The sequence below is a fragment of the Chionomys nivalis genome, chromosome 25 (assembly GCF_950005125.1).
Source record: "Chionomys nivalis chromosome 25, mChiNiv1.1, whole genome shotgun sequence".
NCBI classification, from domain to species: domain Eukaryota; kingdom Metazoa; phylum Chordata; class Mammalia; order Rodentia; family Cricetidae; genus Chionomys; species Chionomys nivalis.
In genome coordinates, this window is record NC_080110.1 from 23,612,949 (window position 1) to 23,757,127 (window position 144,179).

Consider the following 144,179-nt stretch of genomic DNA (forward strand, 5'->3'; position numbering starts at 1 on the left):
CTATCTGGAGATGGAGGCTTGGGAATTAATTAAGAGAGCAGAGTGAAATTTTGTCAAGGGATTGGTGCTTCTATAGAAAACTACAAGATAAACTTTACATAACTTTTTCTACTCTCAGCCATGCTATACCATTCTGCAGGGTCATGATCTGTAAAACAGGAAGGGACCTCCTCAGACACCGGATCTGTCAATGACTTCATCTTGGGAATTGCAACCTAAAGAATTGTAAGAAATACAGTAAATCAGGCTACCCTCTTTCTTATAGTAACATAAGCTATATAGGCATGATGCTCTCCTCTGTCATCTTAACAAATGAAAGGGTATTTTGTACAAACTCAAAATTTACTCAAAACTAATAAAGACATTATGAAACCAAAAATTAATTTTGAACTCAATGAGGAATATTGAATGCCAACTCCTCTGGGAAATGCTGTAGTAATGAACACGATTGAGTTATGGTTAAAGGGACTGTTACTTTGACTAATATATAAGATCATTTTTTTATGTAACTCTTCATTTATTTCAGGTATATCATAGGCAGTTTTCCCTAAAAGTAGGTCTATATATTAAAAAAAAGTGAGACATTATTTTTAAAATTGCATGTTACAATTGTTTGTTGGAATTATTTTTGATGTTAAGAAATATTCAAAAGTATTTTATTTCAAAATTCAGAGAAAATTGTTTTCTATGTGACTGAACTATAGCAACAACTTGAAACTAAAATAGTTTATAAATTAGAGCGAATAATTTTAGAGGGATTAAAATTGTTTAATATTCCATGCTGTGCTTCATAAGCATTTTTAAATATCCTTAATTTCTAGTTGGGACAAAAGATTTTACAATTAAAAACTGAAATATTTCTATTTTTTCTCTAGTTTATTTCATGTAAAATAATCAATAATTTTAGTAAGTATTCTTTCATTCAGTGCTCTTATACCTTTTGTATTCTATTTTTGCCCATTCCAAATTCAAGCTTATATGCATATATATATATCAAATATCAAAATATCTAACTTTATTTTCTAGAATTCAAAATGTTCAATGTGTAATATGGAATATGTTTATATTCATAATATAATTAACAGATGATAAAATGCCAAAATGATATTATACAGTGAAATAAAATACCTGAAAAATGGGAAAATGTTAATGTAAAGTATAAACAAAACTGAGGTTTTTCTCTTTATACTTAAGCTTTTGAAAAAGGCCTTTAAGTTCTTGAGTGCTGATTTTGCCATCATGGTCTTTCTCTCCTCTTTTTATATAAATTTAAACCTTAGGTTCATGTTTGATATAACCAGTGAATGAAGTGGGCATCAAGCAGACTTAGAAATAGATTTGATGCTGTCAGTGTGTCTCTAATCAGATGAGAATGTGCGATTGGTTAATTCTGTGAAAGATTTGAAAGGAAGATTTTTTTTTTCCTTCACAGAAGAAAAAAAAAATGTCAGGATTTGAAATGCAAACTGGCCTAATTTTCCACTCTATGTCTCACACTGATGACCTCATCAACATACCTGGAGGAAAGTTCAAGCAAGCAGGAGAAGGCAGGAAGTACATAAGCCTCCCTGTATCAGTGAAGGCACTGATTAGAAAGTATGTTATAGCATCAGCAGGAAATCCTAGGAGTGTTAGTGCAGAGTTGAGAAGAAAAATAATTTGGATTAGGAGGATTAGAAATCCCCAGGTCCTAGTTAAAAGTAATTCAAACACACAGTAAAGTAAACAAAGCCAGTCATATTTGAGTTTTATGAACAAAGATAGCCAGAAAAGAAGGGATAAAGACGTGCTGATATAAGCAAAGCTTTGTTCTTGGAGCTTTTGAAGGAAAGAGAATCTGTGGACTGTACCACATGGGGGAGCAGAGTAAAGCTTGCAGCTGATCCCTCGTGTCTCACCGACCACCTTCCTTGGCATTCATATGTCCCTTTTTTGGAATGCACATGATACATGAAAACTGTGACATCATAATGATTGACATTTTGTTGACATATCCTTGAAGTAAAAATTTTCAAGAACAGTGATTGTCTTCATTTGTTTTTACTGTTTTTGTAAGGATTATTTATTCATAATATTAGTGTTTTCGCTGACTGTATACCCATGTGTTCTTTGGAAAGCGTGTTGATGCTTCACCAGTAGACAACAAATCAATAAAGAGAAAAAAAGGATTATTTTCTTCCTAGCGGTGGTCTAGCCTCTCTCAGTTTCTCCAGAGGAAAAGAAAACACATTTTATTCCTTTTTTTAAAATAAGTTTTTTTCTCTATTCCAGAAAATTGAATGAATTGTAAGTAATTCCAGAGAGGATTATTTGATGTTATAAAATATTTTATAAATGGAACTACACATTGTTATTCACTTGATACTCATGAATAGTCATGCCTTTGAGGGCAGATATAAATAACATGGGCAATTATAATTAATTCTGAGAAGTCTTGGGGCAAGGTCTGATTCAATTATAAAAAAGTTATTTAAACCTGTGTAAAATTTTAATCACGAAAATTAAGAATATGAACCTTACTGAGAAAATCTGTTCTTATACCTCTGTCAATGTAGGGGATTCCACGCAAGTAAAAATCTTTCGCACAGCTGGAGAAAAAATCAATTGGCTGAAGAGGAAGGCCCCAATATAGGACAGAGACCCTTTGTAACATGTGTCATTATGTAACACTATCCATTTGTGAAGAAAAAGGAAATCATGAACATTGCAAGTAAATAGCTAGACATAGAACAGATCATATTGAGTGAGGTAACCCAGCCCCAGAAAGAAAAATATTGTATGTTCTCTGTTTATTGAAGCTCTAAGTCCTCAGATATGAGTCCCTACATATCCTGTAGTAACTACAGAAACCAGGAGAATAAAAACATTTCGAGGACTGGGGTGTTGTGGAGCAATAGAGTAGGCAATAGCAGAGGACAAATATTCTGATCAGGGTAATGGGAAAAGATGGGCTCCTTAGGGAGGGATCCATGGTAAATATAGAAGAAGATGGGAGGGGGTAAAACAGCAATGGGAATGTCGAAAAAAGCCATAATGAATCCTATTATTAATTATTTACTTGCAAAATATACTGTAATGAATACAATGCAGTGTATAATAATATATATATAGTTTTAGTTAACTTTTCTTATCCAGACTGATGGTGCTCCCTCCAAGAGAAAAACACCACATATCAAAAACCCCAATACCAGTTATTGGTCAGGGCTGTCTAAGAGACTCCCAATACATAGAGTCTACTTATTGCTGTTGCTCTTGGTTACTGCCAAGAAATGGAGGGCAATCCCTAACTGCTAAAAACTTTGTACTCTTCAGAAAAGGTACCAGAGGCCCCTTAAGGTTGAATCAAGCTTAACACTCCCAACCTGAGGGCTGTCTTTCATGGTACTGATAGGTACCATAAAAACTTTAAAGGTGGAGGGAACCCATCGTTCTATCCAACTATAATGCTTACGAACCTCACTAATGGCCAGGGTAGCATGGTAACTCTGTGTACAGTAGTAACACACATACCTTGGTAGTGACACACAGCTCTTTATTTGGATTTAAGACTTGCTCAACAAGAGGTATTCAATGCCTGGTACTGAAAACCCACCTAAAAAAATAGGCAGTGTTAGTGAAGTCAAGATTTTTGGAGGTGAATCAACAACATCAAATTACTAAACCAGCATAACTCCTAATAACAACTGGTAAACATTTATCCATGTACCCATGAATAAGATTGGATTTTACTCATCAAAGAAACTTTTCTTTAACAAGCAGAGGATACCATTATAAAAAAAAATCACAACAAAGCAAAATGCAGAGTTGTGGAGTCAAGTGCCAGTGGTTACATCTACAAAAATCTCCCACATCTAAGGCTCAGGTAATATTGCTGAAGATAGAGGAAAGAATGTTAAAAGCCAGAAAATTGAGGACATTTCTGTGGGATTGTGTCTCCTAGTAACACCAGGCATTACATCCATAAAGTCTTATCAATGTGACTAACTAAACATGAACTAAACAAGGACACCAAGGGATATGCCAAATTGAACAAGAAAAATCTTACTCAACTTCAACCAAACACGAAGAGCTAGCTACAGACTAAAACAACAGACTAATCTAGGAGCAAAAAGCCTTATGAAATAAATAGCTTTTCCCCTCATGGGTCACTCCTACCTCCTAACACCTAAGTATCAACCAGAAGGAGAAGGGCTGATGGCTCAGTGGATAAAGGTACTTATATCCAAGTACCATGATCTGAGTTCATGCATAGTTAATTATTTATTTTTATTGTTTCCAATTGTGTGTGTGTGTGTGTGTGTGTGTGTGTGTGTGTGTGTATTTCTGCCTCTGGTGCCTAATGGTGAGGTTATTTGTTTGCCTAACTTTTTACTTGAGTCTTGGGGACCTGAATTCAAGTCCTTTAGTTTTCATGACAAACGCTTTTACCCACTGAGCATTTTCGTAGTCAGTCACTTGGTTCCATGTGTTTTATTTAGGTTTTTGTTTTTGATTTTTTTTCTTAACTTTTTCTTTTTATTACTTTTTAAGAGTTCCAGCAGAGAAATCTTTTGGTTTCTCTATACTTTAGGTCAATTTTCTAAATTCAACATGCCTACAAATCTCCTACTAATCCCCACAGAGTCCCTTTAACATTTGCAATATTTGATAATTACTTCACTCTCTATGGTTATTGAACTGCCTTTTTGCTGGATTTAAATTTCCTTTTGTTACTTAAAAGTCCTTTAAATTTAAATATATTTTGATCATAGTTTTTCCCTCTTCCAGATCCTTTTCCAGTCCCTAACCAATAACTTTTCTTCTCAAAAAATACCAATCAACCAAACAAACAAGAAAAACCCATTGCAACAACAAAATCCCCTCAAACCAGGAAAACAAAATAAAGGCACAGCTAAGACGTAAAGCGGGCTAAACAGAGCACCATACTATAACCAATTAAATGTAGAGAAAAAAACAATGGAGTCCATTATATATTAGTCAGCCACTCCTGAACATGAGGCCTGTTTTGGAGCAGGTGATAGACCCAAAGTCTCTCCATTGGAGAACACTGATTTACTGCTCTCAGAAGTTACAAGTAGCAGTTCAGTTGTTAACCTTTACACTAGTCGTAAGAAAATAAAATAAGATAAGACAAAACCCATCACATTGAAGTGGGACAAGACAGATTAAGATGTGATTGACTGTGAGGTTCCTATGCACTCAGTTGTCACATCATTTGAACATGGAAAATCCTTCATGAACCTGCCCTGCTTCTCTTTCAACTCCCCTAACTCAATTTCTCACCTGCAAAAATAGCACTTATACTTTTATGTCTTTATGGAAGAGAAAAACTTATATTTGTCAGAGTACAATTATCTTAATTCCTTTGAGATAATTACCTCTGATTCTATGACACAACTTTTATTCTTTATGGCTGAATAGTAATCTATTATGTATAGATACCATGCTTTTTTATTCATGTATCTTTTATTGGACATCCAGGCTGATTCTATAAATTGGTTATTAAAAATAGTCCCACAATAGATATTATTTTACAATTATTTCTATTGCATGAAGACTTTAACTCTTTCACATATATATCCAGGAATGATATAACCAAATTCTTCGCTCCCCACCCTATCTCCCTCTTTCTCTCAAAAGTTTCTTGCAGAGTTCCACAGTGTCTGCACCAATACTACTTTGCATTCCTGCCAGCATTTATAAAGGTTCCCTTTTCCTAGGTGATCACCATTTGTTGTTTGTTTTCTTGATGATAGTCATTCTCATTCAGTGTGATGAAATTTTAGTTTTGATTTGCAGCTCCCTGATGGGGCCACAGATGTTGAACGGTTTCTTCATGTGTTTATTAGTTATTTTATTTTCCTCTTTCAATACTACCTGTTTAATGCATTTGCCTATTTATTAATTGGATTATATATAGATTTTGAGGTCTTATTTTCTGGATATTAATGAGATAGGTGGGAAAGACCCTTCTCTCATTCAAAAGGCTGTCTGGTAACTCAGGCAACTTATCTTTTCTGTGTGTGCAGAAAAGTTTTAATTTTTGATAGTTTTCCACTTGTCAATTTTTGTTGTTTCCCGAGTTATTTAGGTCTGTTCCAAAGCTCATTGTTTATGAGTAGTTTTGCTTTGACTTTTTATAGCTTGTCTATTAGATGTATCATTTGCCCCAAGCTTCAAGTTATGCTCATATCATACATTCCCTGTCCTTCCATAATTAAATGATTTTAATTAGTTATTTTTTCCTCACTCCCCATCCCCCAGGGCCTTGAGCTTGCTAGGCAAGTGCTCTACCACAGAGATAATCCCCAGCTCTTAATGGTTTTAATTGGATTGCATCTCAATTATGATTCATTTTAATTCCATGTGTTTAATCTGTATACTTTAAACTATATTATACTTTTCCCAATAAGCAAATAGCTAACATTCCGTGTTATTTTATGAGTACCTTCTGTGTTAGTTTAATATTTAGAGGACCTAAAGTGAAAATTATACCATCTTATGAAATATTGTTTACAAGACATTCGTTTAAGAGTTGAAAATTGCTTTTACCTTTTAATTTTCCAAAATTCCTGAATGAGACCTCTTATTATATCAGTAATAATATTGTTAGCCAAAACCTTCAGTTAAAATCAATTCTTCAGATAAAGAAAAATAAATATATTTTACTGTAACTTTTTCATATGTTGTTCCTTTGATTATTTTGAGAAAGGGTCTTACTATGTAAGTTCTGATAGGCTTGGTTCTTGTTTAAACCAAACTGACCTTTAGCTTGTGAAAAATTCTCAAGATTCACCTCAGTCTCTTTTCTTGTTTTAAAAACACAATTTGACAATCCAATTTACAATTTTTAATCATTTTACCAAATGATTAAAATAAACTGTTCCAGTAAATAAATTTAAAAACAGATTACAATTTTTAATCGTTATAAATATATCCATGTATGAATGCAGTGTATTTTGATCATATACATTCCCCAATTCTCCTTCATCTCCTCCTAGATAACCCTCCTATCTCATGTTTTATTTAGTCCATGTCCAGTGTTCATGACTCACTGAGGACTGTCAGTGTGGTTCATGTATTTGTGAGTGTATGGCTGTCGCTTGCAACATGGGCAAGTTATTTCCTTGAAGATTATGGATTTTCTATCCCTCCTAAACTGCTTACATTTTAAAATTCAGACATTCTGACATAGTTGTCATAGTCTTAAAATGGATTACGATCACATAAGTATTTAAGATCTTATGGGATTAAGTCTGCCATGTAAATTTTAGTAGCCAAAAAGCTCAGAATTTAAACTCTCATAAGATATTATAATGTGATAAACTAAAACTTGTAGTGAAAAAGTGAGGTAAAGAAGACATTCTCAGTTCTGATCATGGCCTATTTTTACTTTTACTTTTATTTTCTTTAAAATTTTTTGGTGTTTTTGAGGTAGGGTTTCTCTGGGTGGTTTCAACTATCCTAAAACTCACTCTATAGTCCATGTTGGCCTCAAACTCAGGAGTCTGCCTGCCTCAGCCTCCTTAGTGTTGGGATAAAGATCTTCGCCACTGTCACCTGGCTATCTCCTATCTCTATATAACACTTTTTTTCTCCATAAAACTTGACTTTCTCACTTTTGTTTTGTTTTTAGAGACAGGTTTCTCTGTAGGTTTTGGAGTCAGTACTGGAACTAACCTTTGTAGTCCAGGCTGGCTGACTGCTGGGACTACAGGCGTGCGCGAACACTGCCTCACAGCTTTGTCACCTTTGAACTGCATAAAAATTAATTTCTTAAATCAATGACTATTCCTAGACCTCATATTTCTCTATATATAGATATTATAATTCAATTTATAAGTTTGGGCCAACAAAATGAAAATTTGTAGGAGAAACCTTATTAAAACTCTAAACTATGGTAAAAATGTTTACTGTAACAAAATTAATGTTAAATGGCAAAAGAGTACATTGGGGGAATTGACTTCTTTATTAATTAATTAAAGATATTCTGAGAAACAGATAAAATATGGTTCCCTAAATACAACTGAGATCTGCTGGCTTCCTAGTCTAAATATATGTAAAGAATCAGTCACTCACATCAAACCTACCTTCAGTGTCCTGGAGATTCTAGATGGTTACACTGAAACAGTCATCCTCATTTTGGTAGGAATAACTTTTGAGATAGAGAATGTGTTTCGGATCAGGCAAGTTGGATTGCAGCAATGCAGAGAGGTGATTGGTCGAAAATAAATAAGTAAAAGAAAAACTTAGGTTGATATTTCCATTGCTTGAGTACTGAGTTGAGTATTCCTTGTGGTTAACTTCTGAACATAGCTGATCATAGCATGCCTCACCGCCTGTGCAAAGGAGAGATCTGCTTTAATTGGAAGCCTCATCCTCCCTTCATTGCCTGCTCAGAAATCTGCAGGGCGGAAGTTCCAGTATTGTAGCTGTCTGCTCTTAGTGTCGTTGTGAGGTGGTTCTTTCGGAACCAGGTGATTCTCATGATGACTGCGCAGCTTCCAAACCTCATAGACGCACCCCCAAGGCTTGTTATTATGTAAACAGAATAACGGCTTGGCTGTCTCATCCACAGACAACAGTGCAGATGTGCTTGCTATCAAGCCTTCTGTTGCTGTCATCCCGTGCTGGATGGAATAAACATAATAGGAACGATGATTCACGTTGACTCACAATTTCAGAGAGAGAGAGAGAGATCCATCTTGGGGCATTCCATGACCACTTGAACTTGTTTTGTGCATCAGTCAAGGTAGTGAATTCTTAGTAAGGCAACCCAATATGAGGAATAGCGTCTCAAATGCCAATAAAAAAGTCAGAGACAGCCCCTGTTCCACTGTTAAAAGTTCCACAGGCTACCCCAACTATCACATCTATGCTGACAAGCAGGGGATCAAATGTTAAACAAGTTGAGACAAAAAGAAGAAAGACTGGTTTTCTTTAAGGACATGTCCCCTGTGACCTATTCCTCCAACAAGCTCCTAATTTCTATCATGTTCACCACATTAGAATACTGCCACTAACTGAGGAGCAAGAATTTAGCTCATGGCCTTTGGAAGACAGGGAAGATCCACATTACAGAAACAAAACCACAAAAGAATTTCAGAGCGTGCACTGTGTGAGAAGGAAAACCAATGTTTCCTCATTGCTTGACCCATGGAAGAACTTAGACAGTTCTCTATAAGAGGATCATAAATCAACTTCCAAAGTAGGAAACTCTTTATAGAAGACAGTATAAAATTTTCTTCAATTAAATATGGTCATTTACTTTATAATTTCATTTTTTAAGAAAAACATTTACCTTCATCTACTATTTAAGTGAATATTGGGTAAACTCGATTTATAGAATAGTGATAAAAGTGTTTAAAAACGTAAGTGTTTGTGGAATAATCTTAAGATAGGTTCATCAAATTCTTGCACATTTCACAATTTTAATTTATGCACAATGAATTTATATTACACCTATTACACAATGCTATAAAATTCTTTAAAATTACTTTTAGATCCCTTAGGTAAATAAATCAAGAAACAATGTAATTCATGAATCTTTATTAAATGAAAAGTAATGAAGATTTTATTGTTATATAATTTTATTAACTATAAATTTCTCTAAGCCTAAAATATTTATTATCACTCAATAGTGTTTGGAAAAAAATATAACATTTTAATGCACAGAATGGGTATGCTTATGAGGAAAGCATTGTGAATTTTACATTTTAATTTTAGTACTCGTATTTCATACCAAAAGACAAAATATTTATATGCCAAATAGCATGTCATGTTATTTGCAAAGTGATTGATGTCACATCATGCTAGAGAAATATAGAAACATACTATATATACATACATACATACATACATACATATATATATATATATATCATAAAAACATACTATAGAGTGGTTCTAAAATATAATGCCAGGCTACAGAAGCAAAAATCAGTATTTGAGATTTCACGCAACAGCTGATTTATCTGAAAGAGCGAGAGATAGGATTTGGTAAATGACAAAGGCTTTCCCTCAAAAACTCCATCATGAGGAAAATTAAAAGGCTTTATTGCCTTCATTAGTTTTCTTCTCCCCAAATCCCATGAACTTTCTTTGACTATCATCCATCAGTATCATCCGAGGAGGAAAGGTCATGGATTCCATCCTTCATTCAGGCACACAGGACATTAACATCGAACATACAATGTTAGGTATCATATATAATAATTAGGGTGTAATTATGTCCATATATTTCCACATAGATGTCTTCAGGCACTAGCTATTCTTCTACTTCAAGAAATTGCAGAGGATACTGTTCCTATGGTTACCAGGGGGAATTTTGTGAAGATGGATCAGGACTATAAAAGGAATAAGGAACCAAACCAGAATCATGAGACAGGACAAGAAAGTCACTCTGTCAACTGGTGCTTCTCAAATGCCTTAATACTAAAATTATAGTCTTTCCTAAGTTCCATAACATCACTTAAATACTTAACATGCAATTAGGATAGTGTCTATTAAGTTTGTCAAGTGGCACTGCTACAGATATTGATAATAATTATTTAAAAACAAACAAACAAGAAAAAGACAAGGTGGAAGAGGTTCTTTAACTCAAAATAATGGGCATTGAGAGAGACCCTCTTCTGTCACCATCATTGAGACATGAAAGGCCGCAATAAACTCAACTAGAATTTAAAGGAAGAGTAGAATGGAAGTGCCGTAAAATCTGCACCCAATCAGTTCGGTTGCTGTCATGTCAATTTTATAGTGACTAACTTGAAATATATTATTTCTATCTCTACAAGATATCTGCCTACAGAGACCTGTATGCAGAGACAGAGAAGAAAGAAGCCATTCCATCTGTTCATTAAAGGAGAGAATTAGCTGGTAAAACGAAGATAGCACAAAACTCTGCATTTCTTCTGTAAAAATCGAGATTTTATAAGAAATCTTTGACATAAACACTTCTCATTAATAAGACATAAATCTTTATGTACCTAAACACTTTTAGTTCGAAGTAAAAACAACACCTTCCCTGTCCAAAAACTTGGAAATTGCTGATGTGTCTGAAAGTATGCTTATGTTTCTGCAAATATGCTTATAAACTCTTGCCTTTTTATTCTTTTTTCTGATCAAAAGGACAATATTTAATCATTTTATATAGTGTGTGCTTTTTTGTTTCTAATAATAAAATACAGATATAATCTATAGAAACAATTAAGTGTTTTCATTTCAAATATCTTGCATGTTTCTAATATTAAATATATTACTGCAGCCTAATTGTCTCATTCCAAGAGAAAACATGGTTTTCTGACTGTCAGACCTGAAGAACACACACACAAAAAAATGCATTCTATATAAATTTATAATTAAGCCAAGAGAATCAAAGGCATTGACTCTAACCTGCCATCCTGGGTCTTGACATATATTCAAACTGAATAAGATATAATTATTTGTGTATGTCAGCTAATACCCAGTGGCATGTGTGAGAACAACATCTATTAAAGCCCAGACACCCTCGTTTTCTTTGGAAGAGCCAGAAATAATTAAGTTAGTAAATCATCACCTAGTCAGGACACTAGGATCCCACGGCTACTCCCCTTGATCTTCACCTTAATTATGCGCTTGTCTTGATCCCCGACTATAAAATGCACTGATGTGCATGTGCCTTTGACTGCTCAATTTTGGAAATACTTTGCAGCCTATTCACGATGTGCTGTTTTCATTCTAACTCCCCATGTCTCCTTGACGTATATAGCCAGTGAGCAGGGCACAGGGTGGGATGAAATTGCTTAAATTAATTTTCACTGTCCAATGACTATCAGCGCATTAGCACCAGGCGGGCAACGGTTAATTAATATTTGTATTATGAGGAAGATTATGTCAAGTCTATATTTTAGTTTAATTATAAGTATGGAGAGGAGACGAGAACATTTGAATAGACACATGAACACAACAATCAATCTTTTGAGCCATATAAGTATATTATCTTAAAGATGTATCACGGCTATAACTGTACTTTGAACAATAAATTTTAAGTGGGAGGATATATTACTATAAACCACTCAACATGAGATATGATAATATTGACTATATTACAATGGGAAAATGGTATTAGTGTAGATTGGATATATAGGTTAGTCTTACTTCTTCTACATGCACTTCAAACTTCTAGTTTTATTAATGTTTGTGTATTTATATGTATATGTTAATATAGTTATATGTATATGTAATGATTTTTTGTATCAATAAAAAGAAGCTCAGTATCTTTAGAATAATCATTTATTTAATGTACTACCTAATTAGACACATTAGATGGCTAAGTTAGAACTCAGTATTCTACTAGGTAATTAGTTATTATAGTTTTCATGGAACACCTACAATATTATCATTATGAAAGTAATAATCTCTACTATAGGATCAAGAATTAACATATTAAGGACAAAACTAACATCATTAAATTCCTTAAAACTAGGAAGGTTAGGGGTTAAGAAGGAAAGTACTGAAAGAGATGACTGAAAGAGGGAAGGCATTTAAGGATCAGGCAGAAACCTGGTGCAAGGGAAACTCCCAGGAATCTACAAGCATGATCCCAGGTAAGACTACTAGCAGGAGGGGATATGTAGCCTGAGCTGGCCATCTCCTGCAATCAGGCAAGTCTTCCATTGGAGAAATTGAGGGACCAACCCAACCACATAACCTTGGACATACAGTCTGTCCTGCCCATGGGATCTACTGGAGTAAGGATGGTGCAAGATTGTAGTAGTGACCAACCAATGATTAGATCAGCCTCAGACTCATGCCATAACAATGAGCCCATGCCTGCCACTATCTAGAGTGCCAGATCAAAGAATCAAAATAGTCCAGAGGCCTAGGAGAGAATGAACACAATTGGCAAAAAAAAAAATCAATAAAATTATGACTAGCAAAATTCTGCTACATTCATAGGTTGGTGTCTAGCCCAATTGGCATCAGAGAGACTTCATATAGCAATTGATGGAAACGGATGCAGAAACCCACAGTCAAAAAATTAGGCTGAGCTAAGTAATCCTGATAAAGAGAGGAAGGAAAAATTGTAGCAGGCAGAGGGATTAAGGACATCACAAAAGGATCCACAGACCTAAATAACCTGGGCTCATAGAAACTCACAGAGACTGAACCAACAATTAGATAGCCTGCTTGGGACTGATCTAGGCACTCTGCATAGATGTGATCGTTGGGTAGCTTGTGGAACTTTTAACAGTGGACCAGGGGCTGTCTCTGACTCTTTTATTGGCATTTGAGACCCTATTCCTCATACTGGGTTGCCTTGCACAGACTCAGTACAAAGAGAGGTGCTTAGTATTACTACCACGTGATATATCGTGTTTCATTGATATCCATGGGAAGCCTGTCATTTTGTGAATAGAACGAAAGTGTGGAAGTTTGGATGGGAGGGGGCATGGAGGATTGTCTTGCTCACCTATCATGAGAGAAGTTCTCTCCTGTAATTGATGGCACCAAAATTTTTCCAAAGAATCTCAAGTTTTTCTACCAGGGATAATCACATAATATGGACCAGTTCTAACCTTTCATATTAAATAAAAAACTCAAAGATTGTCTTAATATTCATGGCAATCTTTTAAAATTTACTCTTCTGATAACTAAATATATAAGCAGTATCTATACTTTTCTACTTTCTCTCCTTACCTCAAACTCCTCACATCTTTTCTTCCAAAATCCATCCCTTCTGAATCCATTTTGTTTATTCACATGTACACAAAATTAAGGCTAACCTCTTGTCATTGGATAGTCTATGCTTAAGCCTGTCACTGGAGGACAGGAATTCCAATTCTTTTTAGTAGCCATTGACCAACTGTGGCATTTTACCTAAGAATGGCATCACATGGAGTTTCCCCTTTCTATTTTGCCATGTCAAATCATGTTGTCTTTATGATTGTCAGGTTGAGATTTCAAGGGTGCATTTTCCCTGTCATGCCTAAGGGACATGATCTAACAATAGGCATCCTGGCATCTTAATAAATTTTCACTTCCATTCCAAAACACAGCCATTCCACAGGGGCCTCACCATCCTGATACCTATAAATGTGAACTTTCATTCTTTTTCCATCCTAGCTACTGCTAACACAAGCTCTCCACTAGGTCACTTATAGAGAACCGATCTGTCTGTCTTTGTTTCCATCTCAATCCCATCATTTGAGTGACTTCAGAGTTACTTAGGTTATAACCAGAGAAACAAAACTACTGAGATATGTGCAAATATGAATGATGGAGATGTATGATGAGGTTCTTATAGGAACCAGATCATACAGTTATGGAGAAGAGGGAGTTCGCAAATCTTTCATTTGTGCATGTGGAAACCAAGAAAAACAATGGTGTAATCAAGTCTGAGTATACAGTCTGAGACCTTTAGGAGACGAATCCTAAAGAATGCTCCAATCAGGACTTCTTAAGTCCTGGCCAAGATAACATGAATACTGCAGCTAAGGAATAGAATTGCAGAGGAGGAGAGAGGACAAGGGTTGCAGGGCAGAGGAGGGGAAGAGGCAGGAGAAAAGCAGAACTCATCATTTCTGTGATCTTCACTCAAAACATTTTAGATTATACTGATATGGTTAGAGCACTTTTACTCTGTCAGTTAATATAAATCCTACTATCTCTGAAATCTCTTTGAAAATTTCCCTGCATTTTAATGCCAGAAATAACAGAGATAGTATCTTTCTTTTTTCAGTATTCTTACTGGTTTTATGTCAACTTAACGCAAGATAGAGTCATCAGAGGAGGGCGCTTCAATTGAGAAAATGCCTCTATAGGATTGGGCTGTAGGCAAACCTGTGGGGCATTTTCCTAATTAGTGATTGACATTGGGAGGACTGTGCTCATTATGAATTGAACCACTCCTAGACTTGTGGTTCTGGGTTCTATAAGAGAGCAGGCTGAGCAAGGCAGAAAACAATACTCCTCCACGGCCTCTTCATTTACTGTGCCTCTAGGTTCCTATCCTGTTTGTATTTCTTTTCTGACTTTATTCATTGATGAACATTGATGTTGAAGCTTAAGCCAAATAAACCCTTTTCTCCCAAACTTGCTTTTGGTCATGGTATTGCATCACAATGGTAGTAACCCTAAGTAAGACAACCAGCCATTTGAAATCCTTAGCGATTTGAACCCCTCATAAAAGCTTACCACCATACATCTTGACCACTTGCCTTTATACTGTAGGAAATTCTACAGCCAGTAGTTAGCTGCCCTCTGAGGCTTGGCCTTTTATACTATTTATGCTGATGTAGAGCTTGCTCTGGCCTCTTTTCTGGCTGCAGGATTTGGTTTCTGTTCTCCATTCCAGCAGAAGATTCTGATTTGTGAGTCTACCCCTAAATAAATAGCCATATATTTTTCTCAATTCTGAGCTAATGTGGGATTTTTTAAGTGTACTTCTTCACCTTTATATACATATTCTTAAACCAATTTAGTTTCCAAATATCAATAATCAAACATGATATCAAGTCTATCTAACATGATATGACTATTCTATATAAATATTTTTTAAATATTTTCTTAGAAAAGTTAAGTCCTTAAATGATGTTACTCTTTTCCTGATACAGCTTAACCTTAAATAGTATGATGTAAAACCAGCTAACTTAAGTACTAAAATAGGCATCATGTTATATAAACAAGAGAACAGAATGCAGAGATGTTTTGTCAGTGCAGCATTGTTCAATATGTGAGGGACTTTGTCTTCAGAGTCTGCATAGACACTAAGATCTATGGATGCTAAATCCATCATACTAACTGGTGTAGTAATATACTGCCTATGTGTGTCCTTTTATACTCTTCGCCTTAGACTTATATAATAGAATCTAACAATACTAAGATAAGTGCTGAGGGCAATCTGAGATGCTAAACATGTTTCTCTTGTTATTTGTAATTATAAAATTGTAATCATGAAATATTAGTCCGTTTACTTTTCAACTTCAGATCAGTTATCCCAGCTAACACTTCCTCTTTTTCAGTACCATTGCCTCAAGGATCATGAAGAGCAAAAGAACTGGAAGACAGTCTTCCCTTCTCCTTAACAAAATTGTTAAGTCTCTTCAGAGAAGTATTTATATAGGTGGAGAAAAGAACTGCCTGTCTGCAAAACATAAGAGTTTATAGAAAGAAACAAAGATGTCAGTGAATGTGTAAGAGAAGCAATGAACAGTGACATTCTCATACATACCTGTGGATTCCAGAATGTGCTGATCTTGTCTGTCAAAGAAACAGTAGCGTACATTGGAGTTGATGTATATATGCTGCTTTCTTGAGCACATTCTCCAAAAATTCAAAGAAATTGCTATTTTTGTCACATAGTAACTGGGTCTTCAAAGGACATTCCATTGTTTAACTGCTATGGGAATACTCTTATGTTGAACAAAGGACTTCCGTACACAGATATTTACTTTGGGCAAAAGCAGTGTATGCAGAGAAAGCAAATCTATATACACCACAGTTATCTTCTCCAGTAAAGACAAAATGCTACCCTTCTATGATGGAAGTGGTCCAGCGCAATCAATCTGTCCACGAGCAAGCTGGATAATCACTCCAGGGAGTGTGACATATTGAAAGCTCAGTGTGGTCTCTACTGCTGACAGATTGGACAACCAGAAGTGTAGCCAAGATCACTATCAGGACTAGAGGTCCCTGTTGCTAAGTACATGCAGATCCCCACTCATGGCCGCCATAGCCATTTTGTCCTTTATCCTGTTTTGTGATGACAGGGTGGCTTTAAATAGCTGCCTGATGTGAGCTGAATATATCATCCTATTGATTTTATTTTCAAAGTCTGTTTTTGGTGAGTTCTTCTAATAGCATGTCCTTTCTCATCTACTTCTCCAAAGCTATTTTGTACTCCATGTCCCCTAGTGGTCCTTTCGTGATCTAACTCACCCAGGAAACCATTGTTATAGCCTATCAATCTGTGTATAATCACATTTTTTCTCATGTTTCTTTCAAGAAAAATGAAAAAGCAAATTCAAAGCATAGTGTGCAATCCCTTCACAACTATCACCTATGTTTATGTCTACAGGAGGCAATAGTGACATAGTTGCCTACTTCTTGGAACTGGCTACTCATATTGAAGTCATAACTGTCAAATGCTGCCCAGTCCTTTCTCTGGCAAATGGCAATATAAAAAAAGACAGTCATTATACAAGTGAAAGTAGTATAGCAGAATTGAAAATCACGAATATTTATACTGTGTCTTCGTGTCACTTACTTCTGCCTTCAGCATCTGCTCGGCAGAATTGCATTTACACAGTTTATTTGATAATGGTGCTATGTTGCTCATCCTCCAATTTGTGGTTTGAGAAAATTATAACACTCAGCCTATGGTTAAAAGGTCAATTCTTAGAGTGGGTTTTTGATATGTGGTGTAGCATTTTATTTCTACCAAAGTTTAGTACCAGATCAAGATCTATCTTTCCAAATGAGGATAGCTATTTGCGAATGGTGCCAGGTCCTCCATTAAAAACCTTAAAACGTTGATTGCATTTTACATATGAGGCTGCAGAGTCACTTGAACAACATCAACATTTTTATCTGCTTGTAGCATTTCAGTAATCAACAATCCCCAAACAACTAGATATGCTGAATTAAGTGGCTAAATGACAGAGACCCTTATGCAGGATGCATCTTCTGAAAGGTAAGAAGAAGCCCATGCATCAGGACCCCATACACAATCAAGATCAAGCTGTAGGACCATTGGATCTCTTTGTGTTTTGGAACCAGTTCCGCATCTAGGTTTTTCTGGATCCCTTGCAAAGAGACTAGATTTGAGGCAATCTGGAACAAGACAAGTCTCTTTACCACGTCCAGAGTCCTGTGTAAGAAAGAAGACCTTGAAATTCAGCTGGGTATGTTTTTGGAATATAATGTCATTCTTGGATATCTGAGTATTCTATCTCACTTGCCAGTTTCAGTTAATCAAATGTTCCTCATATAATGAGCTGGTCTCTGTGAATTAAATTGGGGCACAGTATTAGAAGGTTGATATGTCTATGAGGAGGCATAGTGAGGTATATTTATTGGCTGACTAGTTAAAAGAAACATGTTTCTGGTTGGTTTCAAGGTAAGTATTGAGTGAAAGGTATTTTCTCTAGATCAGCAGCTGCCTCACATACACCAGGGACATGTTAATTTGCTCAACCAAGGGAAACACATCTGGCGAAACAGATGCAGGTGGAATGACCACTCAGTTCCTAATCTACTTTAATTCACCCACGTTCATATGCTTCTGCATAGGGCAAACAGTGTTGAAAGAGCCTGCGCTGGGAATCGCCACTGTTAGAGCTTTTCAAGTCATTTCTGATGACACATTTCTCCACATTCCCTTCAGGACGTTTGTGTTGCTTTTGATTTACTGCTTTCCCAGATTGAGGCAGTCTAATTGCTTCCATATTGCCTCTTCTGTCATAACAGTCCTCACTTTACAGATCCTGCCATCAATATGAGAATTCTGTCAACTGCTACCTACATTCCTTTCACTTATTCATTCTGAAACGGGGGAAATACCCACAGAGTAAGGTTAGGGAAAACTCACCCACCCTGAGTGGAACTGTGTTAGCATTCGTTGATCTTCTCTCGCCATAAGCACCTTCTCTCTTGGGAGGGCTTTGGGAGCATGTTGAGTCTCTTGGAATCAATGCTAATTCATTACCAGTGTCCAGTCATTTCTTAGCTTTTCCTCGTCTTATCGCACAGTTGACTTGATAAAGGCGGATGGTCTCTTTTGAGAAATCTAATATAAGGACAAACAGCATAAATTTTCAACAGTGTCCACATATCAGTGTGGCTATTATCCACTTCATTCAATGGGTTCTGTGAGTGTAAATTAGCTTAAGCTGTGAAGCCAAACAAGTATGTGTCCTTTCTAGATTTATGATTAACATTAGAATTCTGCCCATTTTCCCCAGAGCGTTTCTCAATAGATCAAGTAAGGATTTAGTAGACTTCCCATTGACTTTACTCCTATGAACACGACTAACTTGCTAATGGCATAGGGTTGTGCAGGTCAGATGATGTAGATTCATCCTTTGATCCTGCCATCCATTATCATGAATTATTCTCACCTCGCCCTTGGTTGGCTGCTTCCATTTGGATGCTGCCAATCTGCTATCTAATTCTTCCATTGCATGTAAGTTTTCCAATTGATTGGCAATGGTTTTCATTGTTAGATCTGGTCTACAGACAAAAATGTACATTTCAAACATGCTTATGTTTACCTCCCTAATTTTATTGTGATATATTGGTGACAGGTGTGTCACCATCACAGAACAGGTAATCAGTCTTAAATTGTTTTTAGACAGTTTTATTTGTTGTATGTGTGCATGCATGTTTGGCCTGCACATATGTAAACATGTACAGAGTGTGTGTGCCTGGTACTTGCGGACTTCAGAAGAAGGCATCTGATTTCTTGGAACTGTTATTATGGATGGATGTGAGGTACTATGTAACTGCTAAGAGCTAAATGAAGTCCTCTGCCAAAACAAGAAGTGCTCTCAACCACTAAGTCAGTTCTCAAGTGTCTTGAAATAAGGTTTGAAATAACCAGTGTACTTTAGCATTCATATCTTTCCCTGTCTTTAAGTCTTTTCTTTCATGTAGAACACTGGACATTTTCAGCCTACTCATAGTAAGCAATCTTTTGATCTCTGGTTCACCTAATCAAGCAATCAAACTTTTAGAACTTTGTCTTATTCTGCAAGCTGACTAATCAATGCAGCACCTTTTCTTAACAGGCCCTTAAGGGTGATGCTAATGAGGACAGAAGCAGGGATTGGGATAGGCTCAATGTACAATGCATACTAGTGTGAAAATAACCTTACAATCACATGCTGGAAATACATACAATGAACATTTTAAAAACACGAACAGTATCTGGAACAACTTAGACCTCCCTTCAACCATTCCTCTGTGCCTCTACTGATGGAGAATATAAAGGCAGACTAATAAGAGGTAACGGGAACAGTCTGGTTTATTCTGGCTAAAAGTGTCAAGAAACGGCAGACACCACTGATAGAGCAAAGTTTTCTCAGATACATGTTTTGAATGTTGAAGACAATAAAACCAACCTGTGCTTATTTAAAACCTAGATTATCCCTAAATTGAGTTTCTTGGCACTTCAATTGCCTTCTTAAATATAAGAATTGTCTATTATCAATATACCTTACCACTTTGCTTCAAGAAGAAAATTCCTGAACTTTAAAACATTGTTGTAGATTACACCATCTGACAATGTTGACTTAGAAAACCTTAGAATTGTACACAGCCATTGTTAAAAAGACAATGAGATCTTAAGAAGCCATTCCTATATTTTAATGTGTTGTATGTCTCCCAAGATCATCAAGCCATGCTTAATATCTCCTGCATCTGTATTATGGTTTCCTACTTTGTGTTTTTATGGGCTTTCTGTGTATGAGACTGTGCACATCTCTGTGTCTGGATTGTTTACTGTGCTTTTTCATTGGCTCTTTTTCTTCAGTTTGTTTGTTTTCCTATTCATGTTCTTTTAATTTTCTCTTATTTTATATTTGGTTAGATGACTCTTTGTATTCAAATAAGAGATAAAGACATATATGGATTTGGATGGGTGGAAAAATTGGGTGGATCAGAGAGTAGCTGGTGGAGAAAAAAAAGATTATAATCCAAATATAGTGTATGAAAACAGATTTTATTTTTGTTTGTTTTTGTTTTTAAATATAACTTCTTTATTGATTCTTTGGGAATTTAACATCAAGCACCCCAAATATGCTCACCCTCCAGTTCACCCTTATCCTCCCTCACTCCTAGAGCATCACCTCCCCCCCAAAAAAAACCCAAACCAAACTAAAACATAGCAAGCAAGCAAAGAGTAGGTGAGGATCTAGTGATGATGGCATACCAGAAATCAGAGGCCTTGAACCAGACCAGTGATTCATCACAATGAACATCTGCTAGTAAAACTGATAGGACAAAATCTATTTTCAATTTTAAGAAAGGTTCCATATGTTTTGTTAAACACCACCCCTGCTTTGTATTTGTTCCTATGCAGCGAAATTATGAATCCTGGCACTGGATGAGCAGAGGTCCTTCCAAGCGTATAGGATTCCTCAGGCGATTGATTGCACGTGGTGATTAGAGCTGCATCTCTATTCTTTCTCTCCTTGATACTATCTGTTTACCCACATATTCCCTGGATTTGTTATCTAACTTTCAGGGAAACACAGGGTGTTGATCTTGTCGTAAGGTTAGAACACGATAGGTACAGAAGATCATTCTGAGGAATGTAAAAACAGTCACACAGGCAGTTTTGATAGTTTCCCTGTGAAAGGGAGAATTAATCCGAAGACCGCATTTGTTAGTGGTGAAAGAACATGCTCCGTCAGGAGAAATGAGGAGCTCACTTCTGCAGAGAGGAGGAGTTCAGATCCATTGCAGCTGGTAGGACAAGTTCTACAGGAATTGAGGAGACTTTCCTACTGGAAAACACAGCTCAGAGTCTAGGAAGAACTTAATCATCCCACATTGGGTTGATCGATCTCCATTTAGCAGACTCTTTTCTTTACCCGCTTAACAGGCCACATCCTTCGGGGTGAGGATCCACCTTGCACTATACCTAAATTCGCTGTTTGGTTTTTAACATTCATTGTTTTCCTTCAGGGCTCGGTTAGAAGCTGTTAATGATAAAGACAACTCTGACAGTGAGTTCTCAAATTCCTGATCTTATCTTTCTTTTCTTGGTTTTCTAAAGCAACCAAGAAAATCAGGGTAAACCATTCTACTCTTGAGTTTCCCTAAAAATATTTTAGATGATTAAATTCAGAGTTGCTTAGTGGTTTATTTCTTGTAGTTTATTGAATAAAAAAATCCAATACATATTTGCTATGTATTTTTGTAAATGGTTTACATTGTGGTTTATCAATACTTGATTATGTAGGAAAACAATCACAAATTTTGAGTCTAATTAAAATGAGAACTGTTTTTAGTATGATAATCTCAGAAAACTTAGACCTGATTCTGAACACTAAGCAAGAGGGAGAACCAAAGATTTATTTCAGGAATTGGCTCGTTTTTATAGGATTTCAGAGACTGAGGAACTCCGTGATATACTGTCTGTCTGTGAACTAAAGAACCAGAGAAATCAGTGATTAGCATTTTGCTGAGTCCAGCGGACTGAAAAGCAAAAGATCTGATAGTGTAACTGAATCTGAAGTGTTGAGAAATGGAGGAGAAAGCGATGGACCACTCTGTCCTGTGGTCTAAATTCTCAGGACCATGATCTGTGATGTTGGAGAGCAAGAGAAGATGGATTAACTCAGAAGGGGATATTCATGCTCTTAGCTTTTTCGCCCTGCTCAGACACTCAATGAACTGGGTGATGTCTACTCATATTAGCAAAGGCCACCTGCTTTTCTCAGTGCACTGATCCATGTCTGAGTTTTGCAGTTAGACTTTTGCCGACGAACCAAGAAATGCAGGTTCTTCTTGTTTTTATTTGATTTGCTTTTCAAAATAAAACATTTAGCATTCCACAACTGTGCATATTTTTAGAAATATTTTGATACATATGGACAAAGGCTAATAATCAAACCGAGGCAAGTCAGTTAGCATTCCTCTCTCTTTAGATGCTTCAGTTTTTTCATTTGGAAACAGCGAACTAACTCTTCTCTCTATACAAAATACTTAAGAGTGTCATAAATTACAGTCACCTTTTCATGTTGCAGAACATTAGAGCTGGTTAGCTCTCTGTAATTGTATTTTGATACATGTTATTCAACATTTATCTAACCTGATACCCACACTTGTTCTACTCTCTTGAGACCAGAATTCCATTTTGCTTCTATGAAATTGCTTCTTAGTTTTAATATTGAAAAAAAAATATTCATTAGTCTTTCTCATGTGTGTGCTGTCAGAAACAAAGATGAACATGTTTATGTCATTCCATACATAATATCAGAATGTGTAATTTACAGGGTACAGTTGTTATGTATATAATTACTTGCAACATAGTACTGATTGCCTTGATAGTTGATAGAGGAAAACAGAGGGTCTTTTATTTCAACTTAATTACTAATATTGACTTTCAGATTAAACATCCCCCCTACCACCCTCTCACTTTATCTCTATCTACCAAAGGTTAAAGAGGCTGTAGCAGAGTATGGCGTTTTAAACATGCCAAAGAGACAAAATAAAAATCCGATAGAGAAGCAAAATGTGTCTCTGAGAGTGAGTGTCAGAGAACTAAACCTGTAAGTGATCTTCTCAAAGCAACCCAGCCAAGCCTCATCCAGCTGTGCTGCAGGAGCATAGTCACAGAGGCTCTCGAGGTAAAAGGAATGATCAGGCCCAGATGAATGGATGGATGATGGACAGTTGAGTGTCCAAACAAATGACTAGATAGATAAGTGAAAGACAATTTGAATAAGTCACATCAACATCGAGAATTTAGCTGAAAGTGAAGCCCTGGTACAAATGAGTCTCTCTCTCCTTTCTACTCCTACCATGCACACCCTGTTCTACAAGATCATAAGATGTTGGGAAGTTGCCGCTATACTGTTCGTTGTCTTTCTCATGACGGAAGAAAAAAGGTTTCTCGTTTTTCTGTATTTCCTCAATAGATTAATAATGTAGATTCTTGTGATAATTTTGTTTTGGATCTCCTAATCCGGCCTCTATTCTCACGATTCAAATATTCATTGATTCTTTTTTCATTCTGGGAAATATAAAATAAAGAGAATGAAGATATCACAGTGCACACTTACTCATTGCTTCCAGAACCTCATAAGTCATCAAAATATATGACAGTCAAAATTAAAAGAAAATGTGGAAAATATTTATACATTGTCATAATATGAATCATAGACAGAGAGTGTGTTTATTGTATTCTCTCATATATGTGTTCAATCATGAATAACAAGATGTCCTTAGTGATAATTATAACATTTTGAATTAAAACAGAACATTAAAATCGAATAAACACTTAGAACATTTGAGTAGTTTATTTATTTATTCACTTATTGATGTAATCATTCAACAATGTCATGCAGATTAGACACAGATGATATGTAGAGCTAAAAATATGCAAGGGCTAAGATAACTTTCTAATAAGAATGATTGAGATTGTATATATGCAATTGATACTTTAAGTCAGGGAATGAAGTGTGTGAGATAGGGAAGTAATATGATGTCAGTTCTGCTGAGACACAAGGCTTACTCCTTGAGGTGTCCCAGAACTGAATGTATTAGAGAACTGGAAGGAGAATCAGAATGGCTATATGTATAAGTTTGTAACAACATTAAAAATGTATGTTGGTGAGTTAAAATAAAATAAAGGAAAGTTCTACTGTATTCTTTTCAATCCATAAATAGAGGAACAGATGGAAAAATTGTACTCTAATAATTGATTTGATAAAATGAAGATTATTATGATTTAGTTTTAGTATTATTGTCAGTGTGTGTGTGGAATTCTAAGGGAAAGGAAAGGAATGATTTATTTATTAAGACTGGCAATCAAGAAAGAATTAAGGCAAAAAGTGAGTTTTATTTATATATTTTATTTATTTATTTTTTTGTGTGTATACCATGCTATGGGGATGGAGGTCAGAAGACAACTTTCAGAATTTGTGATTTCTTTCCACCATCAACTATGGAGATAAAGCAGAAGTTATCACACGTATTGGAAAGAACTTTAGCTTCTGAATCATCTCATTCACCCACAATACATCTTTTTAAAAAGTTGTCTTTCATGAAAACTAACAGACAAGAAAAGCGAGAATTGAAGACACATGTAAGCCTACCGTTATTTTAAATTAAATGGCTGTGAGCTTCTGCAGGATGGAAATTTTTCAGTGTGTTTGATACATTACACAATCAGTAGTTGTAATCTAGAAAAGTAAAGTTTATTGATAAAAGAGAACGTTATCGGTCAAGGAATCATGAAAACTTTACAATATTGCAAGAGTCGAATATGAGGAAATAGGAAAGAACACTGGATAGTTGGAAAGTTCCAGTAAGAGAAAATATCAGAAGCCATGGAAAGATCAGAGTTCTCATTTACTATCATTAAAACATAAAGAGTGTGACAGATTTTAACACTTGGAAGAAGTTGAACATCTTATTTTGTATGAATAGAAATTCATACACATGCCATGATTAAAAGGAGTAGATTTTTATAGGTAATTTAGTAAATCAAAGAGGATCAATATACACCACACACATACACACACACACACACACACACACACACACACACACACACATATATATATATATATCCTACACAATAGTTTAATTAGTGAAATAGAAAATCAGAACCAGGAAATAGAAGCAAGGATAAATAAAACTAACCTAATAACATTTTGGTAATTATTATTTTCTTGAGGTAGTCTCTACAGTGTTCTGTCTGATGTTGAACTCAGGATTCTCTTACCTTAACCTCCCAAGGGTTGCCAACATGTTAAATAAGATTATTCCGATTTCAGTGGGCCATTTTGTGAAGTTTATTAGTAGTGAAAAAAAGGAAAAATAATAGCCAAAAGTGATCAGTGAAGAAACATAAACACATACTTTAAAACATCACATAGGAGCAAAACAACTAATTGTGGACTAAGTTGTCTAGAAACAAGTAAGTGGAGGGAAGAGGGAGAGACAGAGAGGAGAGAGGGAGAGATACAGACAGATAGACACACAGAGAGAGGCAGAGAGGAGAGAGAAACAGAATGGTTTTAATTAAGAATTTATATTGCTTCTCTTTGTCTCATTTTTCTTTGCTCTTCAAAAGAAGAGTAAGGTTTTGCTTCATTACTCTAAGATTGTAAGATAGCTCTCTATGTGGTGACAGATTCAAGCCTGTGTATGTACCACAATCATAGTCTAATATCCTTATACATCTGATTTTGAAATCTCAAAGTACGTGAACATTTATGAAATAGTATTCTCCCCAGTGGAATAGGTCTGTGGTACACACAATTCCACTTTAGGTTCTACAAAGCTTGATTTTCTTTCCCTATAGATTTCGTTTGTACCTTCAAGAGATGAAAATAGGCCAGGTGCACTGATCACTACTGAACTTCTTACCTTTGAAGTCCATCTTCTATAATTTACCGTGGCATCTCTGATCTAAGGTTTCTTCTAGTCTGGAGAGATTTTCAGTTTAACTTGATGTGTAAACTTTGAGAAGACCTGTACTTATTTCAGAGTGATTCCTGTCCCAGAATAAATAAATAAACACAGGTGATGATTATTTTCTAGTTTTGAATTCCTTGTGTTCTGTATTCCTTGGCTGGAAGTTTTCACACAAAAGTCGCATACAGTTTTTATGTTTTTCACTTTTACTTACATGTAAATAAGTAAATAATGAATTAATCCTGGTTTGATCCTCATGGAGTATACCTTTCATTAAACTTATAGGTTTCACATTGACAGCCTGGGACTACATCATGGCTCACTTGGTTAAGAACACATCTATAACGCTTCCATTCTTAAAAACCTGATTCTTCTCATTAGTGATATTTGAGACCTAATTAAACAGTTCTGAAATTTCTAATTAACTTTATATAAATATCCATGTCTACTCTAAGTTTTTCATTTGTGGAATTTATAGTAAAACTCATTTTAAAACTATTTGAAGAAATTGTTTGCTGTTGAGTACTGCCCTAAAACCTTATTGGTAAGTTATTCTAAAACAGCCCTGAATATTCTAGAAATATAGTATCAGTTCAATATTATAACCTCTGTTTACTTAAAAAGAGAGTAATGTAACCCTGTCCATGTAATTATTGATATGACTGCTCTACAATATTCGCTGTGTTATGAAAACATCACAAAGGAAGAATGAAATAGTAACAACATGTATTATTTATTTATTTTCTGTTTTACTTGTTTCAGTAGTGTTGGAGATAGAACTTGGAGTCTATCTAGCTAAAACTCTACCACAGACTTATAGCTCAGCCTTCAAGCGAGACCCTTTTATCGTGTTTATGTTTGTGGGAGTATATGACACACGTGAGGACTTACCAAAAGGAGCCAGAGAGGGTACTACATCCCCTGCAGCTGGACCTTCAGACATTTGTGAGCTGCAGCTGTGAACTGCCTGGTTGGAGCATTGGCCACTGAGCTCTGGTCTTCTGTAAGAACAGAAAGTCCTCTTAAACACTGAATTTTCTCACTAGCCTTAAGTTCAACTTCAAATCCTTTACTTAGGTACCAGAAACTATAGGACAATTTATTTTGCACCTGCTAATAATTATTCAAGTACTTCTTGAACATTCTTTAATTCTGCAAAGATATAAACTCTACTTTTAATTAAAATGTAGTTAAATCACTTTCCGTACCCCCTTTCCTCAAACCGGCTCTTCTTAAGTCTCCTCCATCTGAATCCTTATATACCTATCTCAAACTAATAAACTCTTCTCAAATAAACAATCTTACTTGTATATAATCACTAATATTTTAACAGTCTCCTTAATCCATTTTTTGTTGTTTGTGTGTAAATGGTTTCAGTGCTGGTCACTCAACATTTGACAATCAGTTAATTGGCTCATTCGGGTAGTTGCGACCTCTCCCTCTCTCAGCAGGCATTAAGTCCTGTGGGTCCCTATGCAGGGGCCTGACCCTGAAGAATTTCTCCCTCCCAAGTTAGCATGTCTATCGATATTGCCATCATTCATATATTATGCCGCCATTTTATGAGAGATGGTTTCACATCAAATTTCCTGGTATTCTGGATATTACAATTACCAAACCTTCTTCCATATGTTCCCTGAGTGGGACAGAATAATAGTCCAGTGGTTGAGAGCACTTGTTCTTACATAAAAGTCACAACTGTTTGTAACTCTAGTCTTTGGTGATCTATGATCCCCTTCTTGACACAGTAGGCATGAGTCACGCATGTGCTACAAAGGTATACATGTACACAAAACACTTAAGTGCATGAAATAACAAATTCCAACAACACCACCAATACTAATAATTTAAAAATATTCATAGTAGTATGTGCCTCATTCAAGATTAGGGTGTTCAATCTGAATTTTAAATTTGGGGGTATGTTATTATGATTTATTTATATTATTAAGATAAAAGTTTGTTGCACACGAAGTAACAATCTACACAAAAGTATTGGTCAACGCTAATGGGATTTCTTTTGACTTTGGAAGTTCCACATCTCTGCTAGGTGACTTTTGTGCAACAGAAAACTTTCAAAAGAAGTTCCACATCTAAACTGCATGAATATAACTACTGCTATCAGCAGTTTGCCAAGAACTGTATTATTAAATCATCTGTGAAACACAGTGTGATAATGGTTATTTATCATGTGTGAATCTCATCTCTCATATTAACAATGAGAGATGAGATATAATTTACAGCATCAGTTAAATGAATTATCAATAGGAACACCAAAAATTAAAGAAATTTAAATATAGACTAAAGGCAGAAAAATAATTACAGTGTGAGTTGGGCTTGTATTTCTCAGAAGTCTTTCGTTTTTCGGCGAATATTTTTCATGTTTCCCACTTGACACTCTTCATGTCTCATATATCTTAAAAGATTTGCCACAGTGGTCAATGGCATGGCATGAAATCATTATTTTTGCTTTTGAATGGAAAATTTGAAATACTAATCTTCCAGCTGTTTACCTTATTTATTCAAAAACACCAGGCAGCTGCATCTTGTAATTTTCTTGAATGTCGGGATTAGTTCTGAAGACCTTTCAGATCGACCACTCCATTTTTTAGTTTCTTGCTCTTCAAATGCATGAAAAAAATTATCCTCAGATCTGATAAACTCACACATTCTGTCTTGCAGGTAAAATAAAGATTATGAGAAATAAAGAGCCTCAGGAAGAGCTGTTCATTTCGACAATTGCCTTTGCCTATTACTGCCTTGTTCACTAGTGACATAAAGCATAAAAGTTAAAGAGAGTGTAATTGAAATGCATTGAAAAATATGTGTTAATTTGTAAATCAGATAATCAGTGAATGCTGAATATAACTTTTATTTCATAACATTTTTATAAATTATAGGTTAATTTATATGGTAGGCTAATAACAATTAAAATATTGATATTGTAGTGTCAGCAAGCTAAAGAATATCTGCCAGAAAGTGTGGAATCTTTTTTTTTTTCACTAAAGAGCAATGTGGGCATGAAGGAAAGCCTTTAAAAATTCAGGATGACAGTGAAGTCTAGGAAGGGTTGGGGAGACATGAAACTTATCTATGTCCTTGCTAGCATCCATCAACTGGACGACTGTTCATTACAAGTCCAACCTACATTTTATATTATCATACTAGTAATAGGGATAAATCCTGTGCCTCTGCCAGTGACCCCCACAGGCTGCTGCCAGTGACCCTCACAGGCTGCTGCCAGTGACCCCCACAGGCTGCTGCCAGTGACCCCACAGGCTGCCCAGCCATACAAGTGTCACCCATATTCAGAGGAACTAGTTTGACCTATGGTGGTTGTTTCCCTGTCCAGCTGGACCTGGTGAGCTTCCATTAGCTCAAATAAACTTGGTCAGTGGGTGTCCCTATCATGGTCTTGACCTCTTTGTTTATATTCTCACTCCTCCCACTCTTCACCTGGATTTTGGGAGCTCATTCCATTGCTCTGCTACTGGTCTCTGCCTCTGTTTCCATCAGTTGCTGGATGAAGATTCTATGGTGAATTTTAAGGTATTCGTCAGTCTGACTACAAGGCAAGGCACCCTCTCCTCTATTGCTTAGGCTCTTAGTTGGGGTCATCCTTGTGGATTCCTAGAAATTTCTCTAGTGCCAGGTTTCTTGCTTGCTCCATAATGGCTCCATCAATCAAGATGTCTCTTTGTTCTCATCTCTGTCCTTTGTCCATCTTGACTACCCCTTCCCTCTAGTTCTCTTACCCCCTCCCCTTCTTCCCTCCTCCTCTCCTTCTTCCATCCTTTCTTCCCCCCCCCTCCAAATTTGTCAGGCGATCTAGTCTATTTCAACTTTCCAGGTAGATCTATGTATGTTTTTCTTAGGGTTCACCTTGTTTCTTAGCTTCCCTAGGATCATGAACTATATATAAGCTCAATATCCTTTGCTTTACAACGAATATCCACTTAGGAGTGAGTACAAATCATGTTCATCTTTCTGGGTCTAAGTTACCTCTCAGATTGTTTTGTTTTTGATTTATTTATTTCTTTATTAAAGATTTCTGCCTCCTCCCCGCCACCACCTCCCATTTCCCTCCCCCTCCCCCAATCAAGTCCCCCTCCCTCATCAGCCCTAAGAGCAATCGGGGTTCCCTGCCCTGTGGGAAGTCCAAGGACCACCCACCTCCATCCAGGTCTAGTAAGGTGAGCATCGAAACTGCCTAGGCTCCCACAAAGCCAGTACGTGCTGTAGGATCAAAACCCAGTGCCATTGTTCTTGAGTTCTCAGTAGTCCTCATTGTCCATTATGTTCAGCAAGTCCGGTTTTATCCCATGCTTTTTCAGACCCAGGCCAGCTGGCCTTGGTGAGTTCCCGATAGAACATCCCCATTGTCTCAGTGTGTGGGTGCACTCCTCGCGGTCCTGAGTTCCTTGCTCGTGCTGCTCCTGATTTGGACCTTGAGATTTCAGTCCGGTGCACCAATGTGGGTCTCTGTCTCTGTCTCCTAGCTCCATCCGTTTAAATGAAAATTTCAAAATGCTATTTTTTTTAACGTTGAGTGTATAAATGTGCCACATTTTCTTTATCCATTCTTCAATCGAGGGGCATCTAAGTTGTTTCCAGGTTCTGACTATTGCAAATAATGCTGTTATGAACATAATTGAACAAATGTCCTTTTAGTATGATTGAGCATCTTTTGGGTATATACCCAAGAGTGGTATTGCTGGGTCCTGAGGTAAGTTGGTTCCCAATTTTCTAAGAAACTACCATATTGATTTCCAAAGTTCTTGCAGCCATAATCCTCTTGTTCCATATCCACTCCATCATAAGCTATCTTTGGTGTTTTGGATTTTAGCCATTCTGACTGGTGTAAGATGGTATCTCAGAATTGTTTTGATTTGTAATCCACTGATGGCCAAGGATGTTGAACATTTTCTTAAGTGTCTTTCAGTCATTTGAGATTCTTCTGTTGAGAATTCTCTGTTTAGTTCTGGTCCCCATTTTTCGACTGGGTTATTTGAAATTTTGCTGTCTAATTTCTTGAGTTCTTTATATAGTTTGGAGCAGTCCTCTCTCTTGTAGGGTTGGTGAAGTTCTTTTCACATTCAGTAGGCCTTGGATCTTCCCCCATGCAATATGCCTTAACCTCTCTGAGGAGAGTTTGGGGGATGGGCGGGGGCAGTATTTTGAGGGAATGGGAGGAGTGGAATGAGTAGGAACTAGGATTTCCATGTAAAATGAAAAAAAGATAGTTTATTTCCTTTAAAAATAAAACTAAAAGAAAAAATAAAAAATAAATTATCATACTATGTATAAATAATATTTTACTGAACACCTAACTTTAATCAATCAATTTTAGCTGCCAGACAACAAGAGAACACTTTTAATTTTAAAGTGGGAGTTTTTAATCACAAGAGCTGGCAATTATACTGTACCATATGAGGAAAGAAAGAAGGATAAAGAAAAATTAAATTATTAAATTATTGAGGGTATAAACATAATTTCCTGATATAATGATAATGTACATTAAAATGTAACTATAAAACATTAAATACAACTCAAAACTAAAGAAACTATATAAATAAGGGGAATTCTAAAAAGCTCATAAATTCAGAAGATATGAAAAAATTCAAAAGTGTTCCAATTTGATCAAGAAATGATATTTTAATAAGAGGATTATTTTTTTTAAAAAAACAAATATTTTGCAAAGTAATGTTTTCTTGCAATTTAGAGACAAATTCTTTTTTCCAGATTTATAGTGCTGTATCTGGATACTTGAATGTAAATACTTTTATAAATTTCAGAGGTTGGATCCATGGCTTAGCAGATAACATGTTTGCTGTGCAAGCCAGAAGAATGAATATTGGATTCCTCAGACTTGTGTAAATACCAGACAGGTATTGCAGGCCTTCTGCAATAGCTGGGCTCAAAAAGTAGAGACAGCGATTCCCATGGAAGCTGGTTAGATAGACTAGCAGGAGCATCAAACTTAAGTTTCAGGTGAGAGATTCTGCCGTGATTAATAAAGTGGAGAACAATCGAGAAAGACTCCTTGTATCAATTATAGGTTTCCACGTGCACACATACACACTCATACATGAATATATATATATATATGTATCCTTATGCATGTACTCCCACACAAGTGAGGACATACATGCTTTCAATACATATATGACCATTAAAAATGATTTCATTCCATGCTTGTATTAACACTAATAGAACATTTTAAAATCACAAAACAGGAACAAAAACAGAATTTAAAATTGGATTTAATGATGCTATCTATCACTTATTATTCTTTTTCTCTATCAAACATCTAAATAAATAGGTTATATATGTATATATATATATATTTCTATCTAAATATCTATGTATCTATGAATCTATTTTTCTACCTACCTATCTACCTATCTATCTCTCTCTGTCTCTCTATACATCTATCTACCTAGTCTAATACATCATCTATGTACCTATATATTCATCTCTCCACCGTCTATTTATTATGCTTTTTCCTGCCATGTAACCAACTTTTGCCTCTTTCTTGTAGCTAGGTTTCATGAGTCATCTATAATCTCAAGGTAATCAGATCATCCTTTTTGTATTTTCTACCATTTTATTGATTTTTATAACAATACTATATACTCTGTAAGTTCATAAATCTATAAGGAATTTAAGACAAATTAAGGTAAATATTTTATACAAAACCAATGCATACAAAGATAATTTTCATTACCCTTTCCTATCCTATAACTGTCTATACCTAAAATAGTTTGAGTTTTCATCCTAATAGAACAAAGGTACAATAGTGTGGACCTACAATAAATACTAGACTAAATGAGCTGAGTTGGGTTTTGTATCTTTGCATGTTCCATTAATCTGCTAGAGATGCCTCCCATTGTATGATATCAATAAAATCAACAAAAGACATTTAACTTTCTCACAGTTCTAGGGACTAGAGGAATATGATCAAGTCTCCACCCGATTAGGTTTACATGAGGCATCTCTTCTTGACTTTTAGGTGGAAGTTTTCTGTCTATACCCTCCTTACGTGTGTCCTGGATGAACATGTGCTAGGTGTAGGATGATGGAGGGTTGCCAAAACATTTTTATGCATCCTCTTATAAAAACATCCAAGAATCCATCATTGCTAAACTTGGGTCTTCATTGAAGATTAATTACACAAAGTAGTCATCTCCACATAAAACCATACTGCAGAGGAGAGATCAAACTAATGAAGTTAGAAGAACAGTTAGTCCATAATAAGTTTCAGTCTTTCAATCTAGACTGAGAGTTTGTAGGTGTAGGATATATACAAATCTTTATTATTTTCATTCATAGTAGATGCCATATGTCATCAAGTTTGAAAATATCTACTTAAGATCTATAAAAAAATTGCTATCATGAATACAGAGAAAATATTTAAAGTTTTGAGCAATGTTATTTTTTAAGAGTTCATAGCTGCCATTCTTTATTATAACATATAATTATTTCAGAACTAAAAGTCTGGTTTGGAATTATGATAATAATATGGGATTCTATGCACTGATGCTGCTAAGATGTAATGAACATAATTACAAGAATAATATGTCCTTTGGTGTTGAAAATTCATTCCTATAATTTAAGCACATTTCTTTATTTCAACTATACAAGATACACACTTCCTCATTTCCCTAAATACATTTCTCTATTTTATCGTAAACTACATTTGAATCTTTTTCTCTAAATCTTTGAGGCTCTAGCCAGTCTATTTTGATTTCTTCCCAAACACTCATTTGGTTGTTTCAGTGGTAGCAAGTATTTGTTTTTTCAACAGGGGGCTCAGCACCTACATGGTTATTCACAACTATTTTTTTTAGCTCCAGTCCCAGGACATCTCATATCATTTTCTGACTTCCAAATGCAGGAGAAATGTATGAGGTCGATATAAATACCTGCAGTCAAAACTCTCATACATACAATAAAATAATAAAATAAATAAACTTTGAAGAAACAAAACTTCCTCACTTAAGAAAAGTGTTTGTTTAAAAAACAAATAGTAAAATAAAACAAATAGTAAAATTAAACAAAAACAGAATGGGATGGTCTTCCTTAATGTATCAAAACTAATTGTAACCTGTATAAACTTATTCTTGAATAAAATGCTTACATTAAAAATGTTCTCTGCCTTTCAGTCTCAACATATTCCTCCAAATAATACCTGAATAATTTCCAATATATTATCATAAGCTATGCATTTATTCTAAAACTAATTTTCTAAACTGTGTTCATTAGTGTATGGAATAAAATATTTCAAATTATTAATGTATCTTTCTTTCTTTCTTTCCTGTATCATCTATCAACTATTTATTCATTTATTTATTTATTTATTTATTTATTTATTTATTTATTTATATTTTTACTTAAAGAAAGGTCTTATGTAATTCAGAATAGCCTTTAACTGGTTATGTATCAAAGATGCACTCAACCTTTTCTTACTTTTTGCTTCCCAGTGCTGGAATGAATGCCACTAAGCAAAAATAGGAATCATCTTCAAATTTTCAGAGAGTGCAGTGAGTGTCTTAAGATTATGTGCGACTTTCAGTGACATCTGCTTAACCTAGCATTGTAAATACTTAGACCTGCTTTTCTCACTCTTTTACTTTTACTAGTCTTTAACAATCTTCAGAACAATTCTCCTAGCATGCACACACACACACACACACACACATCCACAAATGACTAAGTGAGATCATATGTCAGTTTCTCAAAACTCTCTCAACAATGAAGTGAGGACTGAAGGTAATAGTTGTGTGATGACTATTTTATCAAGTCAGCTAACTTCCTTCCATTATCTTTGAAAAGAAAAGACCCGTTTGCCATTGTGCTATCGCTTTGATACTCCATTCACACAACTGATATTTAATATAATACATAAGCCACGGGGTGGGGGCTGTGGAGCTCAAACTGTACATAAAATTGAAAATGCAAAACAGTCTATCTTACATTTATAAACATTTTCCTTCTATGAAGGTGTAATCCCATAATGGTTGTACTGTAAATATAACATTGAAGATGGGTTCTGTGTAACCAGATAAACATTAGATTTTAATGTTCATTATATTAGTTTAAAATGCAACCTCTCTACTCTAGGGTTTTAAGATTGCATTTATGAATGCCTCACCTCACTTATTCTATGGTGCATAAGGGGATATTTGTTAGTATATATTCCAGTGAACATGGCGCTCTACCTTCGTTTATCTTTAATTTCATTCAGTGCAACTCTTTGTGCATTCATTGGAGACTTTAAACAAAAGCTATTACATGCCCAGGTGATTTATCTAGAGTTTAATGTGGCAGAATAAGCTGTTGAAAAATTAATTCTGTAGTTCTTTTATTAGAGAAAATGTATAAAATGTTATTGTCATTTACCTTCCATTTGAACCTGGGTAGCTCTGATTTTGTATCTTTGCATACTGGGGCTCCTTTGTACTGGGGGAGAAGCATGCAGAGATATTTTTGGTAGTGTTTCAGACAACATAATCATTGGTAATTGTTATAGGAAAGCAACCAACATTTCAGAGTAAAGTTGCTTAGACTTTCCTCGTTCTAATATTGTGAATAATCTTGACTCTCTAAGACAATAAGCACCCGAAACATCTTGCTTTGACACTCAAAGGATTGTGGGTTCTTTAAAAACTGAGTAGCCTGAACTGGACATCTCTTGTCGTCAGATTGGTGACTCTATCAGTTGCCTTCAAAGGTTCTCTATCCAGTGACTGATGAAAACATACTCATAAATTCACAGACAAGCACTTAGCTGAGCTCAGAGAATCCTGTTGAAAACAGGGAGGAAAGACTGTTTGAGTTAGGGGGCTCAATGTCATTGCAAGTGAACCAATAAAAACAACTAGCCTAAGCTGATAGGATCTCATGGACTTGACAGCTAGGGTAACTGCATGGGGCCAACCTAAAACCTATACACATGTGTAACAGTTGTGTAGCTTAGCCTATTTGTGGAACTCCTTATAATGGGAGCAGAGGATGCCCCTAATACTTTGGTTGGCTTCTAGGATCCTAGTCCTCAAACTAGGTTGTCTTGCCCAGCCTTAATACAAGTGGAGGAGCTTAGTCCTACCTCAACTTGATATGTCAAGCTTTGTTGACACTTGTAGGAGGCCTGTCTCTTTCTGAACAGAAACAAACGAGTGGATAGGGTAGGGAAAAGTAGAGGGAAGGAATGGGAAGGGGAGGAACTGTGGTCAGGACATAAAATAAATTTAATTAATTAAAAAACTTAAAACATTGAAAAACAAAACAAAAAAATCAGCAACAAAACTTGTGAGATTATTAAATCTTTGAACAATGAGCTGATTCTAAAGTGCACATTTCAAGACATTCACACAGTGGTATTCTTTTCATCACAGCCTGGGGATTTCTGGAGATATTAGCCTAATATTATTACCCTCAGAAGAGGTCAGAAGGATAGCAGATATGGTTTTATTTTAGTTTCAGTATGTCACACAGCTAATGATAGCCATGAGCCAAATAATATGTGCCTAGATCAACAGGGTTTAAAGTTTCATATAATTTCCTTTGTATTTGTAATTTAACTGAAGACAACTGTTTTATAAAAAAAAAACATGATTTATTCTGTGAAGTGCCACTACTATAAAAATATATAGAAATAAAAGAATACACAATTTCTCTTTTTTCTTTTGTTACTTTTATTTTACATTCCATTCACAGTTCTTTCCCTACTACTCCTTCTACAACTCCCCACTAACATCCCCCCAGCCCACCCCCATCCTCTCAATGGGTAACATTTTTTTAAAGCAATCAAAAAAAAACATTGTTTTAATTTATAAGACTATAGGAACAAATCAAAGGCAGAAGATGGCAGTGGCTAAAATCAACATGAAGAGCTGAAGAGCTAAAAGAATGCATTGATTTCTTAGAAAATTAAACATCCTGGCCAGGAAATTTTCCTGAAGAAAAGAGAGTGAATGAAGTCAGCAGACTTTGTAACATGTGGATGCTGAATATTTCAACAACATCAGTATGTATGCAAACATTATAAAATGCTGCATAACCGCTTATACCCTTAGATCTGAGAATTCAAAAGATACAAATCCATGAAGTGTGATATTTTCAATAGCTTATAAAGTGGGAGATAGTGTATTCTCACCTTGAGTTTTTTTATGGAAAGCTTTGCTACAAATTAGGCTGAAACTGGAAATTTAAGAAAAAAAGGATTGTTTCTCAATTAGCATGTGGAATGAATGTTGTGGGATTCCCCTCTGTATTCTGTGAATACCATTGGTGAATAAAGAACTGTCTTGGCCTGTTGATAGGGGAGAACTTAGGTAGGCAGGGAAAACTAAACTGAATGCTGGGAGAAAGAAGGCAGAATCAGAGAGAAGCCATAGAGCTGCCACTGGAGACAGACATGTGGGAACCTTGCTGGTAGGCCACAAGCCACATTGTGAAACCTAAAATAATAAAAATGGGTTAAATTAAAATATAAAAGCTGGCCAATAAGAAGTTAGAGCTAAAATGCTAAGCAGTGATTGATTAATACAGTTTCTGTGTGATTATTTTGGGGGCTCTGTAGCCGGGAACAAACAAGCGGCCTCCTATTACAAACGAAGGCTAATGTTCAGACTTAGTATTTTGAATATTGTAATTGTATTGCTCTTCAAGATCACAAACTTAATAAAGTATTTATGTAGGTAATGAAACCTAATATAGCCTATAGTTTACTGTGTTTCATTGAGGACTTTATAAAAAGTTAAACTGAAATGAAATTTCTTAATTTCTACATGTTTTAACATTTTAAGATGAAGCTATATTGACAACTAGTTTTATTTCATATTCAAATGATGACAAAAATAAGATAGGGTTAGGATTTATCAAGAACCCAGTGTTCTTATTTAGAATTATGGTCATAAATATTATCCTCATGAATTATTCTTCTACTTACTGTTCTGTATTTACTTTAATGCAAGTTAATAAAGTTTTAGTAATGAGCTTTGTAAGTTTGCCAAAAGACATAATAGTATGCATAATACTTTTGCTAAGCTTTAATGTTTAATTTTACCATTTGGAAAAGGCCCATTCAGTGTTGGATTAATATATACCTTTACTGCATTCCTTATTTGTCTCAAAGTATTTCCCAAGAGTTATTCAGTGAACACACTTGAAAGTAGTTCATTAATTCATTCACACCTATAGCCTGGCAGCTTTTCTTCTATTATGTCTACATAGTGGTGCCATTTGTCTGTGTGTTTTTCAGGACAACAAATTAGCTTGTAGAGTCGATATAGGAAATGGTACTGGTTCACTTTTTAATTGAATCTACACAATTCAGATTTCAAAACTAAACATTCATGGATAAAGGGAGAAAAGATATTATAGGTAATATCATTTAAGCATTGGACATAGATTAAAAATTAAATTCTATGTTATATTACAAAGTGTACACAGATCTTCTTCACCATGAGATAACCTATCTCAATATAATCATAAATAAGCCTAAATAGATAAATAATCATAAATAAATCATAAATAAGCAACATTCTGGAAAAAGCACTGCATTTATCATTTGTCTTCAGTAATCAGAGAATTCTGAGAGCCAATTTGCATTAATTCTTTGTTTAATCTAAAAAGTTCCAAATTGATAAAATAGATAGAAATGGTTAGAAATTGCTTTGGAGTGTATATAATAATAATAATAATAAGTATATGCAAATATATATGTATGTACATACTTATTATTATTATTATTATTATAGCAACAAGAATGCAATTGCATCAATGAACCTTCACCAGAGCATTGATAATATATTCTCCTTGTTATCCAGTCATTCCTTTCCACCTTCCTCCTCCTCCTATGTAGTTTCTCTCCTGAATGGTCTGACTACTTGTTTGCTCTTAATTTAAAATTTTTGAGAACTTTATATATGATTATTCTTTTTGGATCAATTACACCTATCCCTCTTCCACATGTAGATCCTCCAATGTCCCTTCATCTCCTCTCAAATTCATGACATTTGTTTTTTTAATTACTTTTTTTGTGTATTCTATTGTTTATTCATTTTGTGTGTGTGTGTGTGTGTGTATGTGTGTGTACACGGTTTGATGTGTCCTTTTAGAATTTTTCCTATACATATTTAGTAGAACTGACTTCTTAGGATAGGATCAGGGTTTAGTCTCTAGAGAAATATCGTTCTCTATCTCTTAGTAGCCATTAACCCGTAGCTCTTCATCTAGAACTAGGGCCTGGTGATATTTCTTGATTCAGGTCATCCAGGTCTTGTTTGGGAAACATCATGATGATGATGATAATGATGTTGGTGGTGGTGGTGAAGTTGTACTAGTAATAGTATTTTATCTTCATTATTTAGATTTTGTGGATAAAGCTTCCCTGTTTAAGTTAGAAGACAGCTTCTCATAGCAGACATTCTGACCTTCTGGTAATCTTTCTGTTCCACTTCATTGTCCACTGAGCTGTAGTTGTAGATACTTTGCTTTAGATGTATCAATTGGGGCTGACAACTCATTATGAATTGTTTTCTGCATTTTGACTGATTATGGATTACTGTGATGGTCCCTGTCTACTGTTTGGATAAAGCTTCATTAATGAAGGTTGAGGACTGGATACATTTATCTGTGAGTATAAGGACAGACCATCAGAATGTGGCTAGAAATTACACTGACTCAGAAAGTGAAGAGACAGGTCGTTCTTTGAGGTCCATGGCCTCACTAGCTAGTGATAGTTGTCTAGATTTACAGAAGTGGGCATGAGTTCTATCACTTTGAACTGACTCTGATTTTAACTCAGTGACATAATTGGTGATGTTGAGCTTTTTATGATCTTCCTTCAGTTTCAAAAACATAATCTAGCCTAAATTCTTATTTTCCTTACCTTTGTGAAAAAGTAGAGATGAAGGCACATTTTTCTCACCAAACTGTCTCCACAGAATATACTTGCAGTGTATAAATCAGAAAGTTCAAGTGATTTAGCTGTACACATTATTTAAGTATAACCCACAAAATGTAGTTGCTAATTCTATGAACAACAGCTAAGTGTGTAATGATATTAAATAGCCTTATTGAATTACTTTGTCATTCTATGTAAGTGTTGATTTTTAAAACATAATTTTGGGGGAAGAAAATTTCTGCTGTTAAAGTTTTTGCCAAGAAGTTACTTAATATTGCTCAGGTCATCACTTCTATTCTTTTATCCATGTGTGAAATTTTAAGAAAGAGAACACATAATGTAACTTTTAAGAATTTAACTTCTACAATTCTACTACAATATTAGCATGATATTCAAAAGCTATTTTTTCACACATTTTTAGTAGAGCAGTGTGTAAATTTGTCCCTATAATTTTCTTCAATCTTTTTGCTTTTATTAGATAATATCTAATTGGGTAATTAAATTTTCTGTGAAATCTGTATACATATATATAATTTCAAATTAGTAAAAATACAAATATGCATACTGAAGATGATTTTCTCATGATATCAAAAGGCCCTGGGTGATATTAGCTGTGTTATAGAAATATGTTGATAAAGGCAATTAGGAATAAAATCTTTACAGCCAAACAATTGACTGAATATAAAGTCCAAGAGAGACATTCCAAGTTAGTATGTCAATAAATTTTCAGCTTCAAATATTTCATATTTTGCATGCAAGAAAACAACATATAAAATCATCCACTGTGACCAAAACATCAAATTATGTTGTTTGTATCATTTAACACAAATTTGTCAAGGAAAATAACATGATAATAAACAAAAATACTCTTTGGATCAAAGAAAAGGAGAATAATTATTATAAAACTAGATGAGACCAAAAAAGTGAGGTGTTTTTTTACTTATAATCTTTTAATTTTTTAATTGCATTTTATATTTCAACTACAGTTCTCTGTCCCAACCTTCTTCCTGCCCCTACACCTGCAGCTCACTCCCCCTACCACTCCTCCCAAAGAGTAAGGTCTTCCAGGGAAAGTTAACAAAGTCTTGCCCTTTAAGTTGGGGCAGAACAAAGCCCTTCCCCACTGCTTTAAGGCTGAGTATGCCAACCCAACATAGGGAAAGGGATCTTACAAGTTAGCTCATGAACTAGGGGTAGATCCTGGTTCCACTTTCAGGGGCTCCTCTGATAGACCAAACTACACAACTGTCTCCCACATTAACTTGTAAGTTTTAAAGAAAGTTCTGCCATAGGCATGCTAGCCTAAAATTTACTAGCTAGCCGAAGCAGCACTCATCTTCATGAGTGCTGGGATTATAGGTAGTAGCCCAAAATCCTGATTAAGTTATACAGCATTTTGTTTTCATCTTAAATTCACAATATTGTCCTGAAGAGAAGGTACATATTTTGGGTCTCAAGATATCTGCGCACATTTTTGTGGATATTTCTTAGAAGTAGGTGGAACATTTAAACTATTATCACTTAACAAAATCTTTGCCTGCATGAGAGTATGCATTGTCCATGCAAGTCTTTCATGGTCTCCTTTCAGGTCTGTCTGAAGTAGAGGCTTTTGTTGTTTCTTGGATTTCTGTGGAACTGTTCAGTTTCTGCTATTAATTAACCTTTCTTTCTCAGAATTGGTTACACATTCAATGTGAATGCTTGTCTCTCTGTGTGTACTGTCCATGAATTTAGGAGACTAGCTGACGCTCTCTCGGGAAAAGGGCACCAAATCTTTTTACAGTCAACCCTTTGGTTAGTGGATTCTCAGTGGTCAGTTGGAGGCAATAATTGTGGTCATGTGTCACCGTAGACTACTCTCAAGGGCCTGATCTCTATTTCTTACTCCCTTATAAAACCCTTAAATGCTATCTGCAGTCCTTTTTCCTCTTAATGTTTCATTTAAACAGCTGCAAAATGCAATTGTCAGGGGGAGACCAGTTATAGAAAATGTGGAGAAAAAGTAGCATGGCTAGCTATGGATCTGGTGATTTAGTATACAACCTGTAGAGATATCCATCCTTGTTCCTCCCCCATACATTCCACATGGAAGAACGAATAATGCAGCCGCCCAGAGAGTCTCATCAATGAAAATATTGCAGGGTTTAGTTGCTATTTTCTTCAATCAAAGCACAGGTAATTTGACTTAACATGATGGTTTTTCTTTGTCTATACATTACAGCTGTGCCCTGCTTAATTTGTTTCAATCATCAAGTATACTGTTTAAATACAGAGGTGTCTTAAAAGTTAATTCATTCTGAGAAGAGTAGGGGAACAAATCTTTCAAGAGCATGTTGACTAACAGACACAAAAGTCAAAGGGTTCATTGACTTTAGGTCAACTTAACAGTGTGGCAGAGCATGTGGGCCAAATTCTCAGTCTGCCAACCTGTCACTTCTGACAGAGGCACCTAGCAAGGGGACCTTGAGGGAAGCACTAGGAGTCACAGGAATTATATGCATACTTCAATGGCAGGTTAAGAACAAGGGGTGAGGTGAACATGTTACCACAAACCTATGACAGAAGATTGCCCACCAGTCATCCAAATAGGACACCGACAATAGCCACCAGCAACGGCAAAGTTTTAGCCTGAGTTTTGCCATACTAGGATCATTTCTTTCCCATGAGATCTCACAAGGGATATCAATATTTATCAGAGAAAAAGAAGTATGTGTGTCACTTCATTCTTAATATTCAGTTTTAAGCAGTACAAAAGGATCTGCTACCACAAGCTGAGATAAGGATGAAGGACATTATACTTCAGAATGAAAGATATACCCCAATTTATTTAATTGTTCTGGACTGAATCAATTCTTCATGGTTAGTATAGTAGCTATGTTTCTATTTCTGTGATCAAATATACTGGCAAAAATAGTTAATTTTGTCTCATATTTCATGGAGATGCTGTTATTCATACAAAAGAAGGCACAGCATCTCAAACAGAAGGCTGCTTCTCGGGTTGTTTTCCAGGCCAGGAAGATGACAGTAATGCCAGCAATGTGTGTTTGTGCATCTCTTTTTATTTTCTTATTTTTAAATTGATTTTTCATAATTTCTCCCTTTCCTTTTCTCTATGAATATACTTTTCCCTGCTCTTTTTTTTCCAATTCAGGGCAAGGCCACTTCATTCATTTATTGTTACATGAATATGTATGTACATATATATATGTGAACATGTATAAAAACACATTTAGATAAACATAAATGCATACACATACATAAATACATACGTATACCTATATACCCAAGAATGTATATATATGTGTGTGTGTGTATGTATGTATTCATATATATTCCTAAATATAACCTGATCCACTTGTATAATATTACTACTATGCATATTATCAGGACTGAGAATTTGGTATTGGATAACTCAATGGAGTGTTATTCCCTGGGAAAACTATTTCTCTTCTCTTGCCATTTCTTAGTTTCCTTTGTGATGTGGGAGTTCCCTTTCCTGTGTTGTGATTATCAATAATGAATAAAGAAACTGCCTCGGCTTGTTGATAGGGCAGAACTTAAGGTAAGCAGGGAAGATGGAACTGAATGCTGGGAGGAAGAACGCAGAAGGGTTCATTAAAAGTCCTATGTGCATAAAAACCTACTTTAAAATTGCAATTATTACAATTAGGGAAGTAGACTATTAAAAAAGAAGACAATATATATTTAGATAAGACATCACCCCTAAATCTTGTTTATTGTTTATATTTGTTCTCTATTTTTGAACTCATATTTTTAGTATTTTCCTGTACGAATAAAAGAAATATAGTATCCTTTGGTCAGACATGTCTTTTACTGCCCTCTTCCTTCACTGTCTAGAGGTTGACTGGCTGCTGCTGGCAAAACGTCCACAGTGTCACAGCATCCTGTCCGCCCAAATCATCCATATGTGCTCAGCATTATGCTATAGTATCAGATTTCAGTCACTGGACTAAGAACATTGTGATATCATTGACGTCTTCAATTTTATAGTTCACTCCCAGTCACTATTCATCCCTGGATACAAACACATATCGATCTCTTCATACATTAGGCTTCCAAGTCTTGTCTCTCTATGTTTACGTCACCTTCTGAAAACAGCTGGCATGTCGAAATCCATATATTTCCATTTGTCCTGTTGGCTCATAATTATGTGTTTGATTTTCCCATTTTTTCTATTTTATGGTCGCTGTGTTTAGGCCCTGCTCATCATGACTATCCTACTCATGACCTGTCACGGGAACAAGATGGTACAAACAAAGGTTTGTGCTAGGATATACAAAAACTAGATTAGTGATCCTTTTCTGAAAACAGATCATTGACTGGAATTACAATACATATCTGGGTCGGTGATTTGGAGCATAGTAAAAACACTTGTCTCCAGGCCTGGATATTCGCGTTCTGTCTCTGGAGCTGGAACCACACGATAGAAAGTGAGAAGTGACTTTTAAAGCATGTCCTCTAATGCACACACCCACAAAGGCACACAGACACAAGCACACACACATGTGCGTGCACGAGCACAGTGAATATACAAATTAAAAATAAGTAATAGAAAAGTTATACAAAAATAAATTACCTAAAAAGATGCATTCCTGTGTGGAACTCATGCTAGTTTTATTTTTCCATTTCTATAGAAGGAACCAAGAAAAATCCTTCTTCCAATTCTAAATCAAATCTAACATTTATGAATAGAGGTGACAGAAGTTCCCGAATTTCTGCTCTGAAAAGCAATAAGGGTGTCCAAATATTTTCTCATGCTGTTGGTAAGGTCAAAGAGTTGAATTCACAAAAACTGTCTCCATCAGTGGGAAGTTATTCTGACAGTGTCTTCGACGTGAACTGTGACTGCTCCTGGTTTGACTCAGTGGACTCCTGGAAGAGGACAGAAATAACCAAAGAGATGAAGCTATACTGAATTTGGTGGTGTATGTATTTGGTCGAGGGAAACTTTACCTCTCTACATGTTTTTATATTAACTGAAAAGATGAAAGTGTTATCAAACCCATGGGGCAGCGAGAACTTCAGTCTGAACATTGTGTATCCATTGACACAGGATTTATGCAAATCTTAGTAGTGTAATTGATTTTAAAGGTCCAGAAGCAATGTGTTTTACTTATATGGTGAATAAATGTATATTAGGGAAAAGCCAATATAAAATGTTTCCCTTTTAATATATCATTTCCCCTAACAATATGTCAGCAACTGTGACCTTCCCACGACTACCAATTCTTCTTCAGACAACATAGTCAAGCGTCACTGAACAAGGGGACTGTCAAGCACCTCTGTCAGGTTTGTGACGATGAAGACATGGAGAGATTACATTTTTTAGAGTTGTCAGAAAAAGGTGAACAAGAATTTTTCACTGATTTGGTAGCAGTACAACCTGTGAGTGACGTGGACCTTTAAATCATAACTTTTACAGTGAAAGGAATGCTGGGCCTCATCAATGTGTATATAATCATGTACAAAAAAACAATGGGGACACATGACTACTGTGCCATGCATAAATATATGTATACCTATACATACATATATGTGCGTATTTATTTATATACATTATATTTATATTATGGAATTATGTAGTATTTATTAATATATATGGATTTTAATTGGTTATGTAACAGCACATCGCTAGCATTGGGTTCACTTATATTTAAAACAACACTAAATAGATTCAAAGATTATATTTAGATATTTATTTGTTATAAATAGATCTAAAATATAATAATAATAACAATAATAGCAATTGAAGAAAATGGGGCCATACTTTTTTATGGGATAGAGATGTAGGAGGAATTAAATGAAGTAAAAGTAGTGGAAGATGTTTAATTGTATTTTTATTTTAAAAGATTATCAAAATATTTTCACTTTAAAAAAGAATTATCTGTACATGAGTATATAAGACTAGTCATGTCTTCCAAGAATTTTATTGGCAAAATGAGCATTTGAGCAGGTATTAATAAGAGTTATAGAAATAATTTCAATGGTAAAACACATTTTAAACAATAACTACGTATTTTTTGAATGTAAACATTGAATGTACAAATATATTGTAGAATCTGATAATGTATGGGAACTTCCCACATTTGCTTACATATTTAATTTTTAAATGAGCTTTCCCAAAATAAATATTTTGCAAAATTAATTATATATAAAGCAGACTTTGAAAAATACTCTCACTGACTAAACATAATTATATTTATATGTCATTATGTCATTCCAATATTTCTCCTCTTTTTAAGAATGCAATTTCCCGTTTTAGTGTACTTTATTTTATTTTATGTCTGTTGGCGCTTTGACTGAAAGTATGTTGATACACATGTGTGCCTGATGCCCATAGAGGCCAGGATAAGGTATAGGATCTCCTGAATGTGGGTTCCAGATCATTGTAAGCTGCTGTGTGGGGGCTGGGATCCTCAAGAAGATCAGCAAGTACTGTTAACCATAGAGCCAGCTACCCTGCTCTTTGTAAAGATTGTTCATGTGTATTTCAATTTCTGAGCTTACTAAGCATTCACTGAACCAAATGTACCAGAAGACAGAAGCTAATTGTTAAGTGGCAAAGCATATAAGCTAAGAGGGGTATAGCATAAGAAGAGATAAAAAGAAGTTATTCTTTAAAAATCATCTTTTTCCTATTGTCTTCTTGGTCCTTTATAGACCCATTTCATTATAATATAAATGACTACAAGAATGTCAACCTAAAGTACATCTTGGCCCCAGTACTCTGATTCTTAGATGTAATAACTATTTGGAAATTTCATACGCCAATGAACTGTCATATTCCACATATTAGCCCTCAGATACTTGACTTTTAGTAAAATTTAAAACATTTCAGAAAAGCACAAAGGAATTTCTAAGCACCATGACACTTCTGGATAGGTTTCCATAAATGGATTCTCTCATCAAAGTCTTTCTAGCCTTCTTTTTTGAGATACTATGTTGGATAATTAGTTCAATGGTTATATTGGCAGCTGGTCTCCTTACATTTAATGGAAAGTTCACCAGTCAGTTTTAATTGATACCATCCTGGGATGGATTTGTTTAAATATTCAGCCTGATACTCCGTATGACTAATTTATTGTCATAAACTGAATAAGTGACATTTCTAAAATTTAGCATTTATCATAAATTAAATTTTCTAGTATAAAACAATATCCCATGGGCAGGTTAATTGCTTAAACTGAAGCCTCACTCCTTTCTACCATAAACTTCTCTAAGTATAAATTAGGTTCTATTATGCCATATTATACTAGAAATTCATCTGTGAAGAAATGGTATGTCACTTACTCCTAAACTATTTTCTGCCCTAGACAAAGATCACAGGGTGGGTAAAAAAAGGGCACAGACTAGGGAATCAGACAATGCTTCATTTCCAAAGTCCCATTTAGAATATATAGATGATGTAACATCGTTAAAATGTTTGTATGTCAATTGCAACATTGATAGTGAAATCCCCAAGGCAAGCACACATGTCTTTGTCTTCCAGAAGGGGAGAACACCAAATCCAGACATCATACACACACTAGTGAGAGAGAAAGAGAAATTGAGAGAAAGACTCACACAGAGACACACAGAGAGATATAGGCACCCACAAAGAGAGAGAGACAGAGAAAAGATAATGAGAGATGAAGACAGACACAGTGTGTGGTGGCTAAAACTCATTGTAAACTTGACTACATTTTGAATTAAATAAAATTCCAAAATGGAAGTAGTACCAATTAGAGATGTTTTGCTTAATTTAAAGTAGGAAGATCAACTTTTTTTGATATGTGCAAATTCCTTTTACTCATAAAATAATTTCTTTGTCCCTCTTGATTCTTTTGACAGGTCTTTTGGTCTTTTTTTTTTAATTAATTAATTTATTTATTTATTTTTTGCTATTTATTTTTTTATTAATTAATTTATTTAATTATTAAAGATTTCTGCCTCTTCCCCGCCACCACCTCCCATTCCCTCCCCCTCCCCCAATCAAGTCTTCCTTCCTCCTCGGACAAAACCGGTCTCGCTGAACATAATGGACAATGAGGACTATTTATTTCTTATTGAAAATTTCCACCTCCTTTCCTTCTCCCACTTCCCTCCCCTCTCCCCACTCTCCCTCCCCCTCCCTCTCCAGTTCAAGGAGCAGTCAGGGTTTCCTACCCTATAGGAAGTCCAAGGTCCTCCCTGTTTCCCCCAGGTCCAGGAAGGTGAGCATCCAAACAGACTAGGCTCCCACAAAGCCCGTCCAAGCGCCATTGTCCTTGGCTTCTCCATCAGCCACCACCGTCAGCCTCATTCAGAGAGTCCGGTTTGATCACATGCTCCATCAGTTCCAGTCCAACTGGCCTTGGTGATCTCCCATTAAATCAGTCCTGACTTCCTTGCTCATGTTCTCCCTCCTTCTGCTCTTCATATGGACCTTGGGAGCTCAGTCCAGTGCTCCAATGTGGGTCTCTGTCTCTATCTCCATCTATCGCCAGATGAAGGTTCTAGGGTGATATGCAAGATATTCATCAGTGTGGCTATAGAATAAGGCCAGTTCAGTCACCCTCTCCTCTGCTGCCCAAGGAACAAGCTGGGGACATCTACTTGGACACCTGGGAACCCCTCCAGAGTCAAATCTCTCAGTGGGTTCATTGCCTGATTGCCCTTCCTTCCTTCCAGAGGTCCCCAGTTCCATTCCCGCTAAACGCACGGAGGCGCATGGCCATTCTTCCTGAGGTCTGGTGCCCTCTTGTGGGAAGATCAACTTCTAATCCCACACTTGAGGCAGAATCCCACTTATAATCTGGGCCATACATTCTGTTGGAAGTCTATTATACAAGTCACGGAAGAAGGAAGCTTTGTGCTTTGCTGCTTGTTTTCGCTTTGCTAGTTTAGTAATCCATTCCTTCCCTGGCCTTAGAGCCTACTTCTTTGGGATTCCAGCATATGCTGAAGATTGGCTGAGTCATCCAGCATTGTGGACTAGAAAACTACTGGATTCTTGGATTTTCTGTTCACTTTCATTCTTGACATAACCATACCATAGCCTACTATTCATTCTCATAAATCTTTGTATATGTATACACACACACATATAATATGCATCCTATTTACACGTATACACACACAAACACACACACATACACACATATAAAGAGGCATTCTATAAGTTCTTTTACTCTAGAAAACCCTGACTAATACACAGTAAAAACAAAATAAAGTAAAATAATAAAATAAAAATAATAAAACACACACACACACACAACAAGAACAGCAAAATCAGCATTTCCACTGGTTTATATCTGCTTGATTTGTTCTTCTGCTGGGAAATCTGGATCTGTTCCGATTAGAATATTTTCATGGCTTAGTTTCCAAGTAACTTTCTGTTTATTGGCAATCACATGTTAATATTCTACAGCTGTGAATTAAACCGGATTCGAAACAAGATTCTCAGTTTCTCTCATGCAAGGCATATGGGTATTTAGCAAACTTGGAAATATCATCATTTTTAGGAAATGTGAGAAATTTTATGTCAGCAATCTGATTTCAGAAATTACAGTAATTCTCTGAATTAGTAATTCAGAAATTACTAATGATTCTCCCCTTTTTTTTAGTTTTGTCTTGTTACTTTATAAGTTTCCAATGTTGTAGGGAGGCCGTTAGTTCACTTGCAGGCCACCCGGCAGCTCAGACCTAAAATAATCACACAGAAATTGTATTAATTAAAACAGTGCTTGGCCTGTTAGCTTTAGCTTCTTATTGGCTAACACTTATATCTTAATTTAACCCATTTCTAGCAATCTGTGTATTACAGCGTGGCTGTGCCTTACCACTAAAGTTCCAGTGCCTGTCTCTAGCGAAGCTACATAACTTCTCCCTGACTCTCCCTCCTTTCTTCCAGCATTGAATTTCGTTTTCCCTGCTTACCTAAGTTCTGCCCTATCTATAGGCCAAGCTAGTTTTTTTTTTTTATTAACCAATTCATAGCATACAGAGGGGAATCCCACATCACCTCCCCTTTTCTGTTTAAATGAAAAAAGAAGGCTTAATCTTTAACACAGGAAAATTACATCTAACAAAACAGGTATCAAGCAAGAATTACAGTTAAAATATTTATCTACTTGGTCTTTTATCATATCTAAGGAAAACTGTAATTATAACTATAAATTCTTCAACTCCATCAAAGACTTAAGAAGGATATAATGTTACCTAAGTAAACAGGAAGTATATTGTAAGCAAATTCCCAAACTCTAGAAACGACAGAGACATTTTGCTGCCTGGACAGACAACCAAAGTTCTTCTGAATTCCTGGAGCCTCCATCTTTAGCCTATAGGCCTATAGTATCCTGCAGATTTTTCAAAGACAGTTCAGCCTATATTGGCAGTTTGTCAATCACATTTTTCTGTGTCCTGCAGAATGTCTAGCAGTTTCTTTCATGAAGCAGAAACCCTAAAGAAAGGTTTCACCTTTAGGCAAGTTCAACAGTCATTTCTCTGCAGGTCCTGCATGTCCAGCTCAATAAGCAGTCCAGGCAAAAGCAATTTCTTGCCCAAATGACTAGCAAACTTCATAAGGAGTTTCTTTGATGCCCATCTTTCTCTTGAAGCAGACTTGAGCTGCCAGGAGCATATGTGTCTCACTGTCATGAAGTCTTAAGTTATTCAAACATTTTAATGCCGTATTCTGGACTCTGAAAGATTTGAAAAATACCCATCTAAATGTAATATATCTTTATATATCTAGAAAACTTAACTAATATGTATCTATAAATCAAAATCAATATCAATGAAAATGTCTATAGCATATGCCCCTTTAATTAACTGTAAAGAAACATTTATAAACAATATCTGGGAATATGATGATGTAACTAGGAATGAAAAAAATAGAAGGAAATGGAAACATTAGAATAAACATTATCTTGAAATTAAATAGCCGCACTACTAAAGAGTTCCATAATGTGATGGTGTAAGAGGTTCTTTTCATTACCAAATCTAACAAAGGTTCTTGTGCATATCAGCATGATGTCAGTGTCTATACATGTTATTACAGTGAATCATATTGCTTAACCGAGTTTTCATATTATTTCCTTATTTAAGCAATCCTTATCTTATAGTCTTCTTCCCATAATTTATGTATTAGAGAATGAACTTATTTATTATCCTGCAGGATAGGAACTAGTTTAAAAATTTCTTATTCTTCTAGTCTCAGGAAGCAATTTGGAAGATGTATCAAACAATTTAGAGGTAAACACGGTTGACACAGAAAAACAAAAGAAAGGAGATATAATAAAGAATTATTTCTTAAGTCCAAGATTATGTTTCCATTAGAAATACTATTAGATAATGGAATTTTTTAGTAAAGTTGTTTCTGGCAGGTATTTTGGACACAGAGACAAACAAGTAGCTCATACATGACTGCATACATATTCATGTTTAGCCCTGTAAACTAAAATAATTTAATTCATAGCAAAATACTGTAGTTTAAAAAACATTATTCATAACAAAGTTTAACTATTTTCTCCTTCTAATCTTGCCAATGGTCTCAAAAAAACATCAGCTACATCAGCTAAAGCATTTTATCCTTTTATTCAAAAACATTCAGTAAAGTGCCCATTTCAATCAGAGCAGTGAATACACCTAGAAATAATTCTACGTGTATATTTATAATTTTAGTTTCACTTCTACTATTTGATGTGACTAGGATCAAATAAGTATAATACACACTAACACCACTTTTCACGTAATTTTGAACCTTTCTCTCAAGTGTTCAGTTTTTTTTTCATTTAATATTTGCTTAGATGTGAATATAATGGTTGCCGTAATGATGAACACTATGGTCTTTCTATAAAGAGGCATCATTATCATCTCCAACTCACATTAATGCAAAAAAAGCAATAACAGAAAGTAACTTTTCAGTATATCATGTAGAACACGATCTTGGAACCTTAGCTCCAGAGATTTCCATTTCAATCTTTACATCACATTGCTCCTCACATCAAAAATAGCCAAGCTAGCGATTAAGTAAAACATGATTTTTCACACTCTTATACATAGACCCATAAATACAAGTACATTGTGAATATTTTGTCATTTGATTTTAATTCATGGGAGATTACAAAACTTAATGATACACTGCAATGTTTTGAATAACAATTAGGCCAGTGTTTTTTTTCTCAAATCCTTTGAGATGTTTTAATTTCTAGAAGGATCTAACTCATTTGATTAAGGAAATTCCAAATAGGAAGTCAGCAACAAACACTAGCAAAGTTTTGAAGTGAGAAATTATGCACTTATGATCACAAACATGATGTTTGTGAGTGAACCAACAAATGCTAAGTCCTAGTAAGCAGACTGAATTGATTCATTTATCCTGCAAAGATTTAGTAAGTTTTTACCAATATCTTGTGTTTGTATAGTGGTAAATATGAATCAGTCCTGAAAGCAGTTTCTCTGCCTTAAAGGAGTTTACAGATTAGCAATTGGAAAGACATGCATGCATATGGAATAACTATAGAAAATATAATTAAGGCATACTAAGAGAGGATTTGAAATCCCAAGTGGATGGTGGTGATGGAGCAATGTTGTTTTTTAAATCAATTGTTCATGTAAGAATTCTTATTTGAAGGGAAAAAGCAAGAAATTGACAGGTATAAAATACTAAAAAAAGAAAGTGAAGCCAAACAAAAATCAAGAAAATCAGTAAAGAACTAAGATTCTAAAAGAACTCAGATTCTAATGTAGTAGCTCACTCCTATATCCCATCACTTGGGATGCTGAGGCAAGAAGATCAGGAGTTCAAGGCTAGTATGGATTGCATAGTAAATTATAGACAAGCCTAAGCAGCATGGAAAGTTTGCTCAAAAAACAATAAAACCAAAACAACAATAAAGAGTTCTCCAAGATCAGGAAGGACTGATATGACCAATTTCTACAAATAAATTCATCAGGAGAGTTTGTATAATCTATATAAATAAATACATTGTTTTGAAAGATGATGACAAAAGAAAATGAAACATGAACAGAATATCCATTAGCACCAGACATGAACTGCAGAAGTCCCGTGAAACTGGCTCTTGTGCCGGAGATAATGAGTAGGGAAAGGAGTGAAAGCTAGAGATATGTGAGGTGGCAGAAACTTGTGCTTTAATTTGAACAGTAAAGAGGATTTCTGCTCTGAGTGAAATGGGCGCTTACTGAATGATTTTAAACAAAAGGGTAGAATGCTTTAGCTTTTTTGAGAACATTGGCAAGAGTAAAAGGAGAAAATAAAAAGTATTAATCATCAGTAGTTCTTTGAGTTGGATAACAGGTTTTACAAAAAGAAACTATAGCATTTTGCCATGAATTAAACTATTTTGGCTTACATGGTTAAGCATGAATATGTATGCAGTCATGTGTTAGCTACTTGTTTGTCTCTGTGACAAAAATACTTGCCAGAAACAACTTCACTGAACAATGATTTATTTTGGCTCCAAGTCATAGAAAATCCTCCACAGTGAGGAAGGCATTCTAGCATTCCCAAGAAAAGCATACAGTCAGGGCTCCTCACATGGGAGCAGATCAAGAAGAAGTGAACCCAGAACTAAGTCAGCACCGAGTACAATCCTCAAAGGCCCTGTGCACAGTGACCTTCTTCAGTCCATCATGATCCTCTTGCTAAAGGCTGGAAAAGCTCCCTGAGCCACGCTACAAACTGGAAACCAAGATTCTAACCCATGAACCTCTAGGCACATTTTACACTCAAATCCAAACTGTTGATGAGAATATATATTGAGAGGAACTTCTCAAAATGAGATCATTATTTAACTTTATGTAAGTTGATTATAAAAGATGAGGACAAAGTTATCTGCTGTAAAATATGGACCTATACTGTAATAAATGATATTATACTTAATATAAATTTGCATAAATGGAAATTCCTTGCATAATTGGAGTTTAAACTGTAGTCAGTATTAATTGCAAACATTTGATGAACAAGAACATCTGAGTTGTCCTTTAAAACCATCACAAGTCAAAGATAAACACTTATAAATAATCCTGGAGATTCCATCACTTTAAATAAATGGAATCACAAATTGCAGGAAGAGACTCATGAGAAGAGCAAGCAGGAACTTGAGCTCAGAATTAGTAAATCTCACGTGTCGGAATATCTTCCAGGTTTCACAGCTCCAGCTGAGAAAATAACCTCAAACTGAGTGAAGACTGGAAGACTCTTAGAAAAAAGGGTGATTTGTCTAGGCTTTAGGAAATCTCGAACCAAAGAGTTTCTAAAGTTTATATATGGAATGTCATTTTCGACAGCACAGAAGAGAGAGAGAGAGACAGACAGAGACAGACAGAGAGACAGAGAGACAGAGAATGAAGACAGAGACAGAGAGACAGAGAGAGGGAGGGAGGGTGAGAGAGAGAAAAAGAAGAGATAGACTGGATCAGGGATTGTTTTTTGAAGCCCCCAAACTCACCCCGAGTTATACACCTTCTCGAACAAACTCACATCTCTTAAAACAGTTTTACCCATTGGGAACCAAGCATATGTACCTTAAGGGCAATCTTCAAGACACCACAATTGGCCAATAATTATCTCTTAAAATCAACAGAAACAGTAATATCCCTTATGAATGGCTGAGGTGGAATTTCATAGGAATAATTACCAAGAAGTCATGGTCCTTAATGTTATATGAAAAGGGAATATCTATTTAAATTGCTTAGGCAAAGAAAATGAAGGCAATATGTTATATTTAGTCAAACTATGCCAAGATATTAATGGGTGCCATATAATAGTGGAAGATCTTTTCCCAATTGTGTTTCTTTAACGCTGCAGTAAGACTAATATTTCCAATTATAAATGCTGGAGTTGGGCATAGATTTAAAGAGATACTGATTTAACCGTGCAACATTTTCTCTGTACATATTATAGCTTTAAGAATTACTAGAATGAGTTAAACGTTGCAATACTTCAACGTTGTTTTTAGAAATTTGTGTTGGTTTCCTCAGTCACCTAAAATCTGTTTTGATCATATTCATCCCCTCCCTCAATCCTTCCCAGATCTAGCTCCATTCTCTACCTTCCTAGCTTCGTGCCTTTTTTTCTAATTTTCCTTTGTTTTTCGTGTTTAACCCAAGAAGACCAATTTCTGTTGTTCATATATTCATGGATGTGTAGTCTTCCACTTAAGTATTGTTAAGTACTAGGCTCTCCCTCTTTTTGTAGCTAACAGTTACCAATAGCATCAAGGTTAGAGTGCAAATGCTTGTCTAACTCCCATCTCCATCCCAAGTTTAGTCCTATGTGGGCTTGTACAGATTTTGTACATGATAACACAAGATATGATATGGGATATGGTGTGTGTGTGTGTGTGTGTGTGTGTGTGCGTCTTGCCTCTAAGCTTCTGGGGATGATCCTGTCTCTTCTTGCCATCTCAACCACGAAAGGAGAACTAGAATTACAGGTGAAGAGCTAAATTCTGATCTCCATGCTTGCACAGCCAGAACTTAACCCGCTTATCCAATTCTCGAACCCCAAAGTGGGTGTCTCTTCAATGATTATTTAAATCATCAAAAAATTTTAGTTTTTTGAAATTCATTGCTTTGCTCTGATAACTCAAAATAGCTACAAATATCTTGACTACATTAGGAACACAATTAAAATAAATGAGAAGAAATAAATTTTAGCCTGCTGTGATGAAGTAGAAGGAATTGGTATTCATATCTCTGGTAGGCATGGAGACAAATCAAATTTTGACTTATTTGAAAAAGTATTAAAATGACTCAGTGACATAAATAACATTAAATAAATGGATGTATCTAATGGAAGTCACAGTATTAGAGACAGGGACTCCAGAAAGTCATCTAGAAAAAACTTAGTGACAGAATTGGGTTAGCTAGAAAGTGAGTACACTCTGGGCAATGATGTGGAGAATTTCAATTTTGCATATTCTGAGTCTGAGATGACAAGCAAAGCCTCTAAGTGGTGACAATTTCTGCACATGACAGTTGCACTTTTGTTGTCAGGACTAGATATATGAATGTGGAAGTTTTCCTAAAGAAACAAAAGACTCTAAGGATGTACGTACAGACTGGGGCTAAGGACATGAAAACCAAATGGTGCCGATTTCTAGATTAAACACCTTCCCATGATTTATCAGAAGGTATAATCTTTTTCTAGGTGTGAAGAATTGATGGGGGAAATCTTGATATTTCAGGACATTGATGCAATGTGTCTTCATCTCATGTGACTGCGTGTTTGTGTAAGTCATTCTTAACAAATGAAATTTTCATGAAGATTGCTGCAGGCATGCCTTGTAAAGGCCCAACTCTCAATTATATTTTATCTTTTCAGTTTGTAATAAAATTATTGTGGGGTGGATGGTAGAACTCTGTGTGTTCTGGAGGAACAAAATGCATTCAAAGTAATTTATCTTTATACATGGAACTGAAAAAAACTCAGTTATATCCTTTTCTGGCAGCGTTGTATCCAACTTATAAGAAAAATGAGGAAACAGCCTAAGGCTGTGCCAACCCAATGTCAAAACAGATTGATAAATTCACTATGAAAACATTCGAGTCCTGTACTTCCTTGAGATAATTTTAGATAAATTTTAATATTTTTTATCTCATTTTAGGAAGATTTATGAGGCAAAATGTACCGGCTAATAACCAATTCATCCTATTAATTTTATGAAATATTAAATATGGGACCAACAAAACATTATGATGAATTGATGCCATGCCTAAATTTTTATGACTTTAAATATACAGAAAATATATGGTAATGCATTTTCTGAATCTTCAAGCTATTCTAATATAGTTATGACAATATCTTCCTAAGTGGAAATGCTTTAAGATTTTGAACAGAAGACAACTTGCAAAATGCCAGTGTGAAGGAAGACGGTCCATGAACTTTTACAGGATAAGAGCCATTAGGTAGACTTTCTTTAGTTATTGATATATTATAAAGGTCTTACTTTCTTACTCTAACTAATCTTAACTCATAATGTAAGTCAGTCTATTATCAAACTTGCTTTGTAGCTGAGGCTAACTCAGATTTTTTTCATTCTCTTCCAAGCATCTATAATCCTAGGATAGGCATAAATTGCCACGTAGAGTATATGTAGCTTCTTAAATCTCCATTCAGAGTTAAAGATCAATTGAACTGTTATTAAATTTTGGTGTGTTTGTTTGTAAATAATATTATATCAGGTTAAATTGTAGAAATAAGAGAAAGAAGCTAAAATATTATTTTTAACCTCTAGGTTAAAATTCCACTAGGTTCATTTCATTATTTATTACATGAAAACATAAATCAAGATATTCAAATAATGTGAAAGAACATTTGTTATACTATTAGAGAATTTAAGAAAAAAATAATTAACTTTTCTTCAAGATGTAATATACTTTTATTGCTTGTTATGTCCTCTCTCTCCTTTTGCTTCTTTCTCCATCCAGGCAACTGGGTATTTCATAAAGTAGAAACCTAAAAACATGGTTCTTTGTAAACATCTCTAGTACAAGTCATCTCTAAAGCTCACAGACATTGAAGAATGCTTAAGATTTCATTAGTTTTTGGTGCTACATTATACTCCATTGTTTGGTATAACTCCACTAGGAAAATAAAGGTAATGTAGTATTTTTACCTGTAAGCTATGTACATCCAGGCACAGTTCTTTCTGAGAATATACCTGTTTGTTTCTCTTTGAAAATTTCTAGACTTGAAATCACCAGGTCAAGTGAAAACTCTGTTGCTTAACACTTAGAGAATCTAGCATGCTATTTTCCAATATGGTTTTATCATTTGACATTGTAAGTCATATGACAGAAAATTTTAACCTTCCAATAGTCCTAAAGTTTTGAAATCAGAAACCACTTAGGTACAAACTAAGATAAAATATTGTATTTAAATACAACAGGGAACTCTCAACAGAGGAATCTAAAATAGTTGAAAGACCCTTAAGGAAATATTCAATATCCTTAGTCATTAGAAAAATGCAAATCAAAACAACTCTGAGATTCCATCTTACACCTGTAAGAATGACCAAGATCAAAAACACTGATGACAACTTATGGTGGAGAGGTTGTGGGGTAAAGGGAACACTCCTGCATTGCTGATGGTATGCCCCTTTGGATGTCAGTGTGGCAATTTCTCAGAAAATTAGGAAACAAACTTCCTTAAGAAACAGTAAAGCCGGGCGGTGGTGGCGCACGCCTTTAATCCCAGCACTCGGGAGGCAGAGGCAGGCGGATTTCTGTGAGTTCGAGGCCAGCCTGGTCTACAAAGGGAGTTCCAGGACAGGCTCCAAAGCTACAGAGAAACCCTGTCTCGAAAAACCAAAAAAAAAAAAAAAAAAAAAGAAAGAAAGAAAGAAAGAAAGAAACAGTAATATCATTTTTGTGTATATATCCGAAGGATGTTCAATCATGCCACAAGGACATGTATTCACCTATATGTTTATACTATTATTGTTTGTCATAGCCAGAACCCGGAAACAACCTAAATGCCCCTCAGCCAAAGAATGGATAAGAAAAAAGGAAAAATGTGGTACATTTACACAATGGAGTACTACACAGCAGAAAAAAATGACATATTGAATTTTGCATGCAAATGGATCAAGCTAAAAAACATCATTTTGAGCGAGGTAACCTAGATCCAGAAATACAAGTATCACATGTACTCACTTATGGGGGGTTTTTAAACATAAAGCAAAGAAAACCAGCCCACAAATCACAATCCCAGAGAACTTAGACAACAATGAGAATACTAAGAGAGACATACATAGATCTAATCTATATGGAGAAGTAGAAAAAAAAAGGTCACTTTATTTTAAGAGCATTATAGAGGGAAAAATATATTAGCAAAAGAGATGATCACTTACCATAACAGAAACTATTATTGAAAGAATGAAAAGTTAAAATGTTTAATTCATGAAAAGATTAATTTACACACTCCATAAATACTTAGTAAACAGTGATTATTTAACCATGAAGTAAAATATTAATTTAAATCACCATTTTGATTTAAAATAACTGTTTTTATGCATGCTCAGACTTCACCTAATAAGAATGTGTTTTAGACAAAATCCAGTAACATAATGAAAATTGGAAGGTTTTTCATGATAGAAACTTTTTGGAAGTGACAATTCCTATTCTCAGTTCATTTTGTAAATGGTTGTATAATAGGAGACCCGTTGGCTTGAACCAAAGGAACAAGTTTATTCATGCACTAAAAATTATTTCTGAACTACTGCATGCTTCTTCTCCTACCATTCCTATTACAGATAATTACTGTAATTCATGTGTTACTGGGAATCTTATGAGCCTGCAAACAACATTGCAATTATCAGCTCAATTTTCAGAAAAAAAATGCTTTATGAAATGTGACAGGATCCTACAATTTGGTATGTGGTTCCAACTCAAGGTTGATTGTTTTCTACCGCAGCCACAATGGAAAGCACAATTATTCATAGGGATATAATTAGCTCATTAATTACTGACATCTTTTCTCAGGTTAAAGTTTCATACACATGGTCACAGAATGAGTATTAAAGACATCACAGTTGTAACTGCTGAGATTGAGATGAATCTACAGATTTCTGTATATAGCATGATCATTTTTCTTACATTTGACTTTGATCTTTGAGGTGGAGAGGCCTTTCTACCATCTATTGTCCTCTGTTTTTCTTTTTTGGTATTGAAAAATATATATTGTGAAGATTTGCACCATCTTGTATAGCAAGATATTTTTATTTTTTGATGCTGGTTTTTACCCTACTTATAGGTAGGCTGGTGTATGCACTCAACACTTATGGCATTTGTGTGAGTACTGAGGACCGAAATTCAGTCCTTGTACTTACCCACTCAGTTCTCGCCCAGACTCCCCACCTCCTCCTGAGGAAAAATTTAAGATTTGGTTTCATTTTCCAGCCCCATCCACAAACATACAACCCTTAGTTGCTATCTTTTCCTAGTAGAGAGGGTCACCAGGAATTCATTAAAGTTTCTGTTTCATAGGTCCCACTAAATAAATGGACATTCTCAAGCAACGAAAAGAAGCAAGGGACTTCTGTGTCTCATTTTCCTAGCAACTTTACTACATAATTTATCTTCACTCTTATATGAGAAAATGGTCACCTTAGCCCTTGATGCATTTTTCTGTTTGAAGGTAAACTGTCTCTTTATGAATTATTCTTTCTGTAAAATGAATGTATGTTGACTTAATTATTCCTGCTTCTCAGTCTTTGATCATGATCTGTGAGCGAAAGCAACACATAAAATTGGTGTTATATTGTGGGTAAAACTTTTTTAAAAATTAGAGAACGCTTCCCTTAGACTGGACACAGAGTCCTTTTTCTATTTTAAGTCACCAGGAAATGCTTGCCTGCTTTCATTCATCACTGCAGGCATCATTCTTTTCTGTAATTTTAATGTGGGACAGGTGAGACCGGGGAGATGGAAAGAGCCCGCCGCAGGAACGAACAGATATCTGAAAATCTCAGCCCCATTATGAAAATTTTAAGCAATACAGAGATGAGTTGGAATTTTAAAAAAAATACACAGACTATAACTTGGCACAACACTCTTTTGGGTCTGACAGTGGTTGGGTAGGATTAATGTGAGTTAACTGGCGCTAAACTGGGAGGCACATGCGTTTGCAAACTAACATAGGAAAGACTGTACTCACAAGTCAGATTACATCGATGCTTGTTTCCTATCTTGTCTGTCTCTTGTTCAAAGAACTTAGAAAATATTGTAAAGTATTTTTTGGAGATATAGATCGCAACCGTGAACATTATTTCATATGGTGAAACATATCCCTCACCTAGAAAAAAATTCTGAATTAATATTCTCACTTTAGTAAACCTTCTTGTCTCTTTTTCTTAGTAACCACCAAACAAATGCTAAACCTCAAAATATTCCCACAGTCTTAATGAGTTATAATTCTTTGGATAGTATTTAATTTTCATTAAAATTATTTAATCCCAGCACTCGGGAGGCAGAGGCAGGCAGATCTCTGGGAGTTCGAGGCCAGCCTGGTCTACAAGAGCTAGTTCCGGGACGGGCACCAAAGCTACAGAGAAACCCTGTCTCGAAAAACCAAAAAAAAAAAAAAAAAAATTTATCCACCCTTTAGTGCCTTTCCATTCAGATGTGAATAATTAGCTACAGAAAGGCTAATGGTAAGTGAGGCAGATGTAGGTTTATCACAGTCCACACCACACATAGTTGGAGGAAAGATTATGTCTTGTGATTAAACATAAGTGATATGTATTAGCCATGGTCAAGTCCTAATTTCTGAAGAGTTTTCCAGTTTTAACAGGAAGGAAATGAAAAAGATGCATGGGAAGATTATGTTATGTTATGACCAACCTTGACTGTCTGTCTGCCTGGCATAATCAAAAATTATCTAGGAAGTGGTTCGGGCATGTTTCTGAGGAGGTTTCGAGAGTGGATTAACTGAGTGAGAAAAATCAGTCCTCAAAACAGTTGGGACCAGGTATCAATAGGTCCACAGAAAAGGCTTTGCACCTCCCCATTTTCACATTTTTTTAAGTGGCAGTGTGCATCCTTGCCTGCTGCTACGCTTCTCCAATGATCTGTGACCAGCTATTCATGAGATATCATCTAGGACCTTGGTGAAGTATTTGGATCCCAAGACATCTGCCATTGTAGACCAGGTCTTTACTGGGTTGTCAGTCTGTCTGGTGTACAGACATACATTGCTTACCTATTTATCAACTATTCTGTTGTCAGTCCAATAAATCACAAACACACACGGTCTATCAGCTCAGTTCTTCTGGAAAACCTTGCTTAGAGTTTAATATCTATTGTTCAAAACGGATATGCCATGTTGATGTTCAGTATCTCTTCAAATCATTGTTATTCCTTCAGGAAAGTTTTATAATGTATCGGCTTTATAAAAAAAAGAGTAAAAACAAACAAAACAAAATTCAAATGAACAAACTATACTTTAGCCAAAAAGGATGACGAAAAAACAAAATTTGATTCTCAATGAACTAAGCGCAGATAGGAAATTATAAATATGCATATTGTATTGTGCAGTTGTTGAAAAATAATAAGAAAACAGGATGGAAGGTGGAGGAGAGCTCAACCTTGGTAAAGTCTGGATCATTACAGAGCCTGCAACAACACACAGCAGTATCATGGAGTATAGCTTTTTGGTTTAGAAAACTTGTATTTACTTTAGGGCTAAAAAGTTTTAATTTAAGGGTAAAAAATGAATTAAGATACTATCTTTGTTGCTTCTTTTTCATTTGATGTCATATTTTCTGCTCCCGAGGCCTTCGGGGATATGCAAATTAGGCTGGTAGTCTCACAAGACATGAAAACAGTACATAAAATCTTATCTTCCTGTGCTCCCAGTGAATCTATTCTCTACATGGTGCATAAATATTTGCAATATCTGGTATCAGTAGAATGTTCCTTAAGAAAGAAAGAATGATGACTAATTCATTATTTACACTTTGTTTTCCTGCTCAGTGAAACAGAAAGTTTGAGACTATAACGAAGTTAGTTAAAGTGTGCTGTACATAGAATGGGCATGGGAATGCAATCGCCAATAAAACTGCATTAATAAACCAACACATACGTGAACATCTTAAAGGTAGATTCTCAGCATGTATTATTTTCTAGCGAGGCTAATTAAATTCCAACAGCTCTCTTAAACCAGTTATATTATAAATCTTATACTCAGTATTGCTACATAACTTTCATGAATAAATTTTCCAGAAAGTAATTGAAACAATGGATATATTTTTGACACTATCCTCCTTTCCATGAATATATATATTTAAAATATATTACATATCAAAATCATGACTATTAAAAGGTAATAGAAAAAGCAACATAGATGTCATTGTTATATACGGGGACATATCAAGCTGCATCTAACTCTTTCAAATTAGGTCAATAAAGGTTATTGCCTTTCTAGTATAGCAAATTCTGTTTTGGAACATTAATGATTATTTTATTTAATAGATATTCACAACCCAAAAGGAAAACATTTTCAGAAAAAATGATTATTGAACTGTGGTTATCTGTTTTAGTACTCATTGAATGTTGCTGTAATAGAATTGTGGAATAGTTGATAATTTATTTTAAGCAGGAATTTATTCTTTTGCTCACAGATCTGTGGTGTGAGATGCTGAGGGGCATGAAACAGGTACCTAACAATGACCAGGAATGTGTGTCTCTCACAGAGATCAAGAGCAAGAAAGTCTTAACTCTCTTTTACAAAAGCACACACTCCAAAACCTAACTCGCTCCAGTGAGAATGGAAGGATTCTATTCACAAGAAAGCAGGAGGATGATTCTAGATGAGGTTTGCAAGCATTGAAATACCAGATACCAAGAAAAACAACCTTTACCAAAAAAAACTTGGTTTTTAATGGCATAGTTACCCTTGAGTTCCCTGTTTACTGCTTCAGAAAGTTTCTGAAGGGCATGACAATATTAATTTACTTCAAATGCATCAACTCTTCCCTCCTTCCTTAGTACAGCACGTAGGGCTAGGATTCCACACTGTCACATCTTCTCTCCTGATTTAGTCACTGGTGATTAGGCTCTACCCTCCAACACTGTTTCTTCAGACATGAAGTTCCTAACACATGAAATTTGGGGGAATGGACTCAAATTATACCAGCTCTCAATTGGGTACTAGGAAATCGAAGGGATATGACGTCGGTTGAGAGACACTTAGAAACTGGGTGGAGGGTAGGTACACAATGTAATTAAACAGATATCAGTAATTCATTACATGAAAAGGATAATTAATGGCTAAGTAATTAATTCTCCATGTTGTTGAACTACTGACGTAAGATGGGAGCCCACAGAAGATAGGTTAATTCCACAGTTTCAGAGGACTCTTGAGGCTTCTTTGCCTGTGTTCATGCTTGTCCTGCTTCTCCAGAACCTGAGTTCCGTATAAATTACAAATCTCTTCAAATGCTTGGCCCAATTATATCATCAATAAAAAAAGAAACTCACCTCCTGCATTAGACAGCTAAATTATGTAGTTGTTCTTTTTTCGTACATTTCTCTTTCTCTTTCTCTTCCTCACATTAAATCTTAATTGCTTCTCTATCTAAAAGGAGAGATAAAACTAGAAAGGAAAATGCCTTGAAATTCCATCTTCGTCATGATGTTATCTAACTGCCACTTACCAAGGTCAGTGCATGCTGGGAGTTCTTAAACTTTATTGTGCATGAGCATCTCCTGGGAGCTGTTACAAATGCCTGACTTGGGTTCCTCACCCATAATTACTGTCAGCCATCACAGAGGTAGAGGGCTCTGCTTGGGGTTCTCAGGGAATTCGTATTCAGGTTATTGGGAAAAGGATGCACTGGCTGGTTAATAAGATCACTCCGAATTGTGTATTTAGCTGAATCCACTCACTTAGTAGTCTCACAAGAAACAAAAAAAATGCTGGTTGTGGTGGCGCACGCCGGTAGGATTTGCTGAAGGAGGCAGAGGCAGGAGGATCACGAGTTCGAGGTCAGCCTGGGCTACACATTTAAAAAAAAAAAAGAAAAAAAGAAACAAAAAAAATATAAAACTTTAAGTATGAATCATTTTTTAGTTCATTTAAAGATTTTTTTTTCGCTTTAAAACTTTATCCTCTGCTATTGTGAGCCCAGTAAGTCGTAATCACTTTTCCCATGTATTTTCCAGCTAACATCTGCGTGAAAATCTTCTTCCCACACCAACAGCCTGTATGCCAGCCAGTCACAGAACGACCACGTTTGGAATGCTATTCTTATATAATTGCTGCCTGTGGAAGAGGCTACCGCTGTGCGTGATGCTAGTTCGTTAGCTCCGAGTTAGACTGGAGCTTGAGGCTTCAACCAAGAAACTCCTTGTTTGCTTCCATTTAGTCAGATCCTCCACTGCTCCCTGTGAGCAAGAGGCAGATTTCAATCTCCTAATCAGAAAATCAGGTGAGCACACCCACGCCAGGCACATCCATTCAGGACCAGCAGGTCACCTCCTCCCATCCCTGCATCTCAGCTCCAAGGGACAGGCAGCTGCAAAGCAAATGGAGTGCAGGCCCCTTGCCTAGAAGGACCGATTTCTACCAAGTGGGAAATTGATGAAGATTGTGTGATTCCAGTCAATTTCACTCACCGTGGGTAAGAAGTGCTTGTGCGCATGCTGTTGTGGTTGTGGCTCATCTGGAGCAGCTGCAGCCATTTACCGGAGTCTAGACTAGGTGGGGGAAAGAGGATAACTTATGCCCAAGGGAGAGCATGTCCTGTCTCTTTACAACACAAATCATAGGCTTTTCACAGATTAAGATATTTCAAAAGCACATGTGTGTTTAGTTTATGTAAGCGTTGCAATTCCCAAGTGTATCGTAGTGTTCAAAAGCATACAGGAATTATTTTTAGTAGACTACACATGAGAACACACGTTTATTTTTGTTGTTTTGAATTTGTTTTCTGGGCTGGGGATATGGCACAGTGTATAAAGTACCTGTCTAGTATACATGAAGCCGGGGGATGCATCCTTACAACTACAAAATCTGGGAGCAGTAGTACAACCCTCTAATCTTAGCACTTGGGGGTGAAAGTAGAAGATCAGAAGTTCAAAGTCATCCTTGCTATACAGTAAGATTGAGATTACCCTAGCAGAAAAAAATCCTGTGGCAAAACAAATGAAGCAATGTATGAGATAGATGGATACTAGCAACTCAAGACCTTAGGTGGAGAATGGAGACCAATGCTACTCTAACAAACATGTCTGACTATTTGCAGATGAAAACGAAGAACCTGGAAATTCTACTTTAAATTTAGGACAGCAAAGATATAAAATTACGGAGTGCGGAGTCTGAAATTCAATTAACTTTCGGTAGCACCCATGTATATAGAGCTAACCAGTTAGCCAAGTCTGTAGAAGTGTCTTGGTACTTAGCACTTTCTTCACCTCTTCTACCTCTTCAAACTTGGATTTGAAAACTTCTCTTTGTTATGTGTGTGTAGTGATATATGCATATATTATACATCATATACTATACCTTCACAACGATTTCCATAACACTTGTCTGAGTTGGCATCCTAAAAATGAGCAAATGTTTTTCTTTCCCCACATCTTGCAGGAAACACATTCAAAAATGTTTATTTGCTGGGGCTGGAAAGATGGCTCAGTGGTTAAGAGCACTGGCTGCTCTTCCAGAGGTCCTGAGTTTAATTCCCAGCAACCGTATGGTGGCTCACAACCATCTGTAATGAGATCTGGTGCCCTCCTCTGGCGTGTGGGCATACAAGGAGGCAGAATGTTGTATACATAATAAATAAATCTTTAGAAAACAAACAAAAATGTTTATTTGCTATTTGTACTACGTATCTTTTTTGCAGAGCTGTCTACTCAATTTAGTGACTCATTTAAAGCAAAATAAGCTATATTTAGAAAGACAATAACATTTCTTCCATATGCAGAATCAAAACTTATCTCTCTGTGTCATTCTCTCTCTCTCTCTCTCTCTCTCTCTCTCTCTCTCTCTCTCTCTGTGTGTGTATACATTTGTATGCTTATGTTTGTTGACCATTAACTAAAATAAGAAAAAAAGGTACTGACAGATTCTTAAGATGGTAAGGAATAATGCAGGAAAGGGTGACAGTATACATGTGATATAAAATTGGAAAGATTGTACTTTTGAGAGAAAAATTGGCTTGCAATAGACAGGCAGAGTTAATGAAGAAGGGGATGAATAAGGAGTAGGATATCAACACAGATGTGTGAAAATGTCATATTTAAATCCATTACTTTGTATTCTAACCTATAACTTACTTTTAAATAAAAAAATGATTAGCTGGCTCCTGGGAATCCATGACACGATTTTTCCCCGTTTCCAATTCATTTTGTCAAGATTATTCCCTTGCCTATGGACTCTTCTTTATCTATAGTTTGAATACTGATACTTACAGGGTTTCCCCTTAATTGTTTCCTAATAGCTATTCTCACAGGCTGTACCATAAGTACTATGCCATTGCTATCAAATATGCCATAAGTAACCACTACCCATGTATAAAATACTAAACTTGATCACTGTAGTTCCCATTTTTTCACACATGTTAAATGTTATCTAACTTCATAGTATACTTGGTAGCTAAAACAAAATAGCATAAATTGTATGGCTTACCATTTTTTTCTGTGCTCCTCCCCTTGTATCAAGGTTGGGCAAGGTCATCCAGCATGGGCAGCAGGTTCCCCAAAGCCAGCAAAGCTCCAGGGACAGGTCCTGGTCTCACTGCTAGGAGCCTTACAAACCTACCAACTACACACTGCCACAAATGCAGAGGAGCTCAGGTCAGCTGTCTTTGAGGGTTTACCCATCATGACCCTTTCCATGGCTGGTACAATCCCTCCTCTCTCTATTCTGCAAGACTCTTGGAGCTTAGTGAAATCATGCCTGTGAATCTCTCTCTCTGCTTCCATCAGTTACTGGATAGAGTATCTCTGATGATAATTATGAAGTTACTAATCTGCTTATAGTAGATGGCCAGTTCAGACACTTTCTACACCATTGATAGGGGTCTTACTGGGGGTTATCCTTGTGGATTCCTGGGGGTTTCCCAGGCCACAGCTCTCTCCCTAGCCCCAGACTGTCCCCCATTAAGATGTATTGCTCACAATTCTGAAGATCAGAAAGTTTAAGATTGAGACACTAAGATTCAGTGTCTTGTGAGTTCCTGCCTTCTTGTAGACATCACTTTGAATCCTCAACAGAAGGTGAGTTCCAGTCTCCTTGGATCTCTTTGAATATTCCATAGCAAAAAGAACAAGTGACCGGACTGGGAAGTGTTTGAAAATTTGCTAACTAGATTCATAGGCATGCAACCAGATGACCATACCCTCACCTTGGGATGGCTGATTTTGCTGTTTCTTGCCATACCTCTGTGTTGTCATAAGCAGACACCTCTCATCATTATTAAAGAACATCATGTGTCAACTTGCTTTACTAAAACATTTCATATTCCTTATTATATGCATTTCCAAATTAACATTTTTTCCTTCTTAACATTGTTCACAATTGACCTCTAAGAGACTTGCTATTGAATCTTAACCTGGGCAGAGTCTTGTTTTATGACTGAGATGAAATAACACCAATAGCATCATAAAAAATTTCACAAGGAACTCAAAGTGCTCTGCAAAAAAATATCATATTTATCACTAAGTATGTCTGTAGGAGAGAAGCAAATGTCACCATTAGCATTTGGAAGGAAAAGCAACTGTAAAATCTGCCTTGCTTTCTCTAGCCCCTCAACTGGATTAAAAAAAATCTAGGCATTTATAAGACATTTTCTGTAGCAGAAATGGGAAGTATAGGCCAATGATTTCATCATATGTGTTTAAATTTTTTTAGACAGAGTCTCCCAGTATAGCTTAAGTTGGGTCTCAAACTTACTATGAGGACCAGATTCATTTTGCACATCATACTTTTGTTCGTGCTCCGGAATGTGGGAGTTAAAAAGACAAGAAGCTACACATTGCCTTCTAATAATTTTAAGTATCTAGAAGACTTGTAGAACCTTGAAGTGTTTCCATTTTTGTTGTTGTTTTTGTTTGTTTCTCCGAGATGGAGTAAACACCCTTAGTCTGTGTTCTCCAACAACTTCAGCCACTCAGGAGCAAACACAAGACACAGGTTCATTCACTTGAGGACCACAGAAAGATAGCTAGGATTGAGAATACATTCATAGCTGCTAAGCTAAGAATATAATTTTTTAAATATATTTCAAAGTGATATATAAATGTTTGTACATAAAATAATATCTTAATGGATTAAGTTTGGTAATTGGGATTTATTCACGGTAATCAACAAATACATCTTGTGCTGAGATGCAGACATTTAAAGGATCCTAAGAAATCTTTCCAGATTCATACCTGACATGGAAGCGATGGTATAACTTGTATTTTATAATTACAAGAAAAAAAGTGCGGGCTTGTGAGACAGCTCGGCAATCGACAGCCCTGGTACCTGGACACCCAGGAGTCCAGGATGTGATTTCCAGCACCACATGAAGGCTAACAATCATTTGTAACTCCAGTTCTGGGGCATCCAATGCTTTTTTTTTTCTCTGTGAGCACCAAGCATTCAAGGGTACACAGACATACATGCAGGCCAAACACCCTTATGCATAAAATGAAATTAAAAATAAAATTACAAAAATTGAAAAATAAAGATAGAATGCTTAAATCATTAAGTCTATTAAGACCAAGTCTAAGTTAGAAAGATAAAGTACCTGTAGTTATGTCAAATTTTAAGTGAAGCCTACATCTAGGTAAAGTAGCCGATATTTATAATAAGGGTCTTATTATAAAGTATTAGACTATAGACAAAAATAAAGTGTGTGTCCATGTGCATGCACACACACACACACATGTGTGTGTGTGAGTGAGTATGTATGTGTGCATAAACTGGCGTTGGCAGAAATGGATAAATATGTTTGACAAGAGACAAATCTATGATGAATAATAAATATTTCATAGATATATTGCCTTAAAGTGTGAGAGAGGCACAGACAGTTTTGACCTCTGAGTAGTAAACCATTCATGCATTAATTAAAGAGAGATGGGAGACGGCATAACCATTTATATTTGCATTTAAAGCTGTGTGTTTAAATGAAATAGCATAGGATTTTCATGTAACTAATAGGCATCTGGTTTAAATTGTAAGTCATACGTATAATCATTACACATGTAATACAGTGTAGGTGAAACTGTTGTTGGTTGTTTAGGGTATAAATTATTGTATCAATGTATGGTGAAGATGCACTTGTTAATCAAATATTTTATGAACTATTCTTTATTGACTCTATTACTGTGGAAGGCTATTCATTAACAATATGATTACAAAATACAAATCTTGGATAATACATTGATCCTTTTTCCCAGAAATTTCACAGGTGAGCTTGCACATATGTGGCATTTGTAAACACATAGAAAATATGATTTTGAACTTCAGTGAAATGCATGTTCATCACTTACACATGGACCAGCCTCTACAATAGATCAAAGGACAGTCACAAGCAAGTCTTGCTTTACTTTCCTATTCTCCTCTTCATTTATTTATTCTTTTTTTATAATTCATTTCAATTTTTAAAAAAGAAAACAAACTATCTTTCTTCATTTTACATACCAATCCCGGTTCTCACTCCCACCCCTTCTCCCATTCCCATCTATCCCCTCCCCTCCCCACCCCCACCCTGTCCTCAGACAGGGTAAGGCACATTGCTTTGGGGAAAGTCAATGGCCCTCCCTACTACATCTATGCTGAGCAAGGTATCCATCTAACAGAATAAGTTCCCAAAAAGCCAGTACAAGCACTAGGGATAAATCCTGTGACATTGGCAGTAGCTGCACAGTCTGCCCCAGCCATACAACTGTCACCCACATTCAGAGGGTCGAGTTTGGTTCCATGCTGGTTCCTTCCCTGTCTGGCTGGAGTTGGTGAGCTTCCATTAGTTCACGTAAACTGTTTCAGTTGGTGTGCCCGTCATGATCTTGACCTTTTTGCTCACATTCTTACTCCTCCCACTCTTCATCTGAACTTTGGGAGCTCAGTCCAGTGTTCCACTGTAGATATCTGCCTCTGTTTCCATAAGTTGCTGGATGAAGGTTCTATGATGTTTAAGATATTTATCAGTCTGACTACAGGGCAAGACTAGTTCAGGCACCCTCTTCTCTATTGCTTAGGGTCTTAGCTGGGGTCATCCTTGTGGATTCCTGGAAATTTCGCTAGTGCCAGGTTTCTTTCTAGCCCCATAATGGCTCTCTCGATCTAGATAACTCTTTCCTTGCTCTCATCTCTGTCCTTCCTCCATCTCGACTATCCCGTTTTCTCAAGTTCTCCTCCAAGTGAACTTTTAGCTCACTTAAATGTTTTCACGGACTCCAAGTATTTCTCTGACTATACATGTATGAAATTAAAAATAAGTACAACAAAAACTGAAAATTAATTATATATTTGTATCCACACAAACACATACATATACATATCAAACAATATATGCCTTGACAACTGATGAGCTATATAAATCTTGAAAGAACATATGAAAATATAATATTAAAAATTGCATGGGGTTAATAAAACCAGTTGTAAATGGCATGCTGTTGTAGACGTATGTATACCCCCAAATAAAAGAGAATACTGGAAAGGATAAATGGGTAATGGCTAAGAGTATGCACTGATCATGAAAAATACTTATATTGAGTTCCAAACACTAGTGATGGAAAGTTAACAACCACCTGTAACTCCAGCTCCACGAAATTCAATGTCATCTTCAGATTGCTAAAGGAACCTGTACTCAAGTACATATTCCAACTTTCTTCTCTGCTTCCTTATCCTACAGCTGAAAGAAAAACAGTAAATTAAACTGAAAATAAGTCATAGTAAAGAACAGATTTCTAGGAGAAATAAGTGAGACAGATGAGAAAACAAAAATGAACAATAAAAACAGTTTTCTTTAGGGTTAATTTCTCTACCTTTAGCTATTTAATTCAATAATAAAATAAATCAATAAATAAAATTAGAGTGTAGATTTGCAATAAATATCACAGAAATACAAAGAATTATAAAAGAATACTATAAACAACAACACATCACCAAATCAAACAACCTAGAAAAAAATAGATAAATTCTTGGAAACAGCCTACAATATCTTACATATATCTTACATTATGAAGATATAAGGAATATGAACTTGCTTAAAGGAGCAGTACGACTTCAGCAGAGTCAGTAACTGCCACTACTCCACTAAACAGACAAAATCCTAATATATGACACCAAAAGTAAATTCTACCAAGTATCTAAAGAAAGTCACCATCTGTACTTAACAAATTGTTTCAAACAAATGAAAAGGAGTAATGCTTCTTTCCAATTCACTCTATGAGTCCAATAGTAACATAATACGAAAATCAAAGATATTACAAAAGACAAAAAAAAAAAAAAACAAGAACAATATCCTTTGACCGCTGATGCAAATATCACCAGCAACAACATAGCACAAAGTGAACATTAGTATAAAAAAACAATCATACATCATTTTCAAACTGGCTCTCTCTTGGCATGCAAGATGGTTTAACCTATACAATTAATCAGTGTATCATACTGTTATAACAGAAATGAAAAAATTATGATAATTTCAGTAGAGGCATGAAAATAATTTTACAAATTCCTATATCCCTCAGGACAAAAATAACTCTGAGGAAATTGCTTTTAGAATTATGTCAAGTACAAGGCTAACATCTTAATAATACTGGGGGAGGAGAAGAGGAGTGGGGATAGGGGGAGGGAAGTGGGGGGAGGGGGCAATATTTGGGAGGAGGGGAGGGAAATGGGAAACGGGGAGCAGGTGGAAATTTTAATTAAAAAAGAATAAAAATAAAAAAAAATAATACTGGGAACTTCTAAGTCTATCGTGTATATTAAGAAAGATCCAGAAGGTCCTCTTTACATATTCTATTAAACATAACATTTGGAATCCTATCCAAGTCAATTAGCTAGGAAAGATCCAAGAATACAATGAAGTAAAGTTTTATTTAATTTTTAAAATTATGTATGTGGGTATTTTTACTCCATACAGTCCTATACAGTATATGCAACTCTTGTGCTCTTTGAATTTATAAGAGCACAAGACACTAGATACTAGAGTTACAGGTGGCTGTTAATTGTCACTTGAGTGATACATATTGAACTTAGGTCTCTGGAAGAGTAGCCAGGGCTTTTCATTGCCGAGCCATCTCTCCAACACCTGTAAAGTGGTTTTTTAAAAGAAACACATTATATGTTGATATTCCAAGTATCTTTACAAAAAATACTACCCAAAGTGGTCCATGAATGTATTATGCTTATTGGGTAAAACAAACAAATAAAAAAATCTCAAGTAAAAAAAGAAAACAAAGCTAAAACACTGACTTTATCTATAGCAGTATTGATTTATCCAAAATTAAATCAATGAAATTACATCATTTTTATAGCACCCACAAAAAGAAATACTTAGGAGTGATTCTTGCCAAGGTACAGAAAGGATTCTATACAGAGAAACAGAATTTATTTCCTCAAGGAGAGAAACTGAAGAAAACACAGCTTCTATGTAATAGAAAACAACATTGTCCATATCCTTACCCTTAAACTCAGTCGATAGAATTTCTGAAATATCCATCAAATTCCCCTGTTTTTTACAGAAAAAGAGAAAATAAATTCAAGTATCATATAGAACGATGAAGGACTTTGGCTACATCAACAAGCTTAATCAAGGAGAAATTTTGTTGCATCATATTCTCTGGCATCAAATTTGATCATCTGCTACAGTGATCAAAACATCATGTTGCTAGCATGACAAAAAATGTAGACCACAGAATTCATTAATCTGTATCAAAGACAAACAGGAAGGAAGTTGTGTAATACTGAAGTGATTGTTCAGATACAATGCAAAGCACAGGTAATGAAAAAATAAATGTAAGGCGCTATATCTAATTTAATTTTTTTTCTGTACAGCTAAATTCCTTAAAACAATTAAAAAAGGGGGAAAGGTTACATGGAATGGCATCAAATATTTGTAAGTCATAAATCCTGTAAGCAGATAATATCCAAAACAAGTAATGAACACATATATTCAGTAACTGATATTAATAAAAAAAATAACAGGATTAAAATGCACAAAAGGCCTAAATAGCATTCCCTGAAGAAACATACACATGGAGAACAGATATAAAAGACTGTGTTCTGCCTTGTTAGTCATCAGGGAGATGGAAGACAGAACCACAATAACTAGCTCCCTTCCGGGTATGAGCATCACTTCTAGAATCAAGAGATAAACGCTGATGAGGAATGGGGAAGAAACTACTGAGTGAAATGGAAGATATCACATCCATTACAGGGAACACTACGCTGGCTCCATGAAATACTTAAAGTAGAATTAACTTATGAACCTAATGGCTATGCATCTCAAAAATATAATCAAAATCTAGAAGAAATCTCTGCGCTCCTATTTTCATTACAGCATTACACATAATGCTTCATATAGCTAGAATATGAAAACAACTTGATAATAAAATGAAAACATATTGAAAAGGTTACATGCACATACAAACATGTGTATATGTATATATAAGCATTTTATATAAACTATATACATTATTACATGTCGTATACATGTGCCAAAATTTAAGGGGATGATGTGATTTCCACAATAAGTTTGAACCTAAAGGGTGTGATGCATAAAATAATTCATACAGAGATGAAAACCAACACTGAATATAAAAAGTTGAGCTCTTAGAAACAGAGTTGAGGATGATTGCTAGAAGGTTCCAGGTAGAAGCAGACAGATGTTGATTGGAAACCACACGTTTTTCTTTAGGAAATAAATAGGCAGTTCTATGAGCCATGTAGAACAAAATGCCTGTACTTTATAGCAAACCGAAACAATATTTGCGAAAATAAGATAAAGAGATACCTCAGGGCTTAAGAGCTCTTGCTGCTCATCCCAAGGAGCTGAGGAGCTGTTTCTTAAATTCACATCAGGAGGTTTATGACTGCCCCTTACTCCATTTACAGGAGAGCTGGTGACGTCTGCTCTCAATTGGCGCCTGTATTCCTGTGGCATATGTACACACACACACACACACACACACACACACACACATTCACACCCACCCACCCACATACAGAGAGAGAGAGAGAGAACTCTTATGTGCACACCTATATAAATCAAATATCAAAAATAAAGAGTAGGTTTTTAGTATTCTCAACTAAACAAAAAAGTTAAATTTAGAAAAGGCATTGACAAAGGCATAGTTCTTTTACAGTGTATAATGAAAACACCATGATATATATCTTATATATATACTATCGTGTTGTCTGTTTCACTTGACGTTGGAAAAGAAGACTGAAAGGAGAGAAAAGGCAAAAAAAAAAAAAAAAAAAACAAACCTGCAACTTGTCCTGTTTTACAGAAAATAAAAAAATAATGGAACACATTAATCTGTGAATATTTAAAGGGTGTTTTGTAGCAATAGTATTATGTAGAAATGATAGTCAAGCATCTGTGAGGCTGATATTTTTCCTTCATAGTACCAGATGCCAAAACAGGCAAACAATGATTAAATATTGCAAGCTCCAACTTGACTTTATCTACTAATACTCTAATGCATCACTGTATAATATATCCATCCCATCCACAGTGATTTAAATTATTTCTGACTTCTTTTGTTTGCTGTGATGAATAAAAATTTTCTGAATTCCCTTAGTAAAGTCCATGTAAGAACTTTACAACAAAGAGGACATTGCCTTTCATAATATGTAAAACTCTCTTCTTTACCATGTAGCATTGAAATCACCTACAAACAGAAACACGCCTACTCACAGCCCAGTATTGCACACCTCTGGTTGTGAAAGTTGAGGAAAATGCAGAGAAGCCATAGATAATGCAGACCAGCAAAAGCAAACAACAAAATACAACAAAAAAATTACAGATGTTTCTAGATTAGGATTTGTTCACATTCCAAGCCACTGTAACTTTGAAGGAAGACAGCTTTGCAATTCAATGATCATAAACAACATTGCCAATTGGAGGTGGACATTGAGCCACTCCAGTTCACAGCACACAGGGAGCCAATGTGAATTTGTCCCTTGTTGGTAGTTCAGGGGCAGGTAAATTTTAAATTGATGATAGTTAAACTGAAAGAGAACTGCCCTTTTTTGCATTTCAATTAATGAATAAATGTCAAGAATTTGCAGTCATGAAAAATACAGCAGATGGATCAGTTCTGTGTTCAAACCCAGGGCTTTGTTCATGCGAGCTAAGTGGTCAGCTAGAGAGTTATATCACGAGTCCTGCCATAATCTCAAAATAAGCACTTCGTTCAAAAGAAGCAAGTTAATAAGAGACCACGCTCACCTTCTTTAGTATATAAATAGGTGAATATCTCTTGGGATGAAAATGTTATTAAAGAAAATCAATGTAATTACAATATATTGCCATTTAAAATCACTTATCTCCTAAAACTAAAGCACATATTTTTACATATTCTGATTGGATAATTGGAATATTTTATCTTATCATTAATGTAAATTTTATAGTATTTTAACAAGGGCTATCCATTGACTCTTATCTAATTATAGTGTTTTGTATCCTATTAATTTGCCTTCCGTTGGGTTCTTTTTGAAATATTTGAGTAAGGTATAAAGCACTGATGCGCACGCTCGCGTGTGTGTTTGTGTGCGCGCGCGCATGCATGTACCTGATGTATATAAATATATAAATGCAACAGATGCCTGTAGTTTCAGTGGAGATCAGAACTGGGTGTCAGAGCCTCTGGAACTGTAGTTACCAGAGATTGTGAACTACCATGTGAATGCTAAGAACCAAGGCCAGGCTCTCTACAGCAGCAGTAGTTGTCCATAACTATTTAGCCATCTCTACAGTCATAACAATTTATTTATTTTTGGCCAAATTGAAAATAGCTTTAGTTTGTCTACTTGAGTGATTTATCAAAACTATAAACAAAAATATTGTGTGTATGGTTTGTGCTTCAAAAAATACAAAATAGTCAGGATCAAAAAGTCTTTAGAAAAATTACATTATTTTCTCAAGTGTCTCCGGATCACACAAGAAAACAATAGGTGGCTTTTTTTCCCTTAAATTAGAAACAGCAGGACTGTTTTTATAATATTCTAGAAACTCATAATGTTCTGTTCATATGCCATGGCTTTTAAATCATCTTTATTAATTCTAAAGTCAATCAGATAGCACTATTAAGTATAAACAGTTAGTAAGGTATACAGGAGTTCAGCAACCAGTTGTTCAAGTTCTCAGAACTTCACTGATCTAATATATATTACATATCTTATGGTAATAGCATTAATTTGTATTATGAGTACAGGAAGTGATTTGATATTGATGATATAAGTATAGGAAGTAAGGGAGCAATATATTTCCAAGCCATAGGACATAATTTGACTCATTTTATTTCATATTATTATCATAATATATGTTTATAAGTCTGCCTAGTCTTTCCTTTTTTCCAAAAGACAAAACAAACTAAAACAAAAGTTTACTATCTTTCTAGAGCATAAATAATCCAATGTCAGAGAATATGCTATTTGAATAGAAATCAAAATCTCATTGATATTGGTTTTTTTGCAATGATTTTAAACTAATACTAGTTATGCATAGACAATTCCAAACATATTTTGTATTCCTGACACAGAGCAATTAAGTATTAAATCATACTGATCATTTAAAATATGCAATACACGTCTTTCAGAATCAGAAATGGTAAAAAAATTTTGGAGATAGAAATCATGATGTCGCTGGAGAGATGGCTCAGTAGTTAAGAGCACTGCCTGCTCTTCCAAAGTTCCTGAGTTTAATTCCCAGCAACTACACGGTGGCTCACAACCATCTGTAATGAGATCTGGTGCCCTTTTCTGGCCTGCAGGAATAAATGCAGGCAGAACACTGTATAAATAATAAATAAATAAACATTTTATTTTTTTAAAAAGGGCGGTGGTGCACCCCTTTAATCCCAGTACTCGAGAGGCAGAGGCAGGCAGATCTCTTTGAGTTCGAGGACAGCCTGGTCTACAAGAGCTAGCTCCAGGACAAATTTCAGAAAGCTCCAGAGAAACCCTACCTCTAAAAAAAATGAAATTATGATGTCAACTAAACTTTATGTTTGGGTTTTTTTCATTGCTCTCGGTTCACGTTTGTACAATGCAACCACCTTCAAGTTGAGAGGCATTTAGCAGGGGTGAGTAGGTATCTTACATTAACAATCGCTAGCTCATTTAATATAATTCATTAATCTGGTTATATGTTGTGAAAGGGCATGAATCCTGTAACTGTATTATGTACCAGGTCAATCACAAGATATTCTATTACTAAGATGATGAAAGTAAGATATTCAGATATAAAACTGCCTTTGTCATATGTGAACTTTTTAATGTTTCTAGGCATAATCTGACTTTTATTTTGTCTTGTTGATCCATAAAACTTTCATGACATCCATGTTCATGCTTATTAGTTTTTATTATGTTGTATATTAAATTTATGTTTGTGGACTCTGAGTATTTTCAATTCTTGGAAATTCTGTGCACATATATATGGCTATGCATATTTATACATGCATACATACATATATTAGTGTCTTGACAACAGGACAACAAACGATTCTTTCAATATGCTAATATTTTCCATAAATTTTCAATTCATATAAATCAAACTTTTAAAGCTATTAGACCAGTTTCAGTAAAGTAGAGAGAAATTCATTCTGATTCATTACAGTGTTATCCGTCATCAAAAAGCCTGAGTCTTGGAAATGGTAAGTGGTATAGTGAAGGAACTAACACGGTTATGATCTCAAAGCAGAGGTGGGGCTAAAGTAAGTAAGAAAGGTAGAGCCTTGTAGGTAAATCCAAGAAAACCACATATATTTTTACAGACCTGTCATGTGCCAGATCTAAACATCTCATTGCATCTAGGTATCAGTCAAGACTGTGATCATATATGCATATATATATATTTATATGAACACATATAATCATATATTGTTTATATTTATAAAAGTAAACTTGTATGATTATGTACAACTTATACTCATTAACTACTATCAATTACAAAATATACCTTAAATATATGAAGGGCAGTCCATGCTTCAGGTGTTTACTTTAAATTCATTCAAAAGACTTATGCTTTCTAGTTACAAAGTTTTTCTTTATTTCCTTGATGTTTACACCTGTACGATCTTACTGCTAATAGGCCACTCAAAATTAAGGAATCGTATTTTCCAAACACAATTGCATTCAGATTATAGCTCAGCGCTCAGTTGAAAGGATGCCAATCTTTTTTCCTGTGTTCTTGCAAATAATAGAAACAAATGAATGACTCTTCCAAGATGAGTAAATGGAAACCATATGGCTCAATATGCAAAACATGACAGAGCCGGTAATCACCAGGGTAAGGTAAGAAATCACAACTACCAATAACCTTTTCCATCCCCAGAGTATACTTCTCTAAAGAAAGCAGTGGCTAAAAGACTCCTCCTCCTCAATTATATTTTCTGAAGAGTTCTCAAACAAAGTGACTTCTCTGACAGACTGTGTGTCCTGGTGCAATTTTTTTTTCTTTTTCAGCAAAAAAAGTACAATGGGCATCTTTATGCGTGCTGTGTAAATAATCGGTTGTCTCTCGCCAATAGCTTCTAGACCATTTAAACTTTGGAATTGACAGATTAAATGAAAATATTTCCATGCTTATGTACTTGGTATTATTTTTTGTGTAAGTCATCAAAGCATTTTTTAAGTTAATGAAAATAAAATGCACAAATCAGCTTAATGGAGAGTGAATACATTTCAAGGGAAACTCGATTTTTCATATCATAAAATATATTTTTGTAAGCATAATTTAGATAAAGGATGAATTAAAAACATGGAGAACAGATATGACACATTTTTTTCTTATTGTTTCTATTTACAAAGTTACTGTGATATGAACTGCGGTGGTCTTGCTCCTTCTTCAGTGGCTGGACAAATTGTACCAAGGCTGCATTAAACTGTCTCAAGCAAAAGTTTCTAATTGTTCCATAAAGGTTGGACTATCACACTAGATTGAATATTGTCAGAAAATCAATTGCAGACTCAATATTTATATGCTATTTCCACCTTACCACAAATTTCATTTCCAATTTGCAGCTAACCATGGTCCATGACAGGCCGAAAACATTACGTGGATAATTTCGTACATGAGACACAAGATCTTCAATCTTAGATCTGCAGAAGAAAATTCAAAAAGAGTTTTCCTTTAAATCAAATATTTAAAAACTCGTAGTTTTATATATGAAATAAGTGCTGTATGCCGAGGGTCCTAAGATCCTGATGAGTACAAAACATTTCATCTGTGAAGTCATAATTAAGGGGAATGTAAGCAAGTATACTTTTGTACCCTACAGTACAAAATTTGCAGATTCAGGACAAAATAAATACTTAGTTATGATGAAAATACATTAAATTTGTGGATAAATAGACTGATTGGAAAGGACCAGTACTGGAGAAACTGCTTCTACCATATGAAGGAGCTACCGCCGTATGCCTTGCAGAACTGCCAAAGTCTACTAATAAGACCCTGATATCAACATGTCACAAGGGGATGGATGATCCACTTTTGTATATGTTATTAGAAGTACATTGTTGTAATTGTTTCTATTTAATTTTATTATTGGTAATCTGTTACAAATAATTTATAATGTAAACTTTAGTGTGTATGTATGTGTGTGTGTTTATGTATTATAAAGGTTTCAGGAACCTAATGGGAGTTTTATAGGTAACTGCATATGAATAAAGGTATGTAGACTCTCTGACTTTCAAAACATTAAATATATAATATATTTTTAACTCTCTGATTCTAAAAAGTAATTTCTCCCCACTGTGACTTAAATTCGGAATATCATATCAAACTGTTAACTGAAATAAATTACGAGATAATTACAGCAGGCTGAAACTGGCGCATAGATGGATCAACAGTGGATGTTTATCTCACAAAGCAGTTCCTATTTACATTAGATAGTGGGTTTAAATGGTGTTGCCCCATAAACTGCACAGGAGAATATAGTGTTGCAGGAATTTCATTTGTAACCTAGAAACATGATGATATCAAGATTGATGAGATTGTTGAACTGTTTGTTGAGCTTCCTAGCTGCTGGTGGACGGCTGCCACAGTGAGTAGCTCTCACCTAACCTCCTGTTCCTTGGCTCCTTGGCTACATTAGCCTTTAATTAGTCATCAGAAGAATAATTTGACTGATTTCTGTTCCCCTGCATCTGTTCCAAGGGATGTAATTCACGGCAAATTAAGGATTTAAAGCACCAATTTTGCACAGGTGTTTGGGTTACAAGTCTTCCTTTTAAACCAGTAATTGAAAAACCATCTATGTGGCTACTCAAATGGATGAAAATGTTCGATTCTATATTTGTTTATTTCCAGAATGGATTCTGTATGTTTGTTTTCTGCACATTTTCTTATAAAATAATTACATGAGCAATTTTACCTTTAACTTTTACATGTATGAACAAAATCACAGAAGAAATACAGTAGATTTTCCAAGATGCACATGTAGTTTAAGGATGTCTCCATTCCTTCATTTCTCCATCAGAAACTAGGAAGGTAAAGCAGGCATGCAATGCCCTGCTACAACATTACCTTTAAGTATAAAACATTCAAATTAGAAAGTTTCACATTTCTGTCTTACAGATTCTCTTTATGCTGATGACATGGAAATTGGAAGAACATAACCATGAAAAAATAAAATCACAGACTAACTTTTGCTTTTTTGCTAGACGAAATTCTCAAGATTCGTTTCTATACCAAGTATCACTTTAGCAACACACCTTTTACTTTTTCAAACAGGTTATTGATTTTTCATGGTTTCATCTCTCAATCAAAGCCCAACATAAAAATGTGTTTGTTGACTTGAGCCTTGATGTAAAATTGAGTTTAACTCTTTTTTTTTTCTAGTAATATGTTTGTCGGGACCATAGCAATTTTCCTGTCACTGAAACCAATGGACTCCTTGAATGCTTTGCTCACCAGAGTACAAAATTATTGTTTACTTCATCTTGATTGTTGGAGTCAACAAATGTTAATTTAAGGAGTCATAGAGAGAAATAGAGAAAGAGAGAGAGAAAGAGAGAATGAATGAGAAAGAGAGAGTGCTGCCTCAAGCAAATACACTGCATTCTGCAAAGTTGCAACAGATTTTTCTGTCTTAATAGTTGTTGAACAACTTTTGAAACTCAGACTCTGAAGCAGTCACTGGGAAACAAAGGTCCCATAAACTGCTTTGCTGTGCATATACCACAATAATCTAAAATTCTTGGTGTATTTTTTGGACAGTTTTTCATTTTCTGTAATTTGTATTTATCTAATAGGAATAGTAACATGTGTTTGGAATTTAGAAGGGATGATTTTGACCTGTGAGGTACTTTGTTGAAAGGAGCAGGCTGCTTGTTTGTCCTGGCATCGTGGCTAGCTTAGCCCCGAAATAATCTCACAGAAACTGCATTAAATCACTGTTTGGTGAATTAGCTCTAGTTTCTTATTGGCGAATTATTACATTTTAATTTAACTCATTTCTATTAATCTGTGTGCCGCCATGTGACAGTGGTTTACCGGGTAAAATTCTCAGCATCTGTCTCAGGATCCATGGTCTGCCTTTTTCTTCCCAGCATTCCATTTAATTTTCCACACCTACCTAAGTCCTGCCCTATCAACAGGCCCAAAGCAGTTTCTTCATTAACCAATGAAAGCAACACAAAGACAGAAGGACTTCCTATACCAGTACTTGAATATGATATTTTCATCCCATTATTTATAGTTCAGATGCTGTGGGCCTCAGATGACCAACACCGTTAGCTAACTGAAAAAGAATGAGCTGAAGTGACTGATCCGTTCCCTTGATATCTCAGTAAACTTGGACTTTACTGATTCACTAAATTCCAAAGACATTTGTACATGGATGGTTATGATGCCAAATGTTACTTCATGATAAATTTGTTTGTGTTTTGTAAATATTTTCAAGAGCTCAAAGCAGCCAATTTACCAATTTTAAAATAAGAAGCATGTTGTAAGATTGACCAGTTTTATGAAATACTTATTCTTTTATTTTTATTTTTATATTCTATCTACCATCATAGCCATTAAAGATCAGAGATTAGTTGTCAAACAGGAAAGAAAATTTGAGAAATGTCTTTTCTGCTCCTTCGTTCAGCTTTTGTTTCTTCGGGTTCATGTAGTTCAATGAGGTAAAGATGTTTCCTGTTCCACCTGTAATTCTCTTCTGCCAGATCTTTTGATACTATTTATTACCCCTTAGAGAGACTTGTTTCGAAATCCTCCGAACTTTCATTCCAGAACCTTAGTTATAGGAAAGAATTCTTCATCATCCTCGGAGTTCTAATGGGTTTTATGTTTAGACGGCTGCTAGCAAGCTTTTGATTGGGCTACCAAAATTTAACAGTTGGTAATCCCACTCATTTCTAGCCAGCGGGAGCCATTAGCCTTAATGAAACAGCCAGCCTTACATGCTTGAATCAGATTGGCAATCAGCTTCCTGGTAATTGGATTAGTAGAATAGTGTGAGTTTCAAGTTTCTTTGTCAATTTGCATATTCATACAAGTTCTGCTTCGCTCTGATTTATAACTCTTTATGTATATTTACATGGCTGGTCTTTCATTTTACAAGTGAATGGCTATCCCAAAGAGAATTTGATTGATTTGCACCAGCTCACATTTATATGAATCTTTAAAATTCATAATTTAAAGATATGGATAAATATGATTCCTTGTGCTCACACATTTATGAAAATAAGCTATATTTTGTATGCAAATACAACTTATTATATCTACATTTAATTCTGCAATAAATCAGAAAGTTCTTTCACAGCATAATTTTTGAATATGCATATTCTATAAAATCTTGTTCCTGGGTATAGCTCTGTATATTGAAAAGCACTGTATAAGTTCTTCTGTAATAAATGATCAATACAGTGACTTAGAATTTAGAGTTCTCCCAGCTGCTGAACTTGGAGAGCTGCTAACACTTTTTTGATTGATGTGGTAGTTTGGTTAAGAATGGTCCCCATAGGCTCATATATTTGAATGCTTGATTCCCAGTTAGTGGAACTGTTTAGGAAGGATTAGAAATTGTGACTTGGTTAGAGTTGATTAGGTTCCTGGGGGTGGACTCTCAGGTTTCAATATCCCAGACCAGGCCCAATGTCTTTTTCCCTGAGTTCGCCCAATGAATCAGAGCATAAAGCTCTCAGCTGCTACTCTAGTGGCCCTCTAAAGGTGCAGCCAATCCCCAATTAAATGTTTTCTTTTATAAAAGCTGTGTTGTTCAATGTGTCTCTTCACAGCAACAGAATGGTGACTAAGATAATTTTTCTAACAAATGACCTAAAGATGTCTCAACTATTTTCCATCTTCTAACTTCCTAAATTCTTCCCAGTTGTCATTGCTTTTACTTGACTGGAGATACAGCAATTAAATATGGTGGATAAGAGCATTCTAAATGGGACACACCTTAACCTCGTTTGAAATCTTTTTTTTTTTTTTTTTTTTTTTTTGGTTTTTCGAGACAGGGTTTCTCTGTAGCTTTGGAGCCTGTCCTGGAACTCCCTTTTGTAGCCCAGGCTGGCCTCGAACTCCCAGAGATATGCCTGCCTCTGCCTCCTGAGTGCTGGGATTAAAGGCGTGTGCCACCACCGCCCGGCTTGTTTGAAAACTTTAAGTTCTTTCTCAGAAAGAGAGACATGATAAATCTCTACATGTCACTGTATAATTAACTCAACTAGTATATGAGACTATTTTATGTGGTTTTTGGTATATATTTGCTATATATATTAAATATCAAATTATCTTTAAATTTAAATTATTAAAGGAGAAAGCACTCATTATTTTAGAAGATTTTGTTTTTGTTTTAGGATATGAAACTTCTGGGCATCAAAACTCCATGGTTCTGGTTTAGTATTTTTCTCAAGGGTATCAGACAAAATGTAAATCCGCTGTCACATGAAAATTTAGCCACTCAACAGACCATGCTCATGTCCACTTGTTTGGCTTAATACATCCCTACATCTCTTCAGTGATGTCTAGATTGTGGTGGTTAGCTACCCTCTTAGTGAACAATCTGCAAGAGGATCCAGGAAAGAAAAACTGACATTTTTGAACAGCTCCCATGATACATTTATTATTTCTATTTTATTGTTTTCTTTAGAAGCTGGAAGCTAAGTACACTCCAAATTTAAGAGTAAAGGACCATCCAAGAAGAGGAATACTTGGATACAGAATCATTGAGAGCCATAGTGGGGAATGACTATCCCATCTATTTAATGCATTGTCACTATATTGAAGTGTGCTGCATTTAAAAAAAAGAGAGCATTACAAGTAAATAATCATAATTTCATTGTCATTGAAAGTCAATGTATATAACTCCATCATCAAACATTCTTTCCATTAACATGCTTTTTTTTTGCAGGGGAGAAGGATGGAGAATTTAAAGATGAAAAGTATAAGTAATAAAATGAATAATTGTAAAGTAGACACAAGAACACAAGTATCAGATCATATTGTTATAGTTGTCACATGATTGATGAGAAACCTTGGTTAAAAGCATGGCATTATGTATTAAAATCAGAAAAAATAATTATTAAATGTTGAAAAACATTGCATGCCTTTTGAGAACAGGTATCAATGCTATATTAACTTGGGAATTGAAGGCAACCAAGGTAAACAGGATACTAAGAGCCTGCATAAGAAAGAGAACAGAAAAGATATTAGATCCCTAGTCTCTATATTGCCTATGTCACGATCTTCAAAGAAATGAAAGCAAAACAGAGGAATTATGATGAACTTCGAGCAGCATCTTAAGCGAGAGAAAGAAAAATCAATACTCTGTGTTTCTGTCAAGCAGAGGAGCCTGGTGAACACCCACCAGCAAGGCAAGGAAGATCTGTAAATGTTTGTGTAAGTGCAAAGGATCATGGTGATCCAATGTAGAATGAAAACTTTAAGTGTAATGATAGTTGAGGGCAGTGTTTTTGCACTGTGGGGATACTGCTGTGAATAATGAAGCTATTTTCAAAAAACAGAAAATTATTTTCTGTTTTATTAAAACTGTGAATGTGTATTGTGAATATAAGTGCATATTATCAGTTTCTGTATTACCTTTTTCAAATGTTACCACATAAACTTCATTTATCACATTCTGAAACAATACGTGAGCATCCCATTCAGTCCAGTGGAATCAACACTTCAGAATTTCTTGAGCTGTATTGGAGTCTCTGCATGTGTTACTTTTGACACAACCTTTCCTGCAGTTTAATCACCGCTGAATGTAGCAGTGATAAAATTCTTCAGTGAATCATTAGATTTGGAAAGTGGGAAAATTCGAAGCTAGAAATGGACTTTCCTGATGTGCTTGTGGTTTGGACTTAAATCATCAGACAGAATTTCTTTGACTATGCCTCAGGAAATAAAAGCCACCACTCCCACTCTAATGAGAGCTCTCAAATATGTAGGTAGAACAATAAAGGGCTCATCTCTGGTACCTACCTCATCTTGCCACCTACGACAATGACATTGCCTTTTGAAGAATTCTGCATAAAGTTAGAGTATACCTAGTGCTCTTATGGTAAGTTTATTAACAGGCATGGTGAAGTACTTGAAAAAAATAACTGCAGAGCTATTTAAATGGCTGGAAATATGAGTTAGAAATAGTTTTACTCAGAAATATTTATTTCAACTTTGTTCTCAAAAAAACAAAAAGACCCACAAATGAAGTCTAGTAGTGCTAGCCTTAAGAGCAATGGTAAAACACACCAACATATTACAGAGCTGGTAACACTACATTTAAAGTAAACACAGATTCCAGTATACTTCTAGATCAGTGCCTTGCTCCATCATCAGAGATACTTCCTGCTGCAGTAGATGGGAAAAATACAGAGATCCACAGCCAGACAACATGCAAAATGTGAGAGACCTTGAAACACTCAGCCAAAATGAATATCTCCATCAAATTCTTTCCCTAAGGGCTCACAGATCTCTGTGGCAGAGGTGAAATGAGTGTAAGAACAGGGACTGGGGACAGAAAGGAATCAAGACCTTCCACACACAGCAAGATGGATGCACATATGAACTCAATGATTGAGGCACCATGCGTAGGGCCTGCGTGGTTCTTCATCAGATGGGGTCCTCCTACAGCTGAAAGAAGAAGAGGACTAAAGTTCTCATCCCTAACCCAGAAGGTGTCTCTAATTGAATAACACCTGAAAATGGAAAATAGTTTTTTCCAAGGGAGTCTCCATGAGGAAACCACTCTTAAACTTGTTCCATGCCCAACAGTAGACAACTGGCATAAAACAAACTCAACAGACCCTTTCAGATTTTTTTTTTTATCTCCTTACGGTAAATGAGAGCATTTGGTCCTTTCACTCTTTCTTCTCCTTCCTTCTTTCCTCCCTCCCTACTTCTCTCCCTCCCCATCTCCCTCTCTTCCCCCCTCTTTCTTTCTTCATCCCTTCCTTCTTTCCTCCCTCTTCCTCCCCTCCTTCCTCCTTCTTCCTTCCTCCCTTCCTCCTTCCCTCCCTACCTCTCTCCCTTCCCTTTTCCCTCCCTCCATCCCTTCCTTTTCTTCTTTCTTTCCCTTTGTTTCTAAAAGGTGCTTTGCATGTATATTATGGCTTTGGTTTAGAATTTTATGGGATTCCTGTATATGTGGCTGTGTGTGTCTCTGTATCTATATGTGTTTTGTATGTGTGTATGTGATTTTTTGGTTCATTTTCTTATAAAAGTTTCTTGGGTTTTTATTTATCTTATTTTGTTATTATTCCTTAAATGCCTGCTCATTTTTTTAACTAGAGCCAGAAAGAACTTCGATCTAGTTGGAAAAGGAGGTGGGAGGAGTTAGAAAGAGAAACAGAAAATATAAGCAGAATATCTTGTATGAAAAAAATCTATTTTTAATAAAAGAAAAAATAGAAAATGTAGCTCCCTGACTACACTATTATTTTAATAACACATGATTGGTTAAAAGCTCTAGCAAGAGAATAATATAACTGATAACCATATATATTCAGAAAGCTTGATAATACTGTACATGGTATTTTATCTCCTCCACACGCAATTTTTCGCTGTGCTTCTCAGTAGATTCTATATCAGATTTTCAAGTTTTACTGAACTATTTTCTGTGTTCCTTTTACACTACTTTTTGTAGTTGTTAAATGAAGATTATTATGTAGTGTGATCATGCTACATTCTGAAAATGTCTCTTACATTCTAAGAAATTGCAACTTATGTTGGAAATCATAGCCAAAGTTAATAAAGCAACCTGTGGTCACTGATGACGTAAGACTTCTGTCCTACTGTGTACTCAAACCATTTGTTTAAATTGTCTTCAAGAGAACAATTCGCAATCAGCCATACTTGCCTTGGATTCTCTATGCAATAAGCTTTTAGAACATAAGCTAATGCCTAGGCAAAATATTAAAGAATGTACTGTTACATGCCCCTGACCCAGAGTAATGCTTGTGTATAATTTGCTGAATGCAGCAAATACAGAAGTGGAAAGGAACATCTGGAACTCTACTATAAAGGTTGAAAGCAGTCATTTATGGATGCTGATTGATAAACAATGATGTTTCTTATCTTAAGTTAGTTGGGATCAGTTGGAGCCAACATTTAATCCCTTGAAAAACATGTTAAAGAGGTCCGTGAATTATCCCACTCTTTCCCCATGTGATGCTTTCTATGCTGCTCAGTAAATGCCAAGCAAAGTCTTCTGTTAGGGCTTTGGGTTCACCCTTTTGTATTAGATAATCAGTTGGTGTGCTATTCCCTGGGGAAGGATAATTCTCCCACTCTCAGCATGCTATAGTTCTTTGGGTAGGGTTGAGGCCCCCTGGGATTTCTTTGAGGGACACATCCACGTGTTTCTCAGTGTTGTCCTTGTTCAACCCATGTTTAGGCAGTGATGTTGGTGAAATATTATGGATATAGATAGATTCTTATGTTATTAGGAAACACAATCTAGAACAAACTTCCTGTTCCTTTGGCTCTTAAAATTCTTCTTCCCCCTTTTCTGCAATGTTCTCTAGATTTCAGGTGTATGAGTTGTATCATAGATAAGTCTGTTTAAACTGAGCTCCACAACTCTGCATTTTGATCAGGTGTAATTTTCTGCGATGGTCCTCATTGGGTATAAAGAGAAGTTTCCTCGATGAAGGGTGAGGACTACATAAACTTACCTGTAGGTATAAGGACAAATCTGAGATTCAATATTTTTATTGTCAATTCAATGAAGTTCGGTGGAATACGGAAGCTAGATCATCAACAGTTTGCTCAAGCAGACAATTACCTATTAGTGTCTAATGTATCCAAGTGTCTTCTACAGAAATAAGAGAGATTGAACCTTTAATGCAAGCTTCATTTTGGTTATAATAAATAAATTTTTATTCAGTTATCTATTCAGTTATCTATCACTATGCTGTAGTTTAATTATTTTTCCAATAATAATGCAGATACACACACACACACACACACACACACACATATATATTTCCAATGAGATAGTTAAGCTATATACACTTGAACTGTTAGAGAAAGGTCATTGGGAATATCAGAAAGGTAAAATAGACCCAGGATTGGAATGATAACTGTAAATAGGACAAAGTAGAAGGAGGGAGAAGAGGAGGAGCTAATGAAGAGGAGGAACAGCAAGAGGAGGTAGAGGAGGAGAAGAAAGAAGGGGAAAAGAAGGGAGAAATAACAAATAGTATCATTTGCAATTTGTCAGATGTTTAACAATTGATTTACTGACCCTGTGATCCCATGTTTAATAAATTACAAAATTAGAAATCACCAATGTTAAGGAAACATTTTAGGATCACTCATTCAATAATCGCCAGATATCATTTTAATAGCAAAAGGTTTTCATGTAACTCCATATTCTAACCATTATACTACACTGTTGTTCAGGAGACACTACTCACACACCAAGCTGAAGGAATGCACAACATGTTTTTGTTTTTTTGAAAAAAAGCAGGAATAACATGATTCAGGGACAAACAGATCCACAATCCATCAAAGAGTTGGAAATTGGGGAAGAAAGTTGTGAATCTGTGGATGCTAGACAAAGTCTTTGAGAATAATGTTCGTGCAAATACAAGCTACTCTGTAGATGAAGAAAAACCCTTGAACTTGAGTCAACACTGGAGTCCCAGAAGAGCAGAAGAAACTGTGTAAGTAGAAAGAGTCCGCGATCCTGCCTTCTCCCATCGCCAATGTTTTCCCAGTTGCCCAACTTTCTGAGATCACCCGACTCTTTAAAGCTATTACCATTTTGAAGTAGACTTAAAATTGCCTTACTGGAATTATTTAAGCTCACCAACACTTATAAAAATCAAATCATTTTATACTTGCTGTGTGAGTAAAGTGACTTGAGAAATTAATTTTCTTCTCCAAATGAATTGCATGAGTGCTGGTATTCACGACCCAGTCACGTGACACCCTTCAGTAAGAAAGCACTTCTGAAAAGCAATTTCAAATTTGACATTTGTTTTCCTGTCGAATAGACTCTAATATAGAAGTTTCTTCTGTGCATGTTTATAAAGCAAATATATTAGCGTTCTCCATGTACATTTCAACTTTAATTTACAATCATAATGTTATAACTGCAAGGCTTATTTTCTAAACCATGCACAAATGATGATCTATAACTCATTTATTTGAATATCTAAAAGAGATAGGAAAAATAATGTGTCAGACTATTAAAATATATTAAGGCCAAAACAACTGAATGGATTATATACAAGCTGAGTTTTTGGTATGGAAGCAACACCGAGAGTATTGAAGTGTACAGCCATTTGAGAGAAGAAAATCTTGATAGAAAATATTAACTAGGAAAAGAAGTTGCAAAATAATAGCACACGATAGCACAAATATTTAAGTTATTTTTAACTTCTTATTCTATATCTGATAATTTAATTTTCTGCTAGAAATGCATTTATTTTATAAATGATGTAGGAGGATGTCACAGAATAGGTTTTTATAATTCTATGAATTATGAAAATATTTTAGCTCATTAAGTTATTTACAGTGCACAGAAAAATGAAAGAAAAGGTGTGTATGTTTAAGAAGGATTCACATTAATTCATTCTGAAAGAGACAATGCTTTTTATATGTATCATCTTCTTTCTTTTATTTAAATTATTTTTCTAACATTGTATGTCCTGATTATGATTCCTCCACCTATAATCTCCCCAGGACCACTCCACTTCCCCTCCCAACTTGATCCACTGTGATTCTGTCTCTCATCAGAAAACAATTAGTCTTCTAAGGGACAATATTGTAAAATACAATATAATAAATTATAATAATATAAAACAAAACTAACACATTAGAAATGGGCAAGATTAACAGACAAAAAGAAAGAGCCCAAAAGAAGGCACAAGAATCAGAGACCTATTTGTATTGACACTAAGAATCCCATAAAAACAGATAAGTGGAAGCAAATATATCCTCAGAGGACCTGGTGCAGACTATGAAGACCCCGTGCGTGTTGCCTAAGTTTCTGTGACTTTATGAACTTTGACCATTTTGATTTAGAGTGCTTTGTTTCCTTGGTGTCCTCCAACCCCTCTGTCTCTTATCTTCTTTCTACTTCCTCTTTCACAGTGTTTCCTGATCCCTGAGGAGAGGGATTTAATGGAGATGCACTGTTTAGAACTGAGTGCTCATGGATTCCTGGAAATTTCTCTAGTGCCAGGTCTCTTGCTAGCCCCACAATGGCTCCCTCAATCAAAATATTTCTTTCCTTGATCTCATCTGTGTCCTTCCCCCATCTTGATTTTCCGGTTCCCTCAAGTTCTCCTCCCCACTCACCTTCTCTCCTTCTCTTCTCTTTTTGCCCTGCCTTCTCCCTGCACACAGATGCTCCCAATTTTGTCAGGCGATTTTTGTCTATTTCCCCTTTCCAGGTGAATCTATGTAAGCAATAGAGAAGAAGGTGCCTGATCTGTCCTTGCCTTGTAGTCAGACTGATGAATATCTTAAATATCACCATAGAACCTTCAACCAGCAACTGATGGAAACAGAGGCAGAGACCCACAGTAGCAATGAACTGAGCTCCCAAAGTCCAATTGAAAAGTGAAAGAAGTGATAATATGAGCAAAGATGTCAAAACCATGATGGGGACACCCACTGAAACAGTCTGCCTGAACTAATGGAAGCTCATCAACTCCAGCCAGACAGAGAAGGAACCAGCATAGGACCAAACTAGTCCCTCTGAATGTGGTTGATAGTTGCATGGCTGTGGCCTACTGAGGGGCCACTGGCCATGGCACCAGGTTTTATCCCTACTGCTTGTACTGACTTTTTGGGAACCTACTCTCTTTGAATGAATACCTTGCTCAGCCTAGATATGGTAGGGAGGGCCTTGGACCTTCCCCAAAGCAATGTGCCTTACCTTTCTGGGGAGTGGATGGAGAGTGGGGTGGTGGGAGGAAGGTGGAGGAGATGGGAGGAGAGGAGGAAGTGGGAACTGGGATTGGTACGTAAAATGAATTAAGATAGTTTGTTTTCTTTAATAAAAGAAAAGAAATAAAAAATAAAATAACCATTTCACTCTCTTCCATTGCCTAGAGAAAAATATAAGACATAAATGCATATACATACATTTTTTTTAAAAAAAAAGAACTGAGTGATTCAAGGTTTCTCATTCTCTGCTTAATATCTGACTGTATTTGTATTCATTCCCCTTTTGCCTCAAAAGGAAGAAGCTTCTCTGATGATGACTGAGCAAGGCACTGAAGTTTGAGTGTATCAGAATGTCATTAGGAGTTATTGATACTACTTTTCGTTAAGCAGTAGTATTTCATTTTCCCTGGGTTCCATGGGCTATCTAGTCTCAAGTTGTTCACTTGAGCAATGTCAGATGTGGGTGCCATTTTGTAAAGTGGGTCTTATGTCAAAGCAGATTGGTTAGTTACTCCCACAGGTTTGTGCCATCTTTGCCCTTGAACATCTCTCAGTATGGACAGCATTGTATGCTATAGGAGGGCTGTGAGCTAGTTCCCTGCTGCTCAGTCGTGAAATAATCACATAGAAACAATATGATTTGCAATACTGGTTGGCCAATAGCTTAAGCATATTTCTAGCTAACTCATATCTTAAATTAACCCATCTCCATTAATCTGTGTAGTGCCATGAGGCTGTGGCTTACTGGGTAGTTTCCAGCTTCTGTCTCCCACAGGGCTACATGGCTTCTCCCTGACTCTACCTTCTTTCTCCCAGCATTTAGTTTACTTTTCCCCACCTACGTTTATTCTGCCCTGCCAGGCCCAAGACAGATTTTTCTTATTAACCAATAAGAATTAACAGCATATAGAAGAGTATCCCACATCACCTCACCTTTTCTGTCTAAATAAAAAGGAACATTTTAACTTTAAAATAGCAAGATTACATATAACAAAACAGATATTAAGCAAGAATTACAGTTACAATATTTATATTTACTTTAAATTTTATCATAACTAAGGAAAACTATAACTATCTACTCTTCAACTCCATCAAAGACTCCAGAAGGATATAATATACCTAAGTAAACAGGAAGTGCATTGTAGGCAACTTCCAAAACTCTAGAATTGACAGAGATTGAACAGTCACCCAAAGTTCTTCTGTATCATTGGATCATCCATATTCTTCCTATATGCCCATAGTATTCAACAAACTTGTCCCTGAAGCAGAAAATTTGAGGATCTGTTTTTCCTTGTAATGACAAAGTCCATCAGCTGCTCTCTTCTGTGCCCTGCAGAATGTCTGGCAGACTCTTTATGAAACAGGAACCCCAAAGGATCATCTCACCTTCTTCACGCAACTTTAGCAGTCACTTCTATGTGGGTCCTGCATGCATCATATGTTCATACAGCATAGCATCAAGCATTCAAGGCAAGAGCATTTTCTCACCCAAATGGCTAGCAAATTCCATAAGGAGTCTCTTTGATGCCCATATTCCTCTTGAAGTAGATTGGTGCAGCCAGCAGTCAATGTGTCTCATTATCATGAAAAATCCTGAATTCTTAAAACATTTTAAATGCAATTTCCATTAGTCTTTGAAAGATTTGAAGAATACCTATCTAACTTAAATATATCTCTATATATCTAGAAAATCTAACAAGACTACAAACTTGATGATTATGGATGATTATCTATAAACCTCCATTTCTTAATTATACATTATATTTTAAATGAGCTTCACAAACACACTACCTTAGTCAAGAGCAGAAATACATATATAGGAAAATTGATCTGAAATTTGTATCAATAAATCAAGATCCATATCAATGCAAAGTATTTATTTCTATAGCATACACTCATTTAACTGTAAACAAACATTTATAAACAATATTTGGGAATATGGGTGTAGCTTTTTTCAAACTGCTTTTTTCTTTTTGTTGGGCAAAGTATTTTTAGGGGTGTTCATGGAAACTTTTCTGGGGGTCTTGGTCCATCAAACCACATTAGTCTGGACTAACTCAGTTGGCAGAGCATCTTTACAGAATTTTGGGTAGTCCACTTTTTTTAGAATCTTTTTCTTCTAGCTTCGTCCTTTGGATATTCTGGCTGGGGTTTGTATAAAGCAACATTTGCTTATTTTATTTCAGTAATTATGAATCATACTCAGCCACCATTATGCTATGTATATTGTCTTATCTGGTACACACTATCTACTGACTAACGAATATATAGGTAATAAACAAACTGGTAACTAAACTAGCTAGAAACAATGGTTGATTAAATACTACCTTGATTTGTTTCATGACTACCATAAAAGTAAAACAAATACATAAAGGAAGAAAAATACGGTGAAAACCTGCAGAAGTAGATTGAAATTATAACTCACATTATATTTTTATCTATGAGTCCCACATTCTATTAAAGCTGAATTAGTTTTACTTGTCATTAACAAAGAGCTGTGAGAAAAATTGAAACAATGACTGTAAAACTATGTTGTATAATAGAAAACGCATTACAGACATGGGTCATTAAAATTACCATAAATTTAAAAGAGAATGTAATCATTTCACGGTATTCTGGTTCTTTCTAAATCTTTCACACGTTTAAGGGAGGAAGACATTAAATGTACTACTTCAACATTCATTTTCCCAAGTGCAAAATTGGGAACAACCGGGTTTGTATTCTTAGTGAAGAAGTTATACTCCAATTCACGACTCTCCAAAAATCGTACATAAATGTCTATAAAATGTGGCTAGGTATGTATGTGTTTTGAATTGTAATGTCCTTCAAGTCAGACAGTAAATGAAAGTCTATATGAAATTGCTGCCCTCTGATATCATTGATAGTTAAGTTTGCAATGGTTATTAAACTAATCTTGGCGGGAGAAGGCAACTAGGAGTTCTGCTTTTTCCAGATTTTGGTAAGTATCATGCGTTAGCCCCAGAGAATTCATGACATTATGATTCACATGTATTACTTTTGTTTGTAAGTGTATTGCAAGAATCAAACAGCAATAACTAAGAAAGAATCATGAATCCTATTCATAAAGCATATAACTAATGCAAAACAAGAGGCTGGCTTCTGCAAAGATAACTACAAAATTTTACTGTGGAAATCATGCTTGGGTTTTCTTTTTGCAAGTCTAATTAAAGCCCGGAATCCCAGAGGTAGTCATATCTATTGGCAAAGATAATGATATCTTTACATCTCCAATAAAAATGGATTACAGTTACACTCCTGAAAGTTTCCTCCTAGAATGCTGAGTATGACTGTTATCTTTATTTTTAACTTCTATGGGAGATGACATACAAGAACAGTCTACTCGTTAAAGTTTCTCTTTAATAACCAAGTTGCTGTCACCTACTCTTCATCTAGTTTGTAATTTGTCACGTTTTCTTTTTTATAACGAGATGCACACATGGCGAGATCTAGGTAGAAAATTCAGCAGCGTGGCATTGAAGAAAACACATTATAAGCATTATCTAGTTACTAATTACACTCTAACACAACACTCATCTGCGATGATTAATGTACTTTTAGCAAAAGAAAAAAAATGAGTCTTCCTGCATAATGTAGATTCGACCAACACTGCAATTAATCTTTCTATTTATGTGAGAAAGTGTTTAGTAAAAGTTTTACTTACTTAACAAACACAGATGAATTATCCTAGCTGCCAGTCAAAATAAATTCAAGCTATGCTCTCCTTGTGTTTCAGTATTGATTAATGTGAGCTAATAATTTCTTGATATTTGTCTTCTTCCTGCTCAGTTACTGCACACAGCTAGAGCCTTATATTATACATAAGTGGCATTTGTAAGGGAAAAAAATTATATACACCACTTTTCCATGCTGTTACATACACTTTGCACTGCAATTAGTCTATTGTTACACAGAACAAGTTCTGAACTGAAAAGTCTTTGAACCCTAAAAAAAGAAATGATTGTTGGCTATGATGAATTTGGAGTCACTGGATGATCAGTGAGGTTAAATCCAAACACCTGTTTCTTCCAATATAATTTCACTTATTGTCATAGTTAATTACTTGTTGCTGTGATAAAATACCAAGCCCTAAGCAACTTACAGAAGGAAGAGTTTACATGGCCTTACTGTTCAGGAGAGTTAAGTTAATCTTGGCCATACAAAGGCACAAGTGGTAGAGGACACAGAAGGAGCTGAAGCTGAGAGATCAAGATCATATTTTGAATATGAAAAGTAAGATGAAAGAACACAGTGAGCCGGGCGTTGGTGGCACACGCCTTTAATCCCAGCACTTGGGAGGCAGAGGCAGGCGGATCTCTGTGAGTTCGAGACCAGCCTGGTCTACAAGAGCTAGTTCCAGGACAGGCTCGAAAACCACAGAGAAACCCTATCTCAAAAAACCAAAAAAAAAAAAAAAAAAAAAAAGAAAAAAAAAAGAAAAAAAAGAATGTGCTGAAATTGGTGAAAGAAAGTTTCAGAGCAACTAAGACTTAGTTGGAAGCTTGAAGCCATGGGAACATTTTAGTTTCTTGGAAGCTCCAACTGTATCAGACATTACCATGGGCTAATGACACCCAATGACAATAACATATGTCATAAAATTACTGTAATCTAGGAACTTATCTACAGGCTTTGACCATCAGAATATTTTATCTTAAAACATCAGTATGGTTTGTCATTTTCCATTGAGCTGTGTGAAACATACAAAAGCATAGTAAAGACAATTATGAGCACTACACAATACATGACCGTAATAAGAAATCAACTATACTATATCTTTTTATTTATTTACTATGTGGGATTTTAAAACATTATTTTGAATGATTTCCTGCTATTTACATGAAAATATTATGAAACAGTAAGTCATGCTTTGCCAACAGTAGACAATAATATCTGGAGTTGACTGTGTCTTTTATTATATTATTTTCCCCAGTGTTTGATCTAATCTGGTATTGTTTTGTCATGGCCCCAGGAACAATAAACTACAAACACTCAATATAACCTAAGTGGATAGTTGGCTATATCATCCAGACTTGTGTGAGTACCATTTGTTTCTACAATGATAAAATTCCCAAACAAGACACTACAATGTCCTGCTTTTATCAAAGAATGAGTCATGACTGATGTCATTATTAGTGTGTTACATGTGAAAAATCTGAGCAAAATTTGCTTCTATCCCACTGCTATCAGGATTATTTTTGTGCCTCTGTTTGTAGCACCTTTCTATATAACAAAATTTAAGGATAGTGTAGACCTCCTTTTCAATAACGTTGCATTGTTTTTGAAGCACTAATCTCACCCAAGAGTTCAAGTAGTTATGATAACATCATAAGGTTTGTCTTAGTGTTTCTATTGCTGCAAAAAAACTTCATGACCAGATAGTTGTTGGGGGTGTAAGGCTTGTTTCATCTTATAGCTTGTAGTCTATCATCCACAAATGCCAGGACAGGAATTCAAAGCATGGAACTCTTGACAGGAAGAGATGCAAAGGTTATGGAGAACTGTTTCTTACTGTCTTACTCATCATGGTTTGTTTGCCCTCCTTACAGCTTGCAATACCATCTTTCCAAGAGTTTAAACTTCTTCAGGAATCTAGGATTACTTCTATCAATCATTTTTTAAAGTGTAGTACAGATATGACTACCTGCAAATCTTATGGTGGCATTTTCTCAATTAATTTATCTTCCAAAACATTGTAATTTGTGTCAAATTGACATTAAACTATGAGTTACTATTAAGCTATAACCTTCTCTTTTTTGTTAATATCCAAAATCTTATTTTAATTATGTCATATAATAAATCATAAGTAATTTAAGTACTATATAAGTAAAATAAGTACCATAGTCTTTAAAAATTCAAACACTTTAAAAGTTCAGTCTTTTTAAAACATCCAAACACTCATAGTTAAATCTCTGTTTTAAATATCTAACCCCTTCTAACATATCCCAGTCTCTCTACGATTTCAAGACCTCTGAACTGTATGACACTCTGCAAAAATAAAACATATGCTACATACTTCTTATTTCCAAAAATGTCAAGCTAGGACACAGTTTCAGTTAGATCAAAGCAAAGATACTATCCACAGTGTAAAGCTTAGTGTCAGACTTCTGGGACTGCCTATCTTCTGGTTTCTAAATGGGCCCACTCAACTCCAACTCCACCCACTGCAGGACACATGGCTTTTCTTCTAGGCTCAGGCCAGCACTTTTCTCTGGCTGCTACTGTCCCATGGTACTGGCATGGTATTGGCGGCTCTACTGTAGCTCTGTTGCCCCTTCTCCAATACCTTCTTGGCATCTCTTTAGGCACTGTAACCGTGAAGTCCGTGAAGTTATAATAATAGTTCAAATCTTTAACTTCTTTCCATGACTTATTCAATCTTAGACTTTCTACTTCAGATGAGCCTGCACATTACTCATTGGTCTCTTCTGACCTCTTTTTTTTTTTTTTTTGGTTTTTCGAGACAGGGTTTCTCTTTAGCTTTGGTGCCCGTCCCAGAACTAGCTCTTGTAGACCAGGCTGGCCTCGAACTCCCAGAGATCCACCTGCCTCTGCCTCCCGAGTGCTGGGATTAAAGGCTTGCGCCACCACCGCCCGGCTCTTCTGACCTCTTAAATAAGGCTAAAGAACACTTCATATAATGTGGAAACTATATTCAAATTAAAAAGTATATTCCTGAATTAGCATAAAATATATTGTCTTTACTATAATTTTGATACATCCAAATAGATTACATGTGTTTCGATGTAACATGTAAAATAATGTATGAAAATGTTCGTGGTAATATAAACAGCAGTTGTGGTAAAGGCTTCCTCTGAGTGGAGACAAGGAAGATGAGATATAGAAAGTCTCACCTCACCTGTTCTTCATGAGTCCTTCATATTCATTCAGAACAGTATTACCTAAGAAAACGTTACACATTTCCAGTTCTACTGCCATCACAAGGCAACTTTGTTGCCTCTGAACCGCATATTATTTATACTGACCCTGAAGAAACACCTCCCAGATCTCCTCTCCAAATTGCTAGTCTCTTCTTGATCCCTGATAATTTCCCAGCTCCAGCTAACCAGCACCAATTGTCCCAGTGAAGCAAAGGTTTAAACTGTGATCCTGTTCTCTTTTTGCTCATAGCCAACTCTTCAGCTGTATCCAACCAGACATCACGGATTTTTAACACAAAACATTATGCAGGTGTTCTGTTTTCTTCTGGAACTTCACAAACCACAACTTTATCATCAGCACAGCTCTCAAGTTTACTTTCTTAGCTCCTATAAAACAGTCCAATGAATTATGAACATTCAATGCCTTTTCCACGCCCAGGTTCAAATCTAATGCTAAAAATGTATGGTCAGGTCTGTCATAGCATTACCCAACTCTGGTACCAATTTCTTTCTTGTTAGGATGTCTATCGCTGTGATAAACCACTGTGAGTAACATGATGTTGGGAAGGAAATGGTTTATTTCAGCTTACAGTCTAACATTGAAGAAGTGCAGGGCACTTCTCCTGGCAGATACTTGGGAGCAGGAAATAATGCAGAGTACATGGAGAAGTGGTACTCACTGCCATACTTTACACAACATTCCTAGCACACTTTCTCATAACATCCAAGACTGCCTTCCCATCGTTGGCACATACCCCCATGAACTGTGTCCAGCCACATCAATCATTAATCAAGAACATGCACTACAGACTTGCCTACAAGATCTTAGGGGGCATTTCTTCTGTTGGGAGTCCCTGTTTCCCAGTGGCTATAGTTTGTGTCAAGTAGACTTAAAACTTGCCAGGATGATGTCAAACAGAAAGAAGTTAATCTATGTTACCAAAGATTTAGTCCATCAGACCCTTGATGCTTGCCTATAATCACTGATAGTTGAAAATGGAAGGTTTACTGCTAAGTAGTTAACTATATTATAGAGGAGTAACAAAACTAGGAATGAATGAGTAAAAAAATGAACTAATTCAATCAATCCAACCAATGACATAACCCAGAAACAAAATTCTAAATTTCATTAAGGTTAAGTTATCTAAAGCAATAGTATTTTTAAAGTAAACATTTCTCAAAACTATTTTTAAATTTATTTTTATTCATTTTACATTACAACCACAGTTCTCCCTCCTACATCTCCACCTGTCCTTCCTACCAACTCTTAAATAGACCAAGCTACATACTGTCTCCCACAGGTAGAGGGCCTAGTTAGGTCCCATGCTGGCTCCACAGCTGTTCAGTCTAGAGTTCCTGAGCTCCCATAAACTTGATTCAGCTGTCTCTGTAGATTTCCCCATATTGATTTTGAACCCCCTTGTTCATATAATCGCTCCTCTCTCTCTTTAACTGGATTTCTAGAGTTCTCAAAACTATTAAGGGAGCTCTTGAATGGTCAGAAATTTCGAAGATAGTCAATCACTACCAAGAGGTTGTTGTATGAGCATGTAAAGTCCAGAAAATTTTCAGTTCTCAGTCCTTTATATCTGAAATGGTCAGAGAAAGAGTATCCATAATTTTTTTAGATGTGATACAGACTGATACAAATAAAAATAGCCTGTGACTAATTAGTCTTTACTTAGATCCTTTGAGAAATAATTTTAGGTTCAAGAATTTAATTGTTAACAATTATGATACAAAATTTGTGCCTTAAAAGCTTCCAACTTAGGCAATTATAACTATTGTTTTGCAGATTGTGTGTTTTTTTTTTTTTAAAAAAAAAGGTAGAAAAAGATGATACTAAGAAGCTCCAAAGTTAAAAAAAAAACTAGGTGGTGATTTTAGCCATGAAATTTCGAGGGGTTAAAGTGATAATAAGCAATTTCTTACCTGCTAAATTATTCCTGGCATATGAAATACTTAGCTATGTGATTTGTATCCACTGCATGGTTTAAAAAAATCAATACAATTGAAACCTGTTATATCTCGTGAGATCTTTTCTGTTTCTCATCTTCCTTGTCTCTACTCAGAGAACCCTTGCCACAATCTTTGTTTAGATTATTATAAACATTTTTCATACAATATTTTACCTGACACTTCCAAATGGCAAAAAATATATGTGGATGTATAAAAATTATATTAAAGAGCATCATATGTTTTATGGTAGTTCTATAATATCTTTGTCAATTTTTAATGTAGTTTCTACATCAATACAAAATGTTCTTTACCCTTTATTTGAGAAAGTGTATATTCATCTACAACATATATAACGCAATTCTTCAAATTAGTCTCCTCAACTGGGCAACACAGACTGTGTTCTTTCTGTCTTTCAACACTCTTTTCAGTACTATTGGCAATATCTCTGCACATGTCTCACTGGCCACATGGGGCTCCTGTGGAAGTGTACTTGCCTGATTGTAATATAGGTAGGTGCCTCCTTCTCTTCACGAGAGAAAATGAAATCTATTTCCAAAGGGACTATGCTAATATATAAATCTGCCATCATGGAATGAGTTGCAGTTGTCCTATATCTCGGCAATAACAGTGAGTATTTTAGAAATTACTTTAATTTGACAGATGTGAAATTGCAGTTAATTATTATTTTAATTTGCATTTCCCTAATTACTAATGGGTTGGTAATTTTCCTTGTGACTATGGTCTTTGTGGATATCCTTTTCTGTGATTTGCTCTAATTTGCTATCACTACAGAAAAACTTTTAAAAGGACATTTATTTGAATCACTCAGAATTTAGGTTATAGAGAAATCTTTTGTTTTCTTTCTTTCCTTTTCTGTTTAGTTTTATACATAATCCATTGAGGACACTAGTATTTAGGAGTATATGGAATCTGTTGACCTTTGATCTACAAAGAACATAAATGAAGTCAAAGATTATATTCATGCATTTGTGCATGTATATGCAGCAATAATCAAAACAAAAGGAGCTATCAATTTAGAGTGGAGGAGATGGTAGGAGACACAGAGAAAACAGTGAAAATGGATAATCATATTTCAACTATAATGTATTTGATTTTTTAAAATAAAAATAAAAAGGTTATCAAAATATTTTTATACAAATGAAGGAGGCATCTGTTGTTTGTTTTCTTTTATTTTAAGGTTTTGCATCATAGTACATGTTGTGGAATGTTTTAATAAATTAAGTTATTGTGGAGGTTTCTTTTTAAACAAGAAAAATTTCTGTCCATTAAAAAATTAGAGAAATCAACCTTAATGAAGCAAAAAAACTAACAAAATATCACATAATACAATAATAATAGAAAATGCAAGTCATTCCAAGATTTCTTTGTGTATACAAAGGAAGTATACTTATGCATATGTATATCTTATCTTCTTACATTTCCATTCTCTTCTAAACTAGATAATATTTTGAAGTAAGTGATCAGTTATTTTCTATCAGTTAGTTTTCCTGAAGTTTGTAGCTGTCCACTAGTTTCTGACAATATATTTTGGGTAAATATGCTATGATATGATATTCAGTCATTAGAATTACATCAGTGTGTGATGTAGCCAGTATGCTAAATGAGAAACAATGTTTCCAAAAGAATTTAAGTTACTGGTGTGAAGCTTGTTAAATGAACACTAGAAGAAATTAACCCTATGCCACTTAAAACGGAAGACAGAAAAATCATCACCTGGCACAAAGCAAGTGCCATGCAGCAGAAAACAAAAAGCTAAGCAAAAATTTCCAACTTTTTCTTGTTTTTGTAGAAATGTAAACAAGCTTAGTTGTGGACATCTCTCACATCCAAAAAATATTCCTATTAACAATTGCATAGAACTGCCTTTCTTGTAAAAAAAAAAAAAAAACCCAAAACAAAACAAAACAAAACAAAACTTTAAAATGCACCATGTAAATTGTAAAGAAAACCTACCAAAATGTCTTACAATTTTAAAAGAAATCTTAGCAGGGAACAGTATAATGAAAAGTAAAATCTAATAAACATGCAGACATGCAGATTTTTTTACAGTAAAATCCATACTCAATTCTGAATTGTACTGTAAAGATGCATATGTCGAGAAATGAGGTCATCTTCTGTATGCATTGTAAGGATGCATACATGGAGAAATGAGATCATCTTAAGTATTCACTGTAAGGATGCAAATGTGAAGAAATTAGGTCATCTTCTGTGTGCACTGTAAGCATGCATACAGGGAAAAATGAGATCATCTGTATGCCCTGTAATGACGTACAGATAGAGAAATGAGGTTGCATGCACTTTAAAAATGCATACATGACGAAATGAGGTCATCTTCTGTATGCACTGTAAGGATACATATGTGAGGAATTGAGGTCACCTTTTGTATGCACTGTGCAGATACATACATGGGGAAATTAGGTCATTTTCTGTATTCACTGTAAGGATGCATACGTGGGAAAATGAGGTCACCTTTTGTACTGTGGGTAAGGTTAACAGTAGTTGCAACACACAAACACAATATAAAATCCTCACTATATGTCTGTATTTAGTCCTGAATTTTTCTAACAGGTCAAAAATATTAAACTTGGAGTCATGGTTCATATTTATCCTCCCAGCATTTGAGTGGCTGAGGAAGAAGGACTGCCGTAAGTTAAAAGCCAACCTAATCCATAGAAGGAGACAATGTCTAGAAAAAAATCCTCATAATTAGATTATTTTTTCTTATTACTGATGATTAAAGCCAGAGCCCTTCACATTCTAGGCAAGAACTCTATCACTGAGCTACACTCCCAGTATTTAAAATTTACAGTTTTTATGTTAATGGCAGAGTAATCTCAAACATTACTGTAGAAACAGAATATATATTCGATTGTACTCAGTAACTATTATAAAATGTTTTTTAGGACAAAGTTACCCTTATAGATAATACAAAGTTATCTTTCACTATTTTTGCATATCCTTTCTAGGCTCTGTCTACAAGCAATAAACTGGTAGTGACAGTCACAAACAAGGGGATAAAGCTGTAGGCTGTGTCAGCTATAACATCTCTAATAAGGCATATTCAAAAGTAACCATAGAAGTGCAAAACACGCATGCTAATAGTAGACATTGTGCAAACATAACTCACATCTTTGTTCGTGCGGGAGAATTGTCTGGATTCTATCAATCGTGTTTTAAATAAACGCTGATTGGCCAGGCAGGAAGTATAGGCAGGTCAACCAGACAGGAAGTAGAGGTGGGGCGATGAGAACAGAAGAATTCTAGTAAGGAGGAAGCCCATTCCTCCCAGTTTTGCCCAGATCACGGAAGAAGCAAGATGTGACCTACCCTGCTGAAAAAGGTACTGAGCCATGTGACTAACATAGACTAGAAAAATGGGCTAACATAAGTTATAAGAGCTACTCCGAAGCCCGAGTTAATGGACCAATCCGTTTATCACTATTCAGACTCTCTGTGTAACTTTTTGGGGGGCATATTGGCTATGGGAACTGGGCAGGACAGAAACCCCAAAGAGCCGGCCCTCATGTTACACTTTGGAGCAACAGATTGTCTTAGGAAAGTGAGGAACAGGTAAGACACATGTGCCCAGTTCTTTTCTAAAATTTGGCCTTGAAGTCATCACTGTGGAGTGAGAAACAGGGTTTGAGGCGATATGCATGAATAATATATTATTACAGGATCCTCTCTAAATGGATGAAGAAAATAGATATAGTATTTGTCTTCTCCAAATGTGCCCTAGTGAAGCACACTATGATTAGAAGAAAGACATGTGGCAACCTGTAGAGGAGGTTAACTTATTTGCATAGACTTCCAGAATTCTCTGAAGCTTTTTTGTTGTTGGTTTTAAATCTTAATAATTTAGAGGTCAGGACCACGAGGGATGCACCCACCCACTGTGACAGTGGAACTGATTTATTGGGAGCCCACCAAGGCCAGCTGGTCTGGGACTGAATAAGCATGGGTTGAAACTGGACTCTCTGAACATGGCGGACAATGAAGGCTGATGAGAAGCCAAGGACAATGGCACTAGGTTTCGATCCTAATACATGAACTGGCTTTGTGGGAGCTTAGCCTGTTTAGATGCTCACCTTCCTGGACGTAGATAGAAGACCTTCGTCTTCCCGCAGGGCAGGGAATTTGAACTGCTCTTCAGTATCGAGAGGGAGGGGGAATGTGTGGGGGGAGGAGAAGAGGAGTGGGGATAGGGGGAAGGGAGTGGGGGGAGGGGGCAATATTTGGGAGGAGGGGAGGGAAATGGGAAACGGGGAGCAGGTGGAAATTTTAATTAAAAAAGAATAAAAATTAAAATTAAAAAAAGATGTAATTCTAAATATTTGTCAATATTTGTAAGTTACAATTAAAAGAAAGGAATAAAATTGAAATTTATTTTGTAAAAAAAATAATAATTTAGAGGTAAATCACTGCTTATACTATTGTGACAATGGCCAATAGGTAATTAAGTGATGGAACACACACACACACAGAGAGAGAGAGAGAGAGAGAGAGAGAGAGAGAGAGAGAGAGAGAGAGAGAGAGAGAGCAAGCTTTGTGGTCAGGGAGTTGTAGAAAATAAAGTTCGACAGGGAGAATTTGAGAAGACAAGCTAGAACAGACACTCAGGGAGATGTCATCAGATTTTTCAGACAAATTAGGGACTATAAGCTTATTTATATTTTTATTTTCAGTCAAGTTCTATTCTTCTTGTTACCTTTCAGCTTCTGGCTTCCTTTGAAGTTTTACAGCTTTATTCCCACTGCAGGCTTCTCATTTCTAAGCTAGAATTTTTCATTTGAAGCTTTCATCCCTTCCACAGGATGTTGAAGGCCGTTAGTGCAGCATTTTTTTTTTTTTTTGTGTGTGTGTGTCTTTTGGCTTCATCTTTCTTTGGTATTTTTTTCTTCCATAGTTATAATTTTTAAGGCATTGTGGCTAAAACTACATAAATGATACAGTGTTATGTTTTTGTCATTATATACATTATTTATTAATGGTTTATGTTCAATTAGCTGGTTAAAATTAGGCCACTGTTTTTTCTTTACTTGATAGTTAAATAAATGGTTAAAGCTATTAGTGGTATTCAGAATCCCAGATCTCTAGTATTAAAGAAGAAAATGGATAAGACAAAGAGGTGTCCTGGTTTGGATTTGACCAGGACTAGACCTGGAAAGGCTCTAGTCACCTCAGCAGCATTTCAAGTATCCAGGTAAAAATTCCAGAGTAATTTATCTCCAGAAATAAAAGATGGTTTTCAGGGATGGACAGGAAAGTAGAAGGAAAGAGATGTGTAATTTGGACTGGCAAATTGAGACATGCTCAAAAATGGGAGAATACCGTAAAGACAGAGAAATCATCTAGAAGGGTCCTAATGTAACATTTAATTTAAAATAAAATAAATGACACCACCCAATATAAAGATAAAGAAAGAGGAAAACAAAAATCTTTGAGTTCATAATGCCAACAAAATATATATAAAGAAATAAGAGGATGAACAGATTTCTGTTTCAGAATTACGCTGATTCTGCCTAAATGGTGTATCACAAAACCTCTGTATATCCAGAACTAAATTGCTGAGCAGCAAAACATTCAAGTGTGTCAAACAATGGAACTCTTTCTCGTGTGTTTCATAGAACATTTAAGTTGCTTACTACTGTGATGTTGCCTATACAGAGCTCTTCTTATTGTTGGTTCCAATTCCAGCACAAGGATGAAAACTAAAGTCACCCAGGACCGAAACTTGTAATTGGCATGTCCTATCTACCTCTCTTCTTCCTGTTTGTTTTTTTTTTGTTTTGTTTTGTTTTTTTTTGTCTCCATGCTCTCCTCTCTCAACACTCTACTGTCCTTCGTCTTTTTTCTTCCCTCACCATTCTGTTATACAACTTTTATTTTATTTTGGGGGCAATTGGAAGTCTAATGTATTGTTTTAACGTGTAATTTATTTTAATATTTTATTAGTTTATTGAGCCTTCCTTACGTGTTTAGATTATATACCTCCTTTGCCTCACTTCTCTCCATATTCACCTGCACTTCCCTTCTGTGGTATGAGACTATTCCTGGAGAGAAGTGAACATTCATCTCATCTTACATTCACAAAACAAACAAAAAATAACCCCAATGACAGCACAGTGTGCAGACAGCACCGTGTTCCGACTTGGTGAAACAATGATTTTAGGGGGGCGGCTTTCAGGAATACAGGTGAGGGCTCAATCAGAAAAGCAGAAATGACTGAAAGACAGAAGCATTACCAAAACTCCCCCAGTGTGGGTGAGGGTTCACAGAAAGGAGCAACCTGTTGTGCAGTGCGCAACTTTAGACTCATCAACAGGTTAAAGAGGATCCTTTCCTGGTTGTTCAGTTGGTTTGAGTCTTGTCCAGGCACCTGAGCTGGTCTGTATTTTTTCTAGGTGTCCATCTGGACTCTTTCTTTCGGGCTGTTTGGTTGATCTCTGCCTAGCCATCCTGAGATTCTTCTTTGCAGCTTAGCTTACCTTAGAATGAATTTCAGAGACTGCTTATACATACACTCTTGAGGCATCTAAGTTCTAGTGTATCTGGTCAGGTTAAGTAACTTCCTGAAGCTGTTTTGAATTGTTTACTTCCTGTACTAAAGGAGATTTCCTGCAGTGTGGAAAGCTTCATCTCTTTCCAGAACATTCCGTTGTTTCACCTCTTTATGAAAATCTTACTTTGAGATATATCATTGTATATAAATCAATGCACATGATTTTAAAGCTAGGAACGGTGTGTGCTATGAGGAAATCTTTAATCCTTAAGCAATCAGATATCTACTTAAGTAACTGAATAACTGACTTTGTTGTGCTTACTCTACTAAACTTAGTTGGCATGTTTCTTTTCCTGCGGAGTAGACATGAAGGTTCTGAACATTCCTTTGCTTGGGTTTTGTCTTATTTTATGTTTTTGCCCATTGCTGTTTCTCTGTCTCTGATTTATTTAGTTCCAAGTCTGTCATGTATTTTGATAAAAGAGCACACCTCCATGTTCTTCCTTAGGTTCTCAGGAACTCAGTCACTCTGCCTCCTTTTACTGTTTCTGGGTCTGCCAGTGTGTTTATTTTCAATATGAAACTTCTAGCTTTAAATTGTGCTTGGATTGAGGAATAGGAGAGAATGTCTGTACTTCTTGAAAGCAAAACTTGAATGGAAGTCCTATTTATTATTTTTTAACCTCAGTAGATTGATTCTTAGGTACCTTTTTATGATAAATGGAACACCCTTAATGACAGAAAAAATTTTAAAGTAAATAAGACATGCAGTTTTCTTTGTATCTAAAAATTATCAAATATATCAAATATCCCAGAAATAGAATATATAGACTCAAAGGTGCAAATAAAAATAGCACAATAGCTCATAGCGGAATGAAAGCAACCCTTGACCCAGCGCTGTTTCTCACTTCCCATGCTTCTATACAAATACGACTTTAACCTCCCTACACTCTCTGTTCTGAAATGAAAACTGACAGTCTCAACAATTAACAAAGAGGAGTATGCAAAAGCAAATGGATTTATTAAATATTAATACAAACCTTCATTTTTAAATTTTGATAATTATATAGAGAAGTAGCATTTTCCTCCAACATCTCAGTGAATCTTTTGGCATACTCCAATGGAGGACTGTCCCTCTGTTGAAGATAGCCGTGAGGATGGAATGAGGAACAGGTGGATAAAGGAAAAGCACAGTTAAATTAAAAAGAAGACGAAAGGAGAGTCTTTGGGAGGGGAAAGGCTGTCAACTCTTCTGCTGGCTTAGTCACTAAGTAAGTTCCAGTGGTGAGCATTTTTAGCTTGCTTTGCTGAGCAAAGTAGAGAGAAGTCAGCTCAATAGGCTGACAGCCTCAGAGACAAGCAGGGAACAATTGTCACACCTCTTTCTGATAAGTCAGCAGGTTAATTAAAGGCAATCAATTTAGTGACAAATAAAGGAGAATTGCCAGGATTGTTTCAACGCAAGAGACAAAAGGCAGTCTATTCAGCAGTGAGTCATCCATGCCAATTTAAGACAATGTGGAAGGAGAGAGTCCCTGATTAGATATACTAAGACAGAGAGGAATAATGAGTAAAATTTTAGTGACACATTTTTAATAGCTTGTTTTGGTTTTTATTGATTTTTATATTAGTGTCTTGCATGATTCTAACCCAAAATTTCTTCCCCTTGAAATGTAAGAATATACGAAATATGATTATCTGTTGGTGTTCCCATTGGATCATTTGTATGACCACTTGGTCTCAGCTGTTGAACATGTTTTGGAAAATGGTGTAACCTTTAGAATATGGCACCTCACCAGAGTATATATGTTACTATAGATGGGGCTTGAGGTGTTGTAGTCTGACTCCATTCCTGGCTCTGTCTCTCTGAATCCTGTATACAGATGAAATGTGATCAACCTGCTTCGTGTCTCTCCAACAATGCATCCACTGCCCACTAACATGCCTTTGCTGTTATGAAAGACCATATCCACTTTATCAGTAAGCCAAATATACTTCTTTTCTCTTAAATTATTTTTGTCAGACTAATTTGTTACAGTAACAAGAGAATAATTAAGGCAGAATTTATTATGAAAGAGTGAGGACATTGCACAATAAATCCTACCATGTTGTTCCTATGGTTATGCAACTGATTTCTGTGAGGGCTGAGGAAGAATTTGTAACGTAAGCCTAGTAAAGCCTTTGAGTTGTGTAAGAACAATGTAATGGGCCATTCTGGTTGGGCTTAGGAAGGCCAGAAAGTAAAGAAAAATATGGAGTATGGAGGTTTGGTTGTAAGCTTCAAAGAGGAAGAAAGAATCTAATAATGTTTTTGGAAAACCAGATTAAAAAATGCAAAAATTCATAGATGGATGTGACCCACTTTATTGATTCTACATAAGGCTCATAGGCTGGCATTGGTCAGCAAGCAGACACACAGCTACATGAAAACCTCCTTCTAGTTTCAATGTTACCTGGAATCACACAAAGTTGGCATTTTACCAAAGATGATTTATAACCATGAATTACATAAAATGGGATTATATCATATACATAACTCATGGTTCCGTGGATATCAAGGGCTTATCAGCTTATCTAATTATGATATCCTTATCAGCATCATGGCTTCTAAATTTTAATAGGACTTTACTGATTTTCATTCTCTTCATGGAATAGAGATTTATATCATCTTCTGCCAAAAAAAATATTAATTGCATGGTGCCAATGTCACTTTGGCGAATATGAATGGGGAAAATAATAAAACCATTTGTTTGGCAAAAGAAATTTCAAGGAAGACAACATTGAAACCATGCCATGGTTGTTGCATTTAAATCTGCAGTCGAAGAAAATAGCAGGCAGTGCTAAAATAAATTAAAAATGGAAAATTTAGAGGGAAAAGATGTGTGGGTATGCTCAGTTATGAGCTAGAACATGCAGATGACAGAGTACCTAGAATTAATAGGTAGATCAGCACCACTAAAGACAAATGTCTGTTCTAAGACAGAAAGACAGATTTCTTGAGTGCAATAATTTGCCCAAGAAAGTCTTCAACTTTTGCAAAGGAAAATTCCTTTAAAGAGGAGAGCCAAAGCTCCAAAGGCTAACATTTTTCCTGCTCCTGGAGAGGAACAGCCTACGGAAGCATCTCCTCCATGTCAGCTAAGAGGAAGTGATGTAACTGTGGTCCAAGAGGCAGACTCCCTCTAGAGGTGGCAGGGGAACTTAACACTGGATGTGCAAATAAGAAAAATACTAGATTGAGGGAGTCATGGGTCATGTACCACAATTTAAGAGTGCTGTCAAGGTCAAGCAGCATGTGGCAAGTTGGAGTCACTTGGAAGTGGTCCTGATAGTCCACTGAGTAGAGCTGTAATGATGGAGACTTGTATGGTACAGAGGCTAGAACCACTGAACGCCCACTGAAGCAATCCGCATACACCAAAGAGAGAGATTCTTTAAGGCAATACTTACTGCCAGTTACATCGAATTGAGAGGAAGGACTACCAAAGTCACGACTGATTTAACCATGTCATTCTAATCCTTGGACAACAGGATTAGAATTAAAGGGTTTGGTGTCTGGTATGCTGGATGTGGGATTGTCTGATAATTTATTGCAATAACTTTATTTCTTGCCTTGAAGTAAGAAGTTGTAACCTGCTCCACTGTATGCGGGAATATATAGTTTGACTTTTGATTTTATAATTGTTACAGGTAAGGTTTCCTCGAGTCCCATAATAGACTTTGGATATTGGAACATCATTGGATTGTTAAAGACTGTGGGGAAACACACAGAAGTCCTAGAGCTAGGGCCAACTTCCTGTGCGTTCTCTGTTGAAGTAGGGAAATAATACGAGCAGCCAGCTTCCTGCTTCTGTTGCCATGCCTTTCTTCTCAATGCCTTTGTTTCAAGACGTACTTCATCCTAGTAGAACTTAAAGCCCAAAACAAACCTTTTCTCCCTTAATTTGCTTTTGTCCCGGTTATATTACCAAAGGAAAATGTAACTTGTGGTTTATTTCCTTCCCATACCCCCAACGACAAAGTGTTCCAGAATGGTAAATATTTGAAATATTTAAGTTATCATTATATTTTTTCATTTAATTTTCTTGGCAACAAGATGGTAATGAGGTTGTGTTGGAAATGCCTAGATAATAAGGGCATGACTTGTTATGTTTTTATTCCTTCTTTCATTTCAGGAATCTCAAGTGATTTAAATATACCCCATTAATCACTAATGATTACTTGGAAGTATGAAGGTAGATGATTTGAACATTATTATCAACAATTAAATATTACCTTAAATATTACCTTGGACACCAGTCTTCTTTTTATGACATAAAGGAAGTACACTTTTTGTCTTCAAAGAGCTCATAATGAATAAAAGAGAAAGACACTTAAAAATGAACATATTCTCAAACATCCTGTCAGTTTTCGATGGGATAAGTGCATAAAATGAATTTGAAAGTCACAGCGAATAATGTACTCTCTTTAAAATATATTAGATAATTTTTGCAAATATTTTCAATAGTTTAAGGCCTGCTGGGTATGATTAAGTGCATTAAAACAATTGTTTTAGTTATCATGGACTCAGGAATGATTCCTGGCTTGGTTTATGTCCCTGTTGCTGTAATAAAAACATTCTGAACAAACACAACTTAGGGAGGAAAGGTTTTCCCTCATCTTCCGTATCCTGGGTCACAAGCCATTACTAAGGAAAGGCATGGAAGGAACATAAAGGGAATAACCTGGAGGCCGGGACTGAAGCAGAGACCAGGAGCGATGCAGCCTATTGGCTTGCTCCATCTGACTTCAGCATCTGTCCTTCTCACACAGTCCAGGCACACATGCCTCCTGAGAGCAAGGACTTATAGTAGCCTTCACACCCACCCATCAGTTAGCAACTAAGAGCATGCCATGTAGTCATGGCCACAGGTCAATCTGACCTGGACAATTTCTCAGTTTGGGTTCTTTCTGCCCAAGTGACTCAAGTTTTGGGTCAGATCGACTGAGAAATACTCCATTTTGAAATGACTAAATTTCTAGAAATATTTCATGTGTGAAATCATAATGAGAAAATAATGGAGAGCTAGTTTAAGCATACATGCTTTCAATAGACAAAAATGATATAATAGTTCATCTATGCGCGTTTAAGTATTTCTCGGGAACAATTTCTATCCAGATAGATTATATAGAAAACACTGCACTTAAAAGCTGTAAGAAAGTCTGATTCTGTAGTAAATTAAACATACTAACACTCAACTTTTTACTGTGGCAAGTGTCTGCAATGTCATCACTTAGGGTGGTAAGAAAAAGGCACCCATTAAGCTAGGACTGCATAATGAAATCCACACCTCAAAATTAAATTATGAAAAATGCATTTTTGTATGTATAATGAAAAAAGAGTTTGTTTTCTCTTAAAATACATATATAAAGGGAAAGGTACATCTTCAACTTTTTTGGAAAAAAATATATATCCCAAAAAATTTTGATTTAAATTAAATTAATCAGAAAAACTGCTTATAAACTTTTTTTCAAATAGCTCTCAAAATGCTTTAAATTTGCTTGTATTTGATAATGAAGTATCCACTGATAATTTGCATCTACTCCTCCAAATAATCTTCAATCAAGTATGCAACAACTAGCATAGATAACTAATCAAATTTTTCTCTTTAATGTAATCATAAATAAAGGGGTTTAGGACCAATATCTCTTGATTCATTTCTATATTAGCCATTCTTGCAAATATACTGCTTGAAGGTCTGGTCTTGATATGTGATTTGTACACACAAATCCTTTACAAAGAATACACAGATATTACAGAAAGATTCAAATTCGCTTCTGACTACATCCTTGACATTTTAGCATGATCTGTAAAATTCATTCTTATATCAGCAAAAGTGGATATGGTTCCAATCATAAATATTTTTATTTCCATTACACCATTAGTAAAATTAATATGAAAATTGGAGACAAGCATCAATAAGTGATATCTCCTTCTCCCTTAAAGATGAAAAGACAGGAACCAAAATCAATGGCCTTGACCTAGAACTGGAAAACTCTGTTCACTTTAGGCACAAAGCACCATCATATAGCATTACTGACATTATTATGATTTGCACAGAGAAATAAAGATTTCAATAACAAAGATGACTGCAGAAATTGGAACAAAACTATAGTACTACTAATGTGGCTTCAATTTTGTAGCACAGGAAGCTGCACTCAGGCTGAATGGCCATTTAACATCGTTGTGATCTCAGATCCACCCAGGTGGCGGAGGCCAGAAATGACTCAGAGAATTTCATAACTGGTGATGCCTTTGTCATCTCACACTCATCTCACAAATTGTAACTCTGCTAAAATTTGGAATATTTTAAGAGGATAATTTGTCCAATTGGCATTTTTATATATGTCAGCCTTTGTTCCTACATGTTATACTAGTTCAGAAAAATAATTATTAAATTAAAATACCGATCTGCTAGACTATACCTTCCTCTAATTTTATAAAAGATTATGTAATGCGTTAACCAATTAAGTTTATGGTATGGATTTTAAAATCTAGGGAACTATATAGTGATTTAATGGATTTACATCTGCTTTCTTTAGTCACTAAAATCCTGCTGAGTAAATTGGGAGCTTGGGGGAGAGGGAGGAGGGTAGAGGTGAGAGGAGAGGAAGGAAGGGGGTAGTGAAAAATGAATAGTCCAATTATAAACAATACATTGTAAAAGAAAAATAAAAGGATTTTAAATATTAAAAAACAAACTGCTTTTAATCTTTGTTAACATGTCTTCAATTCTTTCACAGAAAGGACTACACCAGAAGCCACTTGTGGGAGGAAATCTCTTACAGGTGATGCTCATAATAGTAGAATAACAATAAAAATGTCACAGAGGAGAATCGCTCATCAGAATAAGTTGGAAATCTGGGATTGATATGACTTATTGAAAATTGGTATTTTTCCTTCCAAAATAAATGTTTCTAGGTATTGAAGACATACACTGAGATGGCTCAACATTTTGTGCAAAATTGTAGATATTGTGAAGCAGAAACAGATTGTTAACCAGACATAGAACGATAGTAGTATAAATTTACTTCATCATTTGTACAGGCTTAGAAATAGTAGAATTTTATGGAATTTAACAATTTTTGGTAGAAGCAGGTGTAAAGAATACAAGTAAATACAGGCAAAGGGATCTAGAAACCTAGTGTGTTAGTTGCTTGTCAATGTGACAAAACACCCATCAAAAGTAACGTGAGGAAGGAACAGTAAATTTTTGGTTGATGGTTTCAGTGATTTTTGGATCCATTATCACAGCAAGGGTGTGTTGGCTAAATCCATGTTAATGTGAGGTGATACCACCTACCAGCACCCATTTCTCTCCTCCCCTCCTACCTAGATACTGAGAAAGCAAATCATTGATCTATGCCTTCTGCTCCATTATGGCTCTATTTTTTTTCTTAAATTGTGAGTCAAAACAAGCACATTCTTCTTTAAGTTGTTTAAAAGACATTTTGTTCACGTGAAAAAAGAAACTAACACAGAAAGTTGGTATGAGAAGTGAAATGGTTGCCATGATCAGTCTAACCTGGTGATTCATAGGCCTGGATGTGTTCTGTGGGAAGAATTTGAAAGGGAAATCCCAATATGTTGTCAGGAGAGATTAAGAGGACCTTTCTGGTGGTAATTGAAAGATCGGAAAACTTAAGATACCTAGCCCATGAGTCCATGAACTTTCAAAGGGTAACAACAACACTACTTGCAATTTATAAACCAGTTATGTTCGTGTTTTTTTCTCTCTCTCAGATCTGTCTGCATTTGATCATTTTGCCAAAATATGAACCAGATTGGCCTCAAATTAATGGGCTAATCTATTGGGTGCATCATATCCAGGCTGCAGTACATTTGTTGTTCAGTGCTCTTAGTTCTTATTTATTTATTTATTTATTTATTTATTTATTTATTTATTTATTTAAGATTTCTTCCTTCTCCCTGCCACCACCTCCCATTTCCCTCCCCCTCCCCCATCAAGTCCCCCTCCCTCATCATCCCTATGAGTAATCTGGGTTCCCTGCCCTGTGGGAAGTCCAAGGACCACCCTCCTCCATCCAGGTCTAGTAAGGTGAGCATCCAAACTGCCTAGGTTCCCACAAAGCCAGTATGTTAGTTCTACAGTGAAAAGAGAACAGGAAAGTATAACATTGTGCAGATAGGTGGAGAAAAGAGTATGAACACTTTTTTTAAAAATGTATATAAGATGGACATGGAAAATGAAACTATTATTGTTATGATAATTCAATGATTACTCACATTAAGTGAAGACGTGGTTTTCTTTGGTGTAAGGGAAAGGGCCTTTGGTATGATACTTCACCTATCAAAGTCTACCTTGTGAAAAATGCAAATATATTTGAAAGGAGAGCCTGAGAAAAGAACGCCTCTGAAAAAATTCTTTGCTCCAAAGTTTCTGCCTATAGAAGCTTTTCCCTCATTCATTCCAAAAGATACACAGAGTGGAGCTATGGCAGGAAGTGATCATATTACATTTCAATATGTTGTTAGAATTTGGCAGCATTGTCAAAATGGAAGAAACTTACAGTTATGAGAACATGGATACTTGTACCAAGTTTCTAGGAAGCTAGTAAAGGGAGGCATTGTATGGAGAGAGGCTCCCTGTAAGGAGTCATTGAAATTCAATTTTCTGAAACCATGAAGGTAAACCTGAAATTTCTTTGGAGACTCTAGATATTTGGAGGTGCCAGTACCTTGGGGCACCCATCATCATGGAAAGTTATAAGTCTAAGGTGAAATTAACATAAAAGATAGATCTTTAGTCTGTCAGAACTGACGACGATGGCAGCCCATATCATTTGGAAACCAGATGACTGTGTATTAGAAAAATCCCTGATATCATCCATGGAGCTGTAGGATTTTATTTTTGTGATACTGGAATTTTATCATGATTGTGTGATCTTTATTTGCTCTCCCTCCACTATTCCCTTTTTGAATGGGATTGTTTATTCAGACTCATTGAATGTTGGAATTATATATATGTGTATATATGTATATATAATGTGTATATATATATATATATACACACACATGTTACTTTTAGAGTTGAGCTGATTTATTTTTTTATATAGGAAGGGCATGTATCGCTGAGGGCCAGGGATGTTTGGCTTAATCACAATATTCTTATGTGTCAACTTGACAGACTGAAGACTTATGGTAGTTAATCTTCATTGTCAACAGCTTAGTTTTAAAATTCTGCAGGAGATATACCTCTGGGTATGTCTTTGTAAGTGTTTCTAGTCGTGTTTAAATGAGGAGAAAGGACCCACTCTAAATTTAGATAACAATAACCCATTAACTAGGATCCTAGACTGAATGAAAATGTAAAGAAGAGAAATCTACCTGAATACTAATGTATTATTATTATTTTTTTTGTATAGTGTGGTTTTAATGAGATCAGCTATCATGTTGCTCCTCAGTCATCATATTTCTCCTGCCATGGTACACTCTCTAACCACCATTACTCTCTTCTCATGAAAGACCCTCTACCCCTCCAATCTGTAAACCGCAATCAATATCTAATCAATTTGTTTCAGGGGTTTGGTCACTGCAATAAAATGCATCACTAATGGAGGTGGAAATGTAATTTTTATTTCTTTTTAAACACATGCTCTATGCGCATGTGCTTGCTTTGTTTCTTCTACAATCCATATGAGCATTATCTTAAAATTAATATATTTAAAGTTGTTAAGAGGATACATATCTTTTTTATTGATTTTTATTGAGCTCTACATTTTTCTCTGATCACCTCCCTGCCTCTCCCCTTCCCTTCAACCCTCTCCAATGGTCCCCATGCTCCCAATTTACTCAGGAGATCTTGACTTTTTCTACTACCCATGTAGATTAGATCTATGTAGCTACATATGTCTTTATAATGGGTAGTTTATCTTTCCTCTTTCATGTATGACATAGAGTAACTGAGAAAATAGTACTTGCTGCTGATTTCAAAAACCTAATTTTAATTATATTAAGTCTAACAAGGAGCTTTGCATGTTGTGGTACATTTGAAAGGCTAAGGCAAGAGGGTTTGGTCTAGAGTTCAAAGTTAGCTTCAAAGAAAACATATCTAATATGCAGTAATTTCTAACTAAAAATAAAGAATTCAGGAAAAATAAAATGATTTACAGAGCAAAGAGACAATAGTAGAGCAGGAAAGTCATCATAGAAAAACATATTTTGAGCAAAACACAATGAGATCTAGACTGCTGTGAAAACATAAATATGCCTCTTGTGGGATAGTGATACGTTCTCAACTGAAGAATGATATATTGGCATCAGAATCAAGAGAAACGTGTTTTTTTGCTCAGTTCTTGATTAAATTTCCTAACTACTGTCTATGTTTTTTCTTTGGAATCCAGTTCCCAAATTCAGCTTATTCTACATGATTACATGAGCAAATTGATCCACATATATCAACAAATTACCTAAATCAGAAAAAAAAATATAATGCCTCAATAGAATTAAAACTCATGTGCTCAGATTTAGACAACAGAGACCTATTAGAACTTTCAGCGCTTGTAGCTTCATCCAGACCTACAAAGCTCAAAGGAATCCTTAGTACACAATCTCCAAGCAAATGTATAAATTAACTTATACATGTCATGAGACTGGAGCTTGAATCCCCCTGGACTCAAAAAATAATACAAAATTGTCAAAAAAAACAATACAAAATAAAATAAAACAAAACAAAAACCCTGAGGTGTTTTTTATTAAAGCTGCCATCCTAAACGTGATCATTTTAATTTGACTGGTAATTATACACCCAAAAACAAGATGCCAAATCAGTTCTTCGTTTATACGGTGTCTTGAGCAGACAAATAGGGAAGCATATTGGAAGCACAGAGAGTAGCATTCATCTGGCACAGAAAGGCCGATTGAACAGCACTCCAGGGAATAAGTCAGCATGATTAGGAGAAAGGCTTTAAAAACAGCACTTTTGGAAGAATTTCCTGGAGAGTTCTGCCCTTCCTCTCCCCGATCCACATCTCTTCACATATTTTTTAGTCCACCCTCACCATATACTGGGAGAGTAGGTTCTTAAAATACACGCTGAGAGTGCAGCCATTTTGCAGGCACCGATTCCCTAAAGCTGACCTCAGCAAGTAGAAAAGTGATTTCAGAGCACTGTCACGGAAGCTTTCAGACTCTCCGTGGACAGCAACTGCAGGCATACTCACAGGAAAGTCAGCTTGGCTCTTGACTAAAAGGATCCTCTGCCTCTTAGTCAAACGTGATATTGTAGATATGTGCAAAGGACGTAAGGAGTCAAGCAAATTCATACGTAGGAGAGCAGTTACTTTCTAAGCACTCTTCACATCTTAAAGAAATGATTTACGTTTGTAATGACCTGTGAGTTGTGATTCCATTTTCTGAACGTTTCTTCTATTCCAAGTCAATGGGCATGAGAAGAGACAAAGAACAAAGAGTATATAGTACTAGGGCAACAGAAACAGTTCAGCAGTTAAGAGCACTTCTAGCAGAGGACCTGGGTTCAGTTCCCAGAAGCCACATGATAACTCACAATTTTCTGTTATGCAAGTTGAAACCCTCTTCCAACCTCCACAGGTACCAGGCATGCAGGGGATGAGCATACATACGTGGAAGCAAAAACACTCACATGCATTGTAAAGTTAAATTAAATGAGTAAGTTTAAAATGAAGAGTACAATTTTGTCTGGCACAAGGCTTCCAAGGAAAGTTTTGCTCCAAACCTTTACAACATTGGGGAAATCTGCAGCATTCAGGGAAAAAAAAGGCAAATTTGGAAACTGCATTCTTAGACATTTAAAAATATTAGTATTATATAATATACTGTTTTGGATATTCCCTCCACTATGCTATTCGTAAGTCCAATAAAAAGCAGGAACGTATGATTTTAAATGGGTCTTAAATGTGTAGAGCTAAGAGTGCCACAAGGTGGTCATCTTTTACTACATCAGCACATTGTTTTTCTCTGGACAATAACTTGGAGGGTGGGGCTCAAGGGGAACTCTCCGGAAGATTGTCCTTTTAGGTTGGAGATTTATTAGAGAAGACAGATTTACATCAGTAAAGGAGTCTTTAGCATACAGTGTGTCAACTGACGTCAATTCTTGTACTCACAGGGGAAGAGGAGTGACTGAATTCCCACTGGGAGAGTGACTGGGTTTCCACAATTGCCTCTTACCTTCCCATGCAGACACAGTGGCACAAATAAACAAATCAATAAATAAGGCAAATTTTCAATTAACTTCATTGGCTAACAATTCTTTAAGTACTGCATTAATTTAATAATTCTCAAACAAGAAGAAATTAATCTCTAGTAGGAATTTCCATTATCAGTTATTTAACTAGCATATACACATAGGAAAAACTATAATTTTTGTTTTATTGACTCTTGTAGAAGACAGTCCATGCCATAGATTTTATTTTGTCTGAATTCATATTGTTTTAGTGCATTAGAAAAAATATTTCTAAAATTTGGTAAATATAGGATATATTTTTATAATGTAAGAAGTATGTTTGACCTATTTAAAAAAAACAAACTGCACATCAAAATAAATTAGAACTTATTTGCCTTCGAGCCATTGCTGGAGAGTAAAGAATAAAATGGGTTTAACATTTATATCTATGAAGAACTATTGACTTTCAGTTTCTTTTATTGAATCCTTAAAAACAATTTTATACAAAGGAATGGTTCTGAAAAGATTCTTTTTAAATAGAATGTTACTATCTAAATTAAAATGCATCTATGTGTGAAAACATAAGGTCACATGCATTTTGACTCCACATATAATCCAGAATCACGAATAAAATCATGTTTTTAAATCATAATTATTACAGTTCTCAAATCGTTAATTTATTTTGTGTCTGTGAGTCTGAAGCTCTTGTACAGTTAGTGAAGACTGTGTTGATTAAGTGTTGCAATCATCTAGGCATATACAGTTACTTAAGGATTATCTTAGACAAAGATTTTAAATTATATTTTCAAAGCTGCTTTAGAACTCATGAGAAAATCTAGCAAAGTGTATGGAAGGATTTTATAATGTAATATTTACATAACTGTGTAGGAGACACCCAAACTGCAAATGTATGCAAATCGCATTAACAATAACATCATCAAATTTTAGAAGCGCATTGACTAATTATGAATACTGAGTCCCACCAAGGCAGTTTCCAAACAGGCTGCATATTGGATATATCTTATGGAAAAAATATATATACCCACAATATTATATACTGTATTGTAGTATGTATATTTAAGCAAAAATATAGTATATTTATAGATTTATATATAAAATGTAAGTAACATTGAAGAAGACTGAGTAATTAGATATGTTCTTCTTTTCCTCATGTGTGGCATGAAATGAAAAGTCTATTGTGGTGGTACTTTAAATGTATTTTAATAAATAGAGACTGCCTGAAGATCAGAGAGTAAAACAGTCCCACTGGTCAGCCTTACAGACCAGATTATGATAACACACACCTTTAATCCCAGTAGCCACAATGACACACACTTTTAATCCTAGTAGCCACAATGACACACACCTTTAATCGCTAGTTGCCACAGAAATCAGGTGGTGAATGTCTTTAATCCCAGTGGTGCATGCCTTTAATCCCAGCCTTACAGAGGAAAACAAGTTCTCAGATACAGTCTCATTCTGAGGTTCTTGGAGGCAGGATTGCCGTTTCAGAATGATTTCAAAATAAATGCCAGTGGCTGGCTGTTTTGCTTTTCAGATCTTCAGGTAGAACCCCAGTTTCTGACCCCAAGCTTTCATTTAATCATGCTTCAGCCTATGATGTCACTGAGCAGAGGAACAGGGTAGAAAGAAAGTCCAAAAAATATTGGCTCAGTTTATCATTCAGAGCTTGGCCATTGTTTCACTCCTTCCTTCCTTCCTTCCTTCCTTCCTTCCTTCCTTCCTTCCTTCCTTCCTTCCTTCCTTCCTTCCTTCCTTCCTTCCTTCCTTCCTTCCTTCCTTTCTTTCTTTCTTTCTTTCTTTCTTTCTTTCTTTCTTTCTTTCTTTCTTAAAGATTTCTGCCTCATCCCCGCCACCACTTCCCATTTCCCTCCCCATCCCCCGATCAAGTCCCCCTCCCTCGTCAGCCCTAAGAGCAATCAGGGTTCCCTGCCTTGTGGGAAGTCCAAGGACCACCCACCTCCATCCAGGTCTAGTAAGGTGAGCATCCAAACTGCCTAGGCTCCCACAAAGCCAGTACGTGCAGTAGGATCAAAAACCCCTTGCCATTGTTCTTGAGTTCTCATTGCTTTGGGATAAGATGAATAAGTGAGGACTACTGAGAACTCACTTATTCATCTTATCCCAAAGCAATGATACTTGTTCCTATGTGTGTTAAAACCCGAAATTAAATACAGTATTAAGTCATGAACCCTGCAAAATAAATTAACTCTTACAGAGAACAAAGTAGAGGGCATTATATTTTTCCAGAAAATAGACTTTTATTCTCACATATGTCTTAATTACAGTTTCCCATCCCCATAGTCCTCCTAGTTCCCCTCCTAGGTGCTTATAATTGCAGGAAATGACATAAACTCAAGCAGGCCAGGAAACTGGACGAGTCGATAATGCAGAGCCCATAGACAAATGTTGTTTACTGGCTTGGTCCTCATTTCTTGCTTAGCCTGCTTTCTTACAGAAACTTAGGACCACCAGTCCAGGGGTGGCACCAAAATGAGCTGGGTCCTCTCCCATTAATCAGTAATTAAGACAGTGCCCTACAGGTTTGACTACAGCCAGGTTTTATTGAGGCATTAATTGAGGCTCCCTCCTCTCAGGTGATTTTTTTTTTTTTTTAGCTTGTATCAAGTTGAATTAAATTGCCCAGCACAATAAGCAAAATTAAAATAATTAGAGGTCTTAGAGGAAAGGAATTACCTGGACCTTTGTTCTGGATGACTGACTTATTAGCGCTGATAGCCATTATCATCTTAATCATATCAGCTGTGATTAGCAGGAGGTAAGCTCCTGAAAGAAGAGGCCTGTTGATAGAAGATGGTGGAGGGGCATATTAAGAGTGCACAGTTCATCTACTCTCTCTTCCCTGTGTTTTCCTCATAATTGCATGCAATGCTGTTCCATCTGTATATGATATGGGCAAGGAAAAGGAAACGAGGCTATTGGCGCTAAGCTGACTACTGAATGACAGACTAAATGTAGCGATCTCTGACTTGATATCTGCAAGCCATATTTTCCTGGAATAAAAATTAATGTGTCCCAACACAAATTTTCAAACTTACTTAACCTAAAACATTACATTATTGAACTGTAAATGGATTGCAAATATCCCTAGTATGGACATAGTGGTTGACAATGACAACCAGGTTTTACAATGTTAAAACATTGCACAATCTTTAATGCAGAAGTCGTCATCCATGTGGGGTGGGACTTTTTTTATTTTCATTAAAAATTTCCACCTCTTCCTCTCCTCCCATTTCCTTCTCCCTCCCTCCACTCCTACTCCCCCTCCCTCTCCAGTCCAAAGAGCAGTCAGGGTTCCCTGCCCTGTGGGAAGTCCAAGGTCCTCTCTCCTCCATCCAGAGTTCCATATAGGCTCATATTAAATTCTCAGTCCTAAATAGATCACACATGCTGTACCACTCCTCCCAGGGCTCAGGGATCATTGTTGTAGAAAAGACAGAAAATTTCTAAAAGCCAGAAGTGGTGAATGACAACTAGGAAAGTATTTTCTGAACACAGCAGGGCAGTTTTGTAGATGAACCCGCAGCACTTGTGACAGCGTACATAAGTTTAGTGTAAGCTCATATTAGACATATTACAATCATGGGAAGGGATTGTGTGGCCACCGCTATTTAAAGAGCTATTGATAATTGCTATCTGTTGGGAAAGGAGAGTCAATTAATTTAAGGGTGGCACTTAACAGGTATACCATTCTCTGAAGGAAGGCCACATATACAAGAGTATACAGGAAGTACAAATCTTACTTGATTTATTTTCCAATATCTACAAATATTTTGATTGGTAAAGATCTGGGACGAGTTGGGCAAGGCAGATGAGTATGATTAAAATGCATTGCATGAAATTCTCAAAGAGCTAATAAAAATGAGAAGAAATGAGATGGGGAAGAAAAAGTGAAACAAAAGAAATTGATAGTACACTGAAGTATTTTGAGGATGACACCATTCGTATAAATATTATTATAGTAGATTGTTACAACTTCTATACTTTATTATTTGTTAATTCATTGATACATTTAACTTGTGACTTGAACTTCATCAGTGATATGTACTTGTAAAAAAAACTATATAAACCAGGTCTGGTACTGTTAGAGTTTCAGTCATCTACTATAGAATGTGGAAGAATATTGCAAGGTAAAGAATTTATAAAGAAAATAAAATAATTTATTGTATTTTATTACTATAAAGTATGTGTCTGAGTATGGATTTTTACATGAATGAAATGCCCATCAATGGAGGTGAAGACGGTGCTGAATTCCCTGCAGCTACTGGTCATGATCATTTGGTACCAATCTTGTGTTCTCTGCAGGAAGAATGCATGCTTTAACCCCTGAGCCATCTCTACAGATCAGTACATTGGTTTGGGTCCTTAGTATTACAGTTGGCTTACAACACCTTATATAGTACAAAATCACCTTGAACTTCTGTTTCTCATGCTTCTGCCTCGTTAGTGATAGAATTAAAGGCGAGCACCAGCAAACCTAGTTTATCCCTTAGTAGAGAGTGAACCAAAGTCTTCTTGCATGCTAGGCAATCACTCTTCATATTAATCTACACCCACTACCAATGCTTTATGTTAAGTGAAAAAATCTATACAAATGCACATAAACTATGTATTTATCCTTACAATAAGGCCTCTGATCAAATAGTTTTGTGCAAACACAGAAGATTAAACTTTACTCTAAAATTGTACTGGTATATTTTCATAGTTTCAAATGTGCTTTTATAATTTATTTTATTATATGAGCCAGTAACAGGTGTTGGGGATCATGTATTTCACCCCTCTCATAGCTGTCTGTTTTTATTGGCAGATGTAGAGCATTTGGTGGATCAGTATAAAAAAATTCATGCATCATAAAGGAGTGAATGCCATCCAAAATTAGCACAGCACAAGGAGAACTATTGTCCAGGGAAGGAGCTCCTTAGAATGTTTAGTGAACACTATCAAAAAGAAAATTAGGAAAAAGTAATAGACTATTATATTGTGTAAAAAACTAAAAGCCATGTTCTTTTTAACCAGTAAACCTATTAGCAATAATAACAATAGTGTGTATATTGAAAATTGTTATGGGAGTGTATTTTGTGCTCTTTCTCTAATAAGTAAATAGTTAAGATAATGAGTAAATTTGTGAGCATGGTTATCCATTCCGCCTTATGTATGTATATCATTCCATCATAGACGCAGTTTATTTGCCCCTTAATGGATGAGTTTAAAGGCTTAAGAAATCAAAACCAAACGTACTGAGTTCATTATTTAAGTTCCCAGTTTCTGTTACCAAGTCGCAATGATAGCTGCATTCTTTTCACTGAGTCTAAGGGAAGATATTGCAATTTTTGAGAGGATTTTCTTTCCCCCATTAGAGTTCTTGCCCCATTATCAATTTCATAATACCTTAAGTTCTGTTTTCAGCAGGATTTTCCGTTAGGGGGCATGCACTGAGGGTATGTGATTAGAGACTTTCCCATAGTCTGCCCTTCACTGCCAGCTTCCAGCTCAGATGGAGATGGATGCAGCTCCTCACCGCATTGATCCTTCTACCTGGTGAATGACCCTAATTCATTTGCTGAAGCTGAATTTTTTCAGAGAATCTATGACAGCCTGCTGCCTTGAGAAGCAGCAAGGATTATTTCCTTTCTTCCTGGTTACCAAGACTGTCTGTCCAAGGCTAAATCTTACATTAATGGCTTCTCTGGATTTTTGATCTTCACAGTGTACATTTTCACAATCCTCCTAAATTTCTTTAAATATAAGCCATATTGAAAAATGAGTCATATTCCTCTACTTTAAAACCCATGTCTAAACTGTTAAGATTTTTTAACCTGGGAATTTACTTCTGGTTATATTTTAATGTTTCTAATGCATTTCTCAAACATTTTCCCATTTATAAATAAAATAAGACAGAAAACAGTAATAATCATGGGCACAAGCCAACTGGCATAAACTTATAAGTAATTGAGGGTAGGTTGGCTCAGAAATTACTTCACCCCTGAAACCAATGTGAGAGTATTGAGATTCTATTTTATTAATGAGAATAAAAATCAAATAAAAAATTAGCCTTGAAATATAATGCTCCACTTACTGAAGCAGATACATGATCAGTTCTGGATTATTCAGTAAAAATGAGAATTCCCCAGGGATCAGCACATAGCCATTTCTGTTTAACTGTATATGAGGTAAAAGAGGATTAGAATATTATCTAGTTAGAGTATAGCTGTTTGCTACAATATTGAAAATAATGTCATAAATTTGAGCATATACTAGCCTAAAATTTCATTTATTTATAGTTAAGGTTTGAAAGTAAATAGAACTTGAAATTTTAAATTAAAATATATTCTGAAATTTAAAATAACTGTAATCATAAATATTAGGGTCCTTTATCATAAGCTGCAAACTCTGAAACAAGAGTAATAAGTAAGGGGCACGTGATTAATAACATAAAAATTTCTTTTCTTATTATTCCTCTAAATATAAGTAATATGATTATCACATTTAAAAATAGGTATTTCAGCAGGAAAATTAATCTCAAATTCATACATATATCAAAACATTATATAAAACTATAGTTATTAAATTTTTGGTATACCTGTAAAATGATGAATTGGGTACATTAATGAAGTTTAATAAAACTTACAATAATAGGCGTATTATTAAACTTTTAAAATTATATCTCTTTATCACTTCTAAGTATTTTGAAAGAGTTTTCTATAGCTCTAGTTTTATAAAGAGCCACATAAAAAGTATTTTCTTCCCATAAAAACATAAGCATGCTTCCAATATCAATATATGGTTCATTAAATAAACTTTTAATACAAATGTTTAGATATATTCTGTAAATTAAATACTAATGTCAACTTTGTTTAAATAACACATTTATTTGGAGCTATATTAACATCTAAATCTTAGTTTTCAGGATTTGATTTTTTTCACACAATAAAAAAGGGTTAAACGCATATGAAGAAGACAGGTATGATAAACAAGTTGGTACCCATACAGGGATGTCAGCACAGGTATTCTTTATATCCAGGCACATATGGCCACAGGATTCAGTCTCAGAAATACATTTTACTACCTGTGTTTCATAAAACCAGTCACAGCATCTTTGTGTATGATAGGCTATAAACTCCAACGCTGCATTGAACTGAGTAGCACAGCTTTTATTCTTGCTCTTTTGCCTTGCACATCACAAACATTGTCAAAACACTCTGCGAAGTAACCTCACTCTGACTGCAAGTATTTATATTTCCAAGTGTAAGCAGGCTACAGTTACCTTAATTTTTGTCCTTGTGGGCTTACAAAAATAAAACGCAAAAATCTGTAAACTATAGTTCTAATATGTCTTATCCTGAAATCTTGAAATAAGAACAATTTGACAACATTTCTCCTGTTTTTTTTTTTTTTTCCTAACAAGAAAACTTGAATAGGAAAAAAATGGTGTGGAAAATCCTTCTGTATATGTGTTGCTTTTATTGGTTAATTAATAAAGAAGCTTCTTGGGCCTGTAATAGGGCAGAGTAGAGCTAGGTGGGAAACATAAACTGAATGCTGGGAGGAAGAAGGTGGAGTCAATTAGAAGCCATGTAGCCAACACAGGAGACAGATCCCTCTCTTCTAGAGCCCACCAAAACTTTGCTGGTGGGCCATGACCTCGTGGTGATGCACAAATTAATAGCTATGTGTTACTTTAATATATAAGAGCTAGCTAGAAATACACTTAAGCTATTGGTCAAACAGTATTGCAAATAATATAGTGTCTGTGTGATTATTTTGGGTCTAAGTTGCCTGGAAATGAACGAGCAGCCTCCAACAACAAGAAAATAATTGCTCAACAAACCTATGATAGATCTAGCATCAGCTTGGCAGGACCTCGAATAATCAAAGAGCCAAGCCTATCTACAGGACTGTGAGACTCTGCATATTAAATTCACAAAGGGAGAAGAGTCTGAAGTTTTCTTAAACTTGGAATATAACTTCAGGTTTCCATACTGATGTTAGCTTGATTCTTCCAGAAAAAATCCTGAATTCTCCTTGACTTAATATGCATTGTATCTGTTTAGTATTAAGACAGTACAAAAGTTAACTCTACAATGACTCACATAGGATTGAAGTTTATTTTACATTCATATGTCCACATACAGGGTCCCAGTCTGAGATCAGTTTTCACTGTCAAGTGAGCCAGGTTCCATGCTCTCAGGCTTCTGAAAATGACACCAGTTTTCAATGACACTGGCCGATTCTTTCCGCACTTTGCAGTTGAGCAGATAAAGCTAAACAACAGATTTGCTAAGGCAATGCTTCTTATAATCTGGTTATTAGGTTGTTTCCAGGTTCTGGAGTACATTTATATAATAGAGTACTACTCAGTGGTAAAAAAAACACAAAAAAACAATGACATCTTCAAATTTGCATGGAAATGAATGGAACTAGAATAAACCATCCTGAGTGAGGTAACCTAGACCCAGACAGATGAGCATGGTATGTAGCCACTCAAAGGTGGATACTAGCTGTAAAGCAAAAAAATAAGGAGCCTATAGTCCAAAACCCCAGAAAAGCTAAGTAACAAGGAGATTTCTAAGGCAAACATACATAGACCTCTAGGGCAGGAGACCTAGACAAGATCATCTGAGAAAATTGGAAGCATGGTGGTGGGGGTAAAAAGAAGGCAGAATGGGAGGAGATGGGATGAAGGGGAGAACTTTGAGGGAACAGGATGGTCGAGATGGGGAAAGGACAGAGATGGAGAACAAAGAAAGAGATATTTTGATTGAGTGAACAAAGAGATATTTTGATAGGGCTAACAAGAAACCTTGCAGTAGAGAAATTCCCAGGAATCCACAAGGATGACACCAGCTAAGACCATAAGCAATAGCTGAGAGGATGCTTGAACTGGCCTTGCCCTATAGTCAGATTGATGACTATCTTAAATCTCATCACAAAGCATCAGCAGTCGATGGAAGCAAATGCAAAGATCCGCATTCACCATCACTTCCTGGTGACAACCTGTTATTTTTAATTACTAACTATATATAACATATATCCATACAGGTAGATGATAGGTGGATAGACAGACAGGTAGATTGATTGATAGAAACACATAAACATGCGTACACACAGAAACAGATACACACACCTCGTTTTATTTTTCTGGAGATCTCCAACTAATACAGCAAAACATATCCGTGGGTTACAGGATTACAGTTTCTTTAGTAAGCCTGCCCTATACTAAATTAGTATATATACTCATGGAGATTCAGATAAATTTACCATCATCTCTGTGACAGTCAGTCATGAGAAGCTAAGTATGGGCATGTCATCCAAAGGAAGTTCTTTACTTCCAACCATTATCACCTGCCAGAGTAGGACTCAGCCATGATAAATTTAATGAGAGACCTGAGTCTCAGTAGTTTACCTCGAAGCAGTGCCTAGTTGCAGGAAGAACCACAAGCTGAGATTACCAAAGCACCACCCAAAACCAGATCATCCAAAGGAAATGCCTAACATTCCAACCGCTATAGATAGGATCACCTGCCAGCACACACTCACCTGGACACTCTAGACAAATATCAGATAGTCAGGGGTCCTGAACCTCAGAAATCCCACACCCCCACCTTTACTACTATAAAAACCCAATTCTAACTGAGCTCAGGCTCTCTGTTTATTCTAATATGTTAGACATTCAGAGAGACAGAGTTTGTAAACTTGCATAAAATAAAGGCTCTTTGCTTTTACATATGGGACTTCGTCTCCTTGTTGGCTTTTGCAGGAACTTAGTTGATTTGGGCATAACAATCTCCATCTTAGATATCGGGCTGTAATATTACATAATAACTGGTACCAATAGCTAGAACTCTTCCTAATGGAAGATCACTATGATTAATAATTTATGCTTCAGAAAATCCCAGTTAGGCAGTGCTATTGGCAGAAGCACCAAGATTTGTCCCTGCTGCTTGTACTGGCATTTTGGAACCAATTCTCTTTGGATGGATACCTTGTTCAGCCTGGATATAGTGGGGAGGGCCTTGGTCCTTTCTTGGAGCAATGTGCTTTATCCTCTGGGGAGTGTGTGGGTGTTGGGGTGGGGAGAGAAGGTGGAGGGAATGGGGGAGGGGCAAGTGTGGGAACTGGGATTGGTATGTAAAGTGAAAAAAAGATCTTTTTTTTTTTTTTTTTTTTTTAAATAAAATATAAAGCCTAGCGATGGTGGCGCATGCCTTTAACCCCAGCACTCGGGAGGTAGAGGCAGGCGGATCTCTGTAAGCTCAAGGCCAGCCTGGTCTACAAGAGCTAGTTCCAGGGCACACTCCAAAGCTACAGAGAAACCCTGTCTGGAGAAAAAAACAATAAATAAATAAATAATTGACAAACAAATAAAGAAAGAAAAATATAATATAAAAAAGTCGCAGTTAAATTGGGTTAAAATTGTTTTTTTAACTGAAACTAAATGATATTTCTTAGTTTTACTTGTTCTGATTAGTCTCTCTATTGTTGCTGTACAAAGAGAATATCTTTAATGAATAATTAAAAAATAACAACTTCCTCAGACTTTGTTTCTAAGAATTTGAGGAGAACCACTACAGAGTTGCAAATATTACCAGTTAAATGTCAATAAGGGCACCATCATTTGTGATGGATATAGTAGTGATGTTCCTAAGCCCCATGAGATACTGAGAATGCTAATTTTCTTTCCTGTGTTGATTTGAGGTGGCCTTAGCAGAATGAAGTGTGTTTTGTGGTAGTCGGAGGTTCCTTTCTGCTAATGTTAGAAACATAATCACCAAAAGCAAGTTGGGAGGAAGGTTTATTTCATCTAACATTTCTTTGCCAATATCCATCACTGAATGAATTCAGAACCAGAACCCGAGTGGCATCTTGGAGAAGAAACCATGTGGAAACACAATATTGAATAACTCTCTTATTCTCTTCCTCTCTCCTCTTCCTCCTAGCTTTCATACATACCACCTGCCTAGAGATGGGTACCACAGTGGACTGGTCCTTCCCATATCAATCGGAAATATACATGTCTCACAGACATGCCCACAGGCTAATATGGCCTATATAATCCTTCAGTTGTGGTTTCTCTTCCCAGGTGACTCTAGGCTGTGTTGATTTAACAATAAAAACTAATGAGCATAGTAGGATAAATCTAGATCAATCAACAAGCCTGAAGAAAACATTACGAGGACTGCTTTCCCTTGCAGAGGGAAAATTACAGCCTCTTTTCCTGCAGAATAGTCATCATGTTTAGTTTAATTTTTTTCTTTGTTAATTTCACTGTGTACACATTTCAATTTTTTGTTTACTTGAATAATTAAATACTTTGCATCATGTATGAAAACAATAGCAAGAGTGTTAATGTTTCTATTCTCTTTGTTCTGAGAGGTGATACTCTTTTTTTCTAGAAAGTTGTTTGCCTATAGAGGCAGTGTTTATTCCCACAAGACAAAGTTAACCTCAGTAGAAAATACCAAAAGCTGTGATATATCAGAAAACAATAAAGAACAAAATCAATTTTAGGTATTCACAATATTCATACAGGAAACAATATTGTTCTGTAAAGAAACTATCAACTATACACTACATATGTTAAGAATGGAGCCTATTGACAAATTTGAAATAATACATGAGTATATTGAAATGGAACATAAATCTATTTTAGCTCTTTGCAGTTAAATTTGATGATAACATTGCAGTAACTAAAGAGTAGAGTCCAGATCCCAGGGGATGAAGTGCATGCTAGGAAAAATTGAAGATAAACATGTCATTCTAACTTTGTTGCACTGTCTTTGATCGATAGGTCAAGAGGAAGAGCTAACAAAGCCATGAAATACCCTTTATGAAAACCGCATTAAACAGGCTTTTGTAAAGATATTCCCTCTAACAAAGAACAAATAACTCTGGCTGTAGACAAAGCGAATGTTGGGGTCTAAAGAAAATTACCAAATATCTAAACTACTCATTGAAGGGTCTGAAAAGGCTATTGAGAGTGGATGATTGCGCTTTAAAAAAAATAGTAATTTGTGGTTTGTGATGGCAGTGACTAGCCGATGACTACAATTCCATGAAGACTTTGTGGAACGGCCACACACCGTAAACACAATCAAAAGCTGTACAGGAAGTGACACGATAAATTTTATCTCAACAATGCAAGCAGGTTCTAAGTATAGGGTTTGCTGTTTTTCACAGCAGGGGAATGGAGTTGAAGATAGCTCTGCCAAGTCTCACTCATTACAGTGATGGCCACTCTGTTGGGATTAATCTAAACACCATTTCTCACGGATCCTATTCTTAGAGTAAAGGGGTTTGCCATTTATTTTCTGGATCCAAGTACTGCTTTTTTTTTCTTTTTCTTTTTCTTCTAACTGGAATATTTGACAAGCTGTGGGTAATCAGATTCACAGTAGCCATTTATTACCATATACATATAATGTATATTATAACTATAAAAGTAATTTTTTAGTATTTTCCCAGAATATAAGAATATGTACGTATAAGCCTGTTGCAGGTTATTTGTGTAACTATCTGTACATGTGTCCTGGTTTCCTAAGAGGAGTAATATCTCATGCCAGTTTCGATTATGACACTCCCTATTTTTCCACTATACCATTCAAAACCAAGGCAACCCAAACCCAGGGGATCCAGCATGGCTGGTACCCACAAAAGAAAATGTAGGCATGCAGGCCAATGATGTCCTGCCATGAACTACCTGGTACTTGATGTATTTGAGATATAAGGTATAAGGAAAGTCATAAAAACTAATGTTCAAATGATGCCAGTTGTTAAAAGCTTGCTGTACTTTTTGATGGCAGTGGAGTAAGGGAGTGTGTAGTAAGTGTGGTAAGATTAGAAGAAACTAATAAAACTTTATTTTGTAACCTAACAGAAGAAGTCAGCCTTCGTTAGAATAGTGATAAAATATACTTGGCTAAAACAGGAACCCTCTGTTGGATATCTCTGTCCACATTGTTCCACCCTGATTAAGGTACTTAGCTCTTTTGAGGCACAATTTCTTCATCTGTAGTTTAAGGAAGATGGTAAATTTTAAGCTTGATGGTTTCCGGATGGTTTGAAATCTTAGAATCTAAGCGGTAAGACTGACACATACTACCCGCTTTTATTCTCGTGCATACACATGTGTTATTCTATCATCTACTGGCTACTCAAACAGTTAAGAAAGAGAAACTAATTTGTCTTTTTCCTTTGGCAAGATGTCATTTGTTGTTTCTTCAGTATTTAGACAGTGTATAAAAGTATATTGTGTCAATTTTCGCCTCTTGCACAAAAGAAATCAGGTCACAGTAGGACAACTGCTAACACACAGGTTAAAACAAAACTGAAGAGTTTTCTATACGCTTGTGGTTTAAATATGACTCCCGTAGGCTCATGTATCTCAATGCTTTGTCATCGGGGCTTGGCACTTCTTGAAAGGGATTAGTCTGTGTGGCCTTGTTGGTGTAGGTGTGTCCCTGTGTAAGGTGTTACTAAGGTTTGTGGTTTGATATTTCCAAATTCCATGTTGGGCACAGTGTCTCTCTCTTCCTACTGGTTCTAGATCCGGATGTAGAATTCTCAGTTCTTTCTTCAGCATCATGTCTTCCTGTTTGCAACCATGCTTCCCACGGTTTTGATAATGGTTTAAATCTCTGAAACTGTAAGCAAGTCCTAATTGTTGTTCTTTATGAGAGTTTGTCATGGTCATGGTGTCTCTTCAAAGCAATAGCACACCAACTAAGACACATGTGCTCAATAAGGGACATTGAACTAGCTCATTTATTCCTCAAGAATATCTAAAACGACTTTCCACCTTCCTGATGATCACTTAAGAAGGAAAATGAAGCTTATAGTTTTATACTCTTTGAGGCAAATATAGAGGGGCAAAGAGGTTCTCAGTAACGGAAAATTTAAATGTTTTTATAAAGCAGTAATTATGTGCAGTTATCTCTCTAGTGAATGCATCCATGGACTTTCAATATACAGATGTGTTCATCCCAGGGTGCTTTACAGTCCTTTAACTTGCCCTGGAAAGCAATTTAATTACTTACTAGATATGCTACTATGGACACACTAATTATAAGCTTTACAAAAGATATAATATGTCTAAGATTCCAAAATTGTTTAACCTTGAGTGAGATTGTACGGATAAATTGCTGAGTGAATTGCTTAACATATTGACTGCCCAATAAATATTTGCTTGAACTATGATTAATATGAAACACAAACCAGTCTTGGGGGATTCAGAATAAATTATTGAGCAGACACCTGGTACTAGTGAGCAATTTTAACATCTAATCCAGCTTTACCTATTATGCCATGCCTCTATATGTGTGTGTGTGTGTGTGTGTGTGTATCAATAACTTTATATTGACCAATTAGTTGGGTCTGTGATCAAATATTTCATGTTGTAACTCTTAAAACTTTTATATATATTTCATATTTTAACTCCTGCAAATATTATATAAATATATATATATGCGTGTGTAAATATTTTAGTTGAAGATACATATTGAACTACCATTTAATATGTCCAAGAGCCATGACATATATCACTAGTACTGGAACATTCAACATCATTAGATGAAATAACAAGTAGGATATAACTATTCTAATTAAAAATATTGAGACTCTCATAGGATAAGATAAAATATATTCCTTTAATTTCTATTATTTTATTTTAATTATGTCAGCAAAAATCATTCCCATATTTCTAGAAGGCAAATTATATGTAACAGTGATAATTAATTAAAGGGGAAGTGGTCATGAAATTGAAAGGAAATGGGGAGGGTAAAAGGAGTTTGAGTCATTAAAGAGAGAAGTAGAAATCATATAAATACAGCACTCATGTATGAAATTGTCAAAAAATATTAAATTAAAGATACTTTTGTCTGTCATTTAGAGAAAACTTATTAAAATGTCTTAGGGTATAAATATAGGGCTAGGCATAAAATAATAGTGGGGACATATTTGCTGTACAAACATATGTTAGGTCAACAGCACCTCAGAAAACTCAGGTTCTTATATATGTAAATATGTGCAAAAGTTCTTAGTGTGTAAATACATACCTACAAACATTCATGCATACACGCATAAATTTAAGAGATGGAAAGGATAAAACATGAAAATATACAAACCAATGGAAAATATGTTCTATGAAATAGTTATTGATAAATTTTCAAGTCAACAACAAGTCAAGAGCAACAACAATAAAAATAAAAAAATGGAATGCACACAAGAGGAGAACAGTACGTTAGAAGTAAGACTTGACTTGATCCTCAAAGAGGAAAATGTTATCAGTAAAAACTGTAAAAGTCCAAACAGAGTTGTATTTTTATTCAGAATGTCAAACTGAAATGATTCATTATGTGGTGTCTTTTTGGGGGTGGAAGGGAGGTCAATACAGAAGATGAAAGAGGAAGGAGGAACAAATAATATCAGGGATAATTTATAAAGCTTTTATAAAGCTATGCATATTCAAAAGTGTGTCTACATATGTATATATATGAATTTGTTTATAAACACACATATACATACATGTACCTGTGTCTATACCTTGGATGAGATTATGTCCCTTGAGATGATAATATTCCCCAAAACAATCTAACAAAAACACAATTATCGCGCATGAGAAATGTCTTTTAAATGAGTTGCTAGTCAGGGTACTCCAAGGTACTTCCCAAAGTAGAGTCAACTGTGATTGTCCTTGGTAGCTTCTCAGTGCTTGACAGTTAATTCCCTAATGCTAGAGACACAGCACTCCTTATACACAGCACTCACAAGATTTAAGCTGGATGTAACCTGAAATCGTCCTTCCTGTGCTCTAGCTCTCATAGTACCAGAAAATACGATGAAAGCTGCCAAGTGAGGGGATCAATCAATAGTCCTCTCCAACTGGGACACCAATGAACTATAACAATGAGCCACATGGCAAGTTATTCCTCAAGGTGCAATAGCAGCAGCACACATATCAGGACAGAAGTGCTAAGAAGAAAGGAGGCCAACATCAAATGTTTCATTTACGGTTGAGGACCTGAACTGTGTTCCTGAAAAATGTCTGTTGCCCTGAAAAGTGAAAAACAATAATAATAGAAATTGATCTATAAGAAGAAGACAAACAGGGCCTCTTACCTAGACATAATAAAAAAAAATCTGAAACTGCATGTGGTCCCATATGGGAGCTAATCTCTGGACAGAGAGGTGCAGCTAAAAAGTTAACATATGTTCTATATCAATCACTTTACCCCAGGTGAAGCAATCAACTACATAATTCAAAATATGGGCATAGTTAAAGCATGATAATATGTTTTTATAAGATGCTATTATGATATGCTGTTTTCAACAACAAAATTTCAATACATATATAAAATTACATAGGGTCTATATAAAGGAATGGGATATGTTGAGAAAAACAACGTGAACTTGCTGAAGATTTTGAAGTAACATGTCATGTGCAGTCAAGTTTGTAATGAAAATCAGAGGTGAAGGCCAAGAAGAAATTATAAATACATATAAACAAAAGAAAATAACCAAATGGAACAATGACAAAAGGGGAATTCAACTGTTGTAGAGCTTGAAAGCACAACGATGAAAATGAAATTTTCACAGTAGGGTTTCAACATCAGATTTTTTCACAGTACAAAAATGGGAACTGGTACAGTGACTCAGCTTCTTACTCGACCATTTAGCCTGAACTCCATATCCAGAACCAATATGGTGGAAGGAGAGGACCAAATCTCACAAGTCTCCTCCTGACCTCCACACATATTCTTTGATACTTTCTAACAACATATGTATATGTGCAAACATGCATGCACACACAAAATAAGCAATGGTTAAAACTATTTTATAATTATGAAAATTGAATGGTTGCAGGTAAGGAAAAAAATGAAACAAAAAAAATAAAACACAACAGAATCTATGTTATATCCTGATGTTTACTGAGCTGTGACTAGAAGTTTTTTGAATGAAGCCTGAAGGAAGATAGGAATTATGCTAGCTTAATAAAGAGGATGCAGTAGAGACTTTTTTAAGGTCCACAGTCTCTGTAATCACAGGATGCTGGCTAGGTTTTCATAACAAGCATGCTTTCCCTCCTGTTGAGTGGACCTCAAGCTCAAGTAGTCAGCTGTTGGTTATCAACAGTTGAGTACCACTTACTGCACTTTTAGGGATGGATATTTGCCATTCCAGCCGGTAATAACCAAGAGAAAAGAGGCTTTTGTGAGTTTGGCATGGGGAGAGTATATTAGAGGCTGTGGACAGAGGGTACCTAAGAGAAGGCAGGCTGGAAGGAGAAAATCGAGGGAGGAAAGCAATATAATTCCAATTATTTTTAAAAAATAGAAAAAGAACAGAGACAGTATTGTGAGAAATGCTGGCTGAGTCCTCCCACACAAAAGCATGTGCAACATAAAACTAAAAATGCAAGATGCTCAATCAACTCTATTAACAGTAAAAATTCAGAGACTGTGTTATTTCCCAATCATTAAACAGGAAGGCAATGGAAATTTAAAACTGCAATCTGACTAATACTCACTGTGCACATGAAACCCCCTAGGGAAGCTCATGGGTGATATCTCACCAGATGTTTGATGGTCGGGGAAGGCACATGAACAATTTTAAGGTTTAAGCAATAAAAGAAATACCATCAACCAAGAATTTTATGTATGAGTAAATTCTTCTTCAAAACTGATGCACTAATTATGTCATTTTTAAATAAACATATATGAAGAGAAGTCACTGCTACTGTGGTTTCCTAGAAGAAGTATAATAACCCACATTCGGATTGAAACGATAATCCCAGACAACAACTCAAGAATATCAAAAAACAGCAGCAGAGACACTAGATTTCCCTCATCTTTGATAGAGTCTGAAGCCAACTTCTGAAAACTAATAAAACTAACAAAAGCCAAGAACCCTCATCTCCTGGGTAGATATAATTTTATCGGTCCCAATGTTTGCACGAAAAATAAGTTTTGTTTCAAAAACATTACAACTTTCTGAGGATCATTTACCCTGAAAAGACATAGAAAGTCTCAAAATAAAATGTCTAAATCACAGTATTCAGGTTCGTAAGAAAGCCAACATGTCTAGGAAGGATACAGAAAACACATGAGCCTCCCTGTGAAGACGTTAGGCATTGTTTGCTGATCAACAGATGCCCAACTGATCATTCGGATGAGGCCCATCTCCAAGAACTCTTATTTCTACCAGAACTCGTTATTTTCTATTTTTTTTAAATGCTGAAATTGTGAGAAACACCATCTCCATGAGTTAAAAAGCAATGCAAAAAGATGAAGTACTAACATTTAGATTTGTTAGATATGTTTCAATAACAGCAGTGTTTAAAAGTAATATATCCTGCTTAGTAATTATAAATATTTCCTGGTTAATAAAATCAATGTAAATGAAAGTTGCAAACAATTTTGGAGTAAGTGACAATGGATGGATGCATTATATTTAAAATTTATGGGGACGTGTCCTCTACAGAGTTGCTGGTCACATTGCATCACTTTGTGTGATGCACAGGAAGCCGGTGGAGACCACAGGTGAGAAGCACCCCCATCACAACCCAGAAGTCTCTGCTCTTCATGCAATCCTTGACTCCATGCCGCAGGGGCGGGAGAGTGTGTTCTGATGCCACTATGCACACAAACACACACACACACACACGCACACACACACACGCACACACACATGGGATTTCCCCCATCAAGAGCTCCGGAAAGGTCTGGATGCAATAAACAAACACAGAAAGTCACATGACTCCCTCTGCACTCAAGGCCTGTCCTCCACCCCTACCTCAAGGCAGGAAACTGTGAACTCTGAGGGTCACGACTACCTCTGACCCTGAACCAGTGATGTGAGTGGTGAATGTTCAGGGAAGATCTGGCTGCTGTCAGCAAACACCAACTATGTCACGTGGCACAGTCCCTATGCAAGGCCCCGCCCAATACCCCTGAACTACTGAAGGTCATGACCTTTGACCCTGAACCTCTCATGCCCACGCCCGCTATGGTCTTGGGCAACCGAGCAGCAAGTACTCACTGTACTGTGCTTTGAGCACTCTAGCACTGAGCACCAAGCACTTCACTCAGGGCGGCTGCAGAGCTTTCCCTCAAGGGTCTGGATAACAATGGTTCTCAGTGGCCGAGGATCAACTGTGGGAGTACAGAGCAGACACTGAGACCTGGGAAGCTGAGGCAGGGGAGTGCTGAGAGCTTAGTCTGTTTCCTACAAGAATCTGAGGCAGGGGCATTGTGGTACCTCAGTGACTGACTTCACCAAGCCTGCCCTCTGGCGGCTGTGCAGCACTGACATGGCCGAGTGACATCACACCCTGCCTATTTCTGGCCCATGCATCTCATTGTTCCTTCCTTACACCAGCAGGGCACTAGGCTCAGGGTTTCATGGCTCAATAAGAGTTCAGTGTCTCAAGAGCAGCAGGGACTGTGCAAATGTCATTCTGCATGAATCACGTGCTGTCCCATCTCCCAGAAACCTCTCTGTCCTCATAAAAAGGAAATTATAGAATGACAAAAAAATCAGGCAGAAGAGAATCGCCAGACCGAGGGTCCAGACTTGCCCAGGGTCCTGGGAAGGTGAGCTGAGCTATGAGCGACCCAGGTGGATCAAAGAAAACAGAATCAACAGACACGGGAGTAGCCAGAGACTCTTAACTGTAGCTGCTAAAGTCCGATATTTCAAACCTGTATCCATTTTATGATCTTTCTTTTTTTTTATTGATTTATTGAGCTATACATTTTCCTCTCTGCTCCCCTCCCTGCCTCTCTCCTCCTCCCTTCAATCCTCCCCCAAGGTCCCCATGCTCCCAATTTACTCAGGAGATCTTGTCTTTTTCTACTTCCTATGTAGATTAGATCTGTGTAAGTCTCTCTTGGTGTCCTCATTGTTGTCTAAGTTCTTTTGGGTTGTGATTTGTAGGCTGTTTTTCTTTGCTGTATGTTTAAAAAACCACTTATGTGTGAGGACATGTGATAATTGTCTTTCTGTGTCTGGGTTGCCTCACTCAAAATAATGTTTTCTATCATCAAGCTCACACTGTAAAAATACTTTGACATACTTTCTTCATCCATTCTTCCATTGGACAGAGACCCACATTGGAGCACCGGACTGAAATCTCAAAGTCCAAATCAGGAGCAGAAGGAGAGAGAGCACAAGCAAGAAACTCAGGACCGCGAGGGGTGCACCCACACACTGAGACAATGGGGATGTTCTATCAGGAACTCATCAAGGCCAGCTGGCCTGGGTCTGAAAAAGCATGGGATAAAACCGGACTCGCTGAACATAGCGGACAATGAGGACTACTGAGAACTCAAGAACAATGGCAATGGGTTTTTGATCCTACTGCACTTACTGGCTTGGTGGGAGCCTAGGCAGTTTGGATGCTCACCTTACTAGACCGGAATGGAGGTGGGTGGTCCTTGGACTTCCCACAGGACAGGGAACCCTGATTACTCTTCGGGCTGGAGGGGGACTTGATTGGGGGAGGGGGAGGGATATGGGAGGGAGTGGCGAGGAGGAGGCAGAAATCTTTAATAAATAAATAAATTAATTAAAAAAATACTTTGACATTTATGGTAACAACCTCTCTAGGTATTATATTATACTTACAGTTCTTTAATATGTTAATATACATGGGTAAAGGGACTCAGAAAATATGAAACTAAGCATTAGGAAGCATGTCTATTATTGTGCATTATATACATAGACACAATATAATCATATGTGTCTCTAAAACCTTTCCTAGTTTAACTCCTGGAGGGAGGTGGCAGGACTGCTTTGGAAGTGTGTCGAGAAGGACCTGGAGTTCACAAAGAATAAAATTTCCCTCTTAGGTTCTCAGAAAGAACCACCGTCCCACCAGCCCTGGGATTCCAGCCAAGAGAGACCTCCACAGTCCTTCTGACTCACAGGAATATAAAATGATGAGAGGTGTTAGGGTAGCCATTAGGTGTGTGACAGTTTGTATCCGCAACCAAATGCAATACATAGCATCTTGTGTACAATCTCTACCATGTACAGAACTGCTCAGGATTCAGCAATGATTTTGCAAGCGAACACCAAGCTATGGTGGGAACCCGAGATCCTAAACTGAGCTAGGAAGCTCCTGTTGCAATCACTGTGGTCCTGAAGACAAAATTTAGGTGACGTGAAATAGTGTTTAGCCCCAGCCACCCTGCATGTTTGCTGCAAACTAGAAAGGTCCACCTGACATCTGTCTTGGACCAATGCGTGCAGTGAGCTTAACAAGAGAAGAGTATCCGCTTCTGTGAGAGCAGGAAAACAAGACTAAGGACGCAAATTAGAAAGGAGTTATTTGCACCTGACATAAGCAGAGGGTCAAGACAATCAAGTGCTCTCACTTAAGTCATGGCTGAGTAGGATAGAAAAAATGTCCCTGAAATATATCTGAGAAGTAAACACTGTCTGGAGATTTCCCAGGGTAGGTAGCTGAGCTTTTTACTTGTGGGCAAAGTTCAAAAGCCTGACAGTTTGGAGAACACACTGAGATCTGGAAGTGGCAAGACTTGATTCTTTATAGGTTCACTTAGTCTGAACCAGGATTTAAGAGGTGGTCAGCTCAACAACAGGCAATGTTGCTGCCAAGTTTTCAGTCACTGCTGATATAAAGTCTCCAGGCTCAGATGAACAGGAGAAATGGGTTATGGCTATCAAGCCCTTTGCATCTATTCCATACCTCCTTCCATTGCCTTCTGTGTCTGCAGAAACGAAAGAAAATCAGGGATCATTAGGAAGTTCCCTTCGGCCTGCTGGAGCTCTGAGGTAGCTGTTGAGCATTTCAAAGATGGCCATTCAAAACTGAAGATTATCCTTGGCTTCTCATCAGCCTTCATTGTCCGCCATGTTCAGAGAGTCCGGTTTCATCCCATGTTTATTCAGTCCCAGTCCAGCTGGCCTTGGTAAGCTCCCAATAGATCAGTTCCACTGTCACAGTGGGAGGGTGCGCCCCTCGTGGTCCTGACTTCCTTGCGTTTCAATCCTAATACATGAACTGGCTTTGTGGGAGCCTAGCCTGTTTGGATGCTCACCTTCCTGGACCTAGATAGAAGTGGGAGGACCTGGGACTTCCCTCAGGGCAGGGAATTTGGACTGCTCTTCAGTCTGGAGAGGGAGGGGGAATGGAGTGGGGGGAAGGGGAGAGGAATGGGAAGAGGGGGAGAGGGGAGGGGGCAATGTGTCGGAGGAGGGGGAGGGAAATGGGAAACGGGGAGGAGGCGGAAATTTTAATTAAAAAAATAAAATAAAGAAAAAATAATCAAAACTGAAGATTATTGAACATATATAAAACAAAACCTTTCTTAGGCTTATCAAAAGAATGGAAATAATATTTAGACTATCACAATGGTAAAATGGTTTCCAGTAGTCGAGGAGAGATGGCTCAATAGTCAAAGTGCATAGTCCTCGTGCAGAGGACCCGAATTCAACTTCCAGCACTCCATGGTGGCTAACAACTGGCAGCAACTTCAGCTCCCTGACCCATTCAGCTCCATGACCCCCATTCTCAGGATAATCAATACCCCTTTCTAGGTTCTGAGCACCCCTTCTCTCTCTCCTCCCCCCCCTCTCTCTCTATATATGTATATGTATTTATATGTGTGTGTATACTGAAGAAATATATAAAAATATACTAAATAAATATATATGTATGTATACTAAAATAAAATCAATCTTTAAAAAAATGATATAAAATATTGACCTGTAATTCAATGGATACATGTATTAAGTACATGTTTGTAATCCTAGATCTGACGAAATCAGACAGTCCAGCCCAGCCTTCACTACACAATGAAATCTCATATCTAAAAAGAAAGAGAAAGGGTTATTTTTGTTTATTATACTGGATTTATTGTTTTAAATAAACCATGTCATCAAAACTGATGACACTTTTTAAATCAGTCCTCTAGAGAAAAACAATAGTAAATATTCTGTTGGTTGTTGCTATACATAGAATTTGGCTTAGTGTTGATGTGCATATCAGAAAACATATTTTTCTATTGAAAGTAAAGTAATCAATATTTTAGGGTTGTATAGTGTAGTTTTTTCTTATTATTTTTGCTCTCCTTAGTACTTATCTACTTCTTTAACTTCAGCAATATTGTAAACAATCTTATCCTAAAGTTACATAAAAGGAAGAAAGGCCTGTGAGCTATATGGTCCAAGGATGTAGAGTGTCTTCTCCAGCTTTACTCTACACTGTGCTGTATAAAATGGTAAGCCACTGTTGGAGTGCTACATTGCTCACTCCTGACCATACACCTGAATCGTGTTCAGGATAGGCCTGAAATCCAAGTCTTAGTCCTGATTTACGGTAAAGTTCTTTCTAAGCTGTAGTGGATTCTTTATCACCAAAGATGATGAGCCCTTTTGTATTTCTTCATATCTACTATTATAAAAGACTTTATACCATTTAGAGAATGGCAAAGTGCATCATATTTCAGTTAATTGTTCGACACATTAAATCTTCCTTTTCATCAGTGTCTTGTGAAATGATTTTTAACATTAATTTAATCAGCTACCTCAAAGGACTGTTGCTCATTTAAATTCCTTGCATTGTACTATCCATTTGGTTTTCTTTGCAAAATTAATTCCTCCCTGGAGTGTTGCCACTGACACAGGCTTCTTCTATTGTATTCTTCAGACACATTCTCTCTGAAACTCTTTAAATGTTCTTTTACGTACATCACTAGTAAATGATGAGAATTCCCTTTAATCTCAGAGAACGTTAAAGAGTCTAAACCACATTACAACCGCATATGACAGTAGTGTTATAAAACCCGTAGCTGGAACCATCAGTCTCCCTCACAGATCTACATTGCCAAGAACCTTGGCCTCATCTGCACTTTCAGAACACAAGATAATTGAGACAGCTTCCTTTCCCTGGGGTTCCTCAGCCATTAGAATGTCCGCTCTTGTGTAATGTCAGTTAACAAATTTCAAGTCTCTTAAACCAATAAAACTGTAATTTGGTGTTGCCGCTGTTTCTGAGGCACGTGACAGAAAACAGCAATGCCAGTGACAAGTGAAGGAAGAACTAAACAGAGCTAGTCTTGAATCTGGGGACTAGGAGGAGAGTTTCAAAATGAAGGACAAACTCTCAGGCATGGGGGAATTTTTTAATGAAAGAGAAGGCAGAGCTAGTTGTGATGATCAGAATGTATTTGTTATGTCTGTGGGGGTGAATGTGTTGTGTGCTGTATGCGTGTGTGCACACATACACACACACAACACACCTTCACATTTGAAAATGTGCATCTTCTCCCACCATATGGAATGTTCATATTCTCTTTCCATTGTGAGGGCTCAAGGGAACAATCCTACGTCTTCAGGGCTAACAGTAGATGCTATTTTCTGAGTAAGCCATCTTCTGGATCATTATAGTTTAAATACTTACATTGTAATTATGCTTACTAAAATTACCACAACCTTGGCTCACCAGAGAGCAGTTTCAAT